This window comes from Salvelinus namaycush, chromosome 34 (assembly GCF_016432855.1).
Source record: "Salvelinus namaycush isolate Seneca chromosome 34, SaNama_1.0, whole genome shotgun sequence".
Taxonomy (NCBI): Eukaryota; Metazoa; Chordata; class Actinopteri; order Salmoniformes; family Salmonidae; genus Salvelinus; species Salvelinus namaycush.
This window is the reverse complement of record NC_052340.1, coordinates 24,571,462-24,707,140: the sequence shown is the minus strand read 5'-3', so window position 1 is coordinate 24,707,140 and position 135,679 is coordinate 24,571,462. Positions and strand designations below refer to the sequence as shown.

The 135,679-nt window shown below is 43.2% G+C and overlaps 5 protein-coding genes, 1 long non-coding RNA gene and 1 pseudogene across 7 annotated transcripts; 4 read left to right on the top strand and 3 right to left on the bottom strand.

The window, feature by feature from the left end:
* The first annotated feature begins 42,381 nt into the window (after nucleotides 1-42,381).
* LOC120028956 lies at nucleotides 42,382-46,502 on the top strand. The gene is made up of 3 exons (XR_005473552.1): nucleotides 42,382-42,496; nucleotides 46,291-46,363; nucleotides 46,451-46,502. It is a non-coding gene; the product is annotated as an uncharacterized LOC120028956 (long non-coding RNA).
* A 7,779-nt stretch (nucleotides 46,503-54,281) lies between these two features.
* On the bottom strand, nucleotides 54,282-68,614 carry LOC120028609 (bromodomain and WD repeat-containing protein 3-like). The gene is made up of 41 exons (XM_038973822.1): nucleotides 68,512-68,614; nucleotides 68,351-68,409; nucleotides 68,213-68,242; nucleotides 67,935-67,994; nucleotides 66,930-67,077; nucleotides 66,705-66,803; nucleotides 66,375-66,535; nucleotides 66,050-66,271; nucleotides 65,637-65,737; nucleotides 65,476-65,546; nucleotides 65,148-65,248; nucleotides 64,926-64,966; nucleotides 64,727-64,828; nucleotides 64,484-64,637; nucleotides 64,021-64,155; nucleotides 63,801-63,929; nucleotides 63,486-63,711; nucleotides 63,073-63,240; nucleotides 62,623-62,812; nucleotides 62,370-62,460; nucleotides 62,122-62,265; nucleotides 61,953-62,023; nucleotides 61,640-61,841; nucleotides 61,392-61,508; nucleotides 61,038-61,145; nucleotides 60,796-60,920; nucleotides 60,609-60,691; nucleotides 60,359-60,470; nucleotides 60,186-60,247; nucleotides 59,941-60,096; nucleotides 59,548-59,794; nucleotides 59,396-59,465; nucleotides 59,260-59,307; nucleotides 59,046-59,171; nucleotides 58,807-58,959; nucleotides 58,442-58,611; nucleotides 58,044-58,339; nucleotides 57,798-57,953; nucleotides 57,271-57,624; nucleotides 56,977-57,132; nucleotides 54,282-56,862 (listed from the first exon to the last, which is right to left on the bottom strand). Exons 1-41 carry the CDS (start codon nucleotides 68,546-68,548, stop codon nucleotides 55,436-55,438), a joined length of 6,708 nt encoding a protein of 2,235 aa, XP_038829750.1. The 5' UTR covers nucleotides 68,549-68,614; the 3' UTR covers nucleotides 54,282-55,435.
* Nucleotides 68,615-70,923: 2,309 nt separating this feature from the next.
* On the bottom strand, nucleotides 70,924-74,221 carry LOC120028934 (high mobility group nucleosome-binding domain-containing protein 3-like). Of its 2 annotated transcripts, none has more exons than XM_038974207.1 (6): nucleotides 74,038-74,221; nucleotides 72,638-72,661; nucleotides 72,520-72,562; nucleotides 72,360-72,398; nucleotides 72,113-72,244; nucleotides 70,924-71,896 (listed from the first exon to the last, which is right to left on the bottom strand). In XM_038974207.1, the coding sequence occupies exons 2-6, from the start codon at nucleotides 72,652-72,654 to the stop codon at nucleotides 71,831-71,833; spliced, it is 297 nt and encodes a 98-aa protein (XP_038830135.1). In that variant the 5' UTR covers nucleotides 72,655-72,661; nucleotides 74,038-74,221; the 3' UTR covers nucleotides 70,924-71,830. The 2 variants fall into 2 exon arrangements, with proteins under 2 accessions (XP_038830135.1, XP_038830134.1); XM_038974206.1 differs by having other exon boundaries at nucleotides 72,520-72,549; nucleotides 74,038-74,219.
* Nucleotides 74,222-74,738: 517 nt separating this feature from the next.
* On the top strand, nucleotides 74,739-87,312 carry LOC120028731 (guided entry of tail-anchored proteins factor 1-like). The gene is made up of 5 exons (XM_038973957.1): nucleotides 74,739-74,828; nucleotides 76,564-76,729; nucleotides 86,084-86,151; nucleotides 86,312-86,426; nucleotides 86,756-87,312. Exons 1-5 carry the CDS (start codon nucleotides 74,739-74,741, stop codon nucleotides 86,827-86,829), a joined length of 513 nt encoding a protein of 170 aa, XP_038829885.1. The 3' UTR covers nucleotides 86,830-87,312.
* Nucleotides 87,313-87,689: 377 nt separating this feature from the next.
* On the bottom strand, nucleotides 87,690-93,474 carry LOC120028453 (lebercilin-like protein). The gene is made up of 8 exons (XM_038973665.1): nucleotides 93,192-93,474; nucleotides 91,174-91,451; nucleotides 90,291-90,533; nucleotides 89,927-90,064; nucleotides 89,094-89,163; nucleotides 88,861-88,916; nucleotides 88,596-88,686; nucleotides 87,690-88,303 (listed from the first exon to the last, which is right to left on the bottom strand). Exons 1-8 carry the CDS (start codon nucleotides 93,472-93,474, stop codon nucleotides 87,690-87,692), a joined length of 1,773 nt encoding a protein of 590 aa, XP_038829593.1.
* Nucleotides 93,475-94,618: 1,144 nt separating this feature from the next.
* Nucleotides 94,619-106,359, top strand: sh3bgr (SH3 domain binding glutamate-rich protein). Its single transcript, XM_038973664.1, has 7 exons — nucleotides 94,619-94,675; nucleotides 97,667-97,852; nucleotides 97,998-98,078; nucleotides 101,436-101,465; nucleotides 101,562-101,588; nucleotides 102,539-102,565; nucleotides 106,273-106,359. Exons 1-7 carry the CDS (start codon nucleotides 94,631-94,633, stop codon nucleotides 106,357-106,359), a joined length of 483 nt encoding a protein of 160 aa, XP_038829592.1. The 5' UTR covers nucleotides 94,619-94,630.
* A 9,437-nt stretch (nucleotides 106,360-115,796) lies between these two features.
* Nucleotides 115,797-127,389, top strand: LOC120028451 (annotated as a pseudogene).
* Nucleotides 127,390-135,679: the final 8,290 nt, after the last annotated feature.

The window sequence follows — 135,679 nt, the reverse complement described above, 5'->3', positions numbered from 1 at the left end:
GATATCAAATTGGTTGTAGATAGATTGGTTGTAAAATAGAAAATAGGTTGTAAAATAATCAATAATCATTGGTTGTAAAATAGAAAATAGGTCAATATTTTTGTAATGTAGACATGACTGACTAGTGACAAATATGCCTGTTATTTTCAGTTGCAGTATTGGTGGTTGTGCATAATTTTTATACACTTCGACAATTAACTTTAATTTGATATAATTGTCCATATTTGTAAATAAACCACTTCAACAAGACAAACTATGCGATCTTGATTGTTGTTCAAATATCTCTAGTGAATAGCACTGAAATGGCCCATCTTAAATCCTACACCAATGGCAACAGACAACCTGCAATCATCACTACATCACACATACTACATTCACTTCAATATACTGTGGGGTCTCTTTCTGAAACTCAAGATATCACTTCCCCCAAAATAATATGATTGGATTTGGTTCAAAACAAGATACATACAAGTAATGAAAATAAAGCTTCCATTAGCGATTTCATATTTAGGACATTATTCATGGCTCTGTGCGATGTACAATAGGCCTACATGTGGTTACAGCTACCCAGCTCGCTCCTTTTGATAGCATGTTCACACCTTGATTAACCATCTGAAGTAAGTCCCACCTCGCCGGGTGATGTCCAAGGTCTGATATCAGTTCTAGGCAAGTAAAGCTCCCGAGTAGTGCAGCGGTCTAAGGCACCACTACAGACCCTGGTTCGATCCCGGGCTGTATCACAACCAGCTGTGACTAGGAGTCCCATAGGGCAGCGCACAATTGGTCCAGCATCGTCGGGGTTAAGGGAGGGTTTGGCCGGGGTAGGCCGTCATTATAAAAAAATAACAATTTGTTCTTAACTGACTTACCTAGTTAAATATAGGTTAAATTAAAAAAATTAAAAAGGACATTGTATGGTGAGCAGCTGCAACCTCAGCCCCTAGTAATTACAGTCAGAATCTGTTGAAACAGATGCAACAGCTGGTAATACTTGATTCAGCTAGTCGTCACAGTCTGGGTCGTGCTCTGTGTGAATTAAACAGAAGTCCCTCAAATCTCTGATTCACAACACCTAAGAGTCACTCTATCCTTCCTTCTCTGCCCATAACCTCCCATCCCTCCACCCATCTCTCCATAACAGGAACACTTAGACAAAACAGAGGGAGCAGATTTGCCTTTAAGTCAAAACACAGGCAAAATGACAGGAATAGCAGGTGTTGTATTTGTCCCCTCTGATCTGAACAGGAAATAACAATGAACTGCTCATACTTTTTCAGAAAATTATATTCAACGCTCACATATTGTTGTACCAGATATGAGTATTTTCTCTTCCCTAAATCTATGGGCAGATTTTACAAATAAAAATAATGTCTACATACTTCAACTTATCTATTTATATGGACATTGGAACAGATGCTTCAAACTTACATTCTCAAAGTGCTGAAGATTATATTGCACAATGATGCAATATTCTGAATTACAGAATGTACTTTTAGTGCTTTCCATAATTGATATCCATCAATGACAAACATTTGTGAAAGACAGTATGGTATATTACATGTGGTATATGCACAGATCTGCAAAAACTTTCATGAACCACGTAGAACTTTTGGTTGACCTAAATCACTAAATACTAAACTGAACAAAAATATAAACGCAACATGTAATGTCTTGGTCCTATGTTTCATGAGCTGAAATAAAAATAGCCCAGAAATGTTCCATACGCACAAAAAGCTTATTTCTCTCATATTTTGTCCACAAATGTGTTTACATCCCTGTTAGTGAGCATTTCTCCTTTCAAATCAAATCAAATGTATTTATATAGCCCTTCGTACATCAGCTGATATCTCAAAGTGCTGTACAGAAACCCAGCCTAAAACCCCAAACAGCAAGCAATGCAGGTGTAGAAGCACGGTGGCTAGGAAAAACTCCCTAGAAAGGCCAAAACCTAGGAAGAAACCTAGAGAGGAACCAGGCTATGAGGGGTGGCCAGTCCTCTTCTGGCTGTGCCGGGTGGAGATTATAACAGAACATGGCCAAGATGTTCAAATGTTCATAAATGACCAACATGGTCAAATAATAATAATCACAGTAGTTGTCGAGGGTGCAGCACCTCAGGAGTAAATGTCAGTTGGATTTTCATAGCCGATCATTAAGAGTATCTCTACCGCTCCTGCGGTCTCTAGAGAGTTGAAAACAGCAGGTCTGGGACAGGTAGCACGTCCGGTGAACAGGTCAGGGTTCCATAGCCGCAGGCAGAACAGTTCAGAACAGTTCCTTTGCCAAGATAAGCCATCCATCTGACAGGTGTGGCATATCAATAAACGGATTAAACACCAGGATCATTACGTAAGTGCACCTTGTGCTGGGGACAATAAAAGGCCACTCTAAAATGTGAAGTTTTGTCACACAACACAATGCCCCACATGTCTCAAGTTTTGAGGGAGTGTGCAATTGGTATGCTGACTGCAGGAATGTCCACCAGAGCTATTGCCAGAGAATTTAATGTTAATTTCTCTACCATAAGATGCCTCCAATGTCCTTTTAGAGACATCCAATACATCCAACCGGCCTCACAACCTCAGACCACGTGTAACCACGTGTAACCACGCCAGTCCAGGACCTCCACATCCGGCTTCTTCACCTGCGGGATTGTCTGAGACCAGCCACCCGGACAACTGATGAAACTGTGGGTTTGCACAACCAAAGAATTTCCGCACAAACTGTCAGAAACTGTCTCAGGGAAGCTCAACTGCGTGCTCGTCGTCCTCACCAGGTTCTTGACCTGACTGCAAGTTGGCGTCGTAACCAACTTCAGTGGGCAAATGCTCACCTTCGATGGCCACTGGCATGCTGGAGAAGTGTGCTCATCACGGATGAATCCCCGTATCAACTGTACCGGGCAGATGGCAGACAGCAGGGCCCTTTGATGGCAGTGGGGTTAGGGTATGGGCAGGCATAAGCTACGGACAACGAACACAATTGTATTTTATCGATGGCAATTTGAATGCAGAGAGATACCATGACGAGATCCTGAGGCCCATTGTCGTGCCATTCATCCGCCACCATTGTTCAGCATGATAACGCACGGCCCCATGCCGCGAGGATCTGTACACAATTCCTGGAAGCTGAAAATGTCCCAGTTCTTCCATTGCCTGCATATTCACCAGACATGTCACCCATTGAGCATGTTTGGGATGCCCTGGATCAACGTGTATGACAGCTTGTTCCAGTTCCCGCCAATATCCATCAACTTCGCACAGCCATTGAAGAGGAGTGGGAAAACATTCCACAGGGCACAATCAACAGCCTGATCAACTCTATGCAAAGGAGATATGTCGCACTGCATGAGGCAAATGGTGTTCACACCAGATACTTACTGGTTTTCTGATCCACGCTCCTACCTTTTTTAAGGTATCTGTGACCAACAGATGCTTATCTGTATTCCCAGTCATGCGAAATCCATAGATTAGGGCCCAATGAATTTATTTAAATTGACTGATTTCTTTATATGAACTGTGACTCAGCAAAATCTTTGAAATTGTTGCATGATGCATTAATATTGTTGTTCAGTGTAAATAGCTAGAATACAAAAATTGCATAAAAAAGAAACACATGTTTACAGTGACTGCATTTGAAAGGATTAATAATCAATTGTGGTGGGCCGTCTCTGCAGCATCCCTGTGTCACAAAGATACAGACAGTGATTGAGCAGATTGCCCTCTAAAAAAGGTTTATATGCTGTCACTGTGAAGTAAAAGACTTACAATGAATTGAAGTTGAACACCCGAGTTAGAATTCAAAAGCAGAATGTTCAGTTAAATAAGATATAGCCTATGGCCTGTAGCGGATGTCAGCTAACATGGAGCCAATTCTATAAAATACAAGATTACAGAGAATTGTATTAATGTACCTTTAAAGTTATCCTCAAGAGTAAACACTCCTAAGCTCTCATTTGTTGTTTCACCACTGCAACAGTACAAACTTCAAAAGGTGTAATATTTTGAGGGGGTAGAGTGTCTTTATACACACACATATAATCTCCTAGCTGGCCTACTGTAGGGCAGATATAGCTCCAGTATGTTTCTAACAGGCCATTCTGAGCAGCTCTGGGAATATCTGTCTGTGTTATGAGAGTCTGTCTGGTAGCTCATGCATGGAGCGCACACTCTCTTCACAATTCCGCTCCACTCTCACTTTGAAGTCAGTTCATTTCCCCCTTGTGTTGCTGCCAATGTAAATAGGCACTCCCCCCTCCTTCCTGCATGGGTCACCTCCAACACACATACACAATAGACGGGCACTAAAAATAAAATATAGATACTATTTTTTATCAAAATACAGCAACAAACACTTGCATTTACAACCACATGCAAACGGCTCCTATATTAAACACACACACCCATACACACTCATATTCATGCATGCATTCCCACGCGCACACATACAGAGCAGAGAATTCACCTCTGAGAAGTTCCCTTCCTAAAACTGGCTGAGCAGGTGGAAACTGAGCCCTGAGTCAGCCTGGCCCGCAGTAAACTGGCTGCCTCCCACACCGAAGCCTTGCATGAGAAACAGACTAGGGTTCATCTTCCCCTTTACCCAGCAGTCAGAGGCACCACCACCACCCAGCCCATGGGCTATTGGGTGATAGGCTTCACCCTGGCCCTCCATCCATCACAACAGATAGGTAGGGGTCCCAACCACAGCACAGCCACAAGGCCTCTGAACCAAGGTAATTCTAAACCCACATGAAGGAGATGGTTTTCAGGCTCTCGTATTATAGGGGTTTAATAAAAACTAGATCATGCTTGATGTTCTGCTTCGTGTATGCACAATGCCGTCGGGGGTACGCCGGTCCATTTAGATTTTCCAACGGGGCTATACATTTGGGTGATGTTTTTTCCTCGCCTGAGTAGCCTCGTTTCACTGCTAAAAATAAAATTCAACCGTCTAGTGTTCAGCGAAATAACAACACAATGTCAAATACAGGTACCCTAGTCAAATAATGAACATCCAATCACGTTAACCGTTACTCTCTCGCGGGAAACCTTCACTCTTGCGCAGACATTAAGAAACGAAACATACCAATTTGAAAAATAAGCCAAGGGAGTTTGAGCGAGAATTAAGACAACTTTCGAGTAGTAAGACATGTATAAAAGCAACAGATACCACTAATAAGAAGGGGCTAGAAGCGTCTTATATGGTGAGCTACCGACTGGCTAGGACAGGCAAGCCCCATACTATTGTGGAGGACTTAATTCTTCCTGCTGCTGCGGATATGGCTGGGACAATGCTGGCGGAAAAGGCCAAAAAAACTATACATACAATGTCTTCATCAAACACTTTCATGACTCATCAGCGACATGGCAGGAGATGTTTTGAAACAATTACTGCTTCGCATACAAGCCAGTGAATTCTATGCGTTACAGCTGGATGAGTCAACAGGTTTGGCAGGCCTGGCACAGCTTCTGGTATATGTCCGTTACGTTTATGGGGGGTTAATTAAGGAAGACATCCTCTTCTGCAAACCACTGGAAACCAGGACAACAGGAGAATATATTTTTAACGTACTGGACAGCTTTGTGACATCAAATGGACTTTGGTGGTCAAGATGAGTTGGTATCTGTACTGATGGTGCAAAAGCCATGACGGAGACATAGTGGAGTAGTAACGTGCGTGCAAGCAGTTGCTCCCGACACCACTTGGGTACACTGCAGCATCCACTGAGAGACTCTTGCTGCGAAGAGAATGTCTGACAGCTTGAAAGATGTTTTGGACCCTACAGTGAAAATTGTTAACTTTGTTAAAGCAAGGCCCCTGAACTTTCGGGTATTTTCTGCATTATGCAATAATATGGGCAGCGACCATGTAACGCTTTTATAACATACAGAAGTGAGCTGGTTATCAAGGCACAAAGTATTGACAAGTTTTTTTGAATTGAGAGACAAGCTTAAAGTTTTCTTTACTGACCATCATTTTCACTTGTCTACCTCTTGCATGATGACGAGTTTCTCACACGACTGGCCTATCTGGGTGATGCTTTTTCTTGCCTGAATGATCTCAATCTAGGATTACAGGGACTCTCCGCAACTATATTCAATGTGCGGGACAAAATTGAGGCTATGATTAAGAAGTTGGAGTTCTTCTCTGTCTGCATTAACAAGGACAACAGACAGGTCTTCCATCATTGTATGATTTTTTTGTGTGCAAATGAACTCAAGCTTACGGACAATGTCAAATGTGATATAGCGAAGCACCTGAGTGAGCTGGGTGCGCAATTACGCAGGTACTTTCCCGAAACGGACGACACAAACAACTGGATTTGTTATCCCTTTCATGCCCTGCCTCCAGTCCACTTACCGATATCTGAACAAGAAAGCCTCGTCGAAATTGCAACAAGCGGTTCTGTGAAAATTTGATTTAATCAGAAGCCACTTCCAGATTTCTGGATAGGGCTGCGCTCAAAGTAACTTGCCTTGGCAAAACGCGCTGTTAAGACACTGATTCCCTTTGCAACCACGTTCCTATGTAAGAGTGGATTCTCGGCACTCACTAGCATGAAAACTAAATACAGGTACAGACCGTGTGTGGAAAATGATTTAAGACTGAGATCCTCTCCAATACAACCGAAAATTGCAGAGTGTGCATTCTTTCAAGCACACCCTTCTCATTAACCTGTGGTGAGTTATTCACAATTTCTGATGAACAAATAAGGTTTTATATGTAAGATAGCTAAATAAAGAGCAAACATATTGATTATATTATTATTTCTTGCCCTGGTCCTATAAGAGCTCTTTGTTACTTCCCACGAGCCGGGTTGTGACAAAAACTCACACTCATTCTTATGTTTAATAAATGTATCGTATAGTGTGTGTGTGGCAGGCTTACAATGACGGCAAAAAACAACATTTGAGAGTGCGCTGACCCTGGTGCTAGAAGAGGTACGCAGCTGGAGGTTGAATGTTTGAAGGGGTACGGGACTATAAAAAGTTTGGGAACCACTGACCTAGCGGATGATACTGCATGCAGTAGTACAATATTTGGCTAAACCTGCTATTTTGCTCTGCAGAAATCTATAGACTATTCATAGCTACATGTTTCTCTTTCCACACAAAACAATGACATTATAGGGCAGTAATGAAATATTGTCACGCCCTGACCATAGTTTGCTTTGTATGTTTATATGTTTTGTTTGGTCAGGGTGTGATCTGAGTGGGCATTCTATGTTGTATGTCTAGTTTGTCTATTTCTATGTGTTTGGCCTGATATGGTTCTCAATCAGAGGCAGGTGTTTGTCGTTGTCTCTGATTGGGAACCATATTTAGGTAGCCTGTTTTGTATTGTGGGTTGTGGGTGATTGTTTCTGTTACTGTGTTCACGTTATGGGACTGTTTCGTCGTCGGTTTTGGTTTTTTCAAGTATTCTATTAAAATGAATACTCGCCACGCTGCATCTTGGTCCTCCTCTCTTTCGCCCGACGAAGAACGTTACAAATATTGCATATTTGAACCTTAGAGGACAAACCACTTACACGCTATGCTTGCACGGTTCAATTCAAATGGATTTTCACGAAAACATGACATCATTGGGCCGGGAATGGTGAGCCCATCAAAGATCTCACTCTGCAGTCACTGACCTGGATCCACAAGGCTGTCTGCGGCATCACTAGCACTTTCTCTAATGACAGCCATTTCCAAACTCATCTTCACAAGGGATTTGCAGTGGGCATGCCTGTGCTGCAGGTTTGTGTGTTAAATAAGCATGGAGACGAAGGAGCCGCCAGCAGGTAAATGCCAATGGTGTATATAAACACTAGATTGCTGATGCTATGTATTGGCCAATGAGAGGCAATGAAGCCACCGGTCGGCCAAATTAGTACTCCTCAAAAGGAGCAGTCCTCCCTGAATTTCTACAGTATATTAATTCAATCTTTCAATGACAGAATGACATGTACTTAAAAAACATTTTGTGACATGTACTTAAAAAACATTTTGTTGTAGTGGGGACGGTAGCATTAGTACTCTCCAAAACTTATACCGAAAGGAAAATGTTCATATTCAGTGCCTTCGGAAAGTATTCACACCCATTTACTTTTTCTACATTTTGTTAGGTTACAGCCTTATTCTAGAATGTATTAAATAGTTTCCCCCCTCAATCTACACACAATACCCAATAATGAGAAAGCAAAAACAGGTTTTTAGAAAAGTTTGCCAATTTATTTAAAAAAAAATCTGAAATATTACATTTACATAAGTATTCAGACCCTTTACTCAGTGCTTTGTTGAAGCACCTTTGGCAGCGATTACAACCTCGAGTCTTCTTGGGTATGACGCTACAAGCTTGGCACACCTGTATTTGGAGAGTTCCTCCCATTCTTCTCTGCAGATCCTCTCAAGCTCTGTCAGGTTGGATGGGGAGTGTCTCTGCACGGCTATTTTCAGGTCTCTCCAAAGATGTTCGATTGGGTTCAAGTGCGGACTCTAGCTGGGCCACTCAAGGACATTCAGAGACTTGTCCCGAAGCCACTGCTGCATTGACTTGGCTGTGTGCTTAGGGTCATTGTCCTGTTGGAAGGTGAACCTTCGCCTCAGTTTGAGGTTCTGAGCGCTCTGGACCAGGTTTTCATCAATGATCTCTCTGTACTTTGCTCCATTCATCTTTGCCTTGATCCTGATTAGTCTCCCAGTCCCTGCTGCTGAAAAACATCCCCACAGCATCATGCTGCCACCACCATGCTTCACCGTAGGGATGGTGGCAGGTTTCCTCCAGACCTGACACCTGGCATTCAGGCCAAAGAGTTCAATCTTGGTTTCATCAGACCAGAGAATCTTGTTTCTCATGATCTGAGAGTCCTTTAGGTGCCTTTTGGCAAACTCCAAGCAGGCTGTCGTGCCTTTTTCTGAGGAGTGGCTTCCATCTGGTCACTTTACCATAAAGGCCTGATTGGTGGAGTGCTGCAGAGATGGTTGTCCTTCTGGAAGGTTCTCCCATCTCCACAGAGGAACTCTAGAGCTCTGTCAGAGTGACTAGAGCTCTGTCAGAGTGACCATCGGGTTCTTGGTCACCTACCTGACCAAGGCCCTTCTCCCCCGATTACTCAGTTCGTCCGGGCGGCAAGAGTCTTGGTGGTTCCAAACTTCTTCCATTTAAGAATGATGGAGGCCACTGTGTTTTTGGGGACCTTTAATGCTGCTGACATTTTTTGGTACCCTTTCCCAGATCTGTGCCTCGACACAATCCTGTCTTGGAGATCTACGGACAATTCCTTCGACCTCATGGCTTGGTTTTTGATCTGACCTGCACTGTCAACTGTGGGACCTTATATAGACAGGTGTGTGCCTTTCTAAATCATGCCCAATCAATTGAATTTACCACAGGTGGTAAATTGTCCGACTCATCCCAAACCATCTCAATCGGGTGATTGTGGAGGCCAGGTCATCTGATGCAACACTCCATCACTCTCCTTCGTGGTCAAATAGCCCTTACACAGCCTGGAGGTGTGTTGGGTCAGTGTCCTGTTGAAAACAAATGATGGTCCCACTAAGCCCTAAGCAGATGGGATGGTGTATCGCTGCAGAATTCTGTGGTAGCATTGCTGGTTAAGCGTGCCTTGCATTCTAAATAAATCACAGACAGTATCACCAGGAAACTAACCCCACACCATCACACGTCCTACTCCATGCTTCATGGTGGGAACCACACATGTGGAGATCATCCATTCACCTAATCTGCATCTCACAAAGACACAACGGTTGGAACCAAAAATGTAAAATTTGGACTCATCAGACCAAAGGACAGATTTCCACCGGTCTAATGTTCATTGCTCGTGTTTCTTGGCCCAAGCAAGTCTCTTCTTATTATTTGTGTCCTTTAGTAGTGGTTTCTTTGCAGCAATTCGACCATAAAGCCCTGATTCATGCAGTCTCCTTTGAACAGTTGATGGTTAAGTGGCATTCTGATGGGTCTGTTACTTGAACTCCTTGAAGCATATATTTGGGCTACAATTTCTGAGGCTGCTAACTCTAATGAACTTATCCTCTGCAGCAGAGGTACCTCTGTGTCTTCCTTTCCTGTGGAGGTCCTTAGGAGAGCCAGTTTTCATCATAGCGCTTTATGGTTTTTGAGATTAAACTTGAAGAAACTTTAAAAGTTCTTGAAATGTTCCATATTGACTGACCTTCATGTCTTAAAGTAATGATGGACTGTGGTTTCTCTTTGCTTATTTGAGCTTTTCATGCCATAATATGGACTTGGTCTTTTACCAAATATGGCTATCTTCTGTATACCACCCCTGCCTTGTCACAACACAACTGATTGGCTCAAAAGCATTAAGACGGAAAGAAATTCCACAAATGAACTTTCAACAAGGCACACCTGTTAATTGAAATGTATTCCAGGTGACTACCTCATGAAGCTGGTTGAGAGAATTTCAAGAGTGGGCAAAGCTGTCTTCAAGGCAAAGGGTGGCTACTTTGAAGAATCTCAAATATAAAATATATTTTGATTTGTTTAACACTTTTTTGTTAGTACAAGATTCCATATGTGTTATTTCATAGCTTGATGTTGTCACTGTTATTCTACAATGTAGAAAATAGTAAGAATAAAGAAAAACCCTTGAATGAGTAGGAGTGTCCAAACTTTTGAATGGTACTGAATATACAGTGCATTCGGAAAGTATTCATACTCCTTGAGTTTTTGAACATTTTGTTATGTTACAGCCTTATTCTAAAAGGGATAAATAAATAAACATGCTCATCAATCTACACACAATACCTCATAAGCAAAAACAGGTTTTTAGAAATTTTTGCAAATCTATACAATAAAAAAAAAACTGATATACCTTATCTACATAAGTATTCAGACCCTGTCCTACGCAATTAAGCTCAGGTGCATCCTGTTTCCATTGATCATCCTTGAGATGTTTCTACAACTTGATTGGAGTCCACCTGTGGTAACTTCAGTTGATTGGACATGATTTGGAAAGGCACATACCTGTCTATGTAAGGTCACACAGTTAACAGTGCATGTCAGAGCAAAAACCAAGCTATGAGGTCGAAGGATTTGACCGCAGAGCTCCGAGACAGGATTGTGTCGAGGCACAGATCTGGGGAAGGGTACCAAAACATTTCTGCAGCATTGAAGGTTCCAAAGAACACAGTGGCCTCCATCATTCTTAAATGGAAGAAGTTTGGAACCACCAAGACTCTTCCTAGAGCTGGCTGCCCGGCCAAACTGAGCAATCAGGGGAGAAGGGCCTTAGTCAGGGAGGTGACCAAGAACCCGATGGTCACTCTGACAGAGCTCTTGAGTTTCTCTGTGGAGATGGGAGAACCTTCCAGAAGGACAACCATCTCTGCAGCACTCCACTAATCAGGCCTTTATGGTAGAGCGGCGATACGGAAGCCACTCCTCAGTAAAGGTAGCATGACAGCCTGCTTGGAGTTTGCCAAAAGCCACCTAAAAACTCTCAGACCATGAACTCTTTGGTCTCAATGTCAAGCGTCACATCTGGAGGAAACCTGGCACCATCCCTACGGTGAAGCATGGTGGTGGCAGCATCATGCTGTGGGGATGTTTTTCAGCAGCAGGGACTGGGAGACTAGTCAGGGTCAAGTTAAAGATCAATGGAGCAAAGTACAGAGAGATCCTTGATGAAAACCTGGTCCAGAGCGCTCATGACCTCAGACTGAGGTTAGGTCAGCTGTAAATGGTGCTGGCACACCAAAGAAAAAGTGTCAAGGGAAGTCAGTTTGGATTTGGTTTCACACCAATCACATCAGAAGCCAAACGTGACAGAAAAAACTTTAACTGTTGCACCTCGTTGTGTTGTTGTCCTATGGTGGCTAGCTAGCTAGCTAAAAATCGTCCCTTTCCAAAATTAGCCATGGATGGAGATAGGGATTTGTACTTGTGGTTTTACTTAATTCTCGGTACTGGCCAATGATTATAACAGCGATTCTGATCCAACCATAAATCTATACATTGTGCCCTTGGCCAGAGAGGATGGAAGTTCAACATGTAGCTAGACGTAGTAGGCTAATGTTAACTGGTTGGCTTGTCGCCTCGTTGCCCATGGAAGGAAGTTTGGATAGCGAGCAAGCAGGGTAATGAGGACTTGTGGGTGGATGGAAGGGAGAGAGACTCTCGCTCAGTAAAAACTGCCTGCATCAAGGTGCCAGGCTGAGCCACATCTGTTGATCAGCCATTAATCCCACTACTTCTAGAGTGCTGCTCTGCTGTGCCATCTGGTGCTGGGGCAGCCCGGCCACACCTTGGGGTTTAGCCTGGTCCCCGACTGACTGACAATGCGGAGGATTATAACAGAGACAGAGATTAGGAACTGCCTTGGCATCGCTGAGGTAAAACATTTTATGTGTTGAAGTTATTGTTGGATGTATTAGTGTCACTTTCACCAGTAGAAAGTAATATATCACTTCACTATTACATATTTGCATATACCATATTGCCCCTCCTACTTAATAACATCATTGTGAGTACAACTTGTAGGAATGGAGCCGAAGGGGACGGCTGTGTTTTATGGGCTCCTAACCAACTGTGCTATTTTGTTCGTTTTTTCACATTGTTTTAATTTATTTTTTTACCTATTTTATGCATGTTGCTGCTACCGTCTCTTATGAACGAAAATAACTTCTGGACATCAACAACAGCGATTACTCACCTCAAACTGGACGAAGATCCGACGCGAAGGATATACTGCTTTCTCGGGAACGGGCCCAAATCCCTGTCATTTGAGTGAAGAAAGTCAATTTGAGTGAAGAAAAGACGGAGAAAAAGGGGGCGGAGGTCGGGCTGCCTTCTGAGAAATCATAGGCGAGTGACTAAACCTTCACTACCATCCGTTCTATTGGCCAACGTGCAATCATTGGAAAACAAAATGGATGATATACGATCAAGACTATCCTACCAACGGGACATTAAAAACTGTAATATCTTATGTTTCACAGAGTCGTGGCTGAATGATGACATAATTTAGAGCTGGCGGGAATTTCCATGCATCGGCAGGACAGAAGCTACGAGGGGCGGTGGTGTGTGTCTATTTGTAAATATCAACTGGTGCGCAATGTCTAATACTAAAGAAGTCTCGAGGTATTGTTCGCCTGAGGTAGAGTATCTCATGATAAGCTGTAGACTACACTATCTACCAATAGAGTTCTCATCTATATTATTCGTAGCTGTCTATTTACCACCACAAACTGATGCTGGCTTTAAGACTGCACTCAATCAGCTGTATAAGGCCATAAGCAAACAAGAAAAATGCTCATCCAGCTCCTAGTGGCCTGGGACTTTAATAATGCAGGGAAACTTAAATCTGTTTTACCTCGTTTCTACCAGCATGTCACATGTGCAACCAGAGGGAAAAAAACCCTAGACCACCTTTACTCCACACACAGAGACGCATACATAGCTCTCCCTCACCCTCCATTTGGCAAATCGGACCATAATTCTATCCTCCTGATTCCTGCTTACAAGCCAAAACTAAAGCAGGAAGTACCAGTGACTCGCTCAATACGGAAGTGGTCAGATGACGTGGATGCTACGCTAAAGGACTGTTTTGCTAGGACAGACTGGAATATGTTCATCCAATGGCATTGAGGAGTATACCACCTCAGTCATCGGCTTCGTCAATAAGTGCATCGACGATGTCGTCCCCACAGTGACCATACGTACATATCCCAACCAGAAACCATGGATTACAGGCATCCTCATTGAGCTAAAGGCTAGAACTGCCACTTTCAAGGAGTGGGACACTAATCCGGACACTTATAAGAAATCCCGCTATGCCCTCAGACGAACCATCAAACAGCAAAGCGTCAATACCGGATTAAGATTAAATCCTACTACACCAGCTTTGACGCTTGTCGGATGTGGCAGGGCTTGTAAACTATTACGGACTACAAAGGGAAACCCAGACGCGAGCTGCCCAGTGACTCGAGCCTAGCAGACGAGCTAAATGCCTTTTATGCACGCTTCGAGGCAAGCAACACTGAAGCATGCATGAGAGCACCAGCTGTTCCGCACGACTGTGTGATAATGCTCTCGGAAGCCGATGTGAGCAAGTCCTTTAAACAGGTCAATATACACAAGCCCGCGGGGACAGACAGATTACTAGGACGTGTAATCAAAGCATGTGCAGACCAACTGGCAAGTGTCTTTACTGACATTATCAACCTCTCCCTGACCGAGTCTGTAATACCTACATGTTTCAAGCAGACCACCATAGTCCCTGTGCCCAAGGAAGCGAAGGTAACCTGCCTAAATGATTACCGCCCCGTAGCACTCACGTCAGTAGCCATGAAGTGCTTTGAAAGGCTGGTCATGGCTCACATCAACAGCATCATCCTGGATACCCTAGACCCATTACAATTTGCATACAGCCCCAACAGATGATGCAATCTCAATCAACACTGCCCTTTCCCACCTGGACAAAAGGAACACCTATGTGAGAATGCTGTTCATTGACTACAGCTCAGCGTTCAACCCCATAGTGCCCACAAAGCTCATCACTAAGCTAAGGACCCTGGGACTAAACACCTCCCTCTGCAACTGGATCCTGGACTTCCTAACAGTCCACCCCCAGGTGGTAAGGGTAGGCAACAACACGTCTGCCACGCTGATCTTCAACACTGGGGCCCCTCAGGGGTGCGTGCTTTGTCTCCTCCTGTACTCCCTGTTCACCTACGACTGTGTGGCTAAACACGACTCCAACACCATCATTAAGTTTGCTGACGACACAACAGTGGTAGGCCTGATTACCGACAATGATGAGACAGCCTATAGGGAGGAGGTCAGCAACCTGGCAGTGTGGTGCCAGGACAACAACCTCTCCCTCAATGTGAGCAAGACAAAGGAGCTGATCATGGACTACATGTGACATGGTGAGGTTGGACCCAGGTGCAGAGAAGAGACCAGACGAGGAATCAGTGGTTAAGGATAAACATAATACTTTACTACACTAAGTCTCAAACTCACTGAGGAAACGAACGCACACGGTAAACAATTCTTCTGAAAGAGAAACCGAAAACACACCTCTTTTAAAGTGCAAATCGTAATGCCTAATAGAACACACCTGAGTGTCATAATTGTCTCTAGGATGGTCTCTGCCGCCTTCTGGTGGAACCATGACACTACAGGAAATGGCGGCTGAACAGACCCTCAAACATCAATGGGGCTATAGTGGGGTGGGTCGAGAGTTTCAAGTTCCTTGGTGTCCACATCACCAACGAACTATCATGGTCCAAACACACCAAGACAGTTGTGAAGAGGGCATGACAACACCTTTTCCCCCTCAGGAGACTGAAAAGATTTGTCATGGGTTCCCAGATCCTCAAAAAGTTCCACAGCTGCACCATCGAGAGCATCCTGACTGGTTGCATCACGGCCTGGTATGGCAACTGCTCGGCATCTGACCGTAAGGTGCTACAGAGGGTAGTGCGTACGGTCCAGTACATCACTGGGGCCAAGCTTCCTGTCATCCAGGACCTATATACTAGGCAGTGTCAGAGGAAAGTCCAAAAAATTGTCAAAGACTCCAGTCACCCAAGTCATAGGCTGTTCTCTCTGCTATTGCACGGCAAGCGGTACCGGAGCGCCAAGTCTAGGACCAAAAGGCTCCTTAACAGCTTCTACCTCCAAACCATAAGACTGCTGAACAATTAATGAAATGGCCACCCAGACTATTTACATTGACCCCGCCCCCCATTTTGTTTTTAACAGTGCTGCTACTCGCTGTTTATTATCTATGCATAGTCACTTTACCCCTACCTACATGTACAAATTACCTCGACTAACCTGTAGCCCCGCATATTGAATTGGTACCGGTACCCCCTCTATATAGCCTCGTTATTGTTATTTTATTGTGTTACTTTTTTATAATTTTTTACTTTAGTTTATTTGGTAAATATTTTCTTAACCCTTTCTTGAACTGCATTGTTGGTTAAGGGCTTGTAAGTAAGCATTTCACGGTAAGGTCTACACTTGTTGTATTCGGCGCATGTGACAAATAAACTTTGATTTGATTTGAAAAAGCTCTTTGCACAAACAGGGTTGAGCAACATTCATTCTTATACAGTTCATAACAGATTTCTGGTTTCTGTAGCACTTCACGTTTTGCTCATAACCATTTGAAACATGTCAAGGTGTGTAAGTTATTACCTCTTTCTAACCTGGCAGCAAAGTATCTTCTCATTGCCCCTATAATTATGTATTTGAAGTTAAGGAAGCCCGTTCTTTCTTGAAACCGCATTTAAAAACAGTTAAAAAAAAACATGGCAAGGGTGATGACAAACATTGCAAAGAGCAGTTTGGAGGAAGATCTCTAACTATTTGAGGAGGCAAATAAATTCAGAGCCTTAACTTAACTTCTGATAACTTGGTATGCCTACATCAATACTCAACTGGCACATTTGCAACTACATCAAAGTATAGTGTATTCCACACCCTTAAATATAAATTCATAGCAAGGAGTGGAATGTGACTGTAAATCAAACCCTCCTCAGTTTATAAGGACTCATTCATACTGAACTATGGTGATTAAAGACTCATACTACACATACCGTGATCCTCTGATTAAACTAGAGGGAGACAAAGGAATAGCAGACTAGAACAAGGCCAATAGAACCAGGCTCAGGAGGTTTATTCACTTCAGGATAGGGTCATTATGCCCACACCTGATTGGGGCAACTGGGCCAGACTGAGCTGACAGGCTGGGTCCTTGGACCTGCTCCATTGCTTAGGTAGCTCCATTGTTCCATGTGCCCCTCCTGATCCGTGGTGGGCAGAGGAGGCTATGGGCAACAGCCCATGAAAACCCCCTCTGTCGCGGCCTGGGCCCAGGAACAGAGGACTTCAGTCAGCAGCGGCCGTCAGTCGATCACCTTTCACTCTCTCTGCCGCCATCTAATCCCGGTTCTACTATTCACCACCGGCTGCCTGGGAAACATCCAGGCACAGCACGGAGCAGGCAGGGAGCGACCCAGATAAAGAGACCAGGCCGGCATCCGAGGAGCTTCTCTGGGCCTGCTCCAGTTCCCCCTCCTTCCGGTTCCCCCTCCTGCCCCTTCACCCTTCAACTCCCATCCTCCACCCCCAGGCCTTGGGCCCATACCGGATGGAACAGCAGGGAAACATTAGACCACTTCATCGGCAAGCTTCTTTGGGAGGGTTAGGTTTGCTCAGTGTTAGTTTATGTAAGTGCTAGATGCTATTGCTATGATGCTGTGCAGATACAAAAATCATCATAGTAAACATGTCACTTCCAATGACTAATTACTGTACTCACTCAAAATGTTCCCCGATTATTTATTTATTTTTTATTTTTTTGCTAGGTTCTCAGATCGAGTACTACATTTCTAAAGGCTTGAACAGACACACATAAACAATCCTTACTTTATTACTGTAACTGAAGTGGTCATGATGATATGGTAAATCATGAAAATAAGATGATGTGCAAGCACTGCTATAAGGACCTACAGTTAAGTATGTCTGCAGAAATGTAGAGTCATTAGCATGATATTCGCTGTAAAGTCTGCAACAGTTGTATTCGGTGCATGTTATAAATAACATTCGATTTGATATAGGACAACTATAGTATGATTATTTTCCTTGGCAGTTTGGCTTGCCGCTAGATAGGCAGCCAGCATACCTTATGGAGGACCATAAAAGATAATCACAGAAGTTAATATCTTAACAACAGTTAATTAAAGCGACGGGACCGTTTCGCTAGCACAGACTGGAATACGTTCCGGAATTCATTCTATATCATTGAAGAGTTTACCACATCAGTCACCGGCTTCATTAATAAGAGCATCGACGATGTCGTCCCCATAGTGGCCGTACATACATATCCCAACCAGAAGCCATGGATTACATACAGGAAACATCCGCACTGAGCTAAAGGCTAAAGCTGCCACTTTTAAGGAGTGGGACACTAATCCGGACGAACCATCAAACAGGCTAAGAGTTAATAGAGGACTAAGATCGAATCCTACTACATCGGCTCTGACAAAAGGTACGTTCAACATCATAGTGCCCTCCAAGCTCTTCACTAAGCTAAGGACCCTGGGACTGAACACCTCCCTCTGTAACTGGATCCTGGAATTCCCGATGGGCCAACACAGGTGGTGAGGGCAGGTAACAACACACCACACTGCTTAGTCCCTTCCTGTACTCCCTGTTCACCCACGACTACTTTGGCCGTGCACGACTCTAACACAATATCATTAAGTTTGTCGACAACACACCGATGGTAGGCCTGATCACCGACGATCGATGAGACAGCCTATAGGGAAGAGGTCAGTGACGTGGCAGTGTGGTCGTAGGACAACATCCTCTCCCTGAACGTCAGCAAGACAAAGGAGCTGACCGTGGACTACAGGAAATGGGGGGCCGAACACACACCTCTTTACATCAAATGGGGCTGTACTGGAGTGGGGCGAGATCTTCAAGTTCCACAGTGTGCACATCACTAAGGACCTATCGTGGTCCAAACACACCAACACGGTCGTGAAGAGTGCACGACAAAACCTTTTCCCCCTCAGGAGGCGGAAAAAATTTCGCATGGGCCCGCAGATCCTCAAAAAGTTCTACAGCTGCACCATTGAGAGTATCTTGACTGACTGCATCACCGCTTGGTATGGCAATTGCTTGGCATCCGACCTTAAAGTGCTACAGAGGGTAGTGCGCACGGTCCAGTACATCACTGGGGCCAAGCTTCCTGCCATCCAGGACCTCTATACCAGGCGGTGTCAGTGGAGAGCCAGCAAATTCATAGACTGTTCTCTCTGCTACCGTACAACAAGTGGTACCGGAGCGCCAAGTCTGGGACCAAAAGGCTCCTGTACAGCTTCCACCCCAAGTCATAAGACTGCTGAACAGTTAATCAAATGGCTACCCTGACTACTTGCATTGACCCCCTTTTTATTTGCACTGACTCTCTTGCACCAGCTCTATGCACATTCACTGGAATCTACCCACACTCACACATACTACACTGACACTCCAACACACACAATCCAATACACACACACGCACACACACACATGATACTCTGTTTATGATCTATCCTGATTGCCTAGTCACTTTTACCCCTACTTACATGTTCACATCAATAACCTCAACTACCTCGTACCCCTGCACATTGACTCTGTACCGGTACTACTGGTATATAGTATTTTTATTGATATTTTATTGTGTTAATATTTCCTATTTCATTTGTAGCTAATTTTTCTCACTTTTTAACTCTGCATTGTTTGGAAAGGGCTCATAAATAAGCATTTCACAGTAAAGTCTACAAGTGATTTTTTTTGCTGTTGATTTGATTAAACAGCAGCTCTAATAACAGGGAACAGTCCCCTGGCAATTGTAATTTCATTATTACTACGCTGGTTCCCCTCCGCTCTAAGTCCACATTGCAACGCCTTCAGTTTTCATGTCCGAACATGCCCCAGTGAAGGCTGCAGGGAGCTGGCAGCTTTGAGCAAACAACTAACCACGATTCAAACACAGCCGCTAATAAAACAACGGGGACGTGACAGAAGGGGAAGGGGGGAGGTCAAAGGGTAGGAGGATGACCTCCACTCATGGTGCAGCCACCATATACAGTGCATTCGGAAAGTATTCAGACCCATTGACTTTTTCCACATTTTGTTACGTTACAGCCTTATTCTAAAATTGATTAAATCGTTTTTTTGTTGTCACGCCCTGACCTTAGTTCCTTTTTTATGTCTCTATTTTGGGAGTTGGGGTGGGCATTCTATGTTTTATGTTCTATGTTTTCTATTTCTGTGTGTTTGGCCGGGTGTGATTCTCAATCACAGGCAGCTGTCTATTGTTGTCTCTGATTGAGAACCATACTTTGGTAGCCTTTTCCCACCTGTGTTTTGTGGGTAGTTGTTTTCTATCTTTGTGTCTGTACCAGACAGGACTGTTTCGTTTCATTCTCGTTGTTATTTTGTTTAGTGTTCTGTTTTACTAAATTAACATAAACACTTACCACGCTGCGCTTTGGTCCAATGATTACTCATCTTCAGACGACAAACGTTACATTTGTCCTCCTCAATCTACACACAATACCCCATAATGACAAAGCGAAAACAGTAAAAAAAAAAAAAAAAAAAAAATTAACGTGGAAAAAATTATTAACATAACTATTCAGAACCTTTACTCAGTACTTTGTTGAAGCACCTTTGGCAGCTATTACAGCCTTGAGTCTTCCTGGGTATGACCCTACAAGCATGGCACACCTGTATTTGGGGAGTTTCTTCCATTCTTCTCTGCAGATCCTCTCAAGCTCTGTCAGGTTGGATGGGGAGCGTCGCTGCACAGCTATTATCAGGTCTCCCCAGAGATGTTCGATCGGGTTCAAGTCCAGGCTCTGGCAGGCCCACTCAAGGACATTGAGACTTGTCCCGAAGCCACTCCTGCGCTGTCTTGGCTATGTGCTCAGGGTCGTTGTCCTGTTGGAAGGTGAACCTTCGCCCCCAGTCTGAGGTTGTTACGGATACAGGTATTCTGTGTGTGTGTATTTTTTATTTTTTATTTTTTTATTTCACCTTTATTTAACCAGGTAGGCTAGTTGAGAACAAGTTCTCATTTGCAACTGCGACCTGGCCAAGATAAAGCATAGCAGTGTGAACAGACAACAACACAGAGTTACACATGGAGTAAACAATAAACAAGTCAATAACATAGTAGAAAAAACCCATTCAGTTGTTTTCTCTAGAGCTCGATCTCTTTGTGTTTCAAACTCTCTGTGTCCCAATCTCTCGCAATATCTCTCTCTCTTTGAGCTCTCGTTTGTTTTTACACCTACATGTCACTTTGTCCCACCTGTGAGTATTGTTTTGGTTATGGTGTTTGACTGTTTGTTTGATGGTGGGAAAAGGGGGTACCAAGCCAAGTCGCCCATGGGCATACATTACCCGTAGGAATACTTTGCCTAAATACCCTAGTTAGAACTGGGCGGACCACCCGCTGTATTTTTAGTTAGTTAGCTGTATTGAAGTAGGCTAGTCTAGCTTAGGGGTGTTTTTGGATAATTCTTTCTTTCCTTGGGTCCAGCTCAGCCCCTTTTCCCGCCCCCCTTTACTGTGTGTTTAAAAATAAACCATGAGTGTTTGACGGTAATTTAGTTGTCTGTGGTTTTTGTTCTCACTGTTACCTTTTCACTGTTATAATTTGCATGAGTTATGTTACGGTCTCGATACATTCCCCCTAGACTGCCGGGCCAAAGGGATTCGTAACAGAGGTCATAAGCGCTCTGGACCAGGTTTTCATCAAGGATCTCTCTGTACTTTGCTCTGTTCATCTTTCTCTCAATCCTGACTAGTCTCCCAGTCCCTGCCACTGAAACATCCCCACAGCATGATGCTACCACCACCATGCTTCACCGTAGGGATGGTGCAGGTTTCCTCCAAACGTGACGCTTGGCATTCAGGCCAATGAGTTCAATATTGGTTTCATCAGACCAGAGAATCTTGTTTCTCATGATCTGAGAGTCCTTTGGGTGCCTTTTGGCAAACTCCAAGCGGGCCGTCATGTGTCTTTTACTGAGGAGTGGCTTCCGTTTGGCCACTCTATCATAAAGGCCTGATTGGTAGAGTGCTGCAGAGATGGTTGTCCTTGTGGAAGGTTCTCCCATCTCCACAGAGGAACTCTGGAGCTCTTGGTCACCTCCCTGACCAAGGCCCTTCTCCCCTGATTGCTCAGTTTGGCCGGGCAGCCAGCTCTAGGAAGAGTCTTGGTGGATCCAAACTTCTTCCTTTTAAGAATGATGGAGGCCACTGTGTTCTTAGGGACCTTCAATTCTGCTGAAAGTTTTTGGTACCTTTCCCCAGATCTGTGTCTCGACACAATCCTGTCTCGGAGCTCTACGAACAATTCCTTTGACCTCATGACTTAGTTTTTGCTCTGACGTGCACTGTCAACTGTGGAAGCTTATATAGACAGGTGTGTGCCTTTCCAAATCATGTCCAATCAATAAAACTTACCACCGATGGACTCCAATCAAGTTGTAGAACCATCTCAAGGATGATCAATGGAAACAGGATGCACCTGAGCTCAATTTCGGGTCTCATAGCAAAAGGTGTGAATACTTATGTAAATAAGGTATTTCTGTTTTCACATTGTATGTAGATTGATGAGGGAAGAAATTATTCAATCAATTTTAGAATAAGGCTGTAACGTAACAAAATGTGGAAAAAGTGAAGCAGTCTCAGTACTTTCCAAATGCACTGTATAAGGGTTTGTGTTCTGTTATAGGTTACTAGTTACCACCATACAAGACTAACCACCAGCATACGAGGGGCTATATAGCTCTATAATGATAGAGCCCCTGTAAACACAAGGTAAGAGAGGCAGTGAAGCATGCTGGAGAGCTAAATATCCTCCGCTCTGAGGCCCCTACCGCAGACCAGACTAACCACAACAGTAGCAGGTCTGAAGTGAAGGAACTACTGCTGACTCTTTCTTTCTAGTTCCACCGGGTCATCAAGGGTCACCTAGAGCAGACATACCCATTCTCTTCTGAACAAAATTCATTGAAATATAGTTAGAGAAGTTGGTTGGCACCTTCATTTGTAGTCTAATGGACACTCCTTAAACCTTGGGACACTAAAGAGGTAAATCAGCCTGAAGTGGGCCACTACACAACCTGTCCAGAGGCTCTCAGAGAGGTGGTGAGAGTCTCTGAAAGCCCAAAGTTCAAGACCATGACATACCTTCCATGAGCATGGGCTTCCCTCCCCCATGGGCTAGCATCTCCCTACGGTAGCGCTCTCCCATGTCCCTGGGGGAGAGAGAGGAGAGATATAAGATTACAGCCATATGCATTCTCCTACAGCAGCTCTTCTTCCCCATCCTGAGAGCCCTGGGCAAAGTCTCAGCTCTCCCCTCACAGGGCTGATCAATTAAATCAAATCAAAATGAAATTGTATTTGTCACATGACACGAATACAACAGGTGTAGACCTTCCCTTAAAACGCTTACTTACAAGCCCTTAACCAACAATGCAGTTAAGAAAAATAAGAGTTATTTATTTAATATTGACTAAATAAACAAACAAAAACAACAAATCAAAGAGCAACAATGAAATAAGGAGGCTATATAAATGGAGGTACCGGTAATATGTACATGTAGGTAGGGGTAAAGTGACTATGTGTGGTAAAGTGATAATTAACAGTGAGTAGCAGCAGCGTAAAAAAGTGTGTGTGTGTGTGTGGGGGGGGGGGGGGGGGAATAGTGCAAATAGTCCGGGTAGCCATTTAATTAGCTGTTCAGTAGTCTTATGGCTTGGGGTAGAAGCTGTTAGGAATCCTTTTGGAGCTAGACTTGGCTCCAAAAGTACCGCTTGCCGTGCTGTAGCAGAGAGAACAGCGGTAGCAGAGAGAACAGTCTATGATTTGGGTGGCTGGAGTCTTTGCCAATTTTTAGGGCCTCCTGATGCTAGGAAACAAAGGTTCAACAACCACAGGTGGAACTAAATGTCAGAGGGAAAGGAGAGAAAGGAAGGCAGAGAGAGAGACAAGGGCTGCGGGGCTCGAATCTCTGAGATGAATCTGGAAACAAAGCCTTTGTGGAGTCCAAGTCAGAGCAGAGCTGATAGGGAGGGCTATGGGCTATGTAATGTAGATGCTGGTGACTCTGACTGGATTACTGTACACACCTGCCAAGCTGGTGTGGGTTTCATATTGATGTCATGTTCAATGTCAGGCGGAGAGACTTAACACTACCCAGGGAAGGTTGCTTGTGAGAGAGCATTTGGCTCAGTCTTTTTGGAAATGCAAACATGTTTATACCTTCCAGTCAAATGTACTGTAACTTTTAGTGATATAACAACAGTTATTCATTGAATTTTGAATAACAAGTTCCCGGTATATGATCACACACAGGCAAAAAATCTCAAGGGACACAGAAAAATACATCACGAAATTGTCCTGACATTAGTAAAAAAGTCTGGTTTTGCTTTAAAAAAAAACATTGACTGCCTCAGATGAAGTTCCTTGTGTTATTACAGTAAACTGTTTTTTTTCTGTAGGGACACTGTATTTAGGTTATTGATACCCTGCATTTATTCATACCCTACATTTAGTCATACCCATAAAAGTCAAGTAAGTGCTGCAGACAGCCACGCCTTGATATTGTGTGTATTTCCTGATGAAGGGTTTGTGTGAGGACACTGAATGGCTCTCAGTCTCACCTGTTTAAAGGATCCTGAACAAAGCACTGTTTTCCCACCATAGAGGCCACAGCGTGGGACATGATATAGGAGTAGTACTTGGCTCCGTGTCCAATGAGGTGGTTGAATCTCAGCTGCCATGCCTGCAAAGCAAAACAAAGCATTTCACATTATCACAGCGTCATTAACAACACCATAAATAAATACCCAATAAATAACCCAAATTAAACTGGCTTTCAACAGGTTCCACTGTTTATACCATGATTCATAAAGACCACCACTGTAGGTATATTGACAAGGAAACATTTGATCTCAATTGTTTTTTTAAACATAGACAGACCGATTGAATGCAATTATCTTTCCCTTTCGAAAAAAATGCTTAATTCATGACAAAAGGAAACATTAAATGAGTTTGTTTCTACTATGTATGGTGAGAGTGAAGTTTGAATAGCAAGGCCAATTCAGCTTTGAAGGTTCCTGCTCATAAATGTTGCTGAAGGAAAAGACAAGCAGAGATATTCTTCTGTCATCATCTACTTCCCCCTCAGGAAAAGACCCAAAAGTATTCTGGGCCATTAAAGAATGTCTATTGATGTTTGTTCTAGTTACTGTCTGGTCACTGTTTTGTCTGCTTCAAAATGTAGGCTACTGTTCAATTGGCCAATGATTAAGTCAAATACAGACTTCGGTTACACTGTATACATTTGACTTCAAACCTTTTACTTTGCTTTTAGAGGAATATGGAAATTCCTAAAAGTGCACACTTTTCCTTTTCACTTTGTTGCCTAGAGGGTCCAACTTCCTAACTATAAAGGCAATGTACTCTATGATCATGCCTGATTTGGGACTCCGGGGAAATTAATCTGGCAAACATTCAAACAGTCAGTCAGTCAGAAGAAAGCAGTGGTGGAATAAAACTAAATTATACCCCAGTCTCCACGGTGGTTATAAAACACAAATGCAAAGCTAAGTACTGTAAGAATTGTATCAGAGCATTAAGGCTGTAATGCACAAGGAACCTTATAAACCTGCTAGAGTCACATGGATATCTCCAAATGAAGTAGCCCAAAGTAACATCCAAATCTGAGCCCAGATCTTTATAAATTAATGAGTGACTTTAGCTCTTAGGAGGGAAAAAAAAGACAAGATTTTTATTTTGCTATTTTATCCCTGACTGTGCACTTTACCATACCGTCTTGGAGAGGTGAGAGAGATAAGTTGAAAGGGGCTAGTCTAAAGCACCCTGTACTCTGCCTTTGAGAGGGGTGCTGCTTATTTAAACAGCGAGCGTTGTGAAAGAAGATCGTCTAGCGTGAAACAGGCTTAAGCCGCCAAGTGTCTGCATGATGGGTCCCATCTGGGCCCTAATGACTTTAATAAGGGTAAACAGTACCCCTGACAGAGGCAATACAAGGGGGAAACCAAAACATTAGGAAAGTGAGCACAAATCGTGAGGAGAGAATTCACCAGCTGTCCGGACGGCAGTACCAGAGGCCTACAGCAGTACCAGAGGCCTATAGTAGATATGCGGTCACCCTCATCCTCCTGTGGCAAGATATCTCCAACCGTATAACACCTTTGAACATGAAACGGAACTACAGGTATGACTGACAGAATGGCTGAAACTTTGAGATGGACAGTAAACACTCAAACTAATCAGTTCAGACACCAGTGCTCTGCTTTATTTTTGATCCCTCTACTTGCCTCAAATGCTAGATGTCAACTTTTGAGAAGGTCATAGCCCAGTCAAGTTAACATCTCAGGGAAAGATCTATTTTGATCCTCACACACAAAGATGAGGAAAGTCAGAGCAGCCCTTCACTCTGTTCTCTTGTGTATTAGATAAAAGACACTCCTGTCCTTTGTAGACCAGGCTGCTAGGCCTTTGTTCTGGGTGCTAGGGATCAACACCACATTCTGGGTGAGAAAAGACCATGTCTTGACTCTCTATGGCTCCAAGAGAACTGATAAAGACAAAGAATCATCAACACAGCAGAAGGAATGTCAGGCTTTCCAAATATTATTATCGCAGTTGCAGGGCTTTCCATTTGGTCCATGTAGTCAACAACAGCTGAAAGTTTTTCTCTCCAGTCAGAACTGATACCTCTGGTCTATAAACCATATACATGTCACAATCACCCCAGTGTTTATTATTTGGGTCTTTCTGTACTCTATTAGCTATTCAAATGTTCAGTTTAGTGTGGAAGGTTTTGCTTCACTGCTGTTTAGCAAGGGCAGGGAGAGAGAGTAAAAGACCAGAAATATAGTCCTTTCAGCAGAACATAAACAAATCTGTTTTCACTTGCTCCAATCCCATGACTTATCCTTTAACAATACAATTCAGATTTTTGTAAGTGGGGCTGAAAGGAGGAAAACTACTCTTCCATCATAACATGTAATTTGAGTGAAATGTTGAATTTCGGCATGGTTTTATAACCACACTCCCCTGAGAGGTCGGTCGCTGCATGGATAAAAGTGGAAGTAGGACTTTTAGCGAGGTTAAAGCAACTGTGGCTGGTAAGCTCAATTAAAGTGAGGAGGAATATAGTTCTGACGGAGTGCTCTCTATTCCTGATGGCCCACATAATTATAGTTGAGGATAAATGCCTTATGAAGGCCATTCCTGGCTAAATGATGGCTGTGTTTTACATTCTCTATTCCCTCCTGACTTTGTCCTCTTTTGTAAAAAATGTTTTCATTAAAGGACCACAGAAAGAAGAGTTTCAAATATTTCCCCCAGGGAGTGCTCATTCAAAGTATACCTCTGCTTTGTTATTTGAGCAGGGCCTCCAAAAAAGCTTTAATCCCTTAAACGGTACTGCGCCTGGGTAAGAGATATAAAACCACAGAGCCAGGGAAGAAAAGCCAAAAAATAACTCCCTCTACCTCGCTCTTTCTATGCTCTGAGCTGTTTTTGTCCCTCTGTTGCACGAGAAAATGCACACACTGTGGTAGTTTTGAGGATTAGGCAAAGAATGCCCCCCAAACATTCATTAACTATAAAGGCTGTACTTGAGCACATAATCAAAGATCTATAGCCCACCAACTCAGTGAAGGCAAAGACCATTTTGACACTGAGGTACCCATCGTGTTTGGAGTATATGGTAGGCCGTAGAATTTCTGCTGCATGTCTTTTAAAATACCACTCGTTGATCAGTTTTGGGGTTTTCCATGATAAATCTGATCCAGAGCAGAGTAGAAAATCTGTCCACAGAAAAAATAAAATATGCTGAATCATTCATGCAGTTACATGTTAAACCTTCGAAATGTTCCCAAATATCCTATTTGAGTCAAGGCATTTTCTGTTGGCTGAAAAAGGCTGATATCTGTTAAGTCTCTACACTTATCTACCATCACTCACTCAGGCAAAGCACTTACAGGACCCTTATGTCCATTGTGTTAAAGTGAGTTTTTAAAGCAACAGTAACAATCTGGGATACCTTGTTAAAAAACGACTATAAAGATGAGCAGATAAGAGTTGTCAGTGTTTGCTGTAGTGCAGGTAGTTTAGGAGGACATTTGTACATTTGTACATTTGCATGAGAGTTCAGTGTCAATGTAACCCATGAAAGTAAACACTGTGACCCATTTAGTTCATTGTTGTTGTGTGTCAGGGGGAGTTATCTGTAGTTGAGTGTCTGCCACACTACACAACTTTTTGGACTCACACAGACGAGCCACCATGCTCTGAGGCAGAGGCTGCAAAAAAACGAAGACATTAATTTTTCAGCAGAAATATTGCACCATATCTTTACAGTAACCCATTTACACTGAACAAAAATATAAAACGCAACATGTAAAGTCTTGATCCCATGTTTATTGAGCTGAAATAAAAGATCCCAGAAATGTTCCATATGCACAAAAAGCTTATTTCTCTCAAATTTTGTTCACAAATTTGTTTACATCCTGTTAGGGAGCATTTCTCCTTTGCCAAGATAATCCATCCACCTGACAGGTGTGGCATATCAAGAAGCTGATTAAACAGCATGATCGTTACACAGGTGCACCTTGTGCTGGGGACACTAAAAGGCCACTCTAAAATGTGCAGTTTTGTCACACAACACAATGCCACAGATGTCTCAAGATTTGAGTGAGTGTGCAATTGGCATGTTAACTGCAGGAATGTCCACCAGAGCTGTTGCCAGATAATATAATGTTAATTTTTCTACCATAAACATCCTCCAACGTTGTTTAAGAGAATTTGGCAGTGCGTCCCCCCGGCCTCACAATCACAGACCACGTGTATGGCGTCGTGTGGGTAAGAGGTTTGCTGATGTCAACGTTGTGAACAGAGTCCCCCATGGTGGCGGTGGGGTTATAGTATGGGCAGGCATAAGCTACGGACAACGAACACAAATACATTTTATCGAGGGCAATTTGAATGCACAGGTACCGTGACGAGATCCTGAGGCCCATTATGGTGCCATACATCCACCGCTATCACCTCATGTTTCAGCATGATAATGCACAGGCCCATGTTGCAAGGATCTGTACACAATTGCTGGAAGCTGAAAATGTCCCAGTTCTTCCATGGCCTGCATACTCACCAGGCATGTCACCCATTGAGTATGTTTGGGATGCTCTGGATTGACATGCTCGACAGCTTGTTCCAGTTCTCGACAATATCCAGCAGCTTCTCACAGCCATTGAAGAGGAGTGGGACAACATTCCACAGGCCAAAATCAACAGCCTGGTCAACTTTATGTGAAGGGGATGTGTCGTGCTGCATGAGGCAAATGTTGGTCACACCAGATACTGACTGGTTTTCTGATCCTCGCCAATATTTTTTTTTTAAGGTATCTGTGACCAACAGATGCATATCTGTATTCCCAGTCATGTGAAATCCATAGATTAGGGCCTCATTTATTTATTTCAATTGACTGATTTCCTTATATGAATTGTAACTTAGTAAAATCTTTGAAATTGTTGCATGTTGCGTTTATATTTTTGTTCACTATAGTAATACTTTAAAACAAAACTAATATATGGCTTTGTTATCAATTTTGGGTCATCAACATGTTGCCACAGCAAAATGGTGAGTTTGTGTACCTGCACTGTTTGATAATGGTTGGCAAATTGTTTCACTACTCAATAATCAGTGGCCACCGCAAAGTCAGTGGCACAACCACAGTCTCAAGTTGCTACATCTATTTAATGTAAGTGGATATCTCTCTCCATGAAATTGACATTTTGAAGTATCTTGAGTTGCTTGCTAAGGCGTATCCCTAGTCTGCATCTAACAAGTAAAGGAGCATGCAATCAATCCAATGATAACCTGTGTGGATTTCCTCACCAAACAGTATCATTCTCAATAGGATTTAACAGGCCTTTTCAAGTCTCCACACCATGACTGAACACAGAATCTATGCATGCCATTCTAACCTGTGACCATCATTATCAGATGCACTGTGTGTAAAATGGCATACACAACACCAACCACTACACTAGGAGATACTGAAATCACCAACCACTAAACCATTGATACTGAAATCAATCCTTCTGACTATTAGGCCTATTGATTTGAGAGAGCTTTACATACAGTAATTTCCAAAGACTTTCCCATATTATTATTCACAAATACATAGGGGCAATTCTATGGTAACAGAGTGATGCTGAGACTCAGATTTTTCACTTTATAATCTATGCCAAATAAAAACCAATGATTGCGAAGTTAAACAAACCATACAACTCTATGCTCAAGGACGACTTGGACGTTTCAGCATCACTTTGTTTCCATGGAATTACCTATAAGCACAATGTCAAGCTAAGCACAAGGTTAAAGTAGCTAAAGTTAACGGTTCATCTCTGAGATCGTCAGATGAGCATGGCTGACCTGTTATGTGTTGGTAGCACGTGCGCCCTACAGCATGGAGTGCATGGCATGGCCCATCTCGTGGACCAGGTTCTCCATCATGTCAGGCGTGAGCACACTCTATATGCTGCTGGTTTCAAGATCAGTGCCACAGGGCCATAGAGACCTTTTCTTTTGAACATGCCAGAAACAACAGCCACGACCGCATTTTGAACTACTGAAAACATTTTTGATCTACTGAAACTCATGTCATCTTTCAAGAACGCAGTTGTGCTGTGGGCGTGGTGTGTGAGGCTCTGTCTACCTGGTGCAGTTTATTTGCTCTGTGGAAGAATTCACAGTAGATGTATTCCAGCAACGCCTCTGTCTCATGAACTACAGCCTGGGCAGGAAGTGACAAGACAAATGAGCCAAAGTAGGAGATCCCACCATAGAAACACAATTTAGACACAATATAACCACAGCAAACAAACCACAACTGTAACATTATACAGACATTGGAATAGTTATACAAGGGTTTTTACCAGTTTGCGGACATCATATTTCCACACATCTCATGCACTTGGATTTTTGGACATGAGAGAGACTCCATAAAGCTGGGTGAAGAGGCTGTTCAGGTCCTCCACACAAGACCCCAGGGAGAAGTAGGGACTGTAGAGGCTGAGATAAATGTTGTACCAGCAACCAAAACACAACCACAAAATGACATGAAAACATTTTAGCCTAATCCCAGTTGTGTGACAGAGACAATCTACTGTAGATGACTGCAGGAATCTCCTGCTAAAACCAAATTGGTACCTATTAGCAAGGTTCCATAGGTAATTATGGTGCTTTACAGATTCCTCTTATTCCCCCCTAAAGCCACTTGTTGCTCTGATTAACACTTGTCATGGTGACTCTTGGGACTAACGCTCTCAGATTAGCAGACATAAGGGGGGCAGCCCTATCAGTTGATTTGCAAGGCTGCTGACAATCTTGGGAAGCACGCACAATTACTCAGTTCTGGTGTGGACAACGCATTCCATTTGAAGCAAGCAGTGCCTTCCCTGGAGGCATATACAAATGTCACTTGGATTTAATTAAAACCAGTGAGAAGCCTATTTCCTAGGCCCAGTTTTATAGACATGACTAGGCACACAGCAGCACATGATGTGGCCTCCTTGCTTGTTGTATATGGGACAAAGTGGTTCTGTACATTATGTGCTGTATTATTTAAGTGGTGTTTCACATTGAAAGAATACTCAGGTAACACTGTATACTATGCTTCACTCAAGGGGCAACAGTAAGCTTTTTCACCAAATGCTAATGGAATAGTAGCAGTAATCATATGATCTTTCCTAAAGACTAAATGATCTTTCCTACAGACTACTAAAGGGAGTAATTTATGCTATTTTGCACATGATGTACTAATAGGGCTTCATTTACCGCACATAATCAGAAACCCATTTCAGACTCCAGGAGAAGAGGACAGAGTATGAGCACCAGGAGCCATGCAGTGGTGGTGGCAACTTTGGGCAACCAGCAATCCCTGGGAACCAACCGCATTCTAAACCCAACTCCATATGAAACTCCTAACAACAACATAGCACACCAAGGAGATGGAGAGGGCTGAGGGGAAAGAGATTCGGAAACAGATTTTCCTCAGTTAAAAGGAGGGAAAAAAGACTCTCCAACACCTCCCCCTCCTCAGACAGAGGTTGTGCCTAACCCCATGGTGGAAACAGCCATTAAGTCCATCCCCCAGGAACTGGAATGTCTGCAATAAAGCTTTAATAAACTGTTATCCAGCACATTTGGCATTTAGACTTATTGGCCTCTGGTGAGCGCCTGAGAGGAAAAGCAGTTCATTAATAATTTTCATAAAAAAGACGATGTGAGACAGGCACAAACTGGAGATGCTAGATGTGACCAACCACATCTCCCATTCACTCAAAATGTTCACAGCAGATTAGGCCATTCCACTTCTCCATCTGGGAATTGTAACATTTATGAATTACCCTTGGCAATAAAGATAATACGCTTTCTTAACCGCCCAAAGCCCATTAATCAGCATCAAACTGCTGATATAACACATACTAGAACCGATGAGTAGGGTCTCAACAGATAATACAACATATTGTATATGCTATTGGAGAAATCCTTTCCCGACAGACTAAAATGGGGTTTAGTCCTGCAATGAGTTCAGATTTAGGTTGACTTGAATACTATCTGGGTCCTCACCAATGTCCCCTTTAATTTTTTTGGGCACTGAGCAAATTTCAGGTCTGCTGTGTGCCAACTTCAACGTTGTGAAAATGATGTGGAACTTCCAGCACACGTTTACTGTGAACACAGAAGCTGTACCCGCTTTAAGTTACAGTTTTAACAGTGGCCAAGTAGGCTACTGTGGCTATTTGATCATATTGTAGGCCTACCAGTGGCCTACCATCAAAAACTATAGAGAAAATGCATCCCATAACATCAAAAGTTTTAGAACACCTATTCATTCAAGGGTTTTTCTTTATTTTTACTATTTTCTACATTGTAGAATAATACTGAAGACATCAAAACTATGAAATAACACATATGGAATCATGTAGTAACCAACAAATTATTAAACAAATCCAAGTATATTTTATATATTTTAACAGCCCGAGACAAATAAAATAAAAAGGCTATATTGTTGTTGTATTATTATTATTTTTAAAAACTTTTTACCCCTTTTTACTGATATCCATTTGGTAGTTACAGTCTTGTCCCATCGCTGCAACTCCCGTACGGACTCGGGAGAGGCGAAGGTCGAGACCCATGTGTCCTCCGAAACACAACCCTGCCAAGCCACATTGCTTCTTGACACACTGTTCGCTTAACCCGGAAGCCAGCAGTACCAATGTGCCGGAGGAAACACTGTACAACTGGCGGCCGAAGTCAGCGTGCATGTGCCCGGCCTGCCACAAGGAGTTGCTAGAGCGCGATGAGACACGAACATCCCGGCTGGCCAAACCCTCCCCTAACAACGCTGGGCCAATTGTGCACCGCCTCATGGGTCTCCCGGTCACGGCTGGCTGCAACACAGCCTGGGATCGAACCCGGGTCTGTAGTGCCTTAGACCTTTGCTCCACTGGGGAGGCCTTTATCTTCCCTCTGTGGGCTGATATTTCTGCACTGTATTCTGGATGGTTCTCATCTGCCTAACACATTCAAACTGTCTTTCTATACTGTATGTAGTATGGCAACAGTGATTCAGGTTGCATATTCTAATCCATTGTTTTTTATATTTTCTATCAAATAAGTCAAAATGACAGGATAATTAGGATAATTAGTTAATTATATAAACGCAGAAGGGAAAATCTCCAGGTAAAATGAGGTGACAGCTCAACTGAGCGAAGGAAGTTGATATAAGATAAACAAAGACTTATGTAGCTCCCATATGTATCTCCTAACAGTCTTTGTAACATTTGATGCGGAGGACCAGGTAAAGAATAAAATGATGAGCTACAATGAAATATGAAGTTTGCGCCCACCCACCCAAATACACACACACACAGAATTCAAACAGATGTATCTCATTGGCAGTTGGCAGAGAATAACTGTGTCAGGTGGTTTGTTTAAATATTAGATCTAAGACTGTGATACTCACCTTTTAGCACACAACACACCACTGAAGTATGGAGGGTCCAATGGCATGAGCTCCTATGGAAGAGAAACATTATATTACTAACTGTCTTGGTGCAAACACACCAAGACAGTTGTGAAGAGGGCACGACAACACCTTTTCCCCCTCAGGAGAATGAAAAGATTTGGCATGGGTCCCCAGATCCTCAAAAAGTTCTACAGCTGCACCAACGAGAGCATCCTGACCGGTTGCATTACCACCTGGTATGGCAACTTCTCGGCATCTGACCGTAAGGCGCTACAGAGGGTAGTGCGTACGGCCCAGTACATCACTGGTGGCCAAGCTTCCTGACATCCAGGACCTATATACTCGGCGGTGTCAGAGGAAGGCCCAAAAAATTGTTAAAGACTCCAGTCACCCAAGTCATAGACTGTTCTCTCTGCTACCGCACGGCAAGCGGTACCAGAGCGCCAAGTCTAGGACCAAAAGGCTCCTGGACAGCTTCCACCCCCAAGCCATAGGACTGCTGAACAATTAATCAAATGGCCACCTGGACAATTTACATTGGGTTACCAACATCTCACTACGGACTCATATCTTTAGATGCACATTACTAAATCAGTTAGGATATAAATATTTATAAAAGACAACAAAGCAGTATTTACCGCAATACGGAGGTTGAATCTGGGGTTAATCATTTCAAAGTCTATTGCGGTTCTGTATGGGAAGAGATTTATAATGAGTGGCTGATGTGATTGCTGACTTCACTGTTAGGCCTAATTCAAATTAAACTAAATATGTAAATAATTGCATGAAGTGTATTCATCTATTCAATTAACTATTATTTCTGCTTTATAGGCAATTTGGTAGGCAAAAAACTGGAAGTCTGAAAGTTCCAGCATATAAATTATAATTCACACATTTGTATTTTAGGATTCTTCAAATATATATTTTTTTCAAACATAAAAACCTTTACTTCACTAAACTTAGAAAGCACTGAGCAATTAACTCTTTCAAGGTTATATCGTCACCTTGTGGTAGAGAGGATACATATCATCTTTTCAAAACAAAGGTGGAGAAAATATATTTCCTTCCTAGAGAACAATGGAGGTTTACTCAGTAGCAGTGCAAATGTCATGGTACAGATACAGTGTATGGACACTCAATCATATTTTAAATGGTAAATTTGCAAACATATTATGATCAATAGAATTGAATGTCATTATCGTAAACGGTGAAATAAGTACAACTAGTTATAATTGTAACTGCTTAGCATATAATAAGAAAATACCTTCAGTATTTACCTGGCTAAAAGAGAAGGAATATAATATTGTTTACAGAAACTCATTCAACAATTTTAGATGAAATTGTGTGGAAAGGGGACTGGGTGTCACGTCCTGAACTTAGTTCCGTTTTTGTGTCTCTATTTTAGTTTGGTCAGGGCGTGAGTTAGGGTGGGCAGTCTATGTTCTTTTTTCTAGGTTGTTGTTTTTCTATGTGTGTGGCCTGGAGTGGTTCCCAATCAGAGGCAGCTGTTTATCGTTGTCTCTGATTGGGAGCCATATTTAGGTAGCCTGTTTTCCATTGTGTGTTGTGGGTGATTGTTTCTAGTGTTAGGTTCACCTTTCAGGACTGTTTCGGTTTTCGTTATCATTCACTTTGTTATTTTTGTATTTTGTCGTGTTCAGTTTTATTAAACTATCATGGACACTTACCACGCTGCGTATTGGTCCGATCCTTCATACTCCTCGTCTGAAGAGGAGGAAAATCGTTACACTGGGGGGGAAAAATATACTTCTCCCATGGGCAAAGAAACTCAAAAGGGGTGGTGTTATTAATTAACAATAATTTTGATATGAATATGCAAATTGTCCAAACAGATCCGCAAGGACCATAACAGATTTGGCTCATTAATCTATACGGTCCAAATAATGATGATCCATGCTTCTTTGAAAATATATAATAATTGATCAAGCCTACAAGCAATACAATACTCTATTATTATGGTGGGAGATTATAATTTCTGTATTTAGAAAAAAGAAAATAAGAAAATCACATTACAAACTATCACCCTCATGCACTAAAGGAAATCACGAATATCATGGATATATTGGAACTAGTGGATATATGGAGGCTTAAATATCCTGACCTAATGAAAAATACAAGGCAGAGGCTCAATCAAGCTAGTCGTTGGCACCAAAAGTTTTTTTTTAAGTATTGATAGGGGACAGAATGCGGTCGGACCATCAAATAATTGGTATATACATTACTCTTACAGAATTTCCACGTGGGCGAGGATATTGGAAATGTTATCAAATTCTATTGGATAACAACTTATTTATAACCAGGACAGAAGAATTTATAAAATATTTTTTTCAACATAGGTACAGCAGATCCTCCTATTGTAATGGACACTTATAAATGTGGCTTTATAGGCCATGCAATTCAATACTCATCTTTAAAAAAAATAATAATAATTTTGGTCAAAAGAGAGAAAATAGAGGGACTAACAGTCCAGATAGATAGAAAACTGTACCATAGAGGCACAGAATAAGTTAGAGGAAAAATAAAAATAAACTGGAGGAACTTATTCAAGAAAGATCAAGTGTAATATATTATAAAAAAGCTAACTGGATGGAATATGGGGCGAAATGGGGGAAATTTATGTGATATTTTCAACATAGAAATGCTACAAAAAATAATTTACTGAAACTTGTAACAAATGATGAAGTCATGATTCACCAAGTAATATTTTGAAAAAGAAGCAAAGTACATTAAGCATATGTTTTTGTATCAGTTTCCTCCATCTCCACTAACCGAAGTTAATTTTAAGGATTATTTTTCTATTAATAATGTAAAATTAACAGTTGTACAGAAAGACTCATGTGAAGGCCAAATTACAGAGGAGGTACTTCTTGATGCAATTAAAGCCTTTAAGTGCGGGAAAACTCCAGGGCTGGATGGCATACCAATTGAGGTATATCAATCCTTTTTTTATGTCCTCAGAGGATTGTTATTAGCATGTTTTAACCACTCCTGTAAAATGGTAGACTATCAGGTACTCAACAAGACGGTCTGCTTTCAAATATAAATATCCAGTCCATTTAAAAAATTGGAGGTCCCTTAAATTTCAGTGTTGTGACGCAAAAATTCTAGCAAAATGCATAGCGCATAGAATTTAAAAGGTATTGTTCGATATTATTCATCCTAATCAGACAGGTTTTTTTCATGGACGATACATTGGCGATAATATAAGACAAGTGCTGGAAACAACAGAACACTGAAAAATCTGGGAAACTAGGCCTGGTATTCATAGCTGACTTTGAAAAGGCTTTTGATAAAGTACGATTGGAATTTATACATAAAAGCCTGGATTATTTCAATTTTGGAGAATCTCATACAATGGGTTAAAGTTATGTATAGTAACCCTAGGTGTAAAATAGTAAATAATGGCTACATCTCAGAAAGTATTAAACTGTCAAGAGGAGTAAAACAAGGTTGTCCACTATCGGCATAAGTATTTTTTATGGCTATCGAAATGTCAGCTATTAAAATCAGATCCAACAATAATATCAAGGGGCTAGAAATACAGGGCTTAAAAACAAAGGTGTCGTTCTACACTGATGATTCATGTTTTTTAAAAATCCACAATTTGGATCCCTCCATAGCCTCATAGAGGATCTAGATAATTTTTTCTAACCTCTCTGGATAATGAATATGAATTCTGAGGGCAGAAATGATTAAATATTAAAGACTTAGGCCTCTTACTAAAGGCTTCAGTTACACAAAAGCTGTACTTAAATCCGAACTGGTTCTCTAGCAGATTAGTAAGAATGGCTCACCCCGTGTTCAAGAATGGCCTTTTTCCCATTCAGATTATCTAGTGACCAGAAAAAAACGATTTATTATACTCAACTTGAGATTTAAATAAATTGTGTTTCCTTAAAAAAAAAGCACAACATTTAATGCTACCTGAATTGACTCAAAAAAGTAACATAATTAGGACTACAGAGAGGTCAAACAGTGGCCTGAGGCTCTTGGACTGCGACTGAGTACACCCTAGCCTGACACCTGGATGTTCCTGGCCCAATCCACCTGGCCCCACTCTACCTGGTGGATGTTGCTGCCTCCACTGGCTATATCTCCCCCTCAAGTCACTTACCAGTCTCTTTCCATCTGACCAGGGCTCTGGTCAAAAGTAGTGCATTATACAGGGAAAAGTTATAGGGAATAAGGTGCCCTTTGGGACGCATTCTGCCTGTTGTATTTGTATTTATTATGAATCCCCATTAGCTGCTGCCAACAATTAAAAACATTACATTACATATTTCTGTATTTTAAAGATTACAGATCTTGATTGCTGAAAAGAAAAACATTTTGGAACTAGGTCAACAAGTGTCTAATGAAACCAATACAAAACGATAGTTTTTGGTTGGAATTTTCCTTTAATTGTGTGCACTCAGGCCACTACTCTACCACAACATATCTACAATACAAACCCATGTGTCTGTGCCTGTGTGTGTGTCTCTTCACAGTTCCTGCTTTTCCGTAAGGTGTATTTTTTATACATATTTTAAATCTAATTTTACAGCTTGCATGAGTTACTTGATGTGGAATAGAGTTCCATGTAGTCATGGCTCAATGTTGCCATGAGCCCCACCCTGCCTACTGTAAACGATTTCTCCATCCCATTCCCCCCAGTTAAGCAAACGAAGGGGAGAGGCTGGGACTGTAAGTGATGTAGTAAATTACTTTTCCTGTCAATAACTTTGTTTGATAAATGCCCTTTATTGGGGAAAGAAGTCACACTTCCAGTTTGCACGAATCTGTATTTGATTTACTGTAATACAGAGATACAGACAGTATAAAAGCATACATTCAATCTAACAATGTCTTCATTTGTGTTTTAATAGAAAATGAAAGCATAGTCTTCCTTTATTCACAATTTCAATAATGAAAGGGCAATACCAGTATTACTGGCCAGCAGGCTCAGACAATATCCATAATGACTACAGAGAAAGTACTCACACTTTAAGACCCTATGAACCGATGGCTTTTCATAAAGTCATATGGTAAGTAAGGAAATACAAGTTTCTAGGTGTGTAGGGAGTGGGTCAGTGACTTGAGGGGGAGAAATAATCAGTGGAGGTAGCAACAGGCTGGTAGATGGGGGCAAGGTGGGATTGGGCCAGGCACGTTCAGGTGTCAGGCTGGGGTGTCCTCAGTCGCGGTCCAAGAGCCTCAGGTCCTCCGGAAGGAAAGACAGAGAAAGAGAAAAGATGAGGGTTTGTGAGCGCATGCCTAAATCCATAGTACACCACATACACTGGGGGTAGAGAATAATCAGTAGTGTTGCTGTGGACACTGGACAGTCTGACTAACACACACACACACACACACACACACACACACACACACACACACACACACACACACACACACACACACACACACACACACACACACACACACACACACACACACACACACACACACACACACACACACACACACACACACACACACACACCTGTTTGACCTCGTTGTGATACTGTAGGCCTACTTATGTTACTTTTTTGAGTCAATTCAGGTAGAATTTAATGTCCTGCAATTGTGTTAACAATGGCAGCCAGCATTGTAAATAAAGAGATGTGCAGAAAGATAATCAGCCTCTGTGTCATTGGATCCTTTCCCCTTAATGTATTTTTTATATCAGCCAAGCCCATCTTTTCAAAGAAACACCATATATTTCAATATCTAGTTGAGTGAGGAGTCTATTGCTTCAGTCCTTTTCCTATGCTTCCTGGCTGATGTTTTGGTCACTTTTGAATGCTGGCGGTGCTCTCACTCTAGTGGTAGCATGAGACGGAGTCTACAACCCACACAAGTGGCTCAGGTAGTGCAGCTCATCCAGGATGGCACATCAATGCGAGCTGTGGCAAGAAGGTTTGCTGTGTCTGTCAGCGTAGTGTCCAGAGCATGGAGGCGCTACCAGGAGACAGGCCAGTACATCAGGAGACGTGGAGGAGGCCGTAGGAGGGCAACAACCCAGCAGCAGGACCGCTACCTCCGCCTTTGAGCAGGAGGAGCACTGCCAGAGCCCTGCAAAATGACCTCCAGCAGGCCACAAATGTGCATGTGTCAGCATACGGTCTCACAAGGGCTCTGAGGATCTCATCTCGGTACCTAATGGCAGTCAGGCTACCTCTGGCGAGCACATGGAGGGCTGTGCGGCCCCACAAAGAAATGCCACCCCACACCATGACTGACCCACCGCCAAACCGGTCATGCTGGAGGATGTTGCAGGCAGCAGAACGTTCTCCACGGCGTCTCCAGACTCTGTCACGTCTGTCACATGTGCTCATGTGCTCAGTGTGAACCTGCTTTCATCTGTGAAAAGCACAGGGCGCCAGTGGCGAATTTGCCAATATTGGTGTTCTCTGGCAAATGCCAAACGTCCTGCACGGTGTTGGGCTGTAAGCACAACCCCCACCTGTGGACGTCGGGCCCTCATACCACCCTCATGGAGTCTGTTTCTGACTGTTTGAGCAGACACATGCACATTTGTGGCCTGCTGGAGGTCATTTTGCAGGGCTCTGGCAGTGCTCCTCCTGCTCAAAGGCGGAGGTAGCGGTCCTGCTGCTGGGTTGTTGCCCTCCTACGGCGTCCTCCACGTCTCCTGATGTACTGGCCTGTCTCCTGGTAGCGCCTCCATGCTCTGGACACTACGCTGACAGACACAGCAAACCTTCTTGCCACAGCTCGCATTGATGTGCCATCCTGGATGAGCTGCACTACCTGAGCCACTTGTGTGGGTTGTAGACTCCGTCTCATGCTACCACTAGAGTGAGAGCACCGCCAGCATTCAAAAGTGACCAAAACATCAGCCAGGAAGCATAGGAACTGAGAAGTGGTCTGTGGTCACCACCTGCAGAATCACTCCTTTATTGGGGGTGTCTTGCTAATTGCCTATAATTTCCACCTTTTGTCTATTCCATTTGCACAACAGCATGTGAAATTTATTGTCAATCAGTGTTGCTTCCTAAGTGGACAGTTTGATTTCACAGAAGTGTGATTAACTTGGAGTTACATTGTGTTGTTTAAGTGTTCCCTTTATTTTTTTGAGCAGTGTATTTTAATCTCCAGTTGAGTAAAAGTAACTTTGTTACGGTCACAAAAGGATTTTTTTTTAATGTGGTAAACAGCGCCACACTCAGGCAGAAAACGGAATGTTCTATTTTCAGCCAGGCCCATATTTTCAAAGATAAACATTTATTATATCTATATTTGATCAAAATACCTAGTTTTGTTGTGATCACAATAAAATCCCAATAATTCAGGTATAGAGCCACACAGTCAGGCAGACACATCTGAATGTTCTATCACAAAGTTTCCCTGGCTGATATGGATTTCACTTAGAAATACTATAAGAGTAAATTAATAGATGACAGTCACCGCTATTAACCTGTCTCCAATATAATCGCATAATTTACAGAGACCCACCGTGGACATTCGTGTGAAAAGGTGTTCCATAGTCTGTTTTATACAACGGGTGGGTCTAATCCTGTACGCTGACTGTTGGTTAAAAGCGCATCCCAGCCGGTGTCTATTCCACAAACTACCACCAGCTAAATCTATGACGTTAAAATGGCTATTTACTCTGTTCCATTTGACTGCGCAATCCACTGTCTCATCAACCCAGCCAGGCAAATTATAAACTTGATCTCCACTATAAAAAGCATCTAGACATTATCTCAATTTTTTTGGGGAATAACATTTAGTTTCCAACAGCAGAGATTTGTATAAACCTTGGTCTCTCTCCGATATTTGCAACAGTGTTTCAATATTTAAATTCGATCTACAGCTGTCCCATAGTAATGAACGAGACGGGACGAGATAGACAGGCAGGCAGCGTTTCTCAGCCAGTCGAAATCATGAATCAGCTGGCATCACAAAAAAATGTCAATTGAAAAAAGGTAAAACGAAACGAAGTGCAGTTACTGTAGTTTGCAGTCTTTCCAGCTAAATTTTGAAGTGATTGTGTTGGCTAGCTCCTCTGAACAAGTGTCCTGACGAGTGAGCACATTTTCTATGCCAAGCGAAATCGTGCCTCATTAGCTCATTGTTATGGATGAATCCAAATAAATGTCACTAGAAAACAGCTTAAACAAATGCAGCTACTGTTGTTATTCTGTCTGCACTGTTTGACGTGACTGTAAGTAAGCCGTAGTTGGCTAGCTAAACGATAAGGACGATGCCAGCCAGTATGGCAATGGAACATTTAGAATGAAGGACTTGGTCGCGCCCATAGATACAGAACAAAAAGACTGAACAACTGGGTCGCGTCTCTGGCAACCGAACCAATAGAACGAACGCCCAGCCGGCTTGGGTAGCAACCCTAGATTGGTCTCGGGAATATATCTTGTGGAAGGATGAAATGATAAATTAATAAAAAATAACGTTTTGAATGAAAATATGTCAATCATTATTTGAATATGTTGGTAACCCGTTGTATAAAAGTGATAATGCCCTCCACGCCGGTGTTTGAAAGATATATTTGCACATTTGCCGGTGTTGTGCCGAAAATCTCCCCCCGTGCCAAAATTCTCCCCACATTCGCGTGAACGCCCACACACTACATTTTTCATTGCTGCGACTTGCTGAGAAGCCCCTGACTGCAGGGTGTGGGCGGAGTCAAACGTCGGGGCCCGGCTCCATGTGGGCGGAGTCAAATGTCGGGGCCGGGATCAATGGGTGCGGAGCCTAACGCGTTTAACCCAAAACCTTCCCATCTCCTTTGAGGTCACGCAAATTGAGGTAAACGTCGATGGTGTCAACGAAAGCGAATCTTAATCAAACCTAACCTACATGGATAGCAATATAAACCATGGAAGTAAGTGAGACTGGTAATATTCATGTTATACCAGTGCAGTGGTATATTTTTTATATGACCAACTACCGCACTAATGTTAGCATAGCGTTAATTAGCACCCATTTGCACGTAAGCAAGCTAGCTAATTGCTCACAATAAGGGACACTTATTTGGACAAATTTGCCTACTTGAGCAGTAAGCCTAGGTTTACATGTACAGTTATGTAATCAATTTGATTGTTGATTTTCTATGTTTCTTCAATGTATGCCTTGCTGTGTTTGGCTGGCTCTAAATGTCTATCGTTGATGCCATTCCCATAGTTGCACATAGCGAGTCTACACAGCCTACACAAATTCAGCAAAAAAATAAATGTCCTCTCACTGTCAACTGCGTTTATTTTCAGCAACTTAAACATCAGTAAATATTTGTATGAACATAAAAAGATTCAACAACTGAGACAAACTGAACAAGTTTCACAAGGATGTGACTAACAGAAATTGAATAATGTGTCCCTGAACAAAGGAGGGAGGGGGGTTAAAAGGTAACAGTCAGTATCTAGTGTGGCCACCAGCTGCATTAAGTACTGCAGTGCATCTCCTCCTCATGGACTGCACCAGATTTGCCAGGTCTTGCTGTGAGATGTTACCCTACTCTTCCACCAAGGCACTGTAATGGCTTTCGTCGGTAGAAGGAGAGGAGGACCAAAACGCAGCGTGGTGCGTATCCATAATTTATTAGAATACTTCTCAATATGAACAAAAACAATAAACAGATGAAAAACCAACAAAGCTACAGTCCCGAACTAGTGAACACAGAAAAAAAAACAGGAACAATCACCCACAAACCAACAGTGAAAACAGGCTACCTTAATATGGTTCCCAATCAGAGACAATGCAAAACACCTGCCTCTGATTGAGAACCATATCAGGCCAAATGACAAACCTCAACATAGAAACACATAACATAGACTGCCCACCCCAACTCACGCCCTGACCATACTAACTAAAGACAAAAACAAAGGAAAATAAAGGTCAGAACGTGACAGTACCCCCCCCCCCCCAAAGGTGCGGACTCCGGCCGCAAAACCTGAACCTATAGGGGAGGGTCTGGGTGGGCGTCTGTCCGCGGTGGTGGCTCTGGCGCGGGACGTGGACCCCACTTAACCATAGTTTTAGTCCGCCTCAACCGCCCCCGTGGCCTCTTACGAGCGGCGCTCCTTGCCGCCGACCTCTGACTGGGGACCCTAGCTATGGGTCCCGAATGGACGGGAGATTCCGGCAGCACCGGAGTAAAGGACGACTCCGGCAGCGCCGGACAGGCGGGAGACTCCGGCAGCGCCGGAGTGAAAGGCAATTCCGGCATCGCCGGCTTAACAGGCAGCTCTGGCAGCTCCTGGCTGACTGACGGCTCTGGCAGGTCCTGACTGGCGGGCGGTTCTGGCGGCTCCTGACTGGCGGGCGGCTCCTGACTGGCGGGCGGCTCTGGCGGCTCCTGACTGGCGGGCGGCTCTGGCGGCTCCTGACTGGCGGGCGGCTCTGGCGGCTCCTGACTGGCGGGCGGCTCTGGCGGCTCCTGACTGGCGGGCGGCTCTGGCGGCTCCTGACTGGCGGGCGGCTCAGGACAGACGGGCGGCTCAGACGGCTCAGGACAGACGGGCGGCTCAGACGGCGCTGGGCAGACGGGCAGCTCAGGCGGCGCTGGGCAGACGGGCAGCTCAGGCGGCGCTGGACAGACGGGCACACCTGTAGGGAGGAGACGGAGAGACAGCCTGGTGCGTGGGGCTGCCACAGGACCCACCAGGCTGGGGAGACCTACAGGAGGCTTGGTGTTAGGAGGAGGCACCTGAAGGGCCGGGCTGTGGGGGAGCACTGGAGCTCTGGTGCGCAGCCTTGGCACCACACCCCCAGGCTGGAATACTACTCTAGCCCGGACCCTCCAGAGTGCAGGCACAGGTTGAACCGGGCTGTGGGTGAACAATGGAGATCTAGTGCCTACTACACGCACCTCTCCCTTAGGCTCCACTCCCACATTTGCCCGGTATGAGCGGAGCGCAGGCATAGGACGCACTGCACCCTCCCAGCGCCCCGGAGACACAGCACGCAGAGCCGGCGCATGATACCCTGGACCGAAACGGCGTACTGGAGACCAGACACGCTGAGCAGGCACAATACGCCCTGGCTGGATGCCCACACTCGCATGACACTTTCGGGGGGATGCCCTATAGCGCACCGGGCTATGGGCAGTACTGGCGACACCGTGCGCTTAACCGCATAACACGGTGCCTGACCAGTAACGCGCTGCTTATAATAAGCACGAGGAGTGAGCTCAGGTCTGCTACCTGGCTTAGCCACACTCCCCGTGTGCCTCCCCCCCCCAAAAATTTTTTGGGGCTGCCTCTCGTACCTGTCGCGCTGCCGTGCTGCCTCCTCATATCGCTGGCTCCTCTCTCCGGCTGCCTCTGCTCTCCTAGCTGCCTCCACCTGTTCCCATGGGAGGCGATCCCTTCCAGCCAGGATCTCCTCCCATGTGTAGCAGCCCTTGCCTTCCAAAACGTCTTCCCATGTCCATTCCTCCTTCTTGCGCTGCTCTTGCTGCCGCTGCCTGTTACCACGATGCTTGGTCCTTTTGTGGTTGGTAATGGCTTTCGTCGGTAGAAGGAGAGGAGGACCAAAGCGCAGCGTGGTGCGTATCCATAATTTATTAGAATACTTCTCAATATGAACAAAAACAATAAACAGACGAAAAACCAACGAAGCTACAGTCCCGAACTAGTGAACACAGAAAAAAACAGGAACACATGAACAGGAACAATCACCCACAAACCAACAGTGAAAACAGGCTACCTTAATATGGTTCCCAATTAGAGACAATGCAAAACACCTGCCTCTGATTGAGAACCATATCAGGCCAAATGACAAACCTCAACATAGAAACACATAACATAGACTGCCCACCCCAACTCACGCCCTGACCATACTAACTAAAGACAAAAACAAAGGAAAATAAAGGTCAGAACGTGACAGGCACCTGCATGTTCCTGGACATTTCTGGGGGGAATGTCCCTAGCCCTCACCCTTCGATCCAAAAGGTCCCAGACGTGCTCAATGGGATTGAGATCTGGGCTCTTCGCTGGCCATGGCAGACATTGCAATTTATTGCCCTGGCCACATCTGCAGTCCTCATGCCTCCTTGCAGCATGCCTAAGGCATGTTCACGCAGATGAGCAGGGACCCTGGGCATCTTTCTTTTTGTGTTTTTCAGAATCAGTAGAAAGGCCTCTTTAGTGTCCTAAGTTTTCATAACTGTGACCTTAATTGCCTACCGTCTGTAAGCTGTTAGTGTCTTAACGACCGTTCCACAGGTGCATGTTCATTAATTGTTTATGGTTCATTGAACAAGCATGGGAAACAGGGTTTAAAGATCTGTGAATTTATTTGGATTTTTACGAATTATCTTTGAAAGTCCGGGTCCTGAAAAAGGGAGTTTACAATAATGAAATACATGGCAAGTCAAGAAAAGTCATTGCAACTTGTCCACACTGCAAACAGAAGTTAAATAAGAAAAACTTCAAAACATATTTACGAAGACGTCATGCACATTGCTTTGAAACAGTGTCCAAGGAAACATTTTTGGCATGTGAGTGCATTGATGTGAGAAATGGTGTGTTTGCAGTCAAATACATTTTCTGGTCCAGCAAAACCCATACATGTTGTGAAAAATACTTGGGCTAATTCAGTTCCAACTTTGTTCAAAACTGTTATGAAAGCTGGAGTATTAAAACGCTGTTGAATTGTACTTTTTCTTTACTTTCACAGACACTGTGTTCACATAAACATTGCTGGGATCTTGTCCCCTGGACCTTGGAGGACTTTTGTGGATGATGATCAGGTTAGATATTCCTTTAAATTATTCCACTGAACTGTACCATTTGATTGTCATTCCTTTATTGAAAATTGTACCTTGTTCACACCACAGGGCCTACCAAAGCAAGGTTTCTCAAGCAACTGTGGGGTGTTTGTTTTGATGGTAAGATGTTGGCTATTCAGTATATTATATTAGTCCTATTATCTGTTATAACATATGAAAAGTTATTATTTCTGTGCGTGCAGTATGTAAAGCACACTATTGTTATTGCTCATACTTTTTCTTGTTTATTATTCTTGACACTTTTTGGGACCTGTTTTTACATACACAATTCATACATCAAACTCCTACAGAGCTGGATGCCGATGTAACATGCTGTGACTTCTTGGGGGGGGGGGGGTGTTGTCTTCTACATCCTGAAATATATTCCTGGGGGGGTGGTATTATCATTATTGTTATCATAACAATCAAACTTAACACCTACTCTTTCTTAACTTACACTACACTGTACATTGCAATGGAAGCACAGTGTGATTTCACTGAGGTATGTATAAATTATGAATTTCTCATCACTAGTGGATATGTTTTTTGGGATCCCCATCCGATTGTGTGATTTTCTTTTTCAAAGGAAAACATGCAGCAAATTAGGCGATGGTGGTGCCTAGTTCTCTTGCAGGACTTTCCCATGCCGTACGTCTTGAACATTATAAAAACTTTTCATTTGCATCCTTTAAATCACTTGTTTCACTGTAGCCAGACTGACCTGAATATATTTATGTATGTATGTATGTATGTATGTATGTATGTATGTATGTATGTATGTCATTCATGGTCATGGTTGAAAGATCGAAAAAGCCAGCGAAAACAAAACACACTACAGGGAGGTGTCATTAGTGGTATAGTCTTAAACCAATGTTTAAAGACTAACCCCCCCCAAGAAGGCACAGTACATCAGCATCCAGCTCTGCAGGATCAGGTACTGTATAGGCTATTAGCTAAAGTAAGGTGCATTCTTGTACACACATCCCTAGAGGTTACATTACTTAATTTCTTTATTTAACCTTTATTTAACCTTTATTTAACTAGGCAAGTGAGTTAAGAACAAATTCTTATTTACAATGACAGCCTAGGAACAGTGGGTTAGGGGCAGAACAACAGATTTTTATCTTGTCAGCTCGGGGATTCGAGGCCCAACGCTCTAACCACTAGGCTACCTGCTGCCCCTTAATGACCACTGTCTGTTTTCTTTCTAGGCGATACTGAAAACAAAATGCACGGCGAACTGGGAGCTGTGAACTGGGTATGTAGTCTACTGTGTGTAAGGCTGAAGACTTGATGCATGGCAAGATATAATAGTTGGGATGACTTGTTGAGTAGTTATAGATATCACTGAAAACCCCTTTAGTAATATGGGCTTTTGTTTGCATGGTGGTATTGTGAAAGTGGAGTGTAATTTGACTTGATCACCCAATGAGGCACTACTCTTAATATTTATTCTTCCTTTTTCTTCAAGGAAGCAGATGTTCTTCTCAGCGACACCCTAGAGGCAGCAAGGGGATGTGAACTCCAAACATTTAAAGGCACTGTTCCCCTCCCTAGTGTAATTGGGATGGAAGGGGAAGACCGCATTACAACCCTTAAAGAACTAAGTTTTATGATGGCCTGGATGAAGATGAAAATGTTCTCCTCAAGGAACCATTCATGTTACAGAGAGATTATGAGTTGTTCTATTTGGAGGCAGTTGACAACAAGAAAATTACTGTCTTTGTCTCTTGAGGAGCAAAGTCTTTTTTGAAGAGTGGTCAAACTTTGTCTGCTGTGTTAATTGTTTCAATTGTTAATTGTGTTATGTTTAGTAAAGATGACGTAGAAGTCACCCTGAGTCTCTGATCTCTTTACTGGAGCTGGTAAAACTTAATGTACAAAGCACATTCAGCTTGTCAGTATGTCTATATGGTATAGTCTGTCTCCATTCTCATGAGGAATGTAAATAACATTATAAATCAGGATAGGTAGTAACTGTGTGTATATATGCTCAATTAACTAATATAATTACAAAGTTATAACATTTATCAACACAATTTTAACAGTACATAACAAGTCTGCTGTTCACTGCAACAATATCAGTAGCTTGTCTCAAATATAGCATGAAGCAAAAAGTGTTACATCTGCTGGTACTTTATAATATTTCTTACAATCTTCAAAAATGAAATATGTTTGTATTCAACTTGTGCATTGCGCAAATGTGTGTTACTGTCAAACATCAGATGGACAAAAAAAAGGTGGGCAGGGTCAAATGTGGGCAGAGTCAAATATATTGCTAGCTGGATTGAATTCTCCGTTAGCTATCCAGAGAAATGTTGAGCAACATTAGCCAACTTATCTGATCAAATAATTGAGTTTATGGTGTGAAAATTAGCTTGCTAATAAAGTCAGACAGCTAACGTTACAACATCAGATTAGCTAACATTAGTAACCTAACCAATTCACTATAGTATTAACTGGTATACGCCTCCTTGCCGTTTCTCAAGTTATAACGCGTTAGTTGCTTACTGGACCCTGGCAATCTGTGTGAAATGTTAACTAGTTAACTAGCTAACAAAGTAACCACTATCTGTTAACTAATGTTTTCCCTCTACAGTGTGTGGTTAATTTTCAGAATTAGAGAATTAGGTGAAAATGAGGCATTACTTGTTAAACAAGTGGATTCAGGGATCAAGTGTAGCTGGAGCTGGGCCTGGCTTAAGCTGGATGCCACTATAGAGGTGAAAGGAACACCACACACTTTCCCTCTTTCTCACTTTTGCTGGCACATTGTGGAACAGTGTAATAATTTGCAGTGTAGCCCAAAGATATTGTTGTGTTGAACTTGACAGTAACACGTGTGAGTGAGAGGGGATTATACTTTTTTTTACTCAATGAATGGTATGTTTGCACACATGTAGCCTTGTGCACTTGATCAATGTCAACTATAGTGGCCACTATAATAGAGCAAAAATAGAATGCCTGTTTGTTTCATTCTATTTTGACTTTATGATGTTCTATTATAAAGGCTGTCATGGTAACAAGCGTTCTGTTATAAAGGCTGTCATAGTAACAAGCATTCTATTATAAAGGCTGTCATAGTAACAAGCATTCTATTATAAAGGCTGTCATAGTAACAAGCATTCTATTATAAAGGCTGTCATAGTAACAAGCATTCTATTATAAAGGCTGTCATAGTAACAAGCATTCTATTATAAAGGCTGTCATAGTAACAAGCATTCTATTATAAAGGCTGTCATGGCTAACTGCAATATTAGTGTATTGTTTTTTCTCAAGATTTGAGTGTCATTTGCAGTAAAGTCTAGACAACAAATAACATTGGATTGCTTTCTTTACACTTTTTAGCTGAGTTAGGTTAACATTAACCACTTTTTATTTTACACACAGAGACTGATCATGTAGATCATATTCTTTGTTGTTTAATGAGTTAAAACCTGCATTTCCCACTAGCAGGGATTTTTTGCATGTTTTAGTGCAACAAAAAAAAAGTGTCACCTTTTTGGGCCCTCAGCAGTTTACATCCCTGTCTAACTTGTTAACAATTTCTGCTAGTTAGTTTTTGCTACCATGTGGGTTTTAGCTTGGTTCATTTTAAAACATTTATCTTTCAAATGAGTTGTTTAATCTAACTGCTTAACTATTTATCTGTACATGGAATTGTATTTGTTGTTTTTTTACTCATTTTTTCTAATCTTTACAGGAAAATGTCACGGGCACTATCTGATGTGTGGAGACATTTCACTGCAGCTAATGTAGAAGGAAAAGCTGTGTGCATTTTAGGGCTGAATGGAATACATCCTGTGGCGTACGGCATTAGCATCAAATAGCCCCCCGCGATATGCAACTTTTCAGGGAAGTTAGGAACCAATATACACAGGCAGTTAGGAAAGCAAAAGCTAGCTTTTTCAAACAGAAATTTGCATCCTGCAGTAAAGTCCATGGAGAATAAGAGCACCTCCTCCCAGCTGCCCACTGCACTGAGGCTAGGAAACACTGTCACCACCGATAAATCCACAATAATTGAGAATTTCAATAAGCATTTTTCTACGGCTGGCCATGCTTTCCACCTGGCCACCCCTGCCCTGGTTAACAGCCCTGCACCCCCCACAGCAACTTACCCAAGCCTCCCCCATTTCTCCTTAACACAAATCCAGATAGCTGATGTTCTGAAAGAGCTGCAAAATCTGGACCCCTACAAATCAGCAGGGCTAGACAATCTGGACCCTCTCTTTCTAAAATTATCAGCCGAAATTGTTGCAATCCCTATTACTAGACTGTTCAAACTTTCTTTCGTATTGTCTGAGATCCCCAAAGATTGGAAAGCTGCTACGGTCATCCCCCTCTTCAAAGGGGGAGACACTCTAGACCCAAACTGCTACAGACCTATATCTATCCTACCCTGCATTTCTAAGGTCTTCGAAAGCCAAGTTAACAAACAGATCACCGACCATTTCGAATTCCACCGTACCTTCTCCGCTATGCAATCTGGTTTCCGAGCTGGTCATGGGTGCACCTCAGCCACGCTCAAGGTCCTAAACGATATTATAACCGCCATTTTCTCTGCATATATCAATGATGTCGCTCTTGCTGCTGGTGATTCTCTGATCCACCTTTACGCAGACGACACCATTCTGTATACTTCTGGCCCTTCTTTGGACACTGTGTTAACTAACCTCCAGACGAGCTTCAATGCCATACAACTCTCCTTCTGTGGCCTCCAACTGCTCTTAAACGCAAGTAAAACTAAATGCATGCTCTTCAACCGATCATTGCCCGCACCTGCCCGCCCATCCAGCATCACTATTCTGGACGGTTCTGACTTAGAATATGTGGACAACTACAAATACCTAGGTGTCTGGTTAGACTGTAAACTCTACTTCCAGACTCACATTAAGCATATCCAATCCAAAATTACATCTAGAATCGGCTTCCTATTTCGCAACAAAGCATCCTTCACTCATGCTGCCAAACATACCCTCGTAAAACTGACAATCCTGCCGATCCTTGACTTCGGCGATGTCATTTACAAAATAGCATCCAACACTCTACTCAGCAAATTGGATGCAGTCTATCACAGTGCCACCCGTTTTGTCACCAAAAATGCTCTCGTTGGCTGGCCCTTGCTTCATATTCGTCGTCAAACCCACTGGCTCCAGGTCATCTATAAGTCTTTGCTAGGTAAAGCCCCGCCTTATCTCAGCTCACTGGTCACCATAGCAGCACCCACCTGTAGCACGCGCTCCAGCAGGTGTATTTCACTGGTCACCCCCAAAGCCAATTCCTACTTTGGCCGCCTTTCCTTCCAGTTCTCTGCTGCCAATGACTGGAACGAATTGCAAAAATCACTGAAGCTGGAGACTCATATCTCCCTCACTAACTTTAAGCACCAGCTGTCAGAGCAGCTCACAGATCCCTGCACCTGTACATAGTCCATCTGTAAATAGCCCATCCAACTACCTCATGTTTATTTTTTTTCTCCTTTGCACCTTTGCACCTCTACTTGCACATTCATCTTCTGCATGTGTTTTATTGCTAAATTGTAATTATTTCGCCACTATGGCCTATTTATTGCCTTACCTCCCTTATCTTACCTCATTTGCACACACTGTATATAGACTTTTTTCTACTGTGTTATTGACTGTATGTTTGTTTATTCTGTGTTGTTGTTTGTTGTTGTTGTTCCATGTGTAACACCCGCCAGCTTAACCCAGAAGCTAGCCGCACCAATGTGTCGGAGGAAACACCGTTCAACTGGCGACCGGGGTCAGCCCGCAAGCACCCGGCCCACCACAAGGAGTCACTAGGGCATGATGAGCCAAGTAAAGCCTCACTGGCCAAACCCTCCCCTAACCCAGACAATGCTGGGCCAATTGTTCTCTGTCCTATGGGACTCCCAGCCATGGCCGGTTGTGGCACAACCCGGGAAATGAACCCGGGTCTGTAGTAACGCCTCTAGCACTGAATGCGATGCTGTGCCTTAGACCACTGCGCCACTCAGAAGGCTGCTGCCCTTGCTAGTTTTATTGTATTGACATTCCCAGGCTTAGTTACATTTGTAAATTTTGGGCCAGAATATTGAGTCATTGAAACTCTACCAGAGCATCCCAATGGAGGAAGCAATCAATTTACTAGGCCAGATAGCAATATTTTTGGGACTACCAAGAAATGTATTGTTGAATTATATTAATCATGCATTGAACTGCATCCATCTATTCTGCCAACAATGCCTTAGTATACGCTATGGAACACTGAGTCAAATAAAACCTATTTTTAAAACCTCTTATAAAGTTGGTTTTGTAGCATAAACTTTGCATTTAATATTGACTGATATTACAATTGTCTGTTTCATATCTGCAAAGTAGTTCAAATTAACGCTGTCAGATCCACTTTAAACAGGTCACTGGTTACTTTGTGTGCTAAACTTAAATGTTTTTTTTGCAATGGGAAGTAATAGTTGTACATTTCAATTGAGAAATGCTTAATGGTTGTATTTTTGTATTCTTATGATTGGGACCTACTGGCTTATTATGTCTGAGTTTATGGATTGCTTAACTTTTAACATCATGCTGTATGTGACTGCTGTCTTTCCATTGGCTCTATGCAGTTGTGTAGTGGTGCCTGAAGAAGTGGGTATACTCAGATTTTGCCAAAAAGTTCCCAAGCGGCCCTCCCAGCGAAGGAAAGGCAACCTGTATGAAAAATCCTGTTTTCCTATTATTTTTTAAATTTAGTTTTCCTATAGATTTTTCAGATTTTCACTCTCAAAAGCACACCTTAATAGAAAAAAATACAAAAATGTGATGGTCTAAGTCCACAACAATGCTTAAACCACATCAATCTGATTGGGTGGGCCTGTCAGGGCATTGCTCCCAGTGGGTGGGCCTCTGTCCACCCAGACCCGAACCAACACTTCGGACTAAACTTTTTCAATACCTAGTTTGCATACCCATTGTTGCCTTATTTAGCATTTACTGGTAGATATGTTGAAACGTCTTTCCTACCCTACCGATGTCATTCTTCTGTGAGCTGCTCCATGCCAAAACCAGTTGAGAGCTGCACACTGGCTGCCTGCAGATGATATTCCGCTGAAACTGCGCGGCGGGCATGTGAATAGATTTCACGTGCTTTGCGATTGCGTATGCTACTTTGTGCATGATTTCTCTATTGCACTACATAAATCGTATACCTGCACTACAATATTTTGATACGCATCAGTAGATATTAAGAAGTAATTATAAACTGGGTGGTTCAAGTCCTGAATTCTGATTGACTGACAGCTGTGGTATATCAGACCGTATACCACGGGTATGACAAAACATTTATTTTTACTGCTCCAATTACATTGGTTACCAGTTTATAATAGCAATAAGGCACCTCGGGGGGTTGTGTTATATGGCCAATATACCACGGCTAAGGGCTGTATCCAGGCACACCGTGATGCGTCGTGCGTAAGAACAGCCCTTAGCTGTGGTATATTAGCCATATACCACACCCTCTTATGCCGTATTGCTTAAGTATATGCAATAGCCACTGAAAAGAAGTGGGTATACGGTTTATACCTGCGTATAAACTCCACTACACCAACGGGCCTGTGTTATACAAAGAGTGCACTAGTATTAGGTTCCCACTGCGAAAAAAAACATGTTATAATAATAAATATATATGCTGTTAAGATACTGTATTAATGTTTCAAGGCAGAATTGTATCGACTTGGTCTGGCGAAGCGGTTTTATGCATTGACAATGGAAGCTGAACATTTGTTTCTTTACTCTGCTGTTTGAGACTGGTCTCGGGAAGAAATTACATGTCCTCACTGTCATACCGAGCACAAATTTATCCAACAGAGACACTTAATGTGGTCTCGAGACCAACACTGAAATTAATAACACATACAAAATGAGCCTTGAATTGATGTCTTTATTACCAGAAAAAAACAGCCCTCTTGCACTCCACAACCATACTGAGTACCAGGAACTTTTCCCTGTGAAATCTGTTTGTATCAAAGTATGAAAAACATTAAGCAAAAATGTCAACGCAACTGCAGTTCAAGACCCCCTCCCCACACGACTGGCAAAAATCTCCGAAAAGGATTTTAATACTGAGCGTACATAATACAGAACACTAGAATGTCTTCCCAATATGAGAAATCACAGTATTTTGCAATAAGTACTTTTTGGTTTCCTGTACTTGGCAAAAGGGTACCAATTTGTGACATGTGGCAAGACAATGCATTGTAATGTCATACAAAAAGAAAATGAATACTCAAATTTAAATAAGCAATGGTTTGCTACAGAGTGATCCCCAAACCATGTCACTCAATCTCATATTTACACCTCAATCAATGACTAGAATACACATAACGAAATATTGCAAAATAAACAATGAAAAAAATGAAGACAAAACAGAGGAAAACTAGGAATTCAAATTTGTACATTTTGGCTCATATCAACAAGTCACCACACAATACAGTAAAGGATAATTCATGTGGATTTACAAAGGAGTGTTGAAGTCAAAAGGAGGGTGAAGAAGATTAGTTGTCTCGGCGAGTGTGCTTGGACTGAATCCGCCATCCTGGAAATGTTTATCCCTACCTACTCTAACTCCCAAGACTGCATTTCTGAGACTACGGTAAACTTAGTTGACCCCTGAGTTCCTAATGCAAAACTAGTGTATGAAATACCTCTTTACAGTGTGTTTCTTAGTGCAAACCAGCAAAATATGCTTGATTAAACAGAGGTATATTAAGATAGCACCCAAGCTGACAATGCTCCCCCAAACGGTTATTTAGCTGGCCAAATCACAAAAGCAGAATGGGAGGTGGTTTGCTCTATATACACACACACTTGTGAAAACCAGCTGTTCAAATGCTTGCATTCATACATTTTATAAACTTTTTTTTTTTTCATAGAAAATATAAATATCCCTGAATGAAACAGATTCACAGCATTTCCTTTTGAAAGGGCTCCAGTGCTACTACCTTAATGTGGTGATCAAGTGTCTTCAAGGTCTCCAGTTAGTCTCGCTCTGGCTAAGCCTGCTGCGCCAAGTCCTTCATTCGCTGTCGTGATATGTCACCGTCCGTTTGCCACGGTTTCGGGTCTTGATATGTGTTCCACTCTGGGGTTCCTTATACGACTGGTCGCTGTCTGCCTCAGAGGCATCCCTCCTGCGTTGTCGAGAGTGGCGGGCGGCACCCTTTTCGCTGACACTTGACCTCTTGTGACTTTTTCTCTTTGTACTGTTCTGTGAACCTGAGCTAGCAGAGGACTTCTCAGAGGCAGAGGACTCTTCCTCCTCCTCGCTTTCAGAGGCAGAACTGTGGGCACTGCTGCTGCAGCTTTCTTTTCGCTTGCGTTTCTGTCGCTCCAAACGTCTCTTCCACCTCGGACACTCAACCTCCTCCTCTGACCCTTGAGAAGAGGCATCTTCCTGACTATTACCGTCCTCGGGTTCTGACTTGGATCGAGATTCCTTCTTGGGGTGCTTTGAGTTGGATTGTTTAGTCTCTCTCTCGTCCTTATCACAGTAGCTCTTAGCCTTAGCCTTGCGCATGCACTGTTTCTTTTCATCAGGGTTCTCTGAGGAGTCTGAGGTGTAAATGCGTTTTCTCTTGGAAGAGGACTGTCGTTTTGTAGCAGCTGGGGAGGCTTTTCTTCGGTTGCGTTGATATCCTTTATGTGAAACAGTTTTGCTCTTCCCATTCTTACAACTGCCTTGCATCTCAGAGTCCAAGTCCTCCTCAGAGTCCAAGTCCTCAGAGTCTTCATTGATATATTTCTTTTTTGGTTGGGCTCGAAGGCAAGGCCGCATGCTAGGGCTATGCTTCTCCTTCCCATCAGATTCTTCCTCTGAGGAAGCATGCAGTTTCCTCCTTGCTCTCCTGTTGGGTACAACTTCCTCCTCCTCGCTCTCTGAAACAGAGTCATTGCGACTCTGTCTTTTGTTTCGCAATGGAGGTTTTTTATTGGATTCTCCCGCCGATTCATCGTATGAATGGTTGCTGTCTGCTTCGTCTTCCTCCCCATCTTCCTCCTCTTCAGACTTGAGTCTTTTCTTGCGAAAGCTTGATCTCTTTGGAGTGTCACTGAGTTCCTCTGATTCAGGGCCATCCTGTTTGTGGGTTGAGGCAGATGTTTGCGCTTGGCTTTTTGATGGTAATTTACAATTTTTCTCAGAGTCTTTAGGATGTTCTTTCTCCACCTTCCTCCCGTTTTTGTGAGGGTGCTTTTGAGCATTGTGGTCTCGTGTTGTGTGTTGTCTCTTTCTGGAGCCAGACTTCTCTTCCGCCACATAACTGGTAATGCAAGTTCTACTTTTGCTCACTGCAGCAGTTGCGGTGCTTCTGGAGGACTTCTGAGACACAATAGTTTCTTCCTCCTCCCCTTCTTCACCATCAGAGCTCTCCTCATCCTCTTTCTCAGAGTTACTATCAGCCGGTTGATATTTTGTGTTGTAGCCATTTACATGAGACAAATCATCTGAAAGAGATAGAAACATTAACACTACAGCAACAAATGAATGAAATTGGAGTAAAGGCAGAGAGAAAGTAGCCTTGACTGTGAAAGCATCCACAGTATGCCTGTAGCTCTTACCCTTACCCCCCGTCCCTGCAGCTTGTCTGGTCGTCCTGTGGCTGCTGGAGTTCTTACTCTCTCCATTCTGATGGCAACGAGAGGATGAAGCTTCACTCTCAATACTGTCCTCATTGTTCTCCCAATCACCCGATGAATCCTTGCCTTTTTTAGAACCTAGGTGAGAGAAAGAATATGTTACCCAAGTGTGTTGAAATTTGTTCTCAAAGAATGTCCCCTTTTGTGGCTCTGGTTCAGTAGATCCTTGAACAAAAAAAGTTGATCCAAACCAGTCTAAGCCGACTGTGTGCTTACTCTGTGCTGATGACGGATCCTCGGATCCAGAGGCTGATGACTGATCCTCGGATTCAGAGCTGCTCTGGATCACGGCAGTGCGTTTGCTGACTCGGGTCGCATGGCGGCTGCTTTTCCGCCTATGTTTGTCCTCATCCTCAGAGGCTGAACCATAGTCTTCCTCAGAGACTTCCAGAAGCTTCATCTTGTTGACGGCTGCCCTGGCAGTCTTCCTTTTCAATGTCCTGCGGCCCACATTCTCCTCCTCATCCCTGTAAGTGTCTGTACCCTGGGATGGTGATCTCTCAGAGTTGTTTCCTCGTCGCCTCTCTCGCCCAAATGTTCTGCTGTGACCGTTCATCTGGGAACCCCTCTCTGGACACAGTGCAGCAGCAACATTTTAATGGCTAATAATCATATAATAACAAAATAAATATCTGCTCTGTACAGACAGTTCAGACCTTTGACCAGAAGGGCAGTTATCTGCTCTCCACTCCCTGCTCTAGTTATCTCTCCTTTTCCTGGATCTGTGGTGTGATGGTGTTTACCTGGCCGTTTGGTATGCTTCCTATGGGTAACAGCATTGTTCCTGGTTAGCCTGGTGCTGGACCTGCTGGGGAATCGGCGAGACATTGAGTTGGACAACTTCTCACCTTCCTCACTCTCCTCCCGCTCATTGGAGGACTCACTCTCGCTCTCAGCAACTGAAATAAAACATCAAAAACAGGGATTTTATTAGAAGGACAGCTATTAAGAGCTAGCTGCCTTCTGCCGGATTTATGTGAAATACTCACTTTTTTTCTTCTTTGCCCCATTGTTCCTGGTGACTCTTCTGGTTCCCCTGGTCTCTCTGCTGTGATGGTGCTGTGAGGACCTCGGGCGTTTCTCTTCTTCAGAGTCACTCATATATAACTCACTGTAAATCTCAGAGTCTGACCTTGAGGAAGCTTCAGAAGAGCTGTGGCCTGAGCTGTCACTGCTGTGGCTCCTCCTCCTGGTTCTCTCAGGAGCAGACACTTTGGCTAAGGTAGATTTGGTCGTCAACGCCGCTTCCACTTTTTCCTGAGTTTTCAGAGCAGTCCTCTTTTGACTGTAGGGAAAGAACAATATAATTAGAAGTGCTGTACGTCATGTGGACAAGTACATTTCCTTAAGCCCAATGAGGTCCGTGGGCAGTAGAAGTGAGGCCTACCTTGTGGTGTCAGTGCTGGGTGCAGCAGACTCGTGGTGCTGAAGCTTCTTCCGGAACCTCTGGCTGCGGCGGAGCTTCTCGCTGCTCTTGACGGCAGTTTTGTATTGCGATATGATTGTTCTGATTCGCTCTTCGAAGAATGCAGAGAGCCGTAAAGTCATACTGTAGATCTGGGGACAGAGGAGATAAAAATATGTAGAGCACCAATTTGGCATCAGGTCCTAGTCACTATATTGGTCAGGTTCTGGATTGTCATCAATGTCAAATTGTAAATGAAAAATCAACTCAATATAAGTTTTTGATCAAGGTAGGATTTTTTACACTGGAATCACTTGTATGGTTTGGAAATGCAAGAGCTGAAATACCTTTGAGCGTTTGTTTGGTGTGAAGGCTTTAGCATTGGCAAATATCAGAAGTGTGTCTTTGCAGAGCTCCATGGGGTTTTCATAACGGTCCTCCTCAAGGGTCCCCTTCACCATCCCAAAGTCCATGGGTGTGTCAATGATGCTAAGGTAGTCCTGCAAACAGACATGAGTCACATTCGATCAACAGTTCTGTCAAAGCCAGAGTCATTATTACAGTAGAAGTCTCTGTGTTCTCTTACTGGGTAGGAGGTAGGATCCACAGGCTTTCTGAAGGGCTCAGAGTCCTCACACTCAAAGACATAGTTCATCAGGCGTTTGCACTGCCCCTTCCAGGAGTCTGGGTCAGGTACCGTCTCCGAAGAGCGCTGGGATGAAGGAAGACACATAAGATAACATCCCCAGCCACTTCCCTCAGTTTTCATTGCTGATTTTACATAATCTTTCATTACTTACCTGGCACAGTCTGTGTCCAGAAGAGGGGCCTGGTGCCTCTTCCAGGTCCTGGGAAAGACATTCAAATCAACATCAGTTCATCCCAAACATTTCAGAGCAAGGTTTGAATGACTTGCCACATCAAAACCTGATTTACCTCATCATCCGTGTAGTCCATGTCTTCAATTGCATTGTAGATCTCCATGATATCTGTACAGCTAGGTCGACTGAGGAAATAAAAAGGCAACATAAGTCGTTAAAAATGGATCTGTATAAAAGTTTGAGCTCAATAACACTTGTACAACTCACTTGATAAACTTTAGCAGGACATCTGTAATAAGTTTTGCTGAATGGGCTATCTTGCTCCTTGGCTCATTGAAGGTCCGGGCGTTGTGCACAATGTATCTGGCATCCCAAACTACAGCGGACAGTCGCCTGTAGAACCTACTCAACAGTCTCAGTCTGATGGTGCTCAGGTCTGTGGGGAAGGCTATCACCGTGCAGTACGTTGGGTATTGAACTATGTCCACCGGGCCAGAGAATGGGGCTACAATATCTGTCAATGAGAAGAAAAAGAAAAAACAGAAGTAGTGTGAATTTGAAATTCAAAACCTCACTAGCCCATCTAGGAATGGTATACAATGCAGGGTCTGTTGAGGAGGAAGTAGTACCAAAATGCAGTGGTGAGGTGAGTGTGCTTACCGACAGTGATGAGTTGGTCAATGCCTGCTATGATGCGTTCACACTCGTCATCTCTGCTCCTCTCACCCCACTCTCCTGTCTGTGGTTTATACATGACCTCTCTCATCTCCTCTGCTGTCACTGGAACCCCTCCACCTACACACTCAGGTTGCTGGGCTGAAGAGCACACACCATTGTTGCCATATAGTCCATTACCAAATACTGTACTAGAATGTCCAATTTACAACAGAGTCTGTTAAAATTACCATCCTCTGGAATAGCTTCCACATCCCAAGGACTTAGCTTCTCCGTTTCACCATTGTCCCATCTGGCAACAAAACAAAGACAAGCAGGTTAGAAGCATCAACTGTTGGGGACCATTTTGACTGGTTTCCAACATCGCAGACCCAATCATACTAGCACTTTAATACATTCTCACCGGACTTTGAAGCACTGGAAATGACTGTCTGGATATTCAGGCTGATATGGCTCCTGACAAACAATGATCCCAAACCACCAGGCATCATCTATTACGGACCGGAATCTGTCATCTGCAGTGAGGAATGTTACCATTTTAGGTGGGGGAATGCAGAAAACATTGTATCGAAATGTTGACCTGTTCATCTCATACGTTACTGGACCTTGAGTAGTGTGAGGAACCCCTGAGGAGAGACGTATTGTTAACTTACTTGGCTGCCAGACTCTACTGCGTGCTTCGTCATAACTCTGCCGAAGCACGAGGAAGTCAATCACATCTGGCATGTCATGATACCTGAGGGGAGGCGTACAGAAGTCCAAAGTTACCAAATGTCTCTGGTTATATCTGTGTACATTCATCTTTAATGTTAGACACTTTGAAGCGGTTGCATCACTTACTTGACATAAAATGATTTGTCTGTGATTTTGCGTGTGCCGTGGTCAATGAGCGTCAGTTTCAGGCGGCAGAGTGTCGGAGGGCACACTTCATACTTGATCCCAGTTATTTTAACAAATTCTTGGTCCTGTAGAGAGAAGGAGAGCGTCAAGTTACTCTTCAACAATGTCCTTTTAGACACAGGCCCTCAACACACAAGCCCGTTTTCTACCGCATCAGTGGAGCAGAGTGGATATGTTCTTACCCTCAGCTCCATCTTCCTCCAGGGCTGTTTCTCCATGTTAATGGGGTACAGGTTGTTCCTGTTCACCGCCTCCACATACGCCTCGTGACCCTGGCGGAAATAGATTACCTGAGGGAGAGAGAGGGTAACAGTAATTAGATCAGAGGAGGCTGGTGGGAGGAGCTATAGGAGGACAGGCTCATTGAAATTGCTAGAATGGAATGGATACGTGGTTTCCATATGTTTGATACCGTTCCATTCCAGCCATTACTATAGCTCCTCCCACCAGCCTCCTCTGATTTAGACATCAGAGATGCATGCACACATGAACACAACACAGTAGGGGAGACATATGGTCCAGACAGAGCCACGTACCTCATCACCCATCTGGGGAACGAAGGGAGACTTCCTGGGAATGACATCAGTGATCCACGTTGAGGGTCTGAACTCATTGGAGACTTCTCTGTTGATCGACGGCCTGGCTTTAGGCCGCTGTGATACAAATGAACAATTACGTAAGATTTATTTAATATTCAATAGAGAAGTGTGAAACTACTTTTTGTCATACCATAACAGGATGCAAGCACTGACAAAAAAATATGCAGGTTAGTACAGTGGCTAACCTTGGGCTTCTTGGATTTCTGCTTGCTAGTCTGAGGTGGTCGTTCCTCATCCTCACTTTGCTGCTTCTCTTCCTCCTCGATCTCTTCCTCTTCCGAGCTGCTAAACTGGCGGCGAACTCGTTTCCGTGATGACACGGGAGTGGAGGGCTGCAGATTAATCCCAGCGTCTGCTGTCCAGTCAGAGTACTCACTGGACGAGTGGCTGTCATGGGAAATGCAAGTTATGTTAGCATTAAACCAAGGGAAACAACAATATGACATACGTCATGTACCTCTTGCAAGGAATCAAGAGAAGCAAAGAGCTTATCTGTACCTTGAACTGTCACTTTTCCATTCCTCTTCCTCATTGGATGAATCCAGTTCACTGCCCTCCATCTCATGGTCCTAGAGGAGGGATAGGAGATGGCAAGATTGACCTCTTTCACCAATATTCCAAATAGCTTGTTATTCTCTAACGGACATGCCAAAAGCATAGAATGTACCTCTGATGTTGTGGTCCCCTCTCCCTCCTCACAGGAGAACTCGATTAATTCCTCCACAATGCCATCTCTGCTCTGCTGGAAGACTTTTTGCTTTTTGCGGGACTGTGCTCGTTTGATGCAAGGCAGTTCATCTTCAGAATCATCCTGAGGCAGAAGCAAAGCAGAAATGCAGGTATGACGTCAGTATCATTTAAAAATTCCTGTGGTCAGTCATGATCTTTAAAAGTAATAAATATATGTCTACTTACTCTACAACTGCCGTATGTCACACGGCGTTTCTTTGCATTGTATAAGGCAATCTCCTCCTCTCCTTTTGTAATTCGGAAGTCATCCTGGTAACTAAGATCATTTACACATTTAATTTAAACGTGCATTACAGGAATAATGTTCTAGAGATGAACCATTCAGGAGTAGACTTGTTTATATACATGACATCCTTTGTGTTATATAACTAACTATACAGATTATCTCCCCCTGTTGTTTGAGGGATGTCGGTCTCACCTGTAACTGCTGGATGAGAGCTCAGGTACCACCACCCTGCGTCTCCAGGCCTGCAGGTCCCTCTCCGTGGCCATCTGGCTGCGAGGGGCATTCTGGTGCATCTGTCTCACCCCCTCCACCTGCCCACTGCGCCTTAGACCCACGTTAGGGGACGACTGCACCTCAGCTGCACCTCGCTCATTCACTGATGCTGGGTACAGAGTGGGAGAGAAGGGAACACAACATCACTGCTTGTCCAGGACCCAATCATTCATTCAACCATAATGGATGAGAAATGATTTTCCATTTCCAATAGAGTCCTCGACCATTAACATGTAGGAATACAAAGTTATTGAGCATGCCCCAGAGCAATGGTAGCTTGTAGAAAGGAAAATAGCTAGGAATATGTTATCTTGCATGCCACCACACAATACTGCTAGTAGAACTGACAGTATGGGTGTGTTCCGGTACCTCTGCGTGGGGTGCTGGGGGCTGGGGCTAGTGTCCCTGGTCTGCTCTGCCTGTCTTGCTGCTCCTGCAGCTGCCTGATGGTGTCGTCCAGAATGCTGCGTCTGGCCGTGGCCTCCTCATGGTCTGTGGTCAGCTGACTGATCACCTGCTCCATCACCTCGCCATCACCTGAGGGGGACAACATGGACACAGTCTTAAGTAACAGGGTCTTAAGTAACACAACCACTTACTCAAACAGATTCACACATCCACCCACTCACAAACTCTCAGAGAAACAGATGGTAGTTGCACTGGTCAAACAAAATCCACCCATCCACACGTGCCCAACTGCTATTTTAGTGTTGTTGTACTGGTCCAATAAACAAAAGGATCATATTGCCTTACAACTGTCTCGTAAATGCTAGTTTACATACTTGTGGCAACATATCCCAGCTGAGGCACCAGGTGTTCGTCTGCAATGTTCTCCCTCCCGGGGACCAGCCGCTGGTATCTAGGGGGGTGGGGGTTCCCATCCACATCCACCAGGAAGGGAGGGGGCATGAGGTGGGGTGCCTGCTGGGTCTGCTCATCCAACACAAAGCCGTTGGCGTCCCGGATCAGTGGCCGATAGTCGGTGTGGAAAAACACCTGATCTGGAAGCTGGACAAAGACAGACAGGCAGTCAATCTCAAACCATTGAATAAAGGACTCTTTCCTATGCATAGATGTAGTAGGAGCTCCAGCCTTACCTTCTCGTATGGCTTGGAGCTCCCAAAGCCGAAAATGACCAGATGACCGTGGGAGTCTGTGCAGGCAAAGCGCTGGCCGTCAGGAGTGAACTTGCAGTCAAAGACAGCACCATGACCCTGGCCCTCAATCTGTAGGGCAGACAGAGCAACCAAGATGGAGTCAGTCATAGTTGGAGAGAATGGATGTTACTGTCTTCTGTGGTGCATGGCTCCTCCTCACCATGTTGAAGTAGTGCTGTGTCTTTGTGCCCCGGACGATGTCCCAGATGAAGACGTTTCCGTCGTGGCCAGCAGACAGCATGATCCTGGGATCTGAGGGGTGGGGCTCCAGGACAAACACCTCAGCCTCATGGCCCTGCACAGAGCATCACACAGCTGTCAGGTCAAATCACTGTCGGATGCTATTCCGCTATTTTACCAAGTCACTGGACAAAATATTTTGAGGAAATGCTCCTGAAAAGCATGCTTACAGTGACAAGCAGTGGCAAGGGGAAAAACAGTACAACTATAATGTCCTCCTGACTAAGGAATCGAGGACTATCCCTCAACAGTTCTTTATATACAAATAGTTGAAGGATGGAAATTCATCTACACTACTAGTAGTCATAGATACAAAATCAGCTATCTTCGTGAGACAGCACTGTTCATGAAAATAGAATGTAAGACAATGCAGTTGCTCCTACTTTAAGGATATGTAGCAGCTGGCCCGTGTAGGAGTTCCACACTTTGAGGATATGGTTGTTGACCGCTGTGATTACTGAGTTGTCATGGCGATCCCACGCTACCATGGTGACCTTGGGTTTGAAAAAGCTTTCCTCATTGGTCGCGTGTTCTGAGCTGCGGAGGAAGTTGATATGAACGGATAAAAACAGATACAAGCATGTGTAGGTGTATGTAATGGTGCCGGCAAGCTGTTCATTCCTTACCCTGGTAGAGTGGCGTTCATGTTGAGAAGAAGGCTCCTCCACTGCTGACGCTGAGTCAGCCTCCAGATGCGTGCTGTGCCATCTCGACTGCCACTCACAAACCTAAGAGACGAGGCAAACCAAGACAATGGACTCTAGGCAATCCTCATGAAAACGGTTGGGCTAAGGTGAGTGCTTCAACTAATCACACTGATCATACCTTTCTCCTGAGTGGCAAAATTGGATGCTGTCAACCTTGTCCTAAAAATTAGAACATATATTGACAACAATGGTTAGAATATTACATCAACGTTGTTTGTATTTGTTGTAAATTAAAGCTTCAATGGATTTAATTATTATTTGTTTTAGGAACTCATTATTTTCTTGTGTTCAGCTTTTCGCTGCTATGTGATGGTTTATCTGCTCTTCAAAAGGATCTTACCGTGTGTTCATGAAGCTCTGATATTTTTTCAGGGTTCCCACCTCCCAGGTAATATATTCTGATGACATCGTCAGTACTTCCCGTCGCTAAGAACATGCCACCTAAAATGTTTTATAAAACAAAAAAACTACTATCAATTTATCCCAGTTTGGTTCAGCCTTTAAATACCCATGTTAGAATAACTTGTTGGTGAGGTAAAAAGTTGAATCAATACTTCTGTTAAAATCGTATCAGCTATGGTTAGTGTAATAGTATGATCAATTTGTAGAAATGTATTTAAAGAGCCAAAGCATTCTTTTACACTAAACTGCCATCTTGACATCGTTACCTGGACTGAATGATGAGCACACCATCTGAACTCCCGGCCTGGGTCGCTCTGTAAACTTCTGCGGGCGATCACTTTACAAACAGAGTGTAAATGTTTCAGATTTATGTCATTTTCAGGATGCAATTACTATCTAAATCAAATTACCAGTAGTTGAAACTCACCTGAAATGTATGTTATTGACATCCCACTGCCAAAAGCAGATTGTTGCATCAGTTCCAGTGGACACCAGGTATCTCTTTGAGCCCTTGGCAAACGGTGAGAACTGAGACAGATGTAATTCACAAAGTTAAATGCTGTTCCAGATATACTTATGCAGCCACATCTATACTGGGGGATGTCTACGGTACAGACAGCAAATCACACTAGTGGTCCAATGTGAGCTGCTGAAGCAATAAGGTTTAGTATGTACATCATGAGTTAAAAAGTGCTGTGTGCAGTTAACGCATTACACTGTTGCATGGTGTCCTACATTTGCAAAACTGTGGACAGCATTAGCTTACATACTATTTGCCCGGCTAACATTACAGTCGATAGAATCATAATAAGGGTGTTGGAGGAATATGGAAGCTCCTACCTGTAGGGAGGTAATGGATCCACTGTGCCCCTGTAGGACAGCCATAGGTGCACAGGTACGAAGGCACCACACTCGGATGGTTTTGTCACAGCTGCCAGCTGCCATCAAGGTATTCTCAAAGCTGACAGCCAGGTCTGAGATCTCAGCAGAATGTCCTCGCAGGGTTGAGTGAAGCCTCCCGTCAAACGAAGACCATATCTTCACCAAGCAGTCGTCCGAGCCCTTGAAAGTGGGGTTTGATAAGGTAGATAAAGTGATGAGCCTCGGGTATACCACCTAACATGATTTCCCCCAAGAACTTGATCTTTATGACGACAAAACTCACGGTGAAAATCCTGAGACCGGTCCGATCAAAAGCAATGCAGTAGACTGCAGACAGATGACCCAGAATCCTCCTGTGCATCCGCATGTGCTGATAGTTGCTCACAGGGTTCACAGTGCTGAACCGTTGAGTACCTGTTAGCTCCCTTCCTCTGTACACCTCCACTGTGAAGGACAAAACACTATGACTCAGAGTCCAAACATGATAACAGAATCATGTTAACAGAAAACAACACAGAATGCGTTGAGTTATAAGCACACATTGAATTTACTGCACCGGCATGAATAGAAAATAATGTGTGAACATGTCAATCCTGTGTCAGGGAATACCCACCTAGATTTGGAGGATCCTTGCAGGTCAAAGGCATCTCTGGTGGTCTCCCTCTGTGCAGGGCAGCAAATGATGAGCCTTTCCTCCGAACATTGCCGTAACCTGGAAGAGATGGAAAGAAATAAGTAATTGAATCATTTCATCTTACAATTCGATTTCAGAAGGAATAGTTGCTGATGTATACATTTAGAATGCACGCTCAATCAAGATGCATGTAAAGCTTTGCACCTTTTGATGTTCTGAGTAAGGACTGCCTCCCAGTTCCCAGTAGGGAATGTACGCCTGGAACACATGGCACTTCTTTGTCCAGAATCGGCCCAATCTGCTTACAGATCTGCAGCAAATGGTCAGGTGCAATGTGTCCGTTGGCTGAAACCTATGGGATCAAAAATAGTGTTGATGAGCAGAATGACTAATCCAGCTTTCATTGTTAAACCATTATGCATGCTTTGTTCTTTCTTCAATCAAGCCATCACAACATTTGTACATTTATATTTGGGTAGCTGTTAAGAGCGTTGGGCCAGTAACCGAAATTGTCACCGTTTCAAATCCACGAGCCGACTAGGTTTAGTCGTTCTGGAGCGTCTGCTAAACGAAAAAAAAAAAAAAAAAACACCAGGAATCATGAAACTACAGTACTGCAACCACACGGTCTATTTATTATCATTTAGGTCATCATAGTCTTTCTGTCTAATAGACTGTCAGCCAGTGGCACTGTAAGAAAATTGCATTTATTTTTCTAGGGGGTAAAAAATGAATCACTGACATAACTTGGGTTCTTCATGTACATCGGATCTCATTCCACCAGTGTGCTGTATTCTTTGTGGGCAGAACGTTTTATGTAAAACACATTCATCAACCGACGAATCACAACACAGGTCACAAGGAAAATAACGCAACTACAGCCTTTCTAGGACGTGGATTGGTCAACAGTGGTGTCCTGACGTAGCCAGAACCCCAAGAGTCCCCACCCTATCTGCAGTACAACAGATACATTTAAATGTGTTAAATGTGTTTCTATACTACAGCGTTAAGCTTTCGAAACATACAAAAATAAGTAATCCTACATACCGGTAAAAGTTTAAAATCAGGTTATTATGTAACAAGAATGTAACAACGAATAAAGCTGAAAAGAACAAAGAGTAAATGGCCCATGCATGGACACAACGTGGCTGTCATTCAACAATAACAGATATTCGACATTTAATTTACATCTATAGATTATAGACTTACCAAATCTTCGTAAGATCTTGGATGTTCATTTCCTTGCCAGTCTAATCTGCAAGGCAAAAGCTATCCAAAAAGGTGCGTGTTAGTGTAAATCTCAACACTCAAGATGCTAGAAATACTGCCAGAAATTAAGTTAGTAAAAACATGTGATGTCAAACGAGTGAGGCGGTCAGAGAAGCATTAAAACTCGTGAGTGATACAAGTTCTACGTTCCAGTCCATCGGGATAGCTAGTAGCTACATACACCGACGGCAGAACGCCGCTGCTACCGGAATACACACCTGATATTCTTCTAGTTCGCTCGCTAGAACCTGCAATAGATACAAAAATAGGTTTTTCGAATGTGTTGCTTTCATTAACTTTTCGCCAACAATTTTGAATAGTAAGAAAAATGATGTCAATAAGGCACGCCAATTTACCTCAGCCGCGCTCTGACATGGACCCGTTGTTAGAAAACGTGAAATTAGGTAATACAGCTCTGTAAGTGAATAGAATAAAATAGTGAGCACAATTGGATATCAATTAAATCAAGATTTATATATAATTTAAGCAATGAATTAGGCAACTATATTCGCCTTACCTGATTCAAGGAGCGAAATATTCCGACTTTTGGCCATTGAATCGGCCGTGATTTGGTGGGTCTACAATTTTAAACTAACTTTATGACTAGTGAGAGTATGATATATTTATTTAATTTCGGTTACACTGCTCTGACCCCCTCCACAGTTGCTCCCGCTTTCTAATCAGCCTGTTTTCAGTCGCCATTGGAAGGATGAGGCCTCAGCAATACGAGTTACTTCCGCCACAGCAGAGGAAATAGGGGGTGGGGAACAACTCTTTATTTTTTGTTCGACTACAACAAAGACAAAGCGAAGCTCGCCCTATAAATGAACTGATATTCTATTTGAATACATTAGAAAGCTTTTGGTCAATGTAACGAAAGAAAGCTATTTATATATGCGAAATTATAGTATAAAGACGCAAGTATAAAGACGCATTGTTGTCTTTGACAAGGTCGAGTGTCTTGTTGATGACGTCATATGTGATGGCAAAACAAAAATGTCAATCTGTCACATTTTATTTTACCCGGTGCAATTTGTCTTTGATACACTGACTTAGCTACACTAGTTAGGCTTTGTTTCAATAACTCAACTGAATAAAGAAAAACATCCATGCATCCATTTGTATAGACAAATAGGCTATGCAATGCTGATGAGAACAATGCAGTATTAGCCTGTGCAGTGCACGATAGGCTTCAATTACGTTGGCGAAATATTAGTGCTATGACAATATCAAGAATATTATCTTTTTATTTTTAGACATTTGTCTGGAGATATGACATGATAGACCCACATTTCTTATATCATGTAAATACACTACATGACCCAAAGTATGTGGACATCTGCTTGTGGAACATCTCAATCCAAAATCATGGGCATTAATATGGAGTTGGTCCCCCCTTTGCTGCTGTAACAGCCTCCACTCTTCTGGGAAGGCTTTCCACTAGGTTTTGGAACATTGCTGTGGGGACTTGCTTCCATTCAGCCACAAGGGCATTAGTGAGGTCGGGCTCTGATGTTGGGCGATTAGGCCTGGCTCGCAGTCAGCGTTCCAATTCATCCCAAAGGTGTTCGATGGGTTTGAGGTCAGGGCTCTGTGCAGGCCAGTCAAGTTCTTCCACACCGATCTCAACAAACCATTTCTGCATGGGCCTCGCTTTGTGCACGAGGGCATTGTCACGCTGAAACAAAAAAGGGCCTTCCCCAAACTGTTACCACAAAGTTGGAAGCACAGAATCGTCTAGAATGTCATTGTATGCTGTAGCGTTACGATTTCCCTTCACTGGAAAAAAGGGATCTAGCCCGAACCATGAAAAACAGCCACAGACCATTAGTCCTCCACCAAACTTTACAGTTGGCACTATGCATTCCGGCAAGAAGCGTTCTCCTGTGCACTGCACAGTAGGCTTCAATTGAATTGACAAGTAGGTGAAATATTAGTGCTATGACAATTTCAGGAATATTTATTTTTAGACATTTGTCTGGAGACATGACATGATATACCCACATTTCTTACATCATGTAAATACTGCATATTGTTTTCTAGTCTCCATGTGGTGTCTATCCTGCACTTGCATTTGAGGGATCTTGACTAGATGGGATATGCAGCTAATGTCAGAAGTGACTTTTCGTAGCAGGTCAGGAGAATTTACGCTGCAGGTTTGGAGAATTCTGTTAAGGTTAGTTAAAACGCAAAAATCCTCCCCGATGCTATTCAAATATGAAAGTTTTGATGTCACTGTTATTAGCGGCATCCCTTCAAGACACGACCCATTCTAGGCTATGTATTTACGGTACAACAAATGTCATGTGTTAAAAAATAAAGTCATATTGAAAAAAGAATGACATATGCAACAGATATGAAAGTTTCATAAGTAGGTATAACTGAGTAGTTACTTATAAAAAAAGCATAACTTTATGGATAGTTATAACTGTTATTAATAGGTAACTAATTGGTTGAAATAGTTAATGGGCCATCAATTAGATCCAGCTGATTTTTGGCCGATTTTTTCCTGAGCGGATGGTCGGGACCGGAACATAAATAATGTGCACTATGCAAATGTACACAAGAAGCCCAACGGATCATTGTAGGCTATTAGAATTTATTCCGAAAACTTGGGGGCGGGGGAATAAAATCAATAACGGGACGAATTCGGGCCACAAGTTGACAATCCCTGAAATATTGCGATTGTCATGCAGCTACTCGTCAAATAGCCTGAGGTGGTGTATGGCTACACTGGCCTAATAGAATTACAGACATATGCTCAATATTTGGCAAGCACGAAAAAAACAATCACACATTTTCAATCAATATTGTATAAGAGATATTACAGAGTATTTAATCAATGCATAGTAAGTGTCTGTGAATTAGAATATCACGTGTATACAGGTTTTATTTCACTTGTGATCAATAAGAGGACAGAGAAAACAGAGAAATTACAACCATTTAATTAAATTGGCATGTTTATATCAATCATGACACAGATACAGCTACAAAAAAAGGAGAAATACTGTACATAAAATCCTAAAACCACATGTAATCTTGCTACAGCTGCTATGTTCACCTGAAAGATTAAGTGAAAGTACAGTCATGTTTATCAGTATCCCCAAAAGGATAAGCTACAACCAGTATGTTTAACACTGTAATGCATTTCATGTTATTAGCTTGGCTAAAAACACATGAACCATCCCCATTCCTCACAACGTACCATTACATACTGCATAGAAATTATGAAAAAACCTTAGTTTCACAGCAGCTATATCAAATGTTATTGCAATGCCATCACCGAACAGAGTCAAACAACATTTAACATAATGCACAGGCCTGCCGAAAAATCCAGTACATGTACTAGGGAGGATGATGATGAACCATAACTGTGGATTCATAAAACAGTTAATATTCATAGAGCACAGCTTAAACAGTCACCACCTTCCTACCCATTATAAACAAAAATCAAACAAGTATTATTGTGTATAACCCCCCCAACCCTTCCCCATACAATACAGGTTAAATAAACTGTCCCTCATAAAGCCAATGGAATGTTAGTGTCAGACAAGCTCTCCCAGTTGAATAACAAATTCCTGATATTGACATGATTGCATGTCATTGCTGCAAACCTGCCCCCCCTCCCTCTGACAACTGCCCCAGACTACAAAAGAAAAGGGAAACACACAATGACCATAACTTTTCTTCCAGAGGTGTAAAAAAACGGGGGAAAAAGTGTTTCTACAATCTTACTACTACACAACCTGCCTTTTCTTAAGAAAATAGTTGATAAAAATATTCCTCTGCATTGTACAAGAAAGGAGGTACGGGGAGCACTGGCAAGTGTAAGCATATTATTCTGCCTCATCCTCCTCTTTCTCAGGCTCATCTGCATCAGCATCTGCCTCTTCTGCTGCCTCCTGGAGGATGAAAAAAAAAGAACATTCTCATATTATAGGATAGTTATTTTGGGTCTTGTTGGTTACACAATATTTCTGTGTGTGGGGGACAAACAGCTGTCAATGCCAATTATAATAGTTGGCCTGTTTGTAATACCTAATACTCCTGATTTTGAATGCTGTATATATCAGTGGCATGGCATATCGTATAATTGAAACTAAACCAACAAGTCTTGCCTCCTCATCTTTGGTCTCTCCATTTTCTGCCGGTGCTGCTTTTTCCTCAGGATCTTCTTTCTTCTCCTCAGGCTTGGCCTTCTCTACAACCTCCTTTACTTTTTTGGGCTTGGCTGCTGCCTTGACTGGTGTCTACAAGAAACAGAAAAACATGAGATACATGTCAATGTAAAAATGCATAGTACGCATAATAATTGGGTGCGTTTTGGTTTCAGCAAAAGTTGACAATTACAACATTTGTTTTTACCTTTGTCTTAGGCTCTGGTTTAGCCGGAGTAGTGGGTTTCTGCAAAATAATGAATATTTGATAATTAGTCCAATTACAAATAGACAATAGCATCTATTAATCGAAAACATCATAAATAGGCTATACAACATATAAATATTATGATATATAGTAAACTTACGGATGACAACCTCGTGGATCGCCTTTTTGGCTGGTGAGAAAAACTAAAAAGTTAAATCAGTTATTGCAGAAAAATAATTGATTTATAATGGACAAATATAATAGCATGAAATACTAACCTCGACTTCAGTGTCATTACTTGCCTGTGGGGGTGGGGGGAGAGAGAAAATAAAATATTAGTAAAAACCAAGAACAACAATCCCACATTCATGGATCGGGAGCGGCCGGGAGAAGTGGGAGTGTAATGCTTGGGGAGGGGGATGGGCTCACATGCTGTACCCCCGCCGCTCCACCCCCAAATTAACGAAGAATTATGTAATCTGAAACTGTGAGGGGGAGGGTAGGCTAACGTATTTACATTACTATGCCATTTGACTTTTCCTATTGTCATGATGCAAAAATAGAGCCTTTGTGGTACCAGTTACCGGGAGAGCGACAAGTAAAACAGTATGTTATAGTCAGGCTTTAGTAGCCTGTACACATAAAGGCCAAATAGCAGCCCCCCCAATCCACCAGCAACACACGGAGATTTTGTTACATGAAGGCATCCATCCACCCGCCATGTCAACCAGTCTACTGTATGTTCCCGCCATTAGTAATATCTATAATTTCCTGATCCACCCTTATACGATCCCTTATGCGCGTTCGTGCATGTCCAGAGAAATTCAATGTTACATAATGCAACATTGTTAGGGAAGCAAAGACAAGAAATACGCACGAACAAATATCAAAACATTTTTTTTATTACTGTGACCACCTATAATTCAGGTGGTCTTTTTCTTTCAAAAAAAAATATTCTATGACCCCATTTAAGTGATACATAACGCTGAGTTGTCGATGCCTTTCGTACTTCCAAGGGCTGCCATGACACTCCAAAGACTACCTTTCCATGCCATAGGGTGTCGCGCATTACACTACGCTTTACTGCACACAGGACACAAAGTGATAATATAGGATGCCACAAGCGTCTGTTTTTTTAGGATTAAAACGGGGCTATTAAAAGTATTTGAATACAAACGTGAACTTAATATGTAGGCAATTAAAGCACTTCCAATATTCACAAAATATCCTATAGTTCATGCACGCATTTCTGCAATGGCAACATGTAGCTAGCTTACTTACATCGCTGGTGGGTTACACCCCTTTGTCTGATCTCATTGCTGAGAAGGCTATTAACCTACTTTACATGAATGAAATACCCAATATATGCGTCAAATTAAATGAGATGATTACGTTACTTATATAAAAAGCACAAGCTGCGATAGTTTATCATGTACGGGTTATTAAAAGGAGAAAGTGAGATCGAATGGAAAATGTTACCGCACTAAGTAAAAAGGCGCCACTTCCATATCAACAAGACAGACACACAAAAACACATTCAGACTTTAAAGCAAACGTGTTACATTGTATCAAGTATATTTTAGCGTACATGCAATTGTTGCAGCTATTTATAAAACACCTGTGTTAAATTATATATTGTAAAATAAGGTTTAAATTAAAGATACACAATCCAACTTACTTTGCTTCTTTTCGGCATGGCTGCTTTACTTGTATTGTCTAGATAATAAATTAGCCTTCTCAGTTACTGAACATTCAGTGCAGGCTTCTGAAAGTGTTCGATGTAACTCAGTCAGCACCTTCAGAACACACTGTAACTATCATAAATGTGCCATCAGTAGGCCTACGTACAGAAACGAGCTGAAACCGGATTGGATCCCCCTCTCTATATTATATTCCTTATCCTACCAACCTGACCGCCAATGCATTCTCCGCCCCTTGTTGCCATTGATTGGCTTTAAGGTCCAGGCAACATATTTTTAAACCATAGCAAGTTACCTGTGTGGGTATGTTTGTATGCCAATCAGTCGTTCCAACTTTAAATTTTTATTAAAGGGGTGGGAATAGCTGGATTCAAAATTGTGTTATTTTCGTTGATATTTTATTAGAATAATATACACATACTGTAAATGACCCTTATAGAATTGTCAATATTATTTTATTGAATAAAGTAATTTAGTAAATTTAGCCTATGTGGATGAATTGATATATTACATCTTCTTATGCATATATTTTGCACATTCTCATAATGATTTGAAGTTAATAAAATATGCTCTATTTGAATAAATAAGAGTTTCTAATGTGAAAATCAGCCCATAGTTCAGACTGGATGTGTCTTCCATTTATGATGAGCGCAGCAGCAACAAAGGTTGATAAGAAAAAATGGCTGCCGGGTGCGCTTGGTTCCTGGTGCTGGGATCTGTCTTTTTGTGCAATCTCTTCAAAATACTGTTGCCGACCATTTCCTCTTTCGTAAGTAGGGGTTATTTAGGCATTGGTAGTGTGAGAAATGCAGGGTTGGCTTGTAAATCATGTAATGTTTTGGCAGATTTGCACAGGTTAAATTAGCTAGCTTGCTATTTCACCTCTCGCGCCCCTCAAACAACGAAGCTAACCAACCATTCCATCCTGTTGGCAAATTGTTACATTGGATCATGGAAGGTGTGTTAGGCTGATAATATTGCCGGGTAGATAATGCCGTGTAGTTATCTATTGGGTACAGATTCAAATAGCAACCATAACATGTCAATACATCTGAGGTATTATGGTATTTCTAGCCTATAGGCAAAGAATATGGGTTGTCATAATCTGGGTGGGTCGAGCCCTGAATGCTGATTGGCTGAAAGCAATGGTATATAAGACCATATACCATTGGTATGACAAAACATTTATTTTTACTGTTCTAATTAATTTTGTAACCAGTTTATAATAGCAATAAGGCACCTCTGGGGTTTGTGGTCATGGTATGACACATACCATGACTAAGGGCTGTATCCAGGCACTCCGCATTGCATCGTGGTTAAGAACAGCCCGTAGATGTGATATTTTGGCCATATACCACACCTCATTGTGCCTTATTAAGCAATATACTCTTAAACCAGGTGTTGCATGTTCTCATGCAATAAACCATAAATGACCCATGGAGGCAGAAAATACTTGTCACTTGCCAAGGCAATTTCATTACAAAGAAAATAGACTTTACAATTAGTAAAACATTTGGTATCCTACATGTGAATGCAATTCACGAACATCATTGACTATCAGAACAACACATTTATCAGGATGACGTACAGTGTTTATCGGACATAGTACAACTTTCCAATAATTTTGCACTTTTGTTGCAGTAACATACTGGTAACTAGCTCACAAACTCTAGGCGGCATTCTGCCTTCTCCCTACAGTTTTCAGCCATTAGCTTTGTCCACGACTACCTCATGTGAACTACAATCCTGACGCTGTGTTTTAATGTTTAGGAACATCAATAATCATCACTTGCGATTCGGCTTTCGAAACATATGGCCCTTATCTTTCACCAGGGAGAAAGAATGTTTCAAATAAAAAATCTACACTTACTGTAGCAGTTTTGCACAGATACATACAGCTATGGGGGCCTCCATCCGAAGAAACTACACTTCCTCTACACTTCCCGAGTTACACTTACACACAGGTGTTCGGAGCATGCTAATTAGCACTGGTGGCCTGCCTCTTGGCTGCCATAAACAAGCGCTGTAATATGGAGATATGGCCGCATAGGAACACTAACCCTAAACCTATCAAGGTGTGTTTAAATTTACCTTTATTTCTCGCTGATATAAAAGATAAGGTCCTTTCTTATGCTTCCAAAACCGTACCTTAAGCGATGCGTGTTAATGTTCAGATTGAGCGTCGGGGCTCTTAACAAAGTTCCACTGTATAGAAGACACCTTCGTCCAATGAATTATGTGTAATGAAACTGAGTCATGATCAAGGGAAAACTGGTAACAATCCCAAAGTTATCTCCTATCAGAAACCAGGCTAAACATGTAGTGTATTAGCCCTGCTGCAGCAGATGGTGCTTTTATTCCTTACGTATTTTGTCATTTCCCATTGAAAATGACAAAAAACATATGGAATAATAGCGCCATCTGTTGGCAGTAGGCCTAGTAGTGTGTTTTTGCTATGTTCTAGCAAAATATAAAATTAAATGTTTGTCTGTTGGGATGTGAAGCTGTCAAAGGTCCTTCAGAACGATGCTGAGCAGGAGAGGGATATGAGGGCTGAGATCCAGGAGATGAAGAAGGAGCACAACTCCGTTAGCATGATGGATGAGTTTGCCAGATACGCCAGACTAGAGCGCAAAATCAACAAGATGACTGACAAGCTGAAGACACATGGTAAGAGAGACACACAATTTAAAGTGGGTTTAGGTGGTCAGTGTGGCAGGGGGCGTGGTCGGGCCAGTTGGCTCTGCTGAATTTCTCTACACCCCTATCTTGGCCATGTAGAGAAATTTCCTGCAGTTCTACACATTTTCTCCATGGAGCTGAGATACATTTTTGCAGTTTTAAAGTAAATTTAATGCAATTCCACATTCTGCAATGGAGCTAAGAGAAAATTGTTTTAAAGCTTATTTCTTGCAATTCGCCATTGCTAATACTGCTAAATTCATTGCTTTGGAATTTTTAATTCCACCTGATATTCTAGCTTTTATAAAGGTTATTTAATTAAAAAAGATATGTCTTTTAAATTTTCTACATACTTTATAGCTGGTTTTAGTTGTTTTAAGTTTACACTGAAAGTGTTTTTCCATCCCAAAAATGTATTGTATTATTATAATTTAAATTTTTTTTAACACTGTTCGGAATTAGGTGGCCTGAAAAAATGCTTAGGCTGCCCGGCCAGAGATTGCAATGGCAGAAAAATCCCTGATAGTGAGTAGGGTTGCCATTTTGGGGAATATTCAGAGGTGGAAACTTTCCATGGGAATATATGGGAATTAAAGGAAATACATGCAAATTAATATTAATATAATTTAAATGTAGATGTTTTTTGCATTGGATATATTTACCATATCATATGGAGACAGAAACATAAACATTTTACCTTATCATAAGTAGACATAATTGCAAATTATTACATCCTTCCAATAGAAATAAAAACTATTTAGTTACGAATTGAACTTTAATTAAATGAGTTGACTCTTCACATGAGATGATTTCACTGAAGAACAAAAGAAAGGGGATATTGAATGATCCCCAATGATCCATCGCATCACCCAAAAACGTTTTCAACATACATCTGTAAAATGATAACCAAAGCTTTAGTTTCTAGACTGTCTTCCTCTCAGGCTTCCATGTCTTCTCCCTGGACCTCCTTAATGTCCACCTCTTGAACATCAGACTCTGAGGCCTCATCTTCACTGTCACTTTCCAACCTTGTTGAGGATGGCTCGTTGTCAGGCTCAAAAAGCCTCAAATTTTCTCGGATGGCCACCAATTTTGCAACCCTTGTATTGGTCAGCCTGTTGCATGCTTTGGTGTGTGTGTTCCCAAACAAGGCCCAGTTGCGCTCTGAGGCGGCTGATGTTGGTGGGATTTGAAGGATGATGGAGGCAACAAGGGAAAGAGCCTCACATCCACAAAGTCCTTTCCACCAGGTGGCTGATGAGATATGTTGGTATGACTGCCATATTGCATCTCCATCCCAAAGCCCTTGCTTGGAAGTGTACTTTTCCAAACTGCCAAAAACCTTGCCCTCATCCAGGCCAAGGTGGTGAGACACGGTAGTGATGACACCATAGGCCTTGTTGATCTCTGCACCAGACAGGATGCTCTTGCCAGCATACTAGGGGTCCAACATGTACGCTGCGGCGTGTATGAGCTTCAGGCAGAAGTCTTCACGCTTTTTGATGTATTTCAGAACTGCAGTTTCCTCTGCATGGAGCAACAGTGAAATGGACAGGGCAGTAAGGATTTCTTCTCTTACATCTGCAAGCAGAGTCAACATCAGACAGGATGGCATTGTCTCCCTCAATCCGTGCAATGGTTACAGATTTCAGGAGTTTCAGGCTGCTTACCACTCTCTCCCAAAATACATAATCTAGGAGGATCCTCTTGATGGGGCTATCCATATCGGCAGACTGTGATATGGCCATTTCTTGGAGAGACTCCTTCCCCTCCAGGAGACTGTCAAACACGATGACAACACCACCCCAACTGGTGTTGCTGGGCAGCTTCAATGTGGTGCTCTTATTCTTCTCAATTTGCTTAGTGAGGTAGATTGCTGCTATAACTTGATGACCCTTCACATAGCTAAACATTTCCTTGGCTCTCTTGTAGAGTGTATCCATTGTTTTCAGTGCCATGATGTCCTTGAGGAGCAGATTCAATTCATGAGCAGCACAGCCAATGGGTGTGATGTGAGGGTAGGACTCCTCCACTTTAGACAAAGCAGCCTTCATTTCCGCTGCATTGTCTGTCACCAGTGCAAATGCCTTCTGTGGTCCAAGGTCATTGATGACTGCCTTCAGCTCATCTGCAATGTAGAGACCGGTGTGTCTATTGTCCCTGTCACACCCTGATCAGTTTCACCTATCCTTGTTATTGTCTCCACCCTATCCAGGTGTCGCTTGTTATCACTGGTGTATATATCCCTGTGTTTCCTGTCTCTCTGTGCCAGTTTGTTTTGTATGTTCCAAGTCAACCAGTGTGTTTTTCCTGTGCGCCTGCCTTTTCTATCCTCTTTTACTAGTCCTCCCAGTTTTGATCCTTTCCTGTTTTCTGGACGTTACCCGCCTGCATGACAATTATGCCTGCCCTGACCTTGAGCTTGCCTGCCACACTGTACCTCCTGGACTCTGAACTGGTTTTGACTTTTTGCCTGTCCACGACCATTCTCTTGCCTACCCCTTTTGGATATAATAAATATCAAAGACTCGAACCATCTGCCTCCCGTGTCTGCATCTGAGTCTCACCTTGTGCCTTTATAGTACGAACTGGCCATGACAGACCCAGCAGACTTGGACCAGCTCCGCCATGCTGTCTCCTTGCAGGGAGCCACCATTGGGTGGCATGAGGATCTACTGTTGGACCTTTTGGAAGGGCTTCGTTCCCTGACGGAATGTCACGACCAAGGGTTCAAGGCTATCATGGTGCGAATCAGTGAGTTAGCTCATAGGCAACCTGCCACCTCAGACCTCCCAACCACCCACTAACCTGTCTACTATCAGTGGTGGGTTTGTACAGCCTACCCCGGCTCCCCGAGAACCCCGCTTAACACCTCCGGAGCGATATTCTGGGGATCCTGGAACCTGCCGGGGTTATCTTTCTCAATGCTCCCTTATTTTTCAGCTGCAGCCATCTTCATTCCCTTCGGACCGGTCGAAGATAGCGTATATTATTACGCTAATATCAGGAAGGGCGCTCTCCTGGGCTACGGCAGTTTGGGAGCAACAATCCGCCATTTGTTGTCATGTGGAGGATTTCATTGCGGGGTGAGGAAGGTATTTGATTCTCTGGTATCCGGGAAAGAGGCGGCCAGTAAACTTCTTGAATTACTTCAAAACTCCAGTAGTGTGGCAGACTACGCGGTTGATTTTTGACCGTTGGCCGCCGAGAGTCTCTTTTCGATACCTTTCTTCACGGATTATGTGAGGTGGTAAAAGATGTGCTAGCTGCTCGGGAATTACCGGTGGACCTCGACTCCCTCACCATTCGAATTGATGGACGCCTAAGGGAACGCAGGAGTGAGAGGTCTGGTCTCGGGCACACTCGTTGATCCGCTATGGCTCGCTCACCTTCGAAGGAATCCGGAAGTTCCCAAAGGCAGTTTTTCAGAGAGGATACGAAACCCCCCGAGTTCCCTCGTGAATCATCAATGACGGGTGAGTTGGATACTCCTGAGCCTATGCAATTGGGAAGAGCTAGGTTATCGGTTGGGGAACGCTCACGTAGGATGAGTTCAAACTGTTGTCTGTACTGTGGAGGGGCAGGACATTATATACTGTAGCTACCTGCCCTCTTAGGAAACCTTTGTCTCTGGTGGGTACAAGTACTCTGGTGAGGCAGACTGGGAGTTCCCTATTTCCCATCACCCGTGCACTTTTTTTTGGTGCTTTTGCTGTGGGGAGACCAGTCTGTCTCTCCGATTGCTCATTGACTCTGGGGCTATATATTTCAGGTAACCACAGTGAGACCATACAGTTCCTCCTTATTGCATCTCCCCATGTTCTGGTTGTCTTGGGATTTTCATGGCTCCAAAAACACAACCCTGTTATTGACTGGACCACGAGCTCCATCCTGGGTTGGAACCCATTTTGCCATTCCCACTGTCTTCAAGCTGCACAGCCTTCCCCCAGACATCTTGGTCAGGATGTTAGCAAGGCTTTGGATGTTTCTGCCATTCCCACTGAATACCATGACCTCCTTGAAGTTTTCAGTAAGCCACGTGCTACTTCCCTTCCCCCCGCACCGTCCTTATGATTGTGTCATTGATTTTCTCCCAGACACCACACCACCTCAGGGTCGGCTATATTCTCTATCCGGGCCGGAGACCAAGGCTATGGAGGAGTACATAGAGGAGTCTCTGGCTACTGGGGCCGTCCGTCCGTCTGCATCTTCTGCCGGCGCAGGGTTTTTCTTTGTGCCCAGGCCCTAGGACCATGCCTCAGGACTACCTGGCATGATGACTCCTTGCTGTCCCCAGTCCACCTGGCCGTGCTGCTGCTCCAGTTTCAACTGTTCTGCCTGCGGCTATGGAACCCTGACCTGTTCACCGGACGTGCTACCTGTCCCAGACCTGCTGTTTTCAACTCTCTAGAGACAGCAGGAGCCGTAGAGATACTCTCAATGATCGGCTATGAAAAGCCAACTGACATTTACTCCTGAGGTTCTGACTTGTTGCACCCTCGACAACTACTGTGATTATTATTATTTGACCATGCTGGTCATTTATGAACATTTGAACATCTTGGCCATGTTCTGTTATGATCTCCACCCGGCACAGCCAGAAGAGGACTGGCCACCCCTCATAGCCTGGTTCCTCTCTAAGTTTCTTCCGAGGTTTTTGCCTTTCTAGGGAGTTTTTCCTAGCCACCGTGCTTCTACACCTGCATTGCTTGCTGTTTGGGGTTTTAGACTGGGTTTCTGTACAGCACTTTGAGATATCAGCTGATGTAAGAAGGGCTATATAAATACATTTGATTTGATTTGACCCTGCATCCGTGCATTGACTACTGGGGACTGAATGACATTACGGTTAAAAATCGGTACCCCTACCACTCCTCTCCTCGGCTTTTGAACCTCTTCAGGGGGCCACCCTTTTTCCCAAGCTGGACCATCGGAATGCCTACCACCTGGTTTGGATACACGTAGGGGATGATTGGAAAACAGCCTTCAACACAGCCAGCGGACATTATGAGTACCAGGTCATGCCGTTTGATCTCACCAACGCCCCGCTGTCTTCCAGGCTTTGGTAAACGATGTGCTCCGGGACATGCTAAACCGTTTTGTGTTCGTCTACCTTGACGACATCCTGTTTTTTTCCCGGTCTGCCCAAGAACATGTTCTTCATGTCAGGCAGGTCCTTCAGCGCCTCCTGGAGAACCAATTGTTCGTGTGAAAGCTGAGTAGTGTGAGTTCCACCGCTCTACAATCGCCTTTCTGGGATATGTCATTGCTGAGGCTAATGTCCAGATGGATTCTGGTAAGGTGAAAGCAGTGGTGGATTGGCCTCAACCTAAGTCCAGGGTGCAGTTGCAACGATTCCTAGGCTTTGCTAACTTCTACCACCGTTTCATTCGGGGTTACAGCACCCTGGCACTCTATGCTAACACCTCTATGCACTCACCTCTCCCAAAGTACCGTTCACATGGTCTCCAGCTGTCGACAAAGCCTTTGTGGACCTGAAGCATTGGTTCACAACAGCACCCATTCTCATCCATCCGGACCCGTCTCGTCAATTTGTGGTTGAGGTTGATGCTTCTGATGTTGGCGTGGGGGCCAGACCAAAAGCTTCATCCCTGTGCCTTCCTGTCCCATCGTCTCAATCCTGCAGAGAGGAACTATGACGTAGGCAACCGAGAACTCCTGGAGGTCAAGATATCATTGGGAGAGTGGAGGCACTGGCTGGAAGGAACAGAACAGTCATTCTTGGTCTGGACCGGCCATAAAAATTTGGAATATCTCCGTACAGCCAAGCGCCTTAACTCCAGGCAGGCTCGGTGGGCTCTCTTGTTTACTAGATTCAACTTCACCGTTTCCTACCGCCCAGGGTCCAAAAATGTTAAGCCTGACGCTCTCTCCCGCCTATACAGTTCCTCTGCCACACCCTTGGTCTCCGAAACCATTATCCCTACCTCAAGTCTTGCAGCCACAGTAGGTTGGGGTATTGAGATCCTGGTTCGCAAGGCACAATGCTCCCAGCCTGGACCTGAAGGGGGCCCGGCTAACCGGCTGTTTGTCCCTAACTCAGTCCGGTCCCGGTTCCTGGAATGAGCTCATTCCTCCAGGCTAACCTGTCATCCAGGTTCCTGTCGTACCCTAGCATTCCTCCGACAACGTTTCTGGTGGCCCACAATGGTTCCTGACGTCTCTGCCGTTGTCACCGCATGCATGGTGTGCGCCCAGAATAAGACTCCACTGCAAGCTCCTTCTGGCCTTCAGCCACTACCGGTTCCTCATCGTCCCTGGTCCCATATCTCTCTGGACTTCGTTCACTGGGCTTCTCCCGTCTGATGGCAACACCGTCATTCTGACAGTGGTGGATCGGTTCTCTAAGGCCACTCATTTCATCCCTCTCCCCAAACTTCCCTCTGCCAAGGAAACGGCCCAGCTCACGGTGCAGCACATCTTCCGGATCCATGGACTCCCGGTGGATATGGTTTTCGACTGGGGTCCTCAATTCTCATCTCAGTTTTGGAAGGCGTTCTGCACCCTAATTTGGGCGTCGACCAGCCTATCCTCCGGATTCCACCCCCAGTCGAACGGCCAGTCGACGCGAGCTAACCAGGACCTTGAGACCACCCTAAGATGTCTGGTCTCAACCAACTACCTGGAGCTGACAACTAGTCTGGGTGGAGTATGCCCGGAACACCCTTCCCTGTTCAGCAACGGGACTCACCCCATGGAGCACTCAAAAGGGGAATCAACCTCCGCTCTTCCCAGAACAAGAACCGGAAGTCAACACCCTCGGCCCAGATGTTCGTCCGCCGCTGTCGACGTACCTGGAGAAGAGCTCGAGTAGCACTTCTCAAGACCAACTCGAGGTATCGTCAATAAGCGGACCGCCACCAGACTCCAGCTCCCCACTACCGCCACACGGGACCTGCTCCTTCGGGTAGAGTCCCGCAAACTGTCCCCCCGTTTCATTGGTCTGTTTCCATATCTAGAGTCCTTAGTTCCACTGCTGTCCGTCTCCTTGTTACCCCGTACCCTCCATATTCACCCTACGTTCCATGTGTCTAAGATTAAGCCAGGGTCTCACTGTCCTTTGTCTTCTGTCCCCATGTCTCCACACATCATATAGTGCCCATGGCATTTTCCTGTAAAGATTAAAATCCAAATACAATTCCATGTACAGATAAATAGTTAAGCAGTTAGATTAAACAAGTCCAAACAGCTGAATTAACACTCCTCAGTTAGCAGGCTCAAGCAAGCTAAAACCCACATGGTAGCAAAAACTAACTAGCAGAAATTGTTAAGTTAGAAATGATTTAAACACACTTTGCCATAGGCTACTAGTTTACAAAAAATCATGTATCTCATTATAAAATATATTCAACCCTCCCAGTATTGTAATCAAAACTTACCAGAAAGCATGTAGTCCTTGGCTCAGACAGTGTAGTAGTGTGGACTCATCATCTTATTCCTGTGCAAGATCTTGAGAATCAGCTGTACATGTGATGGAAGAGTGCACTGTACATGTGATGGAAGAATGCACTGTGCATGCAGAGGGTTGCAATTCCATTGAATTGGGGATAGTTTAACCAAAATATGCCACAAGACCTAGAGTTGCCTTATGTGTATCCCACAAAAAAAGTTCACTGTTATAAGCTAACTTTTTTGATGAATTTAAGCAAAATTCCCGGGCTTAACATCCCATGGTAAATTTCCGACCCTTTTTGGAACCCTAATAGTGAGACATTATCACACCTTTGGGGGGGTTAGATGAAAGTCAGACTTTTACTATAGCTCAGTGCAGGCTGGTGGGAGGAGCTATAGGCTGTTTGATACTGTTACATTGATTCCATTCCAGCAGTTAAGATGAGCCCCTCCTGTAGCTCCTCTCAAATCAGCAGATCTCACAAAGTGCTTATACAGAAACCCAGCCTAAAACCCCAAACAGCAAGCAATGTAGATGCAGATGCTATAGCTCCATCATTTACCTTCTATATAAGATAAGGGGCAAAAAGGCGGGAAACCAAATGATCCATACCTCTAGGTTTTTCAAACTGCTCTCTGCTGCCTATAGGGGACTTGCATGTTAACGCACCATGTGTGGACAGTGGGAGGTGGGGTTTAGATAACAGACTGAGTGTTCACTTGGGGGCCTGTTGTCGCAGTTGCTGCTTGTTGCTCTCCTTCATGTCCAGGCCATAGCTCTGAACTCTACAGAGGCAGGAAGCATAGTATAGAGCTCCATTACGAGTGTGTCATACAGACACACACTCCATTGACTATCAGACAACAACCACATGTCTCCAACAGCCATTTGACGAGTTAATGTCATATGAATGACAGCCTTTGCATTACACTATGGCGCCTGCCCTGTAACCGTAAGGGCTATGACCGAGCAAACAAGGAAATACTATACTCAGATGGATTTTTTAAATATTTTTTTTATTATGTTAAGGACAAATTCTCAGGAATGAGAATGGTTTGTTTGGAAAACATTCCTCAGTGGATTTCTGTTACAGTATTATTATGTTTTTGTACAGGGGCAAATACAGGTTGTGGCAAAAACCCAAAGGCAATTTTTGGGGTTTTGTTTAAAATAACTAGTTTTGAATTTGTCAAAATGGCCAAAAAAGTCCACACGTTCACTCTTTACCACATTGTTTAAATGAGTCACAACGCAGGTGACCTTGATATATGGTGTTTTATATGTTGTCTCAGTTCAGGGCCACTGCCTATCAATCAACATGCCTTCAAGTTCAAATCCTGTTGTTCAACGACAGGAATATTTCACTATTTTGGAATCAAAAGCATTTTCACATTGAAATGCACCACATGTATTTCTCCAGTCATACCCGAGTGGCGCAGCGGTCTAAGACACTGCATCTCAGTGCTAGAGGCGTCACTACAGAGCCTGGTTCGATTCCAGGCTGTATCACAACTGGCTGTGATTGGGAGTTCCATAGGGTGGCGCACAATTGGCCCAGCGCCGTCTGGGTTAGGGTTTGGCTGGGGTAGGCTGTCATTGTAAATAAGAATTTGTTCTTAAATGGCTTGCCTAGTTAAATAAACAGACTTTTTTTTTAAATGCACTGTATACACTGGTCACACATCAGTCTTATTTGTCCATACCATACAAAGCAGGTTCTATTCCAATGCATGTTGTGTAGTATACACTGAAATTAATTGTGAAGAACACACAAAGCAACTGTTATTAGATTTGCCAAAATTCCTAACATGTAATGTATGTCTGTAGGCATTTTAGTGGATATTTCTTTGATATTTATAGAATGGATACCAATAATTAATTTAGATAGTTCCTGTGCAGATTGGTCATTTTGTTTTTTCTTCTTACAGTCAAGTCAAGAACTGCTCAACAAGCCAAAATGAAATGGATGGTGAATATAGGTTTTTATATCCTGCAGGTTAGTTAAACATATTTAAATGAGAAATACAGTATGTCCTATATTCTTTAATAGGTACAAAATATACATACACATTTTAAAATGTCAGTTGTCACCACCAGAAGACATGCACAAGTAATTCTGATGCACTGAATCAGGCTGTTTTCTCATGTCTCTCTAGGCTGCTCTGATGATCTCACTGATTTGGAAGTATTATGCTGACCCAGTGACTGTTGTACCCAGTAAGTGGATTGCCCCCCTGGAGCGGCTGGTGGCTTTCCCATCTAGAGTAGCAGGTAAATTGTGTGATTTCAACACCTGAGAATTGAGGCCCACACTTGCTTTCACTGTGGGTAAATTAATTGTAATCATTGTAAAGTTTAGTGTTTAATGTGTAAAAGACCTAGTCTTGGCTAATTATAGACGACTACTGAATGTCCCTTTTATTCGGTCTCTATAAATACTGAAGATAGAATCACATGACTCTTTTTCATCTTAACATGGAATTCAAAACTCTGTGTTGTATCCAAATTACACTTTCTTTTCTTTTGAAAACTGTTATCAAATACTGCTAACCGACAACTCTGACGAAACCTATTTGAAACCAGTCTTTTTATCCTTTCAGGTGGTGTTGGAATCACATGCTGGCTGGTGGTGTGCAACAAAGTGGTGTCTATTGGTCTACATGCTGTTAGCTAAGGAATGGTATCTTCTCATGTCTTATTTATTCCCCAAATGTTCTGAGAATGAAGTCAGGCAGTGTTACTCAGCGCTTTGATTTTAAAGTTTAAACCGGTACTGTTGGTAAGCACTTTTTTACAAAGCACCCCATATTCAAACGTTGCCTTACATTGCCAGTGTTATTGCACATATTTGACGGTCTCTCATGTTGGCTTTGGAATTGGATGTTATTTCATAAGTTGCTACTCTGCGTAATGATTGTATGAGCATGTTTTAATGACCATGTATTTAAATCTCATTCCAACTTATTGAGATGAGTTGAGCAAGAAGTGTGAAAATTGTTTAATTGTTATGTCATTTTGTTATTCATGTTAATTGTAGGCATGGTATGTGGCACATTTTCATTTGCTGAACTAATATCACAAAGTTTACTGTTTGGGTTTTGGAAGTGTTGAAGTTTGCATAAGAAAATATGCGTACTTCAACACAATAAAGAATTTGAAATCCGAAGGCCTCAAGTGTTGGTTGTTCTTAGCATCTTGGGTATTTTACAGAAGCTGTTACAAAATTGTACCATTGTGGCATAGGAATGATCTTCATTGAATGTTGCTTTCATTACAATCTGATTTCAAGGGAGTTAAGGAATTCGTCATGAGCAATAGTGTCAGAGAATGTTTGATGCTCTAATTACAAACAGATAGCTTAATATTACCTCTGTAACAAATAGTTAAACAATACTTTCCAGGTATATAACTCACTATAAATATCACGTATACAAATACTCCATTTAGCAATGCGTTGAGTTGCCATGGCAGATGAAAGATTTATTAAAATAATCAACTTGTGAAAATAGATTATCATTTTGTATTGTTCTTGGGTCAATCAAAAATGATCTTGGTCTCTCTCCCAGGTGAGACCGGGCTAGCATCTCCTGTATGGTGAGATGACATTCTGTCCAGGTCTGTGCTTTGAACTCTGGATCTGCCTGTCTTCGTGGCAATTGGATCAGTGATTGGGGCCTGGCCGAAAAGCTCATTCATCAAGCTGCTCTTCTTGCTGCGGACTACACCATCCTCCGGTTGAGGGCCCCTGGTGTTACGCCTTTGCCACTTCTCTGCTGGTAGAGTGACAAAGGAGGGCTCATATGCCCCAGACCCAAGGTTCTCCACCCTGGCCTGGCTCTTGATGTATCTAGGAGGGCTCTTTCTCAGGCTGTGGGTATGGCTGGTATAGGCAGGCTTTCCACTGTGTAGGTTCTGGATGGTTTCTTTGAATTTGTAGAAGCGTTTGGTCCTGGGAGAGGATTCAAGGGCCTTGTTGGCACGTTCTGTATTCAGAAAATCCTCCAGAGTGTACCGGACCTGGCTTTCAAATGGCTCTGTTTGATCTCCTGAAGCCTTCGGGGAACTCGCTGCCTTCTCTGCAATGCAATCCTCCTCACCCTGAAGCTGAGGATCCTCCTTGTCAGAATCACCATCCAACTCTCCATCCTCTGTGGATAAATATGATAGTTGCTTGCATTTGCGGTTGTTATTCCCCCAGATTGTTTTGGGATATAACATGACACGGGAAAGGTTATTTCAGTCCTGTTAATTACAATGACACGTGAGCTTGAATTATTCCCAATATTGGAGTTTTTTGTGTTTGCATATACTGTGACTGGAGAGTACATACAAGACTCTTCAGAATGTAATTTAACCATTTAATACCTCAATATCCCCTTCGCTTTGCAGCTGTCCATTGGTTCTCCCAATAGTCTGTAGTAAAGTTTAAAAAATCCTTACCAGCAAAGTCTTCATTATTGTTTGATCCTCTGTCATCCACTAACGTGTCTGCTGCGTCACTTCTGTCTGTGAAGTCGATGGCAAAGGACTCCTGAAAAAAACAACCAGATATCAACTTTACACTGGAACTCACTACACAAACTTTTATCAAGGAGTTACTCTCTTGTTTTTATCAGTCAATATTGAATAAAAGTTTTATTGACCATTACCCATTTATACAGCGTTCTGCACAGAATATGAGAGAGAACGAAATCCATTTACATACCCAGCTCAAACTCTTCTGCTTCTCCAACTCCAGATGTTGGAGTGAACGGGCATATTCTAGTTCAAGTTGGCATGGAGCCTCAATGGGGAGAGAGGATAAGTCATCTGTTTGAACATATTTAGTTTCTCTTGCCCCTGTAAATGTGAAAAGATATTCAGCCTCAAGTAAAAACAAATAGTTTGATCTGGATCATGGGTTGAACATGTTAAAAGTAGCTCATAATGTCTTTGTACCTTTTCCGTTCCAGCCATTTGGAAATCTATGTGAGTAGATATTGTGGATCTCCAATTCTCTCTCTTTTTCCTATATTTCATGTTAAATGCGTCAGTAAACCATTTCTCAAGAATGCAATATGTACAATAAATGTTACTTTCTCAAATGTAGTGTAATCATCCTGATATCTGTTACCAGGCTGGTTTGTTGCCAGTTGCCTGACGACTCAAACTGAATTAGTCCGCTTCTCTGATTACTTTGTTTTGTTGAACAAAACAAAGTAATCAGCGATTGGATCATTTCTAACCAATTAGATTAGAGTATCAAAGCCAATGACACATTTTCAAAACGCTGCCTTACCCATGTGTGTTCTGGCTCTGGCCCAACCCATCGGTTTCTGGGACCAATCAGAAGGGTTAGAATGTGTTTGCGTTCTAGAAATCGTCGGGGAGGTACTCAGATCCAGGTTCATTGCGGAGAAGAAACTAACGTCTATGGGTGTGGCATAGCGTTTGGGTAGCCAGGCAAGTTTACAAGAGGGAAAATGGGTATTTCGCTTCATTAAATTATGGCTTTTGAAATACAGCTGTATTAGACACCCTCTTGTGTTTACATTGCAGTACTGCGAGTTAAATGACTGTCACTCTTTCAAACAACAGTACTGTTCCAAATCTACTCAGATCTGGAACAGTTTACCTACACTGATTGTACAAAACATTATGAACACCTGCTCTTTCCATGATATAGACTGACCAGGTTGGGGGTGGGGTGGGGTACAACTCAATATTAGGAAGGTGTTCCTAAAGTTTTTTACACTCTGTATGTTGCTGCTCTCAAGTACTTATAAACTTACTTTGATTTTTTGGGTCAACAGACTGATCTGTGCCTGGAGGTAATCAGACATCTCTCTGGCCTCATTCGTCTTCCTTGTTTCTGTGGCAAGATGGCGATTGAAGGATATCTGGCTCAGCTCAAAATTTCTTTCCAAGTCCTGCAACACACAATATATGTAAGTTTCACTACAGATATAACATTGTGATACTATGTGTACAGTATCAATCTAGCATAACTGTATTGACCCTGTCCACCTATATTGGTTTCCCCGTAGAAGACCAATACAGATGGACAGAGTTGAAAACCCAATCAGTTTCAATACAGACATCCACCTGGCCTGTGAACATGGAGTCAGCCCTGCCTTGTGAGTGCATGTACTGTACCTGTATCCTCTTGTTCTTCCTGTTCAGGTCCACACTGATCAGGGCCAGCCTGTGGCTAAGCTCTTCCCTCTCTTTCAGGCTGCGGTCCTCACTGAGCAGCTGCAGCCTGTGCAGAACGTCCTTGGTACGCAGCAGCTCCTCCTCCGTGCCCCGCAGACGCCTGGACAGACTGTTGCGGCGGATGCGGGCTTTGCGCAGGAGCTCCTGCAGACCGCGCACCTCATTGCCGTGCTTGGCCAGGACCTGAGGGTGTGGGTGGGTGCAAAACATTATGATCTTAGCCAATGCTACAAGATCAGATTAATGTTGTTAGCTGATGAGTTTGTTATAGCTGTGTTACAGATCAGAGTTTGTTATAGCTGTGTTACAGATCAGAGTTTGTTATAGCTGTGTTACAGATCAGAGTTTGTTATAGCTGTGTTACAGATCAGAGTTTGTTATAGCTGTGTTACAGATCAGAGTTTGTTATAGCTGTGTTACAGATCAGAGTTTGTTATAGCTGTGTTACAGATCAGAGTTTGTTATAGCTGTGTTACAGATCAGAGTTTGTTATAGCTGTGTTACAGATTAGAGTTTGTTATAGCTGTGTTACAGATCATAGTTTGTTATAGCTGTGTTAGAGATCAGAGTTTGTTATAGCTGTGCTACAGATCAGAGTTTGTTATAGCTGTGTTACAGATCATAGTTTGTTATAGCTGTGTTAGAGATCAGAGTTTGTTATAGCTGTGTTACAGATTAGAGTTTGTTATAGCTGTGTTACAGATCAGAGTTTGTTATAGCTGTGTTACAGATCAGAGTTTGTTATAGCTGTGCTACAGATCAGAGTTTGTTATAGCTGTGTTATAGATCAGTTATTAAAGCCCCCAGAAAAACTGTAGCGTACCTGAGGAAGGCCACTCTGTGAGTCTTGGAAGCGCTGTAGCGCCACCGTGTGGCGGACCTGGAGCTGCTTTAGCAGTTTGTTCTCTGTGGCGACACCACTCAGCTGCTGCTGTAGCTCCCACACTTGGCTGTTGAGCTCCTTGATGCGGTGCCTGTGGGCAGACCTAATGCGCTGGTTTGGGCCCTCCAGGAGCTTGATTGGAGGGATGAGAGAGGCCTTGCGGTTCCTTAAATTAGTGTTTTTCTTCTTTTTGCACCACTGCCCTCCCTTGTTTTGCGCTGAGAGGAAAAATGTGCCTAAGTGTGATGCGTACATGGGAATATGCTGCAAACCATCTCTGCCTATAGGCCTACACTTACGGTACATTTGGAAAGTATTCAGACCCCTTGACTTTTTCCACATTTTGTTACGTTACAACCTTATTCTAAAGTGGATTAAATAATTTCCCCCCCTCATCAATCTATACACAATACCCCAAAATGACAAAGCGAAAATAGGTTTTTAGAAATGTTTGTATTATGTATTAGAAATAAAAACTGAAAAACTTTATTTACATAAGTATACAGACCATTTGCTATGAGACTCGAAATTGAGCTCAGGTGCATCCTGTTTCCATTGATCATCCTTGAGATGTTTCTATAAATTGATTGGAGTCCACCTGTAGTAAAGTCAATTGATTGGACATGATTTGGAAAGGCACACACCTATCTATATAAGGTCCCACAGTTGACAGTACATGTCAGAACAAATATTAAGCCATGAGGTTGAAGGAATTGTCCGTAGTGCTCCGAGACAGGATTATATCGAGGCACAGATCTGGGGAAGGGTACCAACAAATGTCTGCAGCATTAAAGGTCCCCAAGATCACAGTGGCCTCCATCATTCTTAAATATAAGACGTTTCGAACCACCAAGACTCTTTCTAGAGCTGGCCGCACGGCCAAACTGAGCAGTCGGAGGAGAAGGGCCTTGGTCAGGGAGGTGACCAAGAACCCAGAGTTCCTCTGTGGAGATGGGAGAAACATCCAGAAGGACAACCATCTCTGCAGCACTCCACCAATCAGGCCTTTATGGTAGAGTGGCCAGACGGAAGCCACTTCTCAGTAAAAGGCACATGACGGCCCGCTTGGAGTTTTACAAAAGGCACCTAAAGGACTCTCAGACCATGAGAAACAAGATTCTCTGGTCTGATGAAACCAAGATTCAACTCATTGGCCTGAATGCCAAGCGTCACGTCTGGAGGAAACCTGGCACCATCCCTAAGGTGAAGCATGGTGGTGGCAGCATCATGCTGTGGGGATGTTTTTCAGCGGCAGGGACTGGGAGACCAGTCAGGATCGAGGGAAAGATGAACGGAGCAAAGTACAGAGAGATCCTTGATGAAAACCTGCTCCAGAGCACTTAGGACCTCAGACCGGGGCGAAGGTTCACCTTCCAACAGGTCAACGACCCTGACCACATAGCCAAGACAACTCAGGAGTGGCTTCGGGACAAGTCTCTGAATGTCCTTGAGTGGCCTAGCCAGAGTCCGGACTTGAACCCGATCGATCATCTCTTGAGAGACCTGATAATAGCTGTGCAGCAACGCTCCCCATCCAACCTGACAGAGCTTGAGAGGATCTGCAGAGAAGAATGGGAGAAACTCCACAAATACAGGTGTGCCAAGCTTGTAGGGTCATACCCAAGAAGACTTGATGCTGTAATCGCTGCCAAAGGTGCTTCAACAAAGTACTGAGTAAAGGGTCTGAAAACGTATGTACATTTTTCCTCCCCGTTTTTTATTTTTAATACATTTGCAAAAACATTTGCAAAAAATCTGTTTTCGCTTTGTCATTATGGGGTATTGTGTGTAGATTGATGAGGGGAAAAAACGGATTAAATCCATTTTAGAATAAGGCTGTAAAGTAACAAATGGTGGAAAAAGTCAAGGGATCTGAATACTTTCCGAATGCACTGTATGTCATTAAAGCTAGGCTGTCTGTAGTAATGAGAAGATATGAAATATCAGATATCACATACTTCGTGTTTTAGCTGTCTTCGTGCCTAGACCTGGCTTCTTGCTTGGTGAGAGGGCAAAGGTCCTATTTGCAGTAGTGTCAGCCTCCTCCTCGTAGTCTGACTGGGTGCATGACCCCTGAGAGTCTACCCTGCTGCCTGTCCTACTGCTGTATCCCCTGCTTGACCTGGAGGGGGTGGACTGGCCTGAGGAGCAGCTTGAGTCTACATCCCCTGCTCCAACTTCATAGTTAGCATCGTCCTGCTGCACTATGCCTCTGGTGTGGTGTCTCAGACCCAGAGACATGTCTCCCATGCAAAAGATGAGCCTGCACCAGTTTCTGTAATATAGCAGAAAGATATCCAATTAGTTGAAGTAGTTCATTTAGCCACACTGTATGTTAAATTATAAGAATCAAAGCAATCTATACTTCCAACTATAGCGTATTTACATTATTTAATACTATAATCCGTTTAGCTAGCTATCTAACGTTATCTAGCTAGGTCTAGCCAATTGAAGACACAGAGAGAGTGAAGACAATCATAAGCTTGATTGAAAACCTTTCCTGACTTCAACTATTCTACATAACTAACAACCAAGCCTAATAATTCCCCATGCCAAGGCTATCCCTACATTCAATTATTAAAATATCTCAATGTTTTTTCCCCCCCTACTCGCATTCAGTTGAGTTATTATTTATCTTCAATAGCAAGAGACAGTCATTGACGATTATGTTGCTGGCTGGCTGTCTCTGAAAATGTATTTTTGGTTGCCCTAGAAACAAGCGTTCTCATAGAATAGAACAATGGGAAATGTAGTTGTCTGTCTACTGAACCGCTTTGGAATACGTTCTAATTATATGGTTAAATCACAGCTCATAGGACATTTATTTGAACTGACAGCTTTTGGGAGAATTTAAAAACACGCCATCCTAATTTGTAAATAAACTCAAACTGTTTTCAACTAAACCAATTATATTAGACTTAGTACAAGTTAGTACTTAGTACAATTGTTGTTTTGATCAACTTTCAGGATATACTACAATAAAAAAACGATACACTAGCCTATAATAAACATGCACACTGTAGATCTACAAAAATAACTGTTAGGCCTATAGATAATCATGGTCCAACAGCATACATTTCACCTGCCGCTTTAACTCTTGGTTTTGTTTTCACTAGTTGCTCTGTTGGGCAGTGGCTATTTCTGTCCATATATGCACTATGCATGTAGCTGCGAACTAACTTTGTGGTCCCCATGCCGACAGACAGCTGAAGTTGCCAATCACTCGGTCAGCGCTGCACCCCTAAAACCTGGCCCACCAATCCTGCGGTGATGGAGAGTTTGGGGACAAAAATAGCCTCAGTGGTGTGGCTTGGGTGCGCTCTACTATTAGGGGAGGCAGCCTTTATCTTTACTAACCTACGTTAGTACCTCATTCTACAGAACACATTGTAACAAAATGGTTATAAAAGTATTTCTAGCTTCTTCATCAGGATCGACAGCGGTAAGCACTTACCCGAGTCTTTGTTTTTAAATGCTATTAACTTCGTGGCCGGTTTACCACGACTATTGTTCAGCTCTTAATTCATGCGTTTATGTGACTGGCAAACAGATTCAAATCGCTTGAAGTTATTATAGGCCTAGGCAATTTAGCGGTTTGTCAACTTTTAGTACCGTTATTTGCGTCTAACTTCACATTTGAGGAGCACTAGAACTACCCGAGTTCCTTATATATATCTACCGTCGCTGAGATCATATTCCTAACCTGCAACAGCAATCTGTTGAAGATGAATCACCATGCATTCACTTGCAGAACCTTCTGGAATATATTTGGATTACCTCAAACCTAATCTACAATATCAAAGGAAATGTACACTACATGACCAAAAGTGTGTGGACACCTGCTTGTCGAACATCTCATTCCAAAATCATGGGCATTAACATAGAGTTGGTCCCCCCTTTGTTGCTATAACAGCCTTCACTTTTCTGGGAAGGCTTTCCACTAGATATTGGAACATTGCAACTGGGACTTGCTTCCATTTAGCCACAAGAGCATTAGTGAGGTCGGGCACTGATGTTGGGCGTTTAGGCCTGTCTTGCAGTCAGTGTTCCAATTCATCTCAAAGGTGTTCGATGGAGTTGAGGTCAGGGGTCTGTGCAGGCCAGTCAAGTTCTTCCACACGGATTTCGACAAACCATTTCTGTATGGACCTTGCTTTGTGCACGAAAAATGGAAACCCATTTAATGAAGCTCCCGACGAAACAGTTATTGTGCTGACGTTGCTTCCAGAGACAGTTTGGAACTCGGTAGTGAGTGTTGCAACCGAGGACAGGCAATCTTTACGCGCCTCGGCACTTGGCGGTCCCGTTCTGTGAGCTTTTGTGGCCTACCACTTCGCGGCAGAGCCCTTGTTGCTCCTAGATGTTTCCACTTCACAATGACAGCACTTACAGTTAACCTGGGCAGCTCTATCACGCCAGAAATTGGACAAAATAAATTGTTGGAGAGGTGGCATCCTATGACAGTGCCACGTTGGAAGTCACTGAGCTCTTCAGTAAGGCCATTTTACTGCTAATGTTTGTCTATGGAGATTGCATGGCTGTGTGCTCGATTATATACACCTGTCAGCAACAGGTGTGGCTAAAATAGCCAAATTCACAAATTTGAAGGGGGTGTACACATACTATACAGTTGAAGTCGGAAGTTTACATACACCGTAACCAAGTTCATTTAAACTCAGTTTTTCACAATTCCTGACATTTAATCCTAGTAAAAATGCCCTGTCTTAGGTCAGTTAGGGTCACCACTTTATTTTAAGAATGTGAAATGTCAGAATAATAGTAGAGAGAATGATTTATTTCAGCTTTTATTTCATAACATTCCCAGTGGGTCAGAAGTTTACATACACTCAATTAGTATTTGGTAGCATTGCCTTTAAATTGTTTAACTTAGGTCAAATGTTTCACGTAGCCTTCCACAAGCTTCCCACAATAAGTTGGGTGAATTCCGGTCCATTCCTCCTGACAGAGCTGGTGTAACTGAGTCAGGTTTGTAGGCCTCCTTGCTCGCACCCACTTTTTCAGTTCTGCCCACAAAATGTCTATAGGATTGTGATCAGGGCTTTGTGATGGCCACTCCAATACCCTGACTTTGTTGTCCTTAAGCCATTTTGCCACAACTTTGGAAGTATGCTTGGGGTCATTGTCCACTTGGAAGACCCATTTGCGACCAAGCTTTAACTTCCTGACTGATGTCTTGAGATGTTGCTTCAATATATCCACATCATTTTCCTACCTCATGATGCCATCTATTTTGTGAAGTGCACCAGTCCCTCCTGCAGCAAAGCACCCCCACAACATGATGTTGGCACCCCCGTGCTTCACGGTTGGGATGGTGTTCTTCGGCTTGCAAGCCTCCCCCTTTTTCCTCCAAACATAACGATGGTCATTATGGCCAAACAGTTCTATTTTTGTTTCATCAGACCAGAGGACATTTCTCCAAAAAGTACAATCTTTGTCCCCATGTGCAGTTACAAACCGTAGTCTGGCTTTTTTATGGTGGTTGTGGAGCAGTGGCCTCTTCCTTGCTGAGTGGCCTTTCAGGTTATGTCAATATAGGACTCGTTTTACTGTGGATATAGATACTTTTGTACCTGTTTCCTCCAGCATCTTCACAAGGTCCTTTGCTGTTGTTCTGGTATTGATTTGCACTTTTCGCACCAAAGTACGTTCATCTCTAGAAGACAGAACGCGCCTCCTTCCTGAGCGGTATGATGGCTGCATGGTCCCATGGTGTTTATACTTGGTATATATGTGGTATTTTCAGGCATTTGGAAATTGCTCCCAAGGATGAACCAGACTTGTGGAGGTCCACAAATTTTTTTCTGAGGTCTTGGCTGATTTCTTTTGATTTTCCCATGATGTCAAGCAAAGAGGCATGAGTTTGAAGGTAGGCCTTGAAATACATCCACAGGTACACCTCCAATAGGCTAATTGACATAATTTGAGTCAATCAGAAGCTTCTAAAGCCATGACATCATTTTCTGGAATTTTCCAAGCTGTTTAAAGGCACAGTCAACTTAGTGTATGTTAACTTCTGACCCACTGGAATTGTGATTAAGTGAAATAATTTGTCTGTAAACAATTGTTGGAAAAATTACTTGTGTCATGCGTGAAGTAGATGTCCTAACCGACTTGCCAAAACTATAGTTTGCTAACAATACATTTGTGGAGTGGTTGAAAAACGAGTTTTAATGACTCCAACCTAAGTGTATGTAAACTTCCGACTTCAACTGCATATAGTGTATGATATGTGAGTAGATTCTTTGTCAAACTATAAAACAAAAAGTAAAAAGCTTTCATTAATGTATTAGCCTTCTACTCTGCTCTCCCCAACCTAGTGATAGAAAAAAAATCTGCCAAACATGTTCTCATGAAGAAGAAGCCTATCTATACTGTGTTTGTTGTCTGTCTGTACACCTGTGTGATGGTCCAGATCAAAAAGAAGCAACAGGATGTGCTTGGGTTCCTGGAGGCCCTGAAAGTGGACTACGCTCCATTGGACATTGCCTGCAATGAGGACAACCGCATGTGGATGAGGGAAAATGTCCCTGTGGAGAAAAAGCCCACCAACGGGATCCCCCTACCCCCTCAGATCTTCAACGAAGAGAGCTACTGTGGGGTGAGCATAACAAGATAATATAGAAGGTGTGGTGACCAATAAGCCTACTGAATGGTTCAGGTAAAGGTGAGGGGAAGTGTCCATTCAAATGCTGTGAGAACGATTGGAGAATAAACTGAAATGTCTAATTTGCCTTTTACCTTAGGACTACGAGACATTCTTTGACGCCAAAGAAGACAATGCGGTGTATGCCTTCCTGGGTCTGCCACCTCCTCCAGGTTCCAAGGTTGGAATTCAACTTTCACTTAATTTTCTAAAATATAAATTGTGATTATATAGCTTTTTATCTATAGAATTCAACCACACAATGTGTTTTCCACTCAAGGGATTTTATTATGCAAATAAACTCACCCCAATATTGTTCATCTCAATGTCAGAGACAGGCTGTTTTAATGTTTGTTTAGCTGAAATGCTCAGGCATGTATTGTCCTCCTAATTTGTTTTTGCTCAGGTTGAGACGTGTCTGAGTGCACTCCACATAACATATTCCTTTGGAGGGCAAGTAGGAGTTAGTGAGGTTAATTGTGTGAGAGGGATACGATGTGACATGTAGGCTAACGTAGTTGAGCATGTTGCAACTTTGTTAATTCAACAACCTGCCAATTTTCCTTGGTGCAGGAAGCGAAAGAGGCATTTATCCTTGAAAATGGGCCTGTTGAGAATGGAACCGTTTTAAACGGAACTGATGATGCTGAGGATGAAGAGAACCTTGAAGCTGAGGAGGAGAACCTTGATGATGACACACTAGTAATGTCTTTCTCTTATCCCTCAGTCCCTGTCTCACCTTTACCATTTCTCCCCTGGTTTCCTCCCATCCAGCATAACCTTAACCATTTCTCCAGTTAACTCCTGTTGGATTCATTTTCCAGTTACCCAGTTAAATCTTGTTGGTTTAATTTTCCATGGATGTTTACCAAGTTTTATTTTTATTTAACTAGGCAAGCCAGTTAAGAACAAATTGTTATTTACAATGACGGCCTAGGAACAGTGGGCTAACTGCCTTGTTCAGGGGCAGATCGTCAGATTTTTTACCTTGTCAGCTCTGGGATTCGATCTAGCAACCTTTTGGTTACTGGCCCAACGCTCTAACCACTAACTGGGCTACCTGCCGCCCCAAGTAACCAGTAATGTTGCTAATCCTCTCATTGCATGGATGAGTGGCAATTTAGAGTTGGTTTAAAAACAGTGTACCCATCTCTCATTAATTAACATGTGTACATTTCTCAGTTTTTATAGTGTTTCATTGTGTTTATATTTCATCTGTAGTTTTTGCAAAGCATATAAAGTATTTATAATAATTCTATGATATTATATAGGATTTATACTCAATAGAAAGCAGACGATTGGGAATCAGTTAATTATTTTTCTAATTAATTATTTGTATAATAGGACTATTCTTATAGAAGAACATGCTGATGCTGTTGTAAAAAATTATATGAACATTTAAACGTAGATATATTAAGAAAAAACTTAAACTTCTCAACTCACTTTGGGATGCTGCCAAACCGTAGAGATAGACCTGGTGCATGAGCATCACAGAGAAATTATTTGTATTTTTTTTTTTTAAAGGTGACAAGGGACAGCAGAGAAAGTATTGCCCAGCTGAACCTGTGATATTCCTCTAACAAATCCCACAGGCTTTTAGAGGGTGCTGTTTCGAGAAGGGTGCAAATTGAGTTAATTTTACTGGACCAGCTTCATGGGTATTTCTGGGAAAAGAGTTCAGACGCCCTCTGCTTTCGCTGTTCTCCAGAGTACCAGGCCGGTTTATTTTCCATTTAAGTTGCAATGTTGTTGGAATGACAGTTTTTTTTATTGATACTGTTGACTGGACTGATTTAGCTGGCTCCCGGCAGTGTTATAATATGCAGTCTTCCTCGCTACAGCATACATCATTGAAAACCTCTAATTTATCTCCGCAGCACCACTATGCTGCTATTCATCACCTTGCAACCATATGTAATTGCCCTTCATTTATTCATGCATTTTCCTTTACTCAGAGGGGCTGCTGATGCTGATGCCTTACTCTGTGATGTCTTTGAACATGTGACTCCAGCAGTAGGGCTGCCCCCCTCCTGGTGTTTGATGTGTGCCCATGACAGCTGCTGTGTCATTATTATTCTAACACATCGTTTTTTCCCCCTTGATGGCACATGGTTGTTTTCACTCTAGAAAAGAGAGGTTCCGATGGAGGAGTGCAATGGAGATGAACACACAGAGGAGGTGGGAGGAGAAACAGGAGAGGAAGCAGCAGAAGAGGCCGCAGAAGAGAAGGTGGCAGAGGAGAAGGAGGCAGTCGAAGACACAGAGGAATCCTTAGAGGACACTGTAATTGGCTCCCAGAATCCCATGCTGTGTCCTCCCGTGACATCTCCTCTCTCCATCTCTTTAACGTTGTCTTTTTCTCGACCTCAGGGTTTTGTTTCCCTCGAGCTCCTGTTATTCTTGTATCCTCCTCAACTCTGGACCATACTAACCCACCTGTATTTTGTTATATTGACTGTCCCATAACTGTTTCAATTGACTGTTCTGTTTGTTCCTTAGATCTGTTGGATGTTCAACCACTTCTCTGTTCTGTAGCAGTTAACTGTAATGTTGTCTCAATGACTACATAATCGTTGGTCTTGATTTTCTTTGATATGTACTATGTCCTTTGTTCTACAACTATGTCTAGGTGTGAATATGTTGTATGTTTCCATGTCTAGGTGTGTATGTGTCGTTCCACTGTCCACCCATGTCTAGGTATGTATGTGTCGTTACGCTGTCCATCCATGTCTAGGTGTGTATGTGTCGTTCCACTGTCCACCCATGTCTAGGTGTGTATGTGTCGTTCCGCTGTCCACCCATGTCTAGGTGTGTATGTGTCGTTCCACTGTCCACCCATGTCTAGGTGTGTATGTGTCGTTCCACTGTCCACCCATGTCTAGGTGTGTATATGTTGTATGTTTCCATGTCTAGGTGTGTATGTGTCGTTCCGCTGTCCATCCATGTCTAGGTGTGTATGTGTCGTTCCACTGTCCACCCATGTCTAGGTGTGTATGTGTCGTTCCACTGTCCACCCATGTCTAGGTGTGTATGTGTCGTTCCACTGTCCCCCATGTCTAGGTGTGTATGTGTCGTTCCACTGTCCATCCATGTCTAGGTGTGTATGTGTCGTTCCACTGTCCACCCATGTCTAGGTGTGTATGTGTCGTTCCACTGTCCACCCATGTCTAGGTGTGTATGTGTCGTTCCACTGTCCCCCATGTCTAGGTGTGTATGTGTCGTTCCACTGTCCATCCATGTCTAGGTGTGTATGTGTCGTTCCACTGTCCATCCATGTCTAGGTGTGTATGTGTCGTTCCACTGTCCATCCATGTCTAGGTGTGTATGTGTTGGTGGGGGTCCTCTGGAAATCCCACCATGTTGTTGTTCAATGTGCGTAATCTGTGAGATCTGTTCAAGTTGCATGACCTCCAATGTAGAAGTGTCTCATCCATGTTTGAGGAGAGGTTCTCTGTTTCCCATAAGCCTCCTTGAGGTCATGCTATCATTCTAAAAATCCTGATACACAATCTTTTCTATTTTCTCCCCTTTCTGCCAGAAGGCCCCCGTGAAGGAGGAAGAAGCCCAGGTAAATTGTTTTTACATTTCTGAAAAGTATTGAAATCAAATAGAAATTTCAGAGTCATGTCCCAGTCTCACTGTTTTTCTCTCTTATCCTAAACAGGAAGAAGTAGATGATGAAGAGGCTAAGGTAACAGGCGACTGTGTCCACCGGAGTAATTCCTGATATGAAGGGCATTGTCATTAATAACAACAGCCACTGCTCGCTGCATTGTGCCATCTGCCCCACTAAGAAACGATCTTAGCCTGGATCTCATAGACCTGACACATGGTTTCATACTACATTGTGCCTTTATTGAACTCTAATATTCTGGAATTAAGTAAATTATTAACTTGTAGATATTTTAGTCATCCAACTATTCTAAACAAAGCACATACATGTACGTCTAAAAGGGACATACAGATCTTAGGTCTATGTTTTCCTGGCCATAGTCACTGATTATCAGTACTATGAAGTTTCTCTTCCAATGCCCAGGCACAGCTATGTCTGCTAGCCATTGTAACAAAACATGATTTCATCATACATGCTTAATAACATGCTATATACATTTGCAAAGTTTCACAACTCACCAGTAGCTTAATTAATCAATAAATGCTTTTATTGTGACTTGAGAGCTGTATTGAGAATGGTAAAGGTTAAAGGAAGGCAAAAGCCTGACTGATCAGCAAAGGTCAAATATCACATTGTTTTAATGTCTCATACCACTGTTGTGTTCTTTTGGGCTCAGAAGTGGCACAGAAGCTAGCTAATGCTGGTATTGAATACAAAGTGCTGTGGTACAAACAAACAGACGCAGAGTAAACCGAGACGGGTTAGTGTTACCCAGGGCACTATTGTTCATTACAGAGTGAACCACTATCAACTCTTTATTGATAAGATATAAAGTTATAAACTTCTGAACAAGTTCATCTGAATATATCCATCAGACTTATGTGCAATGTGTCAATAGATAAAGCACTTGTGATGTTATTGGAATGTAGTAATAGTCAATTTGTTAAAATCTCTATTTCTTAGTTACAGTAACCTGGTGAAAGCTAGTGAGTTGATCCAAAGCTAATCATTGCTATTCGTTGTTTTAGGGAGAAGACGATCAGCCGGTTTCTGAGGTAGATCTACTTATTTTTTATTCCCTTTTTCTCCCCAACTTCGTGATATTCAATTGGTAGTTATAGTCTTGTCCCATCGCTGCAACTCCCTAGCGGACTCGGGAGAGGCGAAGGTCAATAGCCTTGTGTCCTCCGAAACAAAACCCCGCCAAGCTGCACTGCTTCTTGACACACTGCTCGTTCAACCCGGAAGCCAGCCACACCAATGTGTCGGAGGAATCACCGTACAGCTGGCGACCGAAGCCAGTGTGCATGCGCCTGGCCGCCACAAGGAGTCGCTAGAGCGCAATGGAACAAGGACATCCCAGCCGGCCAAACCCTCCCCTAACCCGGACGACGCTGGGCCAATTATGTGCCGCCTCATGGGTCTCGCGGTCGCGGTCGGATGCAACACAACCCGGGATCGAATTCGGATCTGTAGTGACGCCTCTAGCACTCTAGCATTGCCTCTAGCATTGCCTTAGACCGCTGCGCCACTTGGGAGGCCGAGGTAGATCTACTTTGAATTGTGTTCCATGTTCTATAGCTGTAGTGTTCAGTCCTTAAATCGAATTCATTATATACTGTTTTCTCAATTTCTGTGCTAAGGGCCTTGGGTGTTCAGTTTTAATGTGTGGTTTGTTTGCATCCTTGTGATTGTGGTCTGTGTCTGATTGTCCAGACAACTAACCTCACATATTCTTCTTTGTTGTAGCTTTTCTTGTGCAGTATTGAATGCTTGAAACCCCTCTTCCTTCGTAATCCCATGACTTGCAACTCCAGATCCACTTTTATCGTTTTTGCCCCCTTCTCATTTTCCACAGGTCTCCTATGGAGGGATTTCTGTATGTTTGGATGCATTTCATCTTAATCTTTGACACAGTTTTAGAACACTACTGATCTTTTCTATGGCATGCCACCTTAGAGATATAATCATTAGATACCCTAGTCATCAACATTCATTACCTTCAGAAAGTATTTAGACCCCTTGACTTTTTTCACATTTTGTTACATTACAGCCTTATTTTAAAGTGGATTACATTTTTAAAAATCTCAGAAATCTACACACAATACCCCATAATGACAAATTGAAACAGGTTTTTAGAAATGTTTGCAAATGTATTAAAACATTTTTTTTTAAATATCTTATTTACAGAAGTATTCACACCCTTTGCTATGAGACTCAAAATTGAGCTCAGGTCCATCCTGTTTCTATTGATCATCCTTGAGATGTTACTACAACTTGGAATCCACCTGTGGTAAATTCAATTGATTGGACATGATTTGGAAAGGCACACACCTGTCTAATATATGGTCGCACAGTTGACACTGCATGTCAGAGCAAAAACCAAGCCATGATGTTGAAGGAATTGTCCGTAGAGCACCGAGACAGGATTGCGTCATAGCACAGATCTGGGGAAGGGTACAAAAAATGTCTGCAGCATTGAAGGTCCCCAAGAACACAGTGGCCTCCATCATTCTTAAAAGGAAGAAGTTTGGAACCACCAAGACTCTTCCTAGAGCTCGCCGTCCGGCCAACTGAGCAATCGGGGGAGAAGGGCCTTGGTCAGGGAGGTGACCAAGAACCCAATGGTCACTCTGACAGAGCTCTGGAGTTCCTCTGTGGCGATGGGAGAACCTTCCAGAAGAACAACCATCTCAGCAGCACTCCACCAATCAGGCACCTAAAGACTCTCAGACCATGAGAAACAAGATTCTCTGGTCTGATGAAGCCAAGATTCAACTCATTGGCCTGAATGCCAAGCGTCACATCTGGAGGAAACCTGGCACCATTGCTATGGTGAAGCATGGTGGTGGCAGCATCATGCTGTGGGGGATGTTTTTCAGCGGCAGGGACTGGAAAACTAGTCAGGATCGAGACAAAGATGAAAGGAGCAAAGTACAGAGAGATCCTTGATGAAAATTTGCTACAGAGCGTTCCAGACCTCAGACTGGGGCGAAGGTTCACCTTCCAACAAGACAATGACCCTAAGCACACAGCCAAGACAATGCAAGAGTGGCTTCAGGACAAGTCTGAATGTCCTTGAGTAGCCCAGCCAGAGCCCAGACTTGAACCTGATCGAAACATCTCTGGAGAGACCTGAAAATAGCTGTACAGCAACACTCCCCATCCAACCTGACAGAGCTTGAGAGGATCTGCAGAGAAGAATGGGAAAAACTCCCCAAATACATGTGTGCCAAGCTTGTAGCGTCATACCCAAGAAGACTCAAGGCTGTAATCGCTGCCAAAGGTACTTCAACAAAGTACTGAGTAAAGGGTTTGAATACTTGTGTAAATGTGTTAGCTTGTCTTGTGTCTTGTGATCTATCTGCCGTTCGTTCCCTCATCAGTAGTCTATGTTCACTCCCTCTGAACCTCTCTTTCTCCCCTCTCTCTTAGCCTTCCTCCTCCTCATTTCTTCCCTAGTTTGTAGCTGCTTCCTTTCTGTCAGCCTGAACTATCCCTGTAGATAAACATTTTAACAACAGACTTTTCCTATCGCGCATGCTTCTGGTGTCACCTCTGACCAGACCATCCACACCACTGACACTCAATCTCATCCTTTCTAGGAGGAAGAAGAGCTGCGACAGCTTGAGGTAGATTGATAAGTGTTTTTTCCAACTACACTCATCCCCCCTCTGCATCTTCACCATTCTATCAATGCTGCTTTTCTTGCTTCCACATCTTGCACAGTTTATTCAGCATTCCTTCAATTTCCTCCTTCACTACTTTTTGTGTAGATGGAACAGACCCTGTCTCACCTATGGCATCTGAACAGACTGTAGCCCTTTACTATATTTCTTTAGCCCTCTGTCTCATGCCAGATAATGATATCTCAATCACATAGTTGGATGAGCAACATGGTAACTCTGGTAGCCATCAGAACACAGACCATGATAGAGAAACCCAGTACTGTCATTCATCCTGATTTTAGAATTTCTCTCTCACTCACTCACTCACTCACTCACTCACTCACTCACTCACTCACTCACTCACTCACTCACTCACTCACTCACTCACTCACTCACTCACTCACTCACTCACTCACTCACTCACACAGAGCCTCTCCAACATTCCTTAATGCCCCTGCCTGCCCTCTCTTCTCTTCCACACAAGCTTCACTGCTTTTGCTCTCTGCTCTTATTCTTTCTCCCCTTTCTTGCTCTCTTCCACCTCCTATACTTTCTTGCTCTCTTCCACCTCCTATACTTTCTTGCTCTCTTCCACCTCCTATACTTTCTTGCTCTCTTCCACCTCCTATACTTTCTTGCTCTCTTCCACCTCCTATACTTTCTTGCTCTCTTCCACCTCCTATACTTTCTTACTCTCCTCCACCTCCTCCTATAATTTCATTGCAGGAGCAAGAAGAGTCAGTCAGTGAGGTTGAAATAGTTTCCTCTGGTTGTAATTTGTGGCGTCTTCTGTGGATCTTAGATTGGAAAGACCCTCTCTCTCTCTCTCTCTCTCTGCTGCATGGGTGGTGGTCTCTGTGGTACAGATAACTGATGGTGTGCAGCATGGCAGACACAACATCGCCAACACCGTCATTCGGTTCACTTATGGTAATAATAATGGGAACATTAAGTAACACAGGGTTTTCCTCCCTCTTGTAGTCTCCTTAGTGACATGCCGATTCGCTTATCTCAAATATAGGCTGTTGTATCTCTTGCGTTTGTTCCCTCTTTGACATTGAAATGCTTAAAACCCCTGATATCCCCTACCTTAGGAAGAAGAAGAGGCCCCAGAGGTAACAGAGGTATATTCTGGCTGTGCTCCAAGCCCATTGCATGGTGTGGCCCCTGACGTGGAGTAAATGGATCTTATGCATGACCCTACTCCTTCATATGTGGATTTAGTGTGGGTTGGTTTGTGAAGAGCTCTCTACCCTCTTATTCTTCAAGGCTGCCAGCATCCCTCCTGTGGTATGCTGTCTTTAATTTGGGGAAATGATTGAGCTCTCTCTGGACTCTGGTTGTGGTTTTGATGCTGTGTGACTGGGATGACGTCATTACCCGTTGGTTTACCTGGAGGCTTGAGGATTCTGCAGCATTGTGCCAGTGGATGTTTCATAACAGGTGACATTCATTGTTTGGTGTCAAGATCTGCCTCTGCGCACATGAGTACAAGTCTGACACAGACATGCTTGTGAATTGGATCTTACAGTGTTGCGTAGGGATCCCTAGTGACTTGACCAGAACTCCATGACAACCAGGATGTTTAAATAGCCATTGGCATGGCTTCACTTTGCGAGGAGAGTCTTGAGACTGAATGTGGACAGGACAAGCACAGCAGAAGATTAATGGACTGTTTGTTATTGTGTAATGCTCCCCCACAACAAGATCTTGGCAGTGTCAGATATGTTGCACCAAACTACACTGCTTTAAATAATGTGTTAATGTGGACATCATTTATCAAATCTTGAATACATAGCAAGCACTATATCCACAAGCAAGTTTTCTGTAAAACTTAGTCATTAAAAACAGTGAATTAATTGGTCACAGGGCTAATTAATTGCACTTCACCACCTGTTTTAAGTGTAGCATATAGGGTAAAGGCTTTTTACATTTGTAGAAATGTATCTAATTGCAACACCATGCTCAACCCAACAGATGCACCTCGGAGTGAATGTGGTCTGATGATTTGAAGAATGCAGTGCCTTGCAGTTTCACGTCATATGATACCACCTCATAGAGGGCCTTGCTTAAAGGCCCACACTACTCTTACTACTTCACTAGCAGTTAAGGGAATGGTGCACCATCCCTGTGGCTAACTTGTTCCATTGACCTAAGTAATGGTGATATTCCTAGTGTCCCTAGTGTCTTCCCAGTCTCATCTCTACTACCTGTTTTCTTGATGCCTCCCCTGGATGGTTTAACTCCCTTTTAACCCAACTATACACGCTACTTTTTCCTTTTCCCCTATGCTGGACTCTTCCCTTCACAAAAAAACAACAAAAAATGTGTCTTTTTTTTTGCTATGCCAAGGAGGAAGAAGAAGAAGTGACAGAGGAATCAGAGGTAGTATATCAACCAGCAAACACACTGATGTTCTCACCAGTGTTGTCCTTGATACAAAGACTCACCAGTGTTCGCCTTGATGCAAAGACAAATTGCCTTATCTGAATGAAATCAGTTTCTCCACTCCTCAGTAATCTTGTTCAACTGTAATCAAGTACAGCTGAGAGATAACACTTAATTGAAGAGGAAAGCTTTGTTCTGGCTGCTCTTTATTAAACTAGCACTGTAAGATGAGTCATCTGTGCTCTTTTTTTTAATGAAGCTAATATGGATTTAAACAACGGTCTGGCTCTTATATTCTTATATTGATAGGACTGAGTGGGATATCTTGGTTCTCCTCTCTTCTGTTGTCTTGCTTTACTTTGTCATCAACGTTGTCATTACTCAGTTTTATTTTCTCAGCAGGAAGAAGAGGATGAGTAGTTACAGCCAAGAAAGGTTTAGGATGTGATTTACTACTGCCCAGGTAAAATACACTACTTTATTACTTAATCAGAATTCTCTTCTCTGCCACTGAGTGGCAGTATTAGAGCAGTTAATTTGCCGTGAACTGATGGCTGCATCGTAAAACTCGTAAACATATCTTGTTACTGAATATCTTTCTAGAGTCATTTAAAAAATACAACTATTCAGTACATGTATTACTTTGTGCCTTTTTGACCCTTTTATCAAATGTCTCCTCATACTGGCATTATTAAACCATTGTATTGTTTAGTGCCCTACATGTACCCAGATTACAGATACAAATCCTAAAAAACACATAACCCAACCACTGTAAAGTGAGGATATAATCCCTGTATTTAATGTACACTGTGTTGCTGTTCTGTATTGGTAGCTGTGTGTTTTCAAGTGTTCTATCAGAGAAGCTAGAGAGAACAGAGCATTGGGCATTGGGACTGTCACCAGTCTCTTTACACCGAACGCTTCAGTGAGCACAAAATGCCTGAAGGATCAAGTGAACAGCCATATAAAACGATATCTCATGAACTGTCTTTTATTTTCCTGCGGCAGTGATGATGATGATAATAATAACCGTAATCTTCAAAGCTGCGCTCATCGCCCCTCTCTAGTAGTTTAGAAAAAGGCGCTGCAGGAGATATTTGGGTTGAGGAGAGGGAACAGCCTGAGACTTTGATCGGATGGCACAGCCCCCCCCCCCCAAAAAAACAAACCTGTCACGCCCAGTTAGAGAAAGCAGTTAAGTGAGCTACTGAAGGGCCTCGAGAGGGACTGGCACTCAGGATGGCATGGGCAGTTTGGGCACAGTGGTGACTAGAAGCTTAGGACCCACAGCCACTAGCAGAGGCCCATTGGTGACCTTTTTTTTGTCTTCCAGCCTAGAGAGACCCCTTGTTCCGGCCCTTCCTGACCCCTCTGATCCCTCAGACCGTCCACCACCGGACTACTCACATTGCCCCCAACTGCTCATTGGGAACGCACATGTCCCCCTGCTGGAACCTGCTGGCTGAAACCTGCCAATTACACACTGTCGGCCCACCCATACTCCAGAGATAACCCCCTGTTTTACCAGATGTTTATATTGCATTCAGTGTGTAGCTCAATTAAATAGTGTTATCAGTTTGTCGTTTTTAGCAGCTTTCCTAATTGTACATACACAGTCATATGTTAAGCATTTAAATATTTCAGACATACGTCTCATATTTCAAATTGAAAAGGGTAGTTTTATACCACAGTTTGTATAGGATGATGAGCATCTTACCACCAACACCTTAACAGTCAATGACCGACAGCTTTAACCCTGTGAGTATCTGAGTGAAGATCACTCTACTGTGAACTGCAACCAGTGAATGGACTCTCGGACTGAAACTGATCTATCAATGCAGTGCCTCTCACTCGATGCCGGCAAAGATGTTAGATCTATATGTGTGAATGCAACCCAGTGACTCTCAATGCCTCAGTCCAACATGAGAAAGACCCTCATGTAGGGTTTCCACTAGCTTCCATAGCCACAAAGTCAGATTCCACAGCCACAAAGTCAAATAAGGTTAGGGTTAAGGATAAGGTTAGCCGTGTGATTAGGGTTAGGTTTAAAATAAAATGTTAAGAAATTGTAGAAATGGGCGGGGTTTAGCCATAATGTGGCTATGGAAACTAGTGACGACCCTCATGTAGCGTGCCTTATGACAGCTACTGGACACCATTCACTGAACATTACTGTTTGCTGATTTACTCTGCAGTTTGTTGAATGTAAAAGGAAGTGGATGACTAAGAGATCCTCCCTAGATGTAAGAGAAGTGAAATGCCAATAAAGTTACATGGCCTATTATGTTCTATTTTCAATTCATTGGGTTTTGTTTATAGATCAGTGTGCAATGTTAGGGCTGGGCAGAGCAAGGTCAAGTCAACAGGATGTAGCTCAGTGTAAAGCCTTTCTCTGGGGGACTGCAGAAAGAGGTATGGAGGAGGGTATTGCACAGTGTAAAAGTATGTTTATGTGTACATTTTAGAGTATTATTAGTTTTGTGAATTTGTCCTGAAATGTGATATTTGGTGCTCTCCTTTGAAGACATACCTATATTGAAAGATATATGCATTTGAATGGAAGAGACCTGAGAAATCGATATCATCTGTGGTCTCTCCCTTGGAACACAGCATACTTTTGGTCGGTTGGCATTACAGTGATCAATGCTCTCCCTCTAAATTCACACACAGGTCATCATGTCTGTCCAGACCCATTCTGAAGAGGGAGGGGAGCTGCCATAAAGCCCCTGTAGACTGGGGGAATTTCAATGGCATTGTTCTCTCTGGGACTGTGGGAGTGAATCATGATGTACAGTTGAAGTCGGAAGTTTACATACACCTTAGCCAAATACATTTAAACTCAGTTTTTCACAATTCCTGACATTTAATCCAAGTAAAAAAATCCCTCTTTTAGGTCAGTTAGGAGCACCACTTTATTTTAAGAATGTGAAATGTCAGAATAATAGTTTAGAGAATTATTTATTTCAGCTTTTATTTCTTTCATAACATTCCCAGTGGGTCAGAAGTTTACATACGCTCAATTAGTATTTGGTAGCATTGCCTTTAAATTGTTTAACTTGGGTCAAACATTTAGAGTAGCCTTCCACAAGCTTCCCACAATAAAGTTGGGTGAATTTTGGCCCATTCCTCCTGACAGAGCTGGTGTAACTGAGTCAGGTTTGTATAGGCCTCCTTGCTCGCACACGCTTTTTCAGTTCTGCCCACACATTTTCTATAGGATTGAGGTCGGCTTTGTGATGGCCACACCAATACCTTGACTTTGTTGTCCTTAAGCCATTTTGCCACAACTTTGGAAGTATGCTTGGGGTCATTATCCACTTGGAAGACCCATTTGCGACCAAGCTTTAACTTCCTGACTGATGTCTTGAGATGTTGCTTCAATATATCCACATAATTTTCCATCCTCATAATGCCATGTATTTTGTGAAGTGCACCAGTCCCTCCTGCAGCAAAGCACCCCCACAACATGATGCTGCCACCCCGCCCTTCACGGTTGGGATGGTGTTCTTCGGCTTGCAAGCCTCCCCCTTTTTCCTCCAAACACAACGATGGTCATTATGGCCGAACAGTTCTATTTTTGTTTCATCAGACCAGAGGACATTTCTCCAAAAAGTACAATCTTTGTCCCCATGTGCAGTTGCAAACCGTAGTCTGGCTTTTTTATGGCGGTTTTGGAGCATTGGCTTCTTCCTTGCTGAGCGGCCTTTCAGGTTATGTTGATATAGGACTCGTTTTACTGTGGATATAGATACTTTTGTACCTGTTTCCTCCAGCATCTTCACGTTCTTTGCTGTTGTTCTGGGATTGATTTGCACTTTTCGCACCAAAGTGTGTTCATCTCTAGGAGACAGAATGCGTCTTCTTCCTGAGCGGTATGACGGCTGCGTGGTCCCATGGTGTTTATACTTGCGTACTATTGTTTGTACAGATGAACGTGGTACCTTCAGGCGTTTGGAAATTGCTCCCAAGGATGAACCAGACTTTTTTTTAGAGGTCTTGGCTGATTTCTTTTGATTTTCCCATGATGTCAAGCAAAGAGGCACTGAGTTTGAAGGTAGGCCTTGAAATACATCCACAGGTACAGTACACCTCCAATTGACCCAAATGATGTCAATTAGCCTATCAGAAGCTTCTAAAGCCATGACATCATTTTCTGGAATTTTCCAAGCTGTTTAAAGGCACAGTCAACTTAGTGTATGTAAACTTCTGACCCACTGGAATTGTGATACAGTGAATTATAAGTGAAATAATCTGTATGTCAACAATTGTTGGAAAAATTACTTGTGTCATGCACAAAGTAGATGTCCTAACCGACTTGCCAAAACTATAGTTTGCTAACAATAAATTTGTGGAGTGGTTGTTAAAACGAGTTTTAATGACTCCAACCTAAGTGTATGTAAACTTCCGACTTCAACTGTATGTTTGCCGCCATTTGTTCGAGGCAGGGAGCAAAGTTGCCACTGGTCTGTTGTAATGTTTAACAGGCTGGTTTTGGGTGACAGCCTGTGGTGCAGCTGTCAGCCTGTGGTGCAGTACCTGTCAGAAATCCCCAAAGTCACACTGAGGTAAGTGAAATAGATACTGTAAAAAAAGAAGAAGCTGTATTTAGTTCAACAATAAATTCACCCAGTCAACATATTTCTGTGGTATCGACCATATACAGTACAATAGGAGGACAAACATAGCATATTACCATAAAGATCCTGTAATTAATGAATAGTAGGATATTAATGTTATTACAACATATAAGTTTGAGAAGTTGCATCGAGATTACATTTTTTTTTTAATTATAGTACCAGTGGTGTAAAGTACTTAAGTAAAAATAATTTAAAGTACTACTTAAGTAGTTTTTGGGGGTATCTGTACTTTACTATGTATATTTTTACTCTTTTACTTCACTATATTCCTAAAGAAAATATTGTACTTTTTCCTCCATACATTTCCCCTGACACCCAAAACTACTTTTGAATGCTTAGCAGGACAGGAAAATGGTCCAATTCACTCACTAATGCCTGGTCATCCTGACTGCGTGTTTAGTGAGTCTGGGGGACTCACTAAACACACATGCTTCGTGTGGTACCGTCTGGTTTGCTTAATATAAGGAATTTGAAATAATTTATACTTTAACTTTAACTCTTGATACTTAAGTATAAAACCAAATACTTTTAGACTTTTACTCAAGTAGTATTTTACTGGATGACTTTCACTTTTACTTGAGTCATTTTCTATTAAGGTATCTTTACATTTACTCAAGTACTAGAATTGGGTACTTTTTCCACCACTGTATGGGAAATATTGGTGTGTATCTCTTGGGACTTACTGTACTTATTTTACTAAGATTGTTTCTTCTCGAGCTATACCATAGGGAAATGTTTGTTTAATCCTTGTCAGTGCACATAAATTCAGGTTGGTTGAAATATAACTATTCAAAGGAACAATTAGAAAATAACATTTTGCGATCTGTTTTTCTTATTTGAGATAATTAAGTCAATTTAATTGATATGCAATAAATATACTCTGAAGCGGAAAAACTGTTTGAATTACCTTGATTTATTTCTTGGTCCATTTAATCAGAGGTAGTAGGTGTTTACATTTGAATAACATTCATTACACAAAATAAATTCTGTTTTACCTTTTACCATTCTGTTTTAATTTAGAAAAGAAAGCAAATCAAGATTACTGCCAAAACGGTGGGCATAAGTGTAAATGTAACACACTCCTACATTCCTGTAATGTTAAGGGTTTACCATCAACACGCATTGAAGGTTTACCATCAACACACCCACCCACCACCACCACAATGTGCTTGGTCATTGTACCCCTTGGTATTAAACCTACAGCCACACTAATTAACTTCCTAATGATCTATGTGCTCTGCATAATTAATTTCCTCAAAAGGGCTGTGTTTCTTGTTAGTGGGAGGATATAGTGGTCAGGAACAAGAGTGTCACTGAATCCCATCTCAAATTAGAGCATGAAAATGTTCATTACTTCATTCATTCTCCTATTTGGAGGAAAAGTATGAGCTACATAAGCTGCCCTAGATATTTCTCAGACCTAATTTCCTAAACGGATACATCATTTATGACTCCACACAGGCCATATCGGCTAACACAGTTAGCACTGCACAAACAATTTATAGATCACCCAGATTACTTGGAAACGAGCATATTACTATATTATATTCCAAAGTCGCACCTGACCCACAAATATTCTCCCCTTTCACCTCCATCTGTCAATGGAATTAAGCTCTGTGAAGCACCACTGAAATTAAATTGGGGGATGACTTTTCTAAAGGAGGAGTGTAATGTAAATTATATTTACATTTAAGTCATTTAGCAGACGCTCTTATCCAGAGCGACTTACAAATTGGTGCATTCACCTTATGATATCCAGTGGAACAACCACTTTACAGTAGTGCATCTAAATCTTTTAAGGGGGGGGGGGGGGGGGGGGGGGGGTTAGAAGGATTACTTTATCCTATCCTAGGTATTCCTTAAAGAGGTGGGGTTTCAGGTGTCTCCGGAAGGTGGTGATTGACTCCGCTGACCTGGCGTCGTGAGGGAGTTTGTTCCACCATTGGGGTGCCAGAGCAGCGAACAGTTGACTGGGCTGAGCGGGAACTGTACTTCCTCAGAGGTAGGGAGGCGAGCAGGCCAGAGGTGGATGAACGCAGTGCCCTTGTTTGGGTGTAGGGCCTGATCAGAGCCTGAAGGTACGGAGGTGCCGTTCCCCTCACAGCTCCGTAGGCAAGCACCATGGTCTTGTAGCGGATGCGAGCTTCAACTGGAAGCCAGTGGAGAGAGCGGAGGAGCGGGGTGACGTGAGAGAACTTGGGAAGGTTGAACACCAGACGGGCTGCGGCGTTCTGGATGAGTTGTAGGGGTTTAATGGCACAGGCAGGGAGCCCAGCCAACAGCGAGTTGCAGTAATCCAGACGGGAGATGACAAGTGCCTGGATTAGGACCTGCGCCGCTTCCTGTGTGAGGCAGGGTCGTACTCTGCGAATGTTGTAGAGCATGAACCTACAGGAACGGGTCACCGCCTTGATGTTAGTTGAGAACGACAGGGTGTTGTCCAGGATCACGCCAAGGTTCTTAGCACTCTGGGAGGAGGACACAATGGAGTTGTCAACCGTGATGGCGAGATCATGGAACGGGCAGTCCTTCCCCGGGAGGAAGAGCAGCTCCGTCTTGCCGAGGTTCAGCTTGAGGTGGTGATCCGTCATCCACACTGATATGTCTGCCAGACATGCAGAGATGCGATTCGCCACCTGGTTATCAGAAGGGGGAAAGGAGAAGATTAATTGTGTGTCGTCTGCATAGCAATGATAGGAGAGACCATGTGAGGATATGACAGAGCCAAGTGACTTGGTGTATAGCGAGAATAGGAGAGGGCCTAGAACAGAGCCCTGGGGGACACCAGTGGTGAGAGCACGATGCCTCACAACAGGGTATAGATCTTCTCTCCTCACAGACTATACAGTCTATCTATTCTTAATCAGGTACATGGTCTTGTGGGCTATTAAATCTAACATGGCACTTCAGCTGTTAATGTGTTTGTTTACCCATCCCAGCGCAGTGCTACTTATAGAGCGCCCACCCGCTGCCTGCTGCTGCTATGGGCCCTAATTTACTCGACCCTTTTGGTCTGTACTCTACTCTGTAAGTCCTGGTTCCCGAGACAGATCCTGCTTGCCATCTGGACAGCTCGGCATAGATTTAGAGTTGCTCTCCTCATTTGGACCCACTGGTTTAACATGTGTTTGTCACACTGGTTTAACATGTGTTTGTCTCACTGGTTTAACATGTGTTTGTCGCACTGATTTAACATGTGTTTGTCTCACTGGTTTAACATGTGTTTGTCTGGAGCTGACAAGCATGTGACTCATGTTTTACGTCTGTCGGCAATCAAAACAGATTTATACACAGATTTGGGGTAAGACGAAGAGAGATAAGCTTGAGTAGGTCACATTTCAAAAGCCTTCTCGACTCAGTTTTATGTAATGTTTTCAGAGGATGAATCTTACAGTCAGATCGTGCATGTTTCTAACAGCTTCCCAATCAACAAAGACGGTCACACCTCATGTACCATACCAGAGAATAATTCAGTGGAATTCAAACACTTTACTACTCCTTTAGGTTAAATGGAAATGTGTCATTGTTTTCCATTATAACTCAATCATGATTTTATCACAACACCCCAATGTCACCCACATTCCCCGACCACCATGCTTCTGACGCCCATGTCTCTATGTCTGTCCCTGTCAGTGCTGGAGGCCCGGGTGCAGCTGGAGCCCAGAACCATCCCGGTGCTGCGAGGTTTGGATCCTCAATGGTGGCTCTGTGTTGACCATTTCAGCCCAGTACGGTATTCTCTCAAACAACTCCAATGTGACTGCCATAAACCGCTCCACCAATCAAGTCTTTAGCTGGGAATTTGTCCTGAAGAGAGTCCAGTGCAGCCACCAGGGACAGGTGACCTGTGACCTCCAAAACATCCAGAGGCAAACTGACGATCTGTTTGTTCAAGTTTTGTGTGCTTTTCTCATTTGGTTGTCCTTGAGCTGGCTGCCTACTGGCAGGCTGACAGTATTCAGTATGGCAGAGAAACTAAGGAAAACAGAAAGGAAAACGCGACACACTGCTGCTCATGCTCCCAGGTGATATTTATTTATAACGGTCTTCATCAGTTATCCATATCCCAGGTGGGGGTGGAAGGTCCTATATATAGGGGCAGTACTTAGTGACAAAATGTCAAAATTATTGTGTGCCCTAATTGAATATATATTAATGTAAATATTGATCACATTCCTTGTGTATGATAATATATTTTGATGAATTGAATGTTAATAATGTGAACCTATGTTAGATATTTTTTACCTCCTGTTTCAGGAAGTGATGTCACTAAGTACTGCCCCTATATATAGGACCTTCCACCCCCACCTGCGATATGGATGCCTGCTGAAGACCTAAATATCACCTGGGAGCATGTGCAGCATGCAGCGTTTTCCTTCCTGTTTTCCATGAGTTTGCCTACAACTCCAGCACCTGCAGAAAGTACCTGGATGTGTGTATGTTGTTCAGCTTTTGTAGAGAAACAAAGGAGCCACAGTTACAGTACTGCAAAGGTTTTTCAAGAGAGGATTTCAAAGGCCAGCTGGGAAGTAGGATTTTCATTTCTTATGGATTCTCTCTCTCTCTCCTTGTTTCTCACACATGTATCCACACTCACATGTACACGTGCATACACACACAAAGAAAACAAAACAGGTGGAACCCCTTTTGAAAATAATGGCAGAATGAAAGAAGACAAAAAGGGGGAATTTAACCTTGACTAGGAGAAGAAAAGCAGAATAAACAAAAGTTTAACCTAATCCTTGATGATGCCACCCACACACTCCCTGACACTAGAGACAAAAACTCAATGTTTTCCTAAGCCATATTGGCTTGTTGCTTTAATTGAAAACCTTTGTTTAAATTTGTTTGAGGTTTCATGCATGCAGTAGATTCTCAAATTTTTCTCAAAGCAGCTGATTTAGTTGTTGGGCATCGATCCAGATGTATATCAAAGAGGAGGACTGCTGCAGTGGCTGTTTTGATGGGCTGTATGACATTGTTGATGCAGGGCTGAAGGGTGTGGGATGGGAATCGATTGGGCCAGTTATAAATACAAAGTGGAGGGAACTCTCCTGAGCACCAGTCATACACCACCCGGGATTTAGAGTCTGTGATCCCTCACCTGATATGCCCTACTGTCACGCCCTGACCTTAGAGAGACGTTTTATTTCTCTATTTGGTTAGGTCAGGGTGTGATTTGGGGTGGGCATTCTATGTTGTCTATTTCTTTGTTTTTGGCAGAGTATGTTTCCCAATCAGAGGCAGCTGTCTATCGTTGTCTCTGATTGGGAATCATACTTAGGCAGCCCTTTTTCCAACTTTCTGTTGTGGGATCATGTTTTTGTTAGTTGCTGGTTTAGCGCTACAATACTTTACGTATCGTTTATCTTTCTTGTTTTTTTGGTGTTCATTTAATACATTCAAAATGTACGCCTACCACGCTGCACCTTGGTCTCATTCCGACGACAGCCGTAACACCTACCTCTATCCCTGCTTCCCTTTTCCCCCTCTATCTCTCTTTCCATATCTTCGACTTGGATGTCGATTAAGGCAGCCCCCCGCACCTCTCTGATTCAGAGGGGTTGGGTTAAATGCGGAAGACCCATTTTGATTGAATGCATTCAGTTGTACAGCTGACTTTCCCTTTTCCCCTCTATCCGTCTGTCCATGTTTCCCTGGGACCCTGTTTCCAGTATGCAGATAAACTCTGTTCCACAGGGGCTAAAGGTGTGGAGAGATTCAGTGTCAAAATAGTTATCTGAAATTGTTATCTCTCCAAGCCAAAAGTATCCCAGTGAATCATCTCCGAGAGTTTGCTGGGGATACCCTGCATGCCACAAAGAATACTCAACTAGAAATGAAGAAAGATGAAGAATGATTACAACCCATACACTGCCCCAGAATTCACCAAAACTGATAAGCTGTTAAGACAGTAGCAATGCTAGGAGGTGTTGCTCATATCTCTTCTACATTTTTCATATAATCTTATTTTAAACTCCACTCATATTGGAAAGTTGGACCGAAGACAAATAGGTTGTAAACAACACAAGCTGAGAAATGTATAATTCATTTTTTGATAAAAACATAAGTATTGTATTAATGATGTTAACTCTGGAACGTTTTAGCATAAAAATTAATGAGATGGTTATGATGATGTGTAAAAAAAATAGCATGATGATGACATCACTGGGTGATGAATCTTTATTACACCATAGAGGATATTCACGTATTCCCCTTTCCTCTCTCATTATTCAGCTAATTTCACCCTGTTGCAAACTGAGAGCTCAACTAAAAGCCTGAGCAATGTCCTCCATGCAAAAAGGAGGGAACAAAGCAATGACCCATTGCCTTCAATATATTACAGGAGGAGTCCTCCTGTATTGCCAGAGCTACACATTATCACTGACGTACACTGAGTATACCAAACATTATGAACATCTTCCTAATATTTAGTTGTTTCTCCTTTTCGTTCAGAACAGCCTCAATTTGTCTGTGCTTGGACTCTACAAGGTATCGAAAGCGTTCCACAGGGATGCTGGCCAATGTTGACTCCAATGCTTCCCACAGTTGTGTCAAGATGGCTCGATGTCCTTTGGCTGGTGAACCATTCTTGGTACACACGGGAAACGGTTGAGCGTGAAAAACACAGCGGCATTGCAGTTCTTGACACAAACCGTTGTGCCTGGCACTTATTACCATACCCCGTTCAAAGGCATTTAAATCTTTTGTCTTGCACATTCACCTTCTGAATGGCACACATGCACAATCCATGTCTCAATTGTCTGAAGGCTTAAACATCTTTCTTTAACCTGTCTCCTTCCCTTAGGGCTCCCGAGTGGTGCAGCGGTCTAAGGCACTGCATCTCAGTGCTAGAGGTATCACTACAGACATCCCTGGTTTGAATTCAGGCTGTATCACAACCGGCCATGATTGGGAGTCCCATAGGGCGGTGCACAATTGTCCCAGCGTCGTCCGGTGTATGCCGTCATTGTAAATAAGAATTTGCCTAGTTATATAAAGGTTACATTTTACGTGGATTTAACAATTGACATCCATAAGGGATCATAGATTTCACCTGGATTCACCTGGTCAGTCTATGTCATGGACAGAGCAGGTGTTCTTAATGTTTTATATACTCAGTGTATGTAACCACTACCCATTAACAATAGTGCATGGTGGATCAAGCCCTCCAGTGTGGATGCAGAGGATCTCAGAGCCTTTGAATTAATTGTGCATCTAGGCCTTTTCCAGTTAACCATCAGCAACTCTGCTGGTGATTTGTGGCCCGTTGGTCCAAATATTCCATTGGAGGAGAACAACAAATCTACACTGGAGACTGGTCTCACTCCTTCGTTCTAATTGTCTAATATGAGTATGATGCAAACACGCCCACACAGAATATACACACACATACTGCTTGCAGACACACAAACACACATACATGCATGAACATAGTGTTCACACTCACACTTTTTAACATGAAGAAATCAATATGTCTGTATGGGGTTGTTGAATATGAACAGAATGTGCTGTAAGGGCTAGAGCCGAGGATGAGGCCACTTTGATGTAAATCAGAGGCGAGTGAGCGTGCCTTTGGTGATTGGGCTGGAGAGGCGCAGTGTGCTGTTCATCAGAATAAATGCACTAACACGCACACAGACAGACACACATAGACAGCTATTAGTGCTGTTGGAGAGAGACAATACTGCTCATCCGAGTAGAAGGCGCCCATACTTTTTCCAGATTAAAGGCTGTCCCTCAGAGTGGCAATTTCTCTGCCAAGGGCCCTGTTGAAAAATCACAGGAATTAAAACGAGTTGTACTCCTCACCAGCATCTTCTCAGGGAACAGTCACAAAGCCTGTCTTAGATGGCTAGGCTTACTGTGATTAATGAACCTTATGCAACCTTATTTCAGAGATCACTTAGATTGGAATGATGGGGGAGGAGCCTCATGTTGTAAGGGACTGACTATCTTTCCTCAAATGTATCAATCTTCCATCCATGATTAGTTGCAGTAGTTTATTAGTCCATGGAAGTGAGATACTGTTTTCTTCTTCTGATCCTCTTTACTTTATTGCACTGCTGAGATTTTCAATGGGGAGACAGCAAAATAAAAGTTACCAACTCATATGACACCAAATCAAATATCAAGACGCAGCCTATAAGGAACAAGGGAAGCCATCATTGTGCACAGAACATTGAGAGCTTTGATCCTGAATCAACATAGACATGTAATTTGGTTAGACAAAGCGACAAAGCTTCAGTAATTATCCGTCTATCTATAGCAATTCTCTACTGCACCCTCTGCCTTTCACTCTGCCAGACAATAGACTTCACAGAAGATAACGCCCAGTCTAAGTGGCTTATTTGGCTGCCAGTGTATGAGATAGGGGAAAAGAGGCTTTCTCCCATCAGTCTTTTGAGACCTCGAGGCACACGATTGATCATTTAGGAAGAGTAAGAAGCCTCTAAGTGAGCAGGTCAATTCCGATCAGAGAATCCCTATCCGTCTCAGGATACACTTGGCATGCATACAGTACACACTCATATGGCGTACTACACACAGCGCCTTCCTCTAATCCAGAAACACACAGCTATGCATGTGACCGAACCAGCTAAATACTACACACACTCTTGCAAAATAGCACAATGGACTAGAATGACCTGGCAAACTGTAAGAAATACATACAGTATCCCAAAATGCTTTCTCTTTTATTTCCAGAGAAGGGTAACGTGGTGAAGGGGAAGAGGTCCTGTTCCAGTACCTGACTGTAGGCTGGTACCCAGAGCTCAGTCTGACTTGGCTGGTGAATGGCAGAGAAGTGGACCAGGGTCAGTACAACATCAGCACTGAAGGGACTGTTGATGTGGAGTGCCTCCACAACCTGATCAGTAACTTCAGCGTCCAAGCAGCAGAGAGCTCTCATGTGGAGTGCCTAGCCTCTGTGTCTGCCCTCCCCATGCCTCAGGCCAGCAGTGTGCATCTGACAGTGGGTGAGAAACACAAAATTGCTCGCTCTCTCTCTTTCCCTCTACTCAGAGCTGAGATTTGTCTACATCCTCATATTCATCAGTGAAAGCAGACTGTGGGGTTTTGTTATTGTTGATGAGAGGAATGACAAGAAAGGCATTGCAGGACAGACATCTTTTATCACCATTGAAGTCATCCTACATAAATAGAGTATTGGGAGCTACAGGATTTGGTACGCTCACTGTGTTATGTTGCATACTGAGTTTCCCCTCTGTGGTTTGGGTAATCTTGAATTACATTCAATAGTGTAAACAAAAGACAAGACACTCTCCCTGCCACAATCACAGCAAATGCTGATAATAGATTTGATCGATTAAAATATTAAATGAAGAATTACATTTTTCGGCTTCTTTGGGACTAAACCTCATAAATGACCTTCTTTGTTTAGTTGCAGAGGTGATGGTGGAGAATGTATGCGACGACTGCACTGTTCTAATTGCAGATGACAAAGGAGATGATTGTGGACGACAGGAAAAAGAGGACCGAGCACACCCCCATTCTCATCGACGGGGCTGCAGTGAAGCAGGTTGAGAGCTTCAAGTTCCTTGGTGTCCACATCACCAACAAACTAACATGGTCCAAGCACACCAAGACAGTCGTGAAGAGGGCACAACAAAACCTATTCCCCCTCAGGAGACTGAAAAGATTTGGCATGGGTCCTCACATCCTCAAAAGGTTCTACAGCTGCACCATCGAGAGCATCCTGGTATGGCAACTGCTCGGCCTCCGACAGCAAGGCACTACAGAGGGTAGTGCAAACGGCCTAGTACATCACTGAGGCTAAGCTGCTTGCCATCCAGGACCTCTATACCAGGCGGTGTCAGAGGAAGGCCCTAAAAATTGTCAAAGACCCCAGCTACTCTAGTCATAGACTGTTCTCTCTGCTACCGCATGGCAAGCGGTACCGGAGCTCCAAGTCTAGGTCCAAGAGGCTTCTAAACAGCTTCTACCCCCAAGCCATAAGAGTCCTGAACATGGCTACCCAGACTATTTGCATTGACCCCCCCCCCCCCCCCCCCCCCCCCCCCCCTCTTTTACACTGCTGCTACTCTCTGTTGTTATCATCTATGCATAGTCACTTCAATAACTCTACTTACATGTACATCAGTGGCGTGCCGTGGGCCTGGGGCCTGGGCCTTCAGTGAGGTATTACACAGTCCCACCCGAATTAATCCACCTCATTATGATGCCATGGCTCTAAACACTATACATTTAGACAGAAACGCAGTATAACCAGGCGTTGCGTCACCTTGAAATTGACAAATTGACATTTTTGGGTAAACAGTGTTTACCCAAAAACATGACACAATCAATGAGTCTTTTCAATATTTCCCTTCACCTTTTCATTGTGCAGCTCCGTTGCCCTGCGCGCGTGTTCTTTGAGCTGTAGATCCACTCCGGTGTCCCCAAAAGTTTTCAAAAGCACCATTGCTTGTTAGTGCCCAGCCGTACTTCGGTGTCTCGTTGCTGCCTTGGTTAGACAACTCAAGTTTGCAAAGCCAGTGTGGCTCCAAACACCAAATCGATCACTTGCAAATAATAGGCATTCCCAGCAGTACAGTTTGCAGTGCTTCTCGGAGCCAAGGAGCCATTGACAGCGCTCGTAGTTGAAACTTTGAAAGTGGCGAGCGAACGAAGCCCTTTCCCGCCTCTCCTTACAATGTCTAACTTTTCTTGAAAAGTTCGTCTTGAGAATGGTGTTATAATTATATCCTCGACCAAATCGATATCTTCTCCTCCTTCCGCCATTGTGGGTTGAAAAAACAGCTTAGTAGTACGCGAATTAATTCGTTTATCAAATTCAGTTTCCTAGATCTCCATAGGACCTGCCTCTCAATATTGGTAATCCAATCAAAAGACGTGCACGCACTACGCCTGCTAGCTGGCTCCTGTGTAACACTGGAGCCAGCCAGCAGGCGTACAATAGCCAACTCTAAAGCTGATTGGTTGACACTAAATTTTCATTTCCATTCACTATAAGCGACAAGCGCCCGCACTGTTGATTCTGAAGGCCTGAGGGCAGATTTTAGACCCCTGGCAACACATGATGGCTGAATATGATTGGATAAAAGATCTAACATAAAGACAAGCCCTCCAAATCTCAACCTGGGGCTGGAAGCAGTGCAACCAAGAGGAAAGCTATGAAATGAAGAGTATAACTCTTACTCTGGGGAATAATTTAATACATATTTGTGGGAAAATATATTTAAAAAAAAATTATATTCTGATGATGTTTAGGCCAGCAGAGAAGGCCTTGCAGGCCCTGACGGCCCACCACTGATGTACATAATACCTCAACTAACCGTTGCCCCCGCACATTGACTCTGTACCGGTACCCCCCTGTATATAGTCTCGCTATTGTTGTTGAACTGCTCTTTAATTACTCTTTAGTTACTTTTATCTCTTATTCTTATCCGTATTTTTTTTTAACTGCATTGTTGGTTGGGAGCTCGTAAGTAAGTATTTCACTGTAAGGTCTACAGCGGTTGTATTCGGCGCATGTGACTAATAAAATGTGATTTGATTTGAGTAACAGCCTCAGTGTCCACTGTCCTCCTGCTCCTGTTGCTAAGCATCTGCATTGTCCTCTGTTACAGACGGAGGAGAAGAGCAAGTAAGCGCCTTTCTTTTCTTTTTGTACCGCTCAGTGAAAAATGTCCAACCCCCCACCCTCACGGGAACAATGATTAAAGTATAATGAAGGAGTTAGGCGGTCACGCGCAGTGATTCTGCAATGTGTTCCACGCCTGCGTCGGCAAGGGCATAGGGTTTTGAACGTATACAGAACTTCCGCTGTCAGCAGAATGCTCCAGTTCTAAATTGCTGGCTTTGGCTATGGCTTGGCCTAACCCCCCACCTGTCCACAACACACAGGAGCACCCCCATGGAGAGACAGTTGTCCAGAAGAGACACACACCTGGTGGTCACTATATGGAAATGCAGTTATTCTGTCACTAAGTAACACAGGTAGACATACTCATGAATATGGGTGAGAATGTCATTAGGCAGAAATTAGCATATTCAGTTTACTTTCCATTTGCTATGTTGAATAATCTGAGAGTTATGTCAATCATCAAACAGTCTTATGATCTGGTGTTACAAATACCAAGACAGATTCATAATGACTCTAATAGGGGCCACAACCCACAAACATGTCTCTGAAGTGACCCCCAAAAATCTTAAACTTCCCACCTCTGGGATTAATGTCTTACTGGGTTACCAGCAGACAGTGAATAGAAGGTTTTGTGAGTCTTTGGCGGCTTTCAGAGTAGAGACGGATGGTGAGGAGTTTCTGGAGAGCCATCTCAGAGGGGATCGTTGTTGTGTGCGACGAGGCGTCCGTCTGGCTGTTTGTGTACGATAACAAAACCTGCCCCTGAGTCATGCATTAGACTGCTCTAATCCCTGTGACTAATTTCAGACCAGTGCAAACCAGGGCCATGATTGGGAGCTGTAGGATTATCTTAATAAAGCAGGTGTGCCCTCCTTTGTACATTTACAGTATTCACCCAATAGTCTATCTTTTTCACTGTCCTTGATTTGGTCCAGTTCCTTTCCCCGCTTTCCTTACTATAACTCCCAGGCAGCAAAGCATCAAATCAACATAATCAGGATTTTTCACATTTAACAAAATGGCATGACTCCAAGTCAGTACTGCTCTCAGTTGGCTAATCCAACACACTGAAGAGTAATGCATGCATTGCAATTATTCGGACAGAATGGGGATTAAATATATTCACCTTAATAACGTTGGACAGTATGGGTTTAAAACATCAAGACAGAGGCAATTTCTCCTCCTGTAAAGAGTCTGGTTTATCCTTCTCCTGGGCTGGCACCATCTGTACCGCCATTGTTATAGGATTGTTTTGGCTCTGGCCAGGACCTTGGGCTAAGAAAGGTAATGATGCTGCGTGATAAGATTCATTAACAATCAGCTCAGGCTTTCACTCTAACATTTCTAAAGTGACCTCAGGCTTGAGTGAGTGTGTGCTGGCCCAAAACTAATTAACGTTGCATTTACAGCTGTCATACATACACTCTTAGAAAAAAGGTTCTATCTAGAACCTTAAAGGAACACATTTTGGTTGTAGGTAGAACCCTTTCTAAATGGAACCCAAACCCTGTGCGGACAGCCGATGCTGTGGTCTATGCAACCACAAGGAAGGTCAGGATTACTGTATTAATCTAGATTGAGCATTGAGACAGTGAAAATCCTGTACGATAGCTGTAATATAAATTCACATAAGATACTGACTGTTGTAATTTTCTGTATTTGGTTGTCTTTCAGAATCAAGCCAACTGGAGACAATAAGGTGAGCGTTTGATGCTCTTTGTACCATTCTTTCCAACCTCTCAACTTGCTTGTTAATGTAGGATTATACAATATTTGAAAAGGTACAGACCTTGGCATTTTTTTTTGGGCAAGAGCTGCCGAATGAAGATCCAGGATCAAGTATGGCTACTTTAGAGGATATGACTAACCATCCATGAAATGATTTATTGGAAACATTTGTGAGAGGGTACTAATACAGTGTCATCCTATTCATTCAAAATTCCATTAGTCCTTTACATAAGTTACTGCTGGCACTCGGCATAAATCTTAGTAAATAAGTCTACCCAAAGGCATGTATTTAAATGTCTCCGAGTCTGCCTTGTGTCTGAGAAATATACTGGGATTTTATAGTTAATTAAAATAAAGAATTGAGAATAATTATTTGGAACATTAGATGGTTATTAGATTATAACATCCACATTAAGATTGAAACTCTAGTTTACCCCCCAAAACATTCAACTTGAATGTGTTACTGCAATGTATTTCTGTTTCATTGACTGCATTAACTTCCATGTGGATATCAGTAAAAACAAGTGAAATTCATGACAATATGTACAGTACATTCAGAAGACTCAAATAAATTTGTATAGGTATGGAATGGGACACTTTTTATATTTGTCAGTCCTGGCCTGTGGAATTGAAAGCAGGTGTGTGCTGTGTGTGGAACTTCCTAACACTTGTCCCCAGCAGGCAGGTTACCAGTCTCTCAAGGGGGACTTGAAACAAAGTCCAGTCACAGTTTCTCTCTTCTCTCATGAAGTGAGGGCAATGATAGTGATGGCAGAGCATTGTCGTATCCAGGATATGCCGTGCCAACAATGATTCTGCAAGTACGCTTCTGTATGCTCTCGAGATGTTCAGAGAGGGCTTGAGTCAAGAAGCTGTGCCAAGCTGGTGCGGTATACTCTAGGCAGGGTCAAGCATAGCTAGTAGATCTAGTTTTATACCATTTGTCAGCAGTTTTAATGTCCCTCATGATACGATTTTACTATTGAAGCAGTGAACACACTGACTTAAGAGTGGTTAAGTCTAAATTAATTGAATAATGATGTTGGATTTTTCGTAGGTATCAGCTTGTACACCGGCAAGACGATTGATAGTACCAACATAAAGCTCCCAAAACTGTTGATTCTTTCAAGGTTGCACCGTTTTCCTTTTGTAGGGTAGGAATTGGTCATATTTTCTATTGAGCTGTTACTCTGGGTTTCCACAGGATAGACGAATCACAGAGTGGGAGAAGCTCTGTTGCCAAGGCAACAGGGGGGAGGTCAACCTGGGATACACCACAGAGGGCCACTCAGGTGAGAGTCAGTGTGACAAATACCCCTGCTCCTCATTAGGACACATTATCTTCAACATCTAATGAGATCAGTGAGGTATGTTGGCATAGAAAATCAGATTGGATAGGCTATTTTATTTTATATGTGATTTTTATTTTTTAAAGTATTATAGGCTACTAACAGCATTAGAGGCTATAATTGACTATGATGTAATCATAATGCCATGTTCTATGTTGGAGCCGCTGTACTATACTTCCTCCCCTGAGCATACAGTGTGGTCCAGTGAAAAGGTCAGGTCAGATGATGTCAGGTCAGGTAAACACCTATTTCTCTCTCGACAGAAGCTGGCCGCAGTGACCTCATCGTCACTGGGGGAACCCACAGCCAGATGAGCTCCATCAGCACTCACAAGGTAAGGAGAGGGAGAGAGCAATTTACCGCAGTTGAATAATGCAGTCAGTCTCCATACTGCAGCCGGAGCCCCTGACACCTCCCAGGCTCTCACTGACGGGGACTGCAGGGATTACCAAGATCCTCCCCCTGCCGGGGGACAGTTAACTCTCAATGGCTGTATTCGAAATTACATCCTATTCACTATATAGTGCACTAGTTTTGACCAGGGTCCATGAGTCACTCATAATGCTGAACTTGACACATTTATGAAATTGCTTATTCCAGTTACTAATAAGCATGCACCCATTAAGACAATTACTGTAAAAACTGTGAAATCCACTTGGATTGATGAGGAATTGAGAAATTGCATGGTTGAAATGGGATGAGGCAAAAGGTATGGCAAATAAGTCTGGCAGCACAACCGATTGGCATACGTACTGCAAATTGAGATATCATGTGACTAAATAAAAATAAACTATACTATGAAACAAAAATAAATCATATAAAGAATGATAGTAAAAAGCTTTGGAGCACCTTAAATTACATTTTGGGCAATAAGGCAAACTCGGCTCCATCATTCATTGAATCAGATGGCTCATTCTACACAAAACCCATTGATATTGCCAACTACTTTAATGTTTTTTCATTGGCAAGATTAGCAAACTTAGGTATGACATGCCAGCAACAAATGCGGACACTACACATCCAAGTATATCTGACCAAATTATGAAAGACAAGCATTGTACTTTTGAATTCCTTAAAGTGACTGTGGAAGAGGTGTCAATCAACAATGACAAGCCACTGGGGACTGACAACCTGGATGGAAAATTACTGAGGATAATAACGGACGATATTGCCACTCCTTTTTGCCATATCTTCAATTTAAGCCTACTATAAAGTGTGTGCCCTCAGGCCTGGAGGGAAGCAAAAGTCATGCCGCTACCCAAGAATAGTAAAGCCCCCTTTACTGCCTCAGATAGCTGACCAATCAGCCTGTTACCAGCCCTTAGTAAACTTTTGGGAAAAATTGTGTTTGACCAAATACAATTCTATTTTACAGTAAAACACTGACAACAGACTTTCTGCACACTTATAGGGAAGGACATTCAACAAGCACTTAAAAAAATTAATGATACAAATATTGTGGGGGCTGTTTTTGTTAGACTTCAGTGCAGCTTTTGATATTATCGATCATAGTCTGCTGCTGGAAAAAGGTATGTGTTATGGCTTTACACTCCCTGCTATATTGTGTTACCTGTCTAACAGAACACAGAGGGTCTTCTTTAATGGAAGCCTCTCCAACATAATCCAGGTAGAATCAGGAATTCTCCAGGGCAGCTGTTTATGCCCGTTATTTTTTTTCAAACAACATGCTTTGAGTAAAGCCAGTGTGTCTATGTATGCGGATGACTCAACACTATACACGTCAGCTACTACAGCGACTGACATGACGGCAACACTTAACAAAGAGCTGCAGTTAGTTTCAGAATGTGTGGCAAGGAATAAGTTAGTCCTAAATATTTTTTTTAAACTAAAAGCATTGTATTTGGGACAAATCATTCACTAAACCTCAACTAAATCTTGCAATGAATAATGTGGAAATTGAGGAAGTTGAAGTGACTAAACTGCTTGGAGTAACCCTGGATTGTAAACTATCATGGTCAAAACATATTGATACAACAGTAGCTAAGATGGGGAGAAGTCTGTCCGTAATAAAGCACTGCTCTGCCTTCTTCACAACACTATCAGCAAGGCAGGTCCTACAGGCCCTAGTTTGGTAGCACCTGGACTACTGTTCAGTAGCGTGGTCAGGTGCCACAAAGAGGAACTTAGGAAAATTGGCTCAGAACAATTGGCTCAGAACAGGGCAGCACGTCTGGCCCTTAAAGTACACAGGGAGCTAGCATTAATGATATGCATATCAGTCTCTCATGCCTCAAAGTGGAAGAGAGATTGACTTCATCACTACCTGTTTTTGTAAGAAGTGTTGACAAGCTGAATGTACCAAGTTGTTTGTTTAAACTACTAGCACACAGCTTGGACACCCATGCATACCTCCCAAGACATGCCACCAGAGGTCTCTTCAAAATACCCAAGTCCAGAACAGACTATAGGAGGCGCACAATATTACATAGAACCATGACTACATGGAACTCTATTCTACATCAGGTAACTGATGCAAGCAGTGATTTTTTATTTTTTTTTAACTGGTAAAAATACACCTAATGGAACAACGGGGAATGTGAAGAGACACACACACACACAGGTACAGCCACAAGCATATGCACACAAGCGCTAGCACACGCACTCTACACACACGCACATTGTAATATTGTTGTATGGTGGTATTATACATTTAGTATTGTAGATATCTAGTGGTGTAATAATGTTATATGATGTACTGTTTTATATTTTGTTTGATACTGTATGTAATGTAAGTGCCTTAATGTGTCTTGGCAACAGCTGATAGGGATCCTAATAAATACAAATACACCTACTGTACTGTATATGATAACTAACTGACTGTTGAAAATGTGATTTGCTGGATATATAGATTAAAGTTTGTTAGTCGATAATACACTGCTCAAAAAAATAAAGGGAACACTTAAACAACACAATGTAACTCCAAGTCAATCACACTTCTGTGAAATCAAACTGTCCACTTAGGAAGCAACACTGATTGACAATAAATTTCACATGCTGTTGTGCAAATGGAATAGACAAAAGGTGGAAATTATAGGCAATTAGCAAGACACCCCCAATAAAGGAGTGGTTCTGCAGGTGGTGACCACAGACCACTTCTCAGTTCCTATGCTTCCTGGCTGATGTTTTGGTCACTTTTGAATGCTGGCAGTGCTTTCACTCTAGTGGTAGCATGAGACGGAGTCTACAACCCACACAAGTGGCTCAGGTAGTGCAGCTCATCCAGGATGGCACATCAATGCGAGCTGTGGCAAGAAGGTTTGCTGTGTCTGTCAGCGTAGTGTCCAGAGCATGGAGGCGCTACCAGGAGACAGGCCAGTACATCAGGAGACGTGGAGGAGGCCGTAGGAGGGCAACAACCCAGCAGCAGGACCGCTACCTCCGCCTTTGTGCAAGAAGGAGCACTGCCAGAGCCCTGCAAAATGACCTCCAGCAGGCCACAAATGTGCATGTGTCTGCTCAAACGGTCAGAAACAGACTCCATGAGGGTGGTATGAGGGCCCGACGTCCACAGGTGGGGGTTGTGCTTACAGCCCAACACCGTGCAGGACGTTTGGCATTTGCCAGAGAACACCAAGATTGGCAAATTCGCCACTGGCGCCCTGTGCTCTTCACAGATGAAAGCAGGTTCACACGCACATGTGACAGACGTGAAAGAGTCTGGAGACGCCATGGAGAACGTTCTGCTGCCTGCAACATCCTCCAGCATGACCGGTTTGGCGGTGGGTCAGTCATGGTGTGGGGTGGCATTTCTTTGGGGGGCCGCACAGCCCTCCATGTGCTCGCCAGAGGTAGCCTGACTGCCATTAGGTACCGAGATGAGATCCTCAGACCCCTTGTGAGACCATATGCTGGTGCGGTTGGCCCTGGGTTCCTCCTAATGCAAGACAATGCTAGACATCATGTGGCTGGAGTGTGTCAGCAGTTCCTGCAAGAGGAAGGCATTGATGCTATGGACTGGCCCGCCCGTTCCCCAGACCTGAATCAAATTGAGCACATCTGGGACATCATGTCTCGCTCCATCCACCAACGCCACGTTGCACCACAGACTGTCCAGGAGTTGGCGGATGCTTTAGTCCAGGTCTGGGAGGAGATCCCTCAGGAGACCATCCGCCACCTCATCAGGAGCACGCCCAGGCGTTGTAGGGAGGTCATACAGGCACGTGGAGGCCACACACACTACTGAGCCTCATTTTGACTTGTTTTAAGGACATTACATCAAATTTGGATCAGCCTGTAGTGTGGTTTTCCACTTTAATTTTGAGTGTGACTCCAAATCCAGACCTCCATGGGTTGATAAATTTGATTTCCATTGATAATTTTTGGGTGATTTTGTTGTCAGCACATTCAACTATGTAAAGAAAAAAGTATTGAATAAGAATATTTCATTCATTCAGATCTAGGATGTGTTATTTTAGTGTTCCCTTTATTTTTTTGAGCAGTGTATATTGGATATTAGTTAATCAATGTTGATGAGTTAATGGAACTTCTTAGATTATCTTATAAAGATTGTTAAGAAATAAAAAACAGTAACTGATTGGCATATTGATCAAAGGAATGTTCAGAGTTGTTGCATGATCACTAATGGTGATGGGAGAACGATATGGCAACTACACCGTCCTTAGATTGGTGCTGAGTTTCTTTTGCCCCCTTGCATTGTTCTTGAAGTAACTTTGCACAAGGTCTCGTTTGACTGTGGATATAGATACTTTTGTACCTGTTTTCTCCAGCATCTTCACAAGGTCCTTTGCTGTTGTTCTGGGATTGATTTGCACTTTTCACATTAAAGTACATTCATCTCTAGGAGACAGAACGTGTCTCCTTCCTGAGCGATATGACAGCTGCGTGGTCCCATGGTGTTTATACTTGCGTACTATTGTTTGTACAGATGAACGTGGTACCTTCAGGCGTTTGGAAATTGCTCCCAAGGAGGAAACAGACTTGTGGAGGTCTACAATTTTTTTTCAGAGGTCTTGGCTGATTTCTTTTGATTTTCCCATGACGTCAAGCAAAGAGGCACTGAGTTTGAAGGTAGGCCTTGAAATACATCCACAGGTACACCTCCAATTGACTCAAATGATGTCAATTAGCCTATCAGAAGCTTCTAAAGCCATGACATAATTTTCTGGAATTTTCCAAGCTGTTTAAAGGCACAGTCAACTTAGTGTATGTAAACTTCTGACCCACTGGAATTGTGATACAGTGAATTATAACTGAAATAATCTGTCTGTAAACAATTGTTGGGGAAATTACTTGTGTCATGCACAAAGTAGATGTCCTAACTGACTTGCCAAAACTATAGTTTGTTAACAAGAAATTTGTGGAGTGGTTGAAAAACGAGTTGTAATGACTCCAACCTAAGTGTATGTAAACTTCCGACTTCAACTGTACCTTCTTGTGTTCATCGATGAATGATGCCAACATTAATAATGTATGCTATCCCCTCCAGTGAAAATGGATACAAGAGACATTCAACAAAAAGGAAGACAGAAATACATTTTTATTACATGCAATATGCAGACGTGCTCTTCAAAAGCTCTCTATGATATAAAGCATGTCCTATATTATATGAGAGGAAAGCTATGTTACACAATATGATCATGCTGGAACTCAATAATCCAATAATGTATGTATTCAATACACACTACTGGCATGAATAGGAAGAACATTCACTGTCTCTATCTACCCATTAATAGAGCTAAGCAACCAAGGAGCAACCAAACCCCAGTAAACTTGCAGAGCAACAGTGTTTGGTCAGTCGGTGTCCCTAAAATATTCAATGAGGAGGAACCAGAGTGTCATAAAACATTTAAGCCGAAATAACCATTTTCCCCAACAATAGCTAGTCAGAAAGGATTGTTTCCCCCTGTTCCCTTTCCTTCATAGAATCTTTTTTTTTTTTTTTTTACAACTAAACCGTATTCCAATATGTGTCAGCACCTCTACCCCCGCCTCCTTTAATTCCCTTATGAGGAGAGGAAACGGCTACAACAGCCATGGAAAAGCTTTGAGTGGTATGCTGCTGCTGCTCCTGTGAGAGAGAGGCTCAGCAATGCATTGGAAAGTGGATATTCTTCCAGAAGGGAGGATATAACATCAGCATATTATAATGGTGAAGGACAATAGTCGCGAGTGGTGGAGGTATATGAACCTGTCATAGCAATTCTATAGTCACACATACGTTGCTGTCATTTACAGAGTCGGTATGCATAAAAATAATGACATGCCTATGACTTCTATCTCAGAGGTAGAGACGCGTGATTTGCTCCATCTTTTAACAGCATGGGAGCAGAAAGTGACAAGGAATGCAATTCTGTGGCTTCTGCGTTGTGAATAGAAAATACTCCGACATCTCAGTGTATGTAAGCATTTTTAGAGACCTGTTTAGCACATTGATTTGACTTATCAGTACCTGTGACCTTGGTGGAGAACAAGGGGCCTGACATTTTTGGTGAGTGGCGTAATAATAACCAAGACTATCAAATTGTAAGTGCTACCTCAACTGGACCTAAAAACACAACAAAGCAAAATGTTTGGGCCCTGACCTTAATACCTCTTTATTTGCAGATGAGGGGTTTCTAGTCTACATTATCTATCTGTAAATGGTACAGTAATTGTATCTGTGCTGCCTGCAGCTGGAAGATTACACTTAGTGTCAGAGAGTGAGTGAGAACTTTTAATAGAAAGTAAATGAAAAACATAACATCCTTATTGGGTGGCGTCTGAGGGAATATGTTTCCCCTATTGTCAATTATGCAGTGACAACATCCATTGCATTATTGAAGCATATTCCCTCAGACACCACCCAATAAGGATGTGACAATGGCGCTGGAGGGGGTGGCTTCCGTTTTACGGTCTCCTAAACAACTGATACTTTTTTTTTTTTCACATTGTTTGTAACTTATTTTGTGCATAATGTTGCTGCTACAGACTCTTATGACCGAAAATAGCTTCTGGATATCGGCTACGAGGGCTATACTGCAGTCACCCGACCAGGCCCGATCCCCGTGATTCGCTGGAGAAGGAAACTGAGATTTTGAGGTCTACACCTGTTTTATTCTCCGCATGTGACAAATATAATTTTAATTGATTTGAAATAACATTTTGCTCACCGTAATTCTATTTCACCAGATGGGTGATAGTACAGATCTTCTCCATCTTAAAAATCACATAGTGCCTGTGCCTGAGAGGAAAGTCGCCAAACATACCAAACTCCTGCCATACCGTCAAAGCGGCAGCTATTAAATAAATTAAACATCCTCCAGTGACAAAGGGAGGCGTGATATGAGAGGCCTATTACATGACCCTGTTCTGTGTTTTGTTTTCCAGACTAACGTTACCCTTTCTGGAACTCACTTGAGCTCCAAGGTTTTCAGTTACCCTTCACAAACAATGTATTCATTTCGCTGTGAGCCATCTAAAACACCAAGAGTTTGTCAGGCAAGGTGTTCCTTTCCAGCATCAACGTCTTGGCAGTCTCTTAAAACCTCTCTGTAACGGCTGTCCTCGCTGACAGAAGGAGAGGACCAAAACGCAGAGTGGTTAGTGTTCATTATTTACTGAAAGTCAACAAAACACTTCAAAATACAAAACATCCAACAAACGTGACAAAACCGAAACAGTCCTGTGTGGCACAAAACCTGACACAGGAACAAACACCCACAAAACACACGTGAAACCCAGGCTGCCTTAGTATGATTCTCAATCAGGGACAACGATTGACAGCTGCCTCTGATTGAGAATCATACCCGGCCGAACACAAACATCCCAACATAGAAAATCACACATAGACAAACCCACCCAACTCACGCCCTGACCAACTAAATAAATACAAGACAAAAGAAAACAGGTCAGGAACGTGACATAACCCCCCCCTTAAGGTGCGAACTCCGGGCGCACCAGCATAAACTCTAGGGGAGGGTTTGGGTGGGCGTCTGTCCACGGTGGCGGCTCTGGCGCTGGTCGTGGTCCCCACCCCACCATAGTCAATCCCCTCCTCCGTAGCCTCCTCCAAATTAACCCCACTAGATTAAGGGGCAGCACCGGACTAAGGGGCAGCACCGGACTGAGGGGCAGCACCGGACTGAGGGGCAGCACCGGAATGAGGGGCAACACCGGACTGAGGGGCAGCACCGGACTGAGGGGCAGCACCGGACTGAGGGGCAGCACCGGACTGAGGGGCAGCACCGGACTGAGGGACAGCTCCTGGCTGGCTGGCTCTGGCAGCTCCTGGCTGGCTGGCTCTGGCGGATCCTGGCTGGCTGGCGGCCCTGGCGGATCCTGGCTGGCTGGCGGCCCTGGCGGATCCTGGCTGGCTGGCGGCCCTGGCGGATCCTGGCTGGCTGGCGGCCCTGGCGGATCCTGGCTGGCTGGCGGCCCTGGCGGATCCTGGCTGGCTGGCGGCCCTGGCTGGTCCTGGCTGGACGGCTCTGGCTGGTCCTGGCTGGACGGCTCTGGCTGGTCCTGGCTGGACGGCTCTGGCTGCTCCTGTCTGGCGGAAGGCTCTGGCTGCTCCTGTCTGGCGGAAGGCTCTGGCTGCTCCTGTCTGGCGGAAGGCTCTGGCTGCTCCTGTCTGGCGGAAGGCTCTGGCTGCTCCTGTCTGGCGGAAGGCTCTGGCTGCTCCTGTCTGGCGGAAGGCTCTGGCTGCTCCTGTCTGGCGGAAGGCTCTGGCTGCTCCTGTCTGGCGGAAGGCTCTAGCGGCTCCTGTCTGGCGGAAGGCTCTAGCGGCTCCTGTCTGGCAGACGGCTCTGAA

What these genes read in the sequence shown, in the direction of transcription:
- sh3bgr (XM_038973664.1), top strand. Translation starts at nt 94,631, where the DNA reads ATGGTTATAAAAGTATTTCTAGCTTCTTCATCAGGATCGACAGCG. An exon ending in CTTCATCAGGATCGACAGCG is followed by an intron (nt 94,676 to 97,666) that starts GTAAGCACTTAC and finishes GTGATGGTCCAG; the next exon opens with ATCAAAAAGAAGCAACAGGA. An exon ending in ACGAAGAGAGCTACTGTGGG is followed by an intron (nt 97,853 to 97,997) that starts GTGAGCATAACA and finishes CTTTTACCTTAG; the next exon opens with GACTACGAGACATTCTTTGA.
- LOC120028609 (XM_038973822.1), bottom strand. Translation starts at nt 68,548, where the DNA reads ATGGCCAAAAGTCGGAATATTTCGCTCCTTGAATCAG. An exon ending in GCTGGGATATGTTGCCACAA is followed by an intron (nt 63,241 to 63,485) that starts GTATGTAAACTA and finishes TGTCCCCCTCAG; the next exon opens with GTGATGGCGAGGTGATGGAG. An exon ending in TGGATCCTACCTCCTACCCA is followed by an intron (nt 58,960 to 59,045) that starts GTAAGAGAACAC and finishes GTCTGTTTGCAG; the next exon opens with GACTACCTTAGCATCATTGA.
- LOC120028453 (XM_038973665.1), bottom strand. Translation starts at nt 93,474, where the DNA reads ATGTCTCTGGGTCTGAGACACCACACCAGAGGCATAGTGCAGCAGGAC. An exon ending in TGTTGACCCAAAAAATCAAA is followed by an intron (nt 89,164 to 89,926) that starts GTAAGTTTATAA and finishes CATGAAATATAG; the next exon opens with GAAAAAGAGAGAGAATTGGA. An exon ending in AGCAGAAGAGTTTGAGCTGG is followed by an intron (nt 88,687 to 88,860) that starts GTATGTAAATGG and finishes TGTTTTTTTCAG; the next exon opens with GAGTCCTTTGCCATCGACTT.
- LOC120028731 (XM_038973957.1), top strand. Translation starts at nt 74,739, where the DNA reads ATGGCTGCCGGGTGCGCTTGGTTCCTGGTGCTGGGATCTGTCTTTTTG. An exon ending in TGACAAGCTGAAGACACATG is followed by an intron (nt 76,730 to 86,083) that starts GTAAGAGAGACA and finishes TTCTTCTTACAG; the next exon opens with TCAAGTCAAGAACTGCTCAA. An exon ending in TTTCCCATCTAGAGTAGCAG is followed by an intron (nt 86,427 to 86,755) that starts GTAAATTGTGTG and finishes TTATCCTTTCAG; the next exon opens with GTGGTGTTGGAATCACATGC.
- LOC120028934 (XM_038974206.1), bottom strand. An exon ending in GTAATGACACTGAAGTCGAG is followed by an intron (nt 72,550 to 72,637) that starts GTTAGTATTTCA and finishes TTTTCTCACCAG; the next exon opens with CCAAAAAGGCGATCCACGAG. An exon ending in GATCCACGAGGTTGTCATCC is followed by an intron (nt 72,399 to 72,519) that starts GTAAGTTTACTA and finishes ATTATTTTGCAG; the next exon opens with AAACCCACTACTCCGGCTAA.